Genomic DNA, 144,179 nt, shown 5'->3' with positions numbered 1-144,179 from the left:
TGGTTGAGAGTCCGCCTGCTGAAGCAGGGGACACGGGTTCGTGCCCCGGTCCGGGAGGATCCCACATGCCGCGGAGCGGCTGGGCCCGTGAGCCATGGCCGCTGAGCCTGCGCGTCTGGAGCCTGTGCTCCGCAACGGGAGGGGCCACAACAATGAGAGGCCCGCGTACCGCAAAAAAAAAAAAAAAAAAAAAGAAAGTTGCCAAGAAAGGAAATCCTAAAAGTTAAATTTGTATGGTGACAGATGGGAACTAGACTTTTTGTGGTGATCATTTTGCTGTATATCCAAATACTGAATCATTATGTTGTACACCTGAAACCAATATAATGTTATATGCCAATTATACCTCAATAAAATTTTTCTAAAAAGATTTATTCTTGACCTCTTCTTCCCACCCCCATCCTCCATATCTGCTCTGGGTTTGGAGTAAATTATATAGCAGCGCTGGAGTACTTAAGCTTAAACTCCTCCTGCAAGTATTATATATTTTTATGAGCGAATTCTCATCTGGAGAGCTGTCCTTTGGGACTATGTCTGTGAACATGTTTTAGCCTTTAAGTACAATAAGTGCTTGCAAAAGCCTAGGCATCTCAGTCAAAAGGGAAAGCTCTCAGATGTTTGAACATGACTGATGACGCTCGAGCTGAAGGGTTCGCCTAATTATTTCACCCAAAAAATACAAGTTTGGGACGTTATTAACATCATACGTGCTAAGTGGGTGGATGATGGACTCAGCTGTATTCACCATCATAATTGCTCTGTAATTGATAAAAGGTCAGTTTAACAAAAATTATTGAGTAACTATTGTGTTCTAGGCATATTCTAGAGGTTAGAGATAGATAAATCAGACATAGGAAAGGCAATAGAAATCTGCTACTAATAAATACAATAAATGTTATCCATTCAAGAATGCAAGTGCAGACAAACTACGGAGGTGGTGAAATTGTTATTCTGATGGGGATGGGGTGGGGGAGGGGCAGCCAGGCTTCCCAGAGGGGTGAGTGGTGAGCACTTTGCAGCTGGGAGCCCATCAAACAGAAAAGGAAGGGAAGTACTCCAGACAGGGAAGCAGCAGGTATGAGGTGGTACAACGGCATGCGGTGTGCCAGAAAGTAGTTCAGAGTTGTTACAGCAAGAAGTACCTGTGTGTCTGGGATGGGAGGCGGGTTGAGGGCTGGAAAGGAAGGAGATGAGGCTGAGACCCAGCAAGGAGCGTGCTGGGAGGACCTGGCGTGATGGGCCAAGGGGCTCAGGCTTTGTTCTGTAGTCTAAGTGGTGGGAAATTACTGCAAGATTTAAGCAGAAGAGTGGGTGGTCACACTAGAGGTTAGCAGTATCTCTGAGGCAGATTGGGTCCACTTGTCAAAATACTAGAGGCAAGAAGGTAGCTTGGTTGGTGAGGACACTGCCCTTAAAATTAGGGGTGGAAAACTACAGTGCTTAGGCCCAAACTGACTCACCACCTCTTTTTAATGGGCCCAGGAGGTAAAAAAGATTTTTACAAATAAACATTTTCAATCGACTTGATGATAAGTAACACTAACCTTGAACCCCAATTAAGCAAAATTTATCTCCCTGAATTCTATTTTTCTCATTAGTAGATCTACATTACATTTTTTTTCTCAATAATTATATTTTTAATTTATTCAGTAAAAAATTGGAGAAATTTGTTTTCTCTTTTGTTATATAAGCACATAGATAATATCCTCAGCTTTTCCTCTTGGCCCACAAAGCCTAGAATGTTTACTTTCTGGTTCTTTACAGAACGAGTTGACCAGCTCCTGGTCTAAATGAGAAATAATGAGGATAGTATGAAAGGAGAGGAGGAAACGGACCTCATAGTGAGGCCCATTCAGGTGTGAGTCCCTGTAAGAGGATGTTAATTTTCTGACTATGCATTGATTTGGAAAACACAGGGGTGTAACAAATATGTTTTTGCCATGTAGACAAAACAATAAGTTGTCTAAATTGATCATTTTCATCAGCTGTAGTATCATTAAGACTTAAGATCATTAATGTGCATTTTAAAAAGGGCTTTATATCGTCTTTATCAAGTTAAATCAGGTAAATAGAACTCCTCTATACATACTGGCATTTTTTTTACATACCATCATGTAGATAAGTGCATAATTTCTTATTTTTTTTAAATGCTATTAAAAAAAAATACAAGATAGTGCTCATGCTTTAAAAAAAAATCCCAACAGGAGAAAAAGATACACAGTAAAAAGTGAACTTCCATTTCACTTTAGTCTGCTAGTTCCTCAGTTTGGCAGTCCTCTCCAGAGGCAGTTTACTTTGCCAGTTTCTTATACTTCATACCATACATATGTAACGTGTATATGCAAATAGTGCCATTTTCTTTTAGTCACACAGTAATGCACTCTACATACTGTACTGTATCTTCCTTTCGCCGGTTAATATAACCTGGAGTTGATTTCATATCATTTCATATCAATCTTTATAGCTCTCCCTTATTAAGAGCTCCACAGTATTCTGACGCATGGATGCTATAATAACTGTGTACAAACATCTCTATGCATGTAGTACAGGGTTTCTATAAGAAAAATTTCTAGAAGTAGAATTTCAGAGAAGGGGATATTTATAATTTAAACTGACAAATATTGTCAAATTGACTTTCAAAAGTTGAACTTATTTACACCATCTCAACTATATATCATAGTGTATATTTTCTTATCTCTTGGTCAAAATAGGGTAATAGCCAACTCTTAAATCTTTTCCAGACTGATAGATGAAAAAACAAGTCATTCCCTTATAATCTTTAAGTACATTTCTCATATGATCATGAAGTTGAACATCTTTTCATGTGTTTAAAGGTCATTTCCTTTTCTTTGAATTGCCTGTTCATGTTCTTGGCTTATTCTTCTATTGGGATCATGTTCTGTTTTAAAAATAATACAATTCTTGAAAGTACTTTGTTAGGGAAAGAAATCCCATTCAAGCCAAATTTCATAGATGGAAAAAAAAACCCTTATTATTCAAAGATTTCAATTACTTTACCAGAAAACAAGAATTGCCCAACTTAGCTTACTTTTACACCACATCCTGTGAGAGAGCCACACAAATCCATGTGATCTATAATCAATATTTTTTGTGACCATATCTCCCTATTGAATAATCAGTTACTGGCCCAAAGTCTAAATGAACAAGTTCAGGGACGCAGATCCAGGGTAAAGAAAAAATAAAGTAAAATCCTTTTAATGTAACAGAGCCAATCCCAAGAGGACTGGAATAGTAATCAGAAGAGAAGAAACAACTAGCAATTTTAACTCATGCAGAATAGCTGAAAATTATGCAAAAAATACATTTGAAAGAAGAATGGAATTTGGAATTAAAATACACACACACTTTTATTTGAGTAAATTTTGAAGTCAACTCTCATATTGCCTAGGAAAAAGATGCTCACCAAACAACAAGCTGTTGCTTTGGCTCAAAAAAACCTGTTTCAAATGAGACAGAGGCTTAATGATCAGACTGCTTTTCTTGGGACTTGTATTCTCTGCCCATGTATAAAATTTCATGAGGTTTAACACATAGGCTAAAATCCAAAGTAAAGTTTCTCAGAGGTACGGGTTTGAGCTCAGCACCCTCGTGCTTCTTTCTGTCAATAAGTTGTTGAAAATTACAGATATCTATACGTGTACTCCCATAGACACAGAACCAGTAATGGACACCCAGGAACACGAGGGTGTTGTACTAAAAGACCTCAGGAGTCTGTGCTTACAATGAGGAGGCCCCTTAAGGAAAGCTCAGTCCAAGCTCTGCCATGTGTCCCCTCAGGGCAGTTAGCCACAGTCTTCAAAAACTTTCTTCCTACAGAAAAAGGAAGCTAAGTACACTCTCAGGTATCTTTCTTGAGGGATCGTGGATGTCAAACACATGTCATCACTCAAGGAGTATTGCTATAAATCAAGTTAAAGCCTTGGCAAGAATTTCCTATTTTTATCAGTGGTATTCAACTAGCAACCCTTAAGAATGAAAACAAAACTAGAGGCAGCCTAGGGGCATATTTATTGCGACTTTCTTTCTCTGAGACTTTCTCTGCTAAGGCAGGCTTTGTTGTGGACACCTTCTGATGTTTTCAGTTAAGAATAGGACTGGTAATATTCCATTGTAATGAGGTGGATAGACCTAGAGTCTGTCATACAGAGTGAAGTAAGTCAGAAAGACAAATACCGTATGCTAACACATATATATGGAATTTAAGGAAAAAAAATGTCATGAAGAACCTAGGGGTAAGACAGAAATAAAGACGCAGACGTACTAGAGAATGGACTTGAGGATATGGGGAAGGGGAAGGGTGAGCTGTGACAAAGCGAGAGAGGCATGGACATATATACACTACCAAATGTAAGGTAGATAGCTAGTGGGAAGCAGCCGCGTAGCACAGGAAGATGAGCTCGGTGCTTTGTGACCACCTAGAGGGTTGGGATAGGGAGGGTGGGAAGGAGGGAGACGCAAGAGGGAAGAGATATGGGAACATATGTATATGTATAACTGATTCACTTTGTTATAAAGCAGAAACTAACACACCATTGTAAAGCAATTATACCCCAATAAAGATGTTAAAAAAAAAGAAAAACTTAAATGATATTAACATACACGTTTATATTGTTTGAATTTTTGCTTTTGATATTTTCTGGAGTACTTTTTCATTGAATGAAAAATTCTTTAAATTCTATACTGCTTTACAATTTACAGAATTTTACACACATGGTTTCATTTAATCCCATAGTATGGATTTTTCTGGAGTGATTTAAACTATTCTTAAATGTTCAATTAAAGTGGTTAAAAGAGAAAATCTTGTATCAAAGCAAAAATCACCTGTCTTGCTATCCCCATTCCATTTTCCTCCCTGCAATTTTTTCTTATCTGTTAAAATCTGATTTGTCACTCTTCTGCTTTAAACTTTCCTTTCTGTGGTTCCCACTGCTTTTAGGGAAAAGCTCAAATGCCTTAACAGGGCTTCCAAGATTCCCCATGATCTGGCGTTTCTCTTTACCACTTCCTTATTCTCGTCACCAGCCCCAAAGAGAAGTGAAGGAGTCATGGTTAAGAGCATGGATCTGGAGATAGAACACTTGGTTGTGGTACCTGGTTCTTTTCGTTCCATCTCTGTGACCTTGAGCAAGTTATTCAAATTCTCTGTGCCTCAACTTTCTCATTTGCACTTTGAGATAATAACTGAACCTACTTCATGAGGCTGTTGTGAGGATTAAATGAGGTAACATGTGAAAGGAACTTAAAACAAGGTCTGACATACAGTAAGTACTAAGTAAATATTTGCTATTGTAATTTTTATTTCAATTATTTTAAGATGCTATACCCTCTGCTTCCAGATCTCTGTACCGCTTTTCTTTCTTCCTAGAACTTTCTCTCTTTCATTCTTATCATTATTTCTATAATTTTCACTCCTTTTTATTAGTCTGAGTTCACAAGAGAAACAGAACCAGTATATATGTATTGATTGGCTCACCTGATTATGGAGGCTGGCAAGTCCCAAGATCTGCAGGATGAGTCAGCATACTGGAGGCCCAGAAGAGCTGATGTTTAGTTCTAGTCTGAGTTCAGAGGCCTAACCCCCAGGAGAGCTATTCACTCTGTATTTCTGGATTTTATTCTTCAGCACTGGGTATAGTCTATGGCTATGAAAATTGTGGTACAATTATTTTAAATTTTTTAATCAAAAAGATATCATGGAGCTTCTCTGGTGGCGCAGTGGTTGAGAGTCCGCCTGCCGATGCAGGGGACAAGGGTTCGTGCCCCGGTCCGGGAGGATCCCACGTGCCCCGGAGCGGCTGTGCCCGTGAGCCATGGCCGCTGAGCCTGCGCGTCCGGAGCCTGTGCTCCGCAACGGGAGAGGCCACAGCAGTGAGAGGCCCGCGTACCGCAAAAAAAAAAAAAAAATTCTCTCTTCAAAAAACTTACTGCGGGGCTTCCCTGGTGGCACAGCCGTTGAGAGTCCGCCTGACGGTGCAGGGGACGCGGGCTCATGCCCCGGTCTGGGAAGATCCCACATGCCGCGGAGCGGCTGGGCCCGTGAGCCATGGCCGCTGCGCCTGCGCATCCGGAGCTTGTGCTCCGCAATGGGAGAGGCCACAACAGTGAGAGGCCCGCGTACCGCAGGAAAAAAAAAAAAAAAAAAAATCATGAATTGCTCCAAATTTGATTTTCAGAAACCTTATTTTCTATTTTAAAGATGAAAGAAACTAAGGGTTAGACAAGCTAGGTGACTTGTTCAAGGCCATAATACTTCTAGTAAAGATGACACCAGGACATAGCTAGATTCCCATGACATAGCCCATGCTCATTTCTCCACCTCACCTCGGTATGGAAAGATGACCAGCTTATACCAGGTCAGATTAATGGCCATGGCCTCAATAGCTTTCTGTTCTAGTGTTTCCAAAGTTCAAAATGGTCAGAATCAACTAGAGGGCTGTTTAAAACACAGATTTCTGGCCCCCCCTTCCTCACACACAGAGTTTTTGATTCTGTAGGTCTAGATGAGACCTGAGAATTTCTGTCAGTAAGTTCCCAGGTGATGCCGACGCTGCTGGTTGGAGGCCATTTTCACTTTGCTACTTGAACCAGTTTTACTGGCTAATCTTTCTCGGTGAGGCGGGTGAAAGAAGACAGGCTGGGCTTGCTACTCTACTGTGTTTTTACTAAGTTCTGCCACCCGTCTAAGCATGCATGTGGAACTACTTTCTCTATGATTGTATCCTTGGTGCAGTTCAGCTTTCGGCTATTTATTTAATTTTTAAAAATCTTTTGGGGCTTCCCTGGTGGCGCAGTGGTTGAGGGTCCGCCTGCCGCTGAGGGGGACGCGGGTTCGTGCCCCGGTCCGGGAAGATCCCACATGCCGCGGAGCGGCTGGGCCCGTGAGCCATGGCCGCTGAGCCTGCGCATCCGGAGCCTGTGCTCCGCAACGGGAGAGGCCACAACAGTGAGAGGCCCGCATACCGCAAAAAAAAAAAAAAAAAAAAATCTTTTGAAAGTAAAAACAACTCAATGTTTCGGGAATAGAGCTTTCAATATGGGACTGCGCAGGAACTACTGCTATTAATCTCATAATATGAGTCAAAGAAAAACAAACAGTCAAGATTTTGTTATGCAAATTTTGTAAGTTGTCCTACTATGAATGGCTAAGATTGCTGTTTATGACTGTGTAAGTAGATCCCACGTGTCCCATTTCTGAGAATCTCTCCCTAGAACTCTGACCAGCTCTAAGGTAACCCTGTACCTATGTTTGTTTCTACAACCTGCCTTTGCTCCCTGCTCATTCCTGGAAGGGGAATGGGTGGATGCCTGACCAAAAGGGCTGAGCAGATCCTTCTCCTGAGACTTTGAAACAGAGGTATTTGTTATAGATTCATTTAGTTCTAGAAACTGAAGGACATTTATATGCAGGAGCAGGGGGGTCAATTACTTACCTTCATGTGCAAAATGAAGCAGAGAAAGTAGCCTGGAGACACATACACACACCCACATAGAGGGGCAGAGAATAAACTGGGTTCTTGCTGCTTTTCCAGTTGCAGGTTCCAGTTCCTAAGGAGACCTGACCAGAGGTTTGTAAGATGCTCCTGATTCTTTCTGAGACTCTGTGATTTTTTGAGTGGGTTTTTGGTTTTGCCCTCCAGAATAGCCTAAGAGAGTTTGCTACAGACACACTCTTCCTATAGAACCAGTGTTGTAATTGGCGAGGAATGGAGAATCAGCAGTGCCGCCTCTGTGAGGAACTAGTTACAGGACCTCAGGGAAATTACTTTCCTACCTCAGATCTGTCACCTGTAAATAGAAGAGTTCATTTAGATTATTTTTAAAGAGCCCTTCCAGCTCTAATATTTATGCTAAAGGAAAACAAGGAAAATGGAGGTTGCCTGTTCTTTTTTTTTAATTAATGAATTAATTAATTTATTTTTGGCTGTGTTGGGTCTTCGTTTCTGTGCGTGGCCTTTCTCCAGGTGCGGCGAGCGGGAGCCACTCTTCATCGCGGTGCACGGGCCTCTCACTATCGCGGCCTCTCTTGTTGGGGAGCACAGGCTCCAGACGCGCAGGCTCAGTAGTTGTGGTGCACAGGCCCAGTTGCTCCGCGTCATGTGGGATCTTCCCAGACCAGGGCTCAAACCCGTGTCTCCTGCGTTGGCAGGCAGATTCTCAACCACTGCGCCACCAGGGAAGCCCACGTTGCCCATTCTTGATCTGGAATTTTAAATGGGAGCCTTGGGGCTGAGTCTGGATGGGGACAGCAGCATTCACCTGAAGGACCTTAAAGAGAGAACCAAACTAAGAGGAAGAGTCAAGACGGCTTAAACAATTACCCCTAAAAATAGGGAGAAAATCTGGTCATTCCAAACTTCTTTATTAAGCCTTTGTGCAAGGTTTTCAACATGAGGGTGAGGGTTAGAATCACCTGGGAACCAAAAATTCAAAATCAAAGCCAAAAAACAACTAATGTTCTGGTCACACTCTTGGCCAATTAAATCATGAATTCTACAGTCTGAAGAGGGAGGCAGGCAGGCATTCCTGGATGTTAAAGCTCTCCAGGTGATTACAATCATGGCCAAGTTTGGGAACTACTGAGCCTTTGTATTTGCATTTGTTTAAAAAGGATGTGATTAACTTTAAAAGGTCACAGCTGAATATAAGCAAGATAAGCAGTGAGGGCATGCAGGTATAAGCAGAGCTCCTGTAAACTGAAAAAAGAAAACTTAAAATGTTTTTATGAGCCATAAAAGTTCCCTGTTCCAAAGACTTTTATAATATGGTCTATATGTTTAAAGATTTCTTAAGACTATCAAGGTAATATAGATAGCAAAATATCTGACTTTGAAAATCTTGGAGTTATCAAGATAATGTTAAATTTCCTTCACGTATTTTTAAAAAAGGTAAGTAAATGTAATATATATTTTTAAGAAGGCTTCTAACAAAATAGTTTGAATAAAAGGAGAAACCTTCAGGATCTAAGGTAAGACTTCTCTGTGCTAAAAATCAATAACGAGATAGCCTTCATCTCAGTGTGTTAACGAAGTAGGCATTGTTTGCACGGAACTGAGTTTGCACGGAACTGAGTTTGTACGGAACTGAGACAATTTAGGGTATGTTAAGGGCTCACAAAAAAGGATTCAATCTTAGCGTTTGAATTTTCAGGTTTCATTGGAAAAGACAGTGGCCCAAGAGAGCTTTTTGTAGTCCATGGTTTACACTCTGCTTCATTATCATCGCTCAGTTTGTTTCTTCATCTATTTTCACCACTTACTCTCTCATTCTATATCCTCTCTAGTTGGCAGATTCTCCATACTGTCTTTCATATGCTTAAAACTTCTGTCTGTTGACCTGAAGGATCTTCAGTCCTTTCTTCATTTACCTACTTTATGTTGGGCATTGGGCATACAGCAGTGAATAGGTAGGAAATTTCCCTGCCCTCACAGAATCAGCATTTTAGTGGAAGAAAGAGACAATTAACAGGAAAACAAGTAAACAAGGTAATTACTGAGTAGGATACATATTATACTAAGAGGCACACTAACTGGTGGATATGAGGAGATAGTAATTTTCTTTAGATTGCTGATTCACAAGTTGCCTGCAGTTAAAATCACCTGTAGAGGTTTGGTTTATTTTGTTTTAATTCTGATGCCATGGTCCTATTCAGATTAATTACTAGGAGTGGGATGCGGTCAGCTGAAGTTTTTATAAGCTTCCTAGGTGATTCTGATACATGGTGAGGATTGAGAATTACTGTTTTAGAGGAAGATCTCTTGAAGAACATATTTGAACTGAGACCTGAAGGAAAAAGAAGAGGAAGCCAGCTTGCTGGAGGGGGGAGGAGATTGCCCCAGAGAGAGCAGAGGGCAGTTGCAAAGGCCCTGAGGTGCTAGAGACTTTGGTGTGCCCGAGGAAGACACTGGAGGGCAGCATAGCTGGAGCACAGTAGATTAGAGAGAATGGAGATTTAAAAAGGCAGGTAGAGAGCAGTTCATGACAGAGTTGGAATTCTTTGTGTTTTATATGTTTGAAGTTTAAATGAAATGAGAAGTCACTGGAGAATTGTAACCAGGTAAGTGACATGATCTTAAGTATTTTTTAAAAGAACACACTCTCTGCTTCATGGAAGATGGATTTTAACGGGTCAGTGGTCACAGTGGAGAGACCAGATAAGGAAACTATGGCCTCAGCCCGATAGAGAAGATGGTGTCTTGGATAGCGTGGTGGCAGTGGGGTAAAAGGAATGCATGGACATCGAGAATATTTTTGAAGACAAACTGGTAGGACTTGCTATGTAGCTATTACCTAACTCCCTAAGAAAGAAAATCTGAGTAGTGAGTCAGTAACCTAGTTAATAGACCCACTCCATTCCCATTGCAGAACACCATGCCATCTTACAGGCTACTAGTTTTCCTTGTGTCAATCAATGGATGACTGTCTTAGTATCTGGAGCTCAAACGAATCATGGCCCATGATGCAGCTCATGTGGGACAAAGCAAGTTAACGCATACAGAAGGAAGAGCTTTCTCTGGAGAGGGGTTACAGGTATAACAGTTACTCAGACTTTCTTAGATTCCCCTTTAATGATCATTTTTAAAATAAGATTTATCTTTAGTGAATGACATAATGATCAAATATATAAATTATGAAAACTGCAAACTTCTCACACAAAGGTGTGTGTAAATGTGTTTTAATTAAACTCGGGTAAGACATGCATATTTTCAAGGCCAAGTTTTGTTTTGTTTTTTTTTCTTAATTGGGTTTCCATTCTGCTGGCCTCAGGCTGTCCAGCTAAACTGATTTTATCTTTAAAAAAAGCACATAGTAGTTTGGTTATAAAGAAGGAAGAAAATGTTGTGATTTTTGTTAGACTGTCATAAATCAAGTTTGAGAAAAACAACTAAGGATATGAAATTTCTAATGTAGCTTGTCATATGCAAAAATTAACATAGTTCAAAAAAATCTTGTAAATGAGAATATCTCTCTAAAAGTGTTATAAACAGTCTTCATACTTCTAGTGAAAGTACACCTGGAAAAAGTACTTTAATGTTTTCAATGAAAATTCACCAAATGTTTAAGTTCCCCAAACTTTAAGTATTAAGTCTTTGGGCATTTATTATTTATACATTTTGAATGTAAAGGTCTGTTACTTTTGCCTGTGACCAAATGGGCAAAACATACATTTTGAGCCTGCACGGATCCAATATCTTGATTTATTAACCTATAAAGTAAGAATGTCTTGATTTTGTTTCTATAAAAAGAGAAAGAGAAAACATGAGAGCCAGAACAAAAACAGTATTTTTTAATGTTGCCTTTTCCTCATGGATTTCTCCATTCTCTGTAATGGACACCTTCCATGAGTCCTTAAAAAGGATTTTTGTTAGCCAGAGAAACTTTCCATGAGCTTTCTTGCTTGCCAAAATTATTAAGACCTCCTGACATGATGTGTGCTAGTCCAATAATAACAAACTCTACCTCTACAATTTTAGCTGCATGTAGAAAACAGCTTAAATTACATGTACCTTTTGCCACTTGTATTTTAACCTGAATTCTGCATTCCTTCTTTTTTTAAGAATTAAGATTTATTACTTGAGTAACTATACTAGGTACTAGATTGGAGAAGGAATATTAAGTAGTTAACAAAAAACTATGTAGGAATTCCCTTCTAGGCTGAGCCACTGACTAACCTTCAGCTTGAAGATAATTCTGCTAGTGAATAGGAACATTGGTTGGATGTGAGAAGTTATGGAAGCTCAGATGTTTTGAATAAATGTTGACACAGCAGGGAAATCAACAGCATTGATCATAGGACTGTTTCCTTCCTTATCCTCCACTCCTTTAGACTTCTTTCCCTATCTCCAAATGAATGTCTTGTGGCTCTTTTGTTCCTAGCTCCATCTTCCATTTTCTTATCGTTTGCTCCTGTACCTAGTATGTAATTCTTATCAAGTTCTCAAAGCATTTTCTTTCTCTTTCAGAAACTTGCTGAAATCTCAGCACCCTAAGAGAAACCCTGGAAATGAATTGATAAACATTTTCTTTCTCATTTAATTCCTCTGGTGTAACCCACACACAGTGTAAGATGATTTCATAGCACAATCCTAGGCTGTTCTATTCACAAAAAATGTGTTATCTAGAAAAATGGTACAGATGGACCTATTTGCAGGGCAGGAATAAAGACGCAGACGTAGAGAACCGACATGTGGACATGGGGGGTATGAATTGGGAGATTGGGACTGACATATATACACTACCATGTGTAAAATTGATAGCTAGTGGGAACCTGCTGTATAAGCGCAGGGAGCTCAGCTCGGTGCTCTGTGATGACCTAGAGGGGTGGGATGGGGGGTGGGGGGGTGGGATGGAGGTCCAAGAGGGAGGAGATATATGTATACATATAGCTGATTGACTTCGTTATGCAGCAGAAACTAACACAACATTGTAAAGCAACTATGCCCCAATAATAAAGATGTCTGATTGTGTGATACCCACATACCACAGAAACAGTGATTTCAGCATCTTGGGAAATGCTTTTTCAGGTGGTGGTTAACCTTCAAGTTTTTCTCTTCCAAAATGACCCAGAGGGAAAGAGTATAAAAAGTAGAAAAGAAAGATCCCCCATCCCCAAAATAAGCCATTCCCAAATAACAGTTATCTGCACCCAACACTTTGCTGAGAATTCAACTGAAGGAGATACAGATGCAAACAGAAAAACAAAAGTTAGAGATACGGGTATATAAACTCTAAGGAAAAGACCTAAAATTCTCTGCAATTAGTGTTAAAGACCTGATATAAAGAAACAGAAATTCTGGAATAGATGCTTGTGGATTACAAAACCAGTGCAGAATATAACAGGATTAGGAAGTCACACCCAACCAACAAAAGGGAAGGAAAATTTGAATTGAACCGGGGAAGATAAGTTTCCTTCTATATTAGTTTCCTGTTGCTGGTATGAAAAATTATCACAAATCCTGTGGCTTAATACAGTACACATTTATCTTACAGTTCTGGAGGTCAGAAGTTGGAAATGGGTCTTACTTGGCTAAAATCAGGTGTTGGAAGGAATTCAGGGCTTCATTCCTTTGGGAGACTCTAGGGGAAAATCTGTTTCTTAACTTTTCCAGCTTTTAGAGGTTTTTAGTGACTCTCCTCCTTCATTTTATTCCATAGTTTCAGCATAGTGACTGCAGTGTCTGCTGAGAGGTGGCTATGTCAGTGCCTGTCATGGAATTATTGGAGAACAAGAAGAGTGAATAGAGGTGGTTGTAGAGCTTGTCAAAGGAGTTTAAGTACATGCAAATCATCCTCTAGGTTCTCACAGAAATGCATGCAAGTTACTCAGCAGAACATGGATATTATTGTGGAAAATGCAGGAAAGAGCCAGTGTAATCTGAGTTGATACTATTGCAATCTTTGGGTCTTGGTGAAACTTGGGGTTACATGTATATATATAGTCCATTCCTGAGTTTTGAGTTCAGACATTCTCAGTTAATCTTTTTTTATTCTCTAAATTCTATTATCCAATTATATATTGCTAGAGATAATTACTTGTACCAGCTATATCTCAATTGAATTTGCTAGTACATTTTGGTATCTAAGTTGAGCAGTCTCAGGAGACAGCACCCCTTACAGAAAGGGTCTAGCAATTACTCGTGTTTGAGTGAATTACGCATGACATGAGTGGCTCAAAAGTGTTATAAAATAAGAGCCACAATTGTTCCAGTTTGCCGACATAAAGAAAATATATTCCATACTTGATTTACTGTTTCTTCTGTAATTTCAGATTATATGCGTATGTATTCAATTTAGGATGTTGTTTCTCTCCATAAAACTGTTTAATTTGCAGTTAAAAGCAGATTTACTGTGGTATAATTATTACATAAAGAACTGCATATATTTAATGTGTACTACTTTGTTATAAATTTTGCCAATCCCAGTTTCCTCCCTTGCAATATCAGCCTTAAAAATCACCTAGGGCCCTATATACTTGCTCCTGGAAATTCTCCCTTCACAGACCTGGCTAAAAATCTATCATACTGGTGTTCTTTCTTACTGTAAGTCTAACAAACTCAGATTTGCATGATCAACATGTGTTTCTGATGGTCTTTTGGTGGAGCTAAAGGCCAATAGTAGCCTTAAAATGAATTTGACATATACCCAACTTTGAAGAAAGTATATCTGATGTAGGAAAGCAACATTTGTGTTATTTACCTTAGATTTTATTCTTCTCCCCAAATATGAGGAGGCGTGAGTAATTTACAAAAACACGAAGTATTTTTGTTCATTTTTAAAGTGACAGCTAAAGTTATCAATTTTTTCCCTTGCTTCCTCTGTTAAGAATTATTTCCTCATATTTTCATACTCAAATTTATTGACTGGTATTACCTTAAAAATAACCATTTATTTCATTTATCTTTAACAGCTTTATTAGGGCCCATTAATTATAGGAAATGTACATTTCCTCTAAAAGAATTCCCAAGACATAAAACCACTGTCTCCTTTTCAAAATGTTTTAACCTAATGAATATCCATGAGAAAGAAAATATACTGTCACCATTCTATTACAAGATGTTATTTATAGAAATTTTATATATTTCAGTTGCTTTACTATATCAAGTTACAACTGGTTGTCATCATCTCTGAAACCTGAAATCTATAATCTATGTTGGATGAATGAAACAAAAATGAAAAAAAAAGTAAAATAAATGCTTGGTAAATAAATAAATGGATAAATGAATTGTTATAAATTGACATAATTCCAGGAAGCCACAGGTGCCTAAGTATTTCAATGAATATGTTGTCATTTTAAGAATTACTGACTGCCAATCTTTCTTTATCCCTTATCCTTCAAAAGGCTCATATCTATCTACCTTTGTGTGCTATTTTAATCACTATTTTTTATAGCCCATATGTTTTATTTTCCATTTTCCTTTATTGTTTCCTTTTAGCATTACTTACTTGTTTCCTTTTGTAGTTTATTTGATCCATAAGGATCTTATAAAGAAAGTATTTTTTAAATTAATTCAACATTGCTAGGTTCTCATTAACTTCATTTCATATGCTTAGCATAGCTTCGACTTCTTATTTACACCTTAGTGCAAAATTTCTTCATTTCTTGGAGTTTAAGTAAAAAATGGTATACAACATTGTAAATCAACTATACTCCAATAAAAATCAATTTTAAAAAGGTAGAATAATTAAAACACAGCATGGAACAATAAGGGAAAAACTACTGTTTTTAGATACTAGTTGTAATAAGTGATAAAGAAATTTTTAAAAGGAAATTCTATATTTACATAGATGAGATAAATATAAAAATTCTAAAGGAAAAACACTAAATAAGAAGAAAGTAATACATACATTAAAGACATATGAAAAAGTACATTTAGGTGAATTAATTTTCATTGCTTTAAATCACAAGACAAAGTTTGGCATTCAGTCTTCTAAATAAAATGGTTTTTAGCTATGTCTTGATCAAATGTCACATTAGAGACTAGAACACCGTATGGCTCATAGTAGAGGCTCAATACATATGTTTCTTCAAACATATCTAACAAACTTACCAAAAATTGTGATGTTAAAATTTTCTGTCCTCAGCAAATGTTAACAGATTGCAGAAGGCCACAGGCTTCTGGATTAATGTATCATTAAGGGAACAGCTGCCACTATTTTTAATGAGGTTCCTTTTCCAATGACGTAAGCAAAATTATTAGGTTATAGGTTTTCTAATACCCAATATCAGCCTGATCATTTTCACTGGTAAGAGCAAAGTTTTTACAAGTCCTCTTTCTCTGAAACCATCAAAGATTACAATGACTACCCCTAACTGTTAAGGCCATTTGGAAAGCTGATATGTCTCAAAACCTCAGAAGGGATACTCCTATAGGTAATGGACTTTATTCAAAGAAGTCTGATTTCAACTCAATCCAAAAATCATTTCTTAGTTCTCATTGTGTGCAAAGCTTTGGACCAGGCACTGAGGGGCTATGGAGACCAGAAGACACAGAGGATGATCTTCAGGAACTTGCCCTCAAGGAGGTGGCCTTCAAGTAAAAGAATAATAAACACAAATAGGCAGTGCACTCAGCAGTCCCACAGATCTCTCTCTTGCTCCAACGATGTTTGGACGGAACAGACCACAGGGACATCCCTTGCTCCAGCCTCTGACCACTCTCCAACCTTTTTTCCAGTCACAACCTTTGGAATCAGCCACTCAGCTATCCTTTGTCACCAGAACTAGCCAACACCATTTTTTGAGATTAACTTCTTATTACCGATCAACCATGAGCTCCCAGATTTGTCAGAATTATTCCAACGAGGTGGAGGTCGCCATCAACTACCTGGTCAATATGCATCTGCAGGCCTCCTACACCTACCTCTCTTTGGACTTCTATTTCGACTGTGACTATATGGCTCTGAAGGGCATGGGCCACTTTTTCCATGAATTGGCTGAGGAGAAGCGCGAGGGTGCCGAGAGTCTCTTGAAAATGCAACAGCAGCACGGTGGTCGTGCCCTCTTCCAGGATGTGCAGAAGCCATCTCAAAATGAGTGGGGTAAAACCCAGGACACTATGGGAGCTGCCATTCTCATGGAGAAGAACCTGAACCATGCCCTGGGTTCTGCCTGTGCAGGCCCCCACCTCTGTGACTTCCTAGAGAGGCACCTCCCAGATGAAGAGGTGAAACTCATCAAGATGGGTGAACACCTGACCAACCTCTGCAGGCTGGCTGATCTCTAGGTTTGCCTGAGCAAGAATCCCTTCAAAAGGCTCATGCTCGAGCACGACTAGGAGCCTCCGGAACCCACTGGCCTTTGAGGAGCCCTCTCTGGTGTCAGGGCTTCTGCCTGAAGCCCCTCTCTGTAGCCACTAGGCAGCTATTTAACCACTCTGGAGCACTCTCACCCAAGCCTTGGACCAAATGGAAACAGTAAAGCTTTTTGAAGCAGAAAGAAAGAAAAGAAAGAAAAAGAAAGAAAGAAAGGAAGGAAGGAAGGAAGGAAGGAAGGAAGGAAGGAAGAAGGGAGGGAGGGAGGGAAGGAAGGAAGGAAGGAAGGAAGGAAGGAAGGAAGGAAGGAAGAAAAGAAACACAAATAACTGTAATTCAAAGTAAAGTGACATATTTGTACAAATGGAGATAAAAGAAATATGATTGGGAGACACAGGGAGAGAGGTTATGATCTCCAAAAGTGAAACTAGAAAAGCTTTCAGGATTTTCTAGTTACTGATTAAGTATTATGTCAAATACAATTGTGAGGAAGAGAGAAAAGATATTTTAGGTGAAACAGAGACACAGATGTCTGCATATGCATGGCTTGGACAGAGACAGTGAAGATTATGGAATATGGGAGGATATACTGCAAAGAAAAATTGGAAATGTGTCAGGGACAAGATTGTGAAGACCTTGAATATCATGCTAAGGAATTTGTATTTATACCCTCTGCCCCACATACATGCTCCAACAGTAGCCAAGATCTTAGCTATACTAGAATTGCTTCAGGAAGATCATACTCTCTAAGACTCATTTACCCCTTGATGCATTTTCAGAATATTGATTCTTGGTTGCTTATTCGTACTTTCAGGTTAAAAACAAACAAACCACTAAAAAGCCCTGTATTGAGCTAATCTTTAATATAATGAATATTTTTATTTTGTTACTTATAGCTAACCCTTTCTCCCACTTATTGAGCCACTGGCAATACAAACAATGTCTGGTTGACAATTTCCCCATCTCAGCTCTGTGCAGGAAATCTACATGTTTCTCATGAAAGTCATGTGGCAAGAGCACCTCCCATTTATATAGTGCTTTACTGTTTGCCACCCATTTTCAAATACATTGTGACTCTGTCACATAGTGTAACACTTTATTGTGCCCTGTAATTTGACAAACTTTATGCCAAGCTCTTTATATTCAACCCTATTTAGAAATGAGAATATTAAGAGTTATAGACATTAAGAGACTTCACAAGGTCACAGAACTAATAACTAGAAATAAGATCAGGGCTGACTCTAGAATTTCTACATTAACCATCATGCTATATTATTTCCTTTATAAACACACATACTGCAAAACTAGTTATGACATTTTCATCAAGCCAACAACACATTTTTGTAAGTCAATGACTTTCTAGACTTTGTTCTTCTAAATTCTTAATTCAGACTACTATTAAATTGATTTTACTGCTTCAATGCATCCAAAACTATCAAAAATGTACCATTTAATCTTTACTTATCTGGACTATGCCAGCCAAGAGAACAATGCACTTGAAGTTGTATGCCACAGTTTATGGATTAAAGGATATTATTAAAGGATAAATGGAGAAGGCAGACAGCAGAAGCAAGAAGAACTACAATCCTGCAGCCTGTGTAAAGAAAACCACATTCACAGAAAGATAGACAAAATGAAAAGGCAGAGGACTATGTACCAGATGAAGGAACAAGATAAAACCACAGAAAAACAACTAAATGAAGTGGAGATAGGCAACCTTCCAGAAAAAGAACTCAGAATAATGATAGTGAAGATGATCCAGGACCTCAGAAAAAGGATGGAGGCAAAGATCAAGAAGATGCAAGAAATGTTTAACAAAGACCTAGAAGAATTAAAGAACAAACAAACAGATGAACAATACATTAACTGAAATGAAAAATACACTAGAAGGAATCAATAGCAGAATAACTGAGGCAAAAGAACGAATAAGTGACCTGGAAGAAAGAATGGTGGAATTCACTGCTGCAGAACAGAATAAAGAAAAAGAATGAAAAGAAATGAAGACAGCCTAAGAGACCTGTGGGACAACATTAAATGCAACAACACTCACATTATAGGGGTCACAGAAGGAGAAGAAAGAGAGAAAGGACCCAAAAAAATATTTGAAGAGATTATACTCGAAAACTTCCCTAACATGGAAAAGGAAATAGGCACCCAAGTCCATGAAGCACAGAGAGTCCCAGGCAGGATAAACCCAAGGAGAAACACATCTAGACACATAGTAATCAAATTGACAAAAATTAAAGACAAAGAAAAATTATTGAAAGCAACAAAGGAAAAATGACAAATAACATACAAGAGAACTCCCATAAAGTTAACAGCTGATTTCTCAGCAGAAACTCTACAAGCCACAAGGGAGTGGCATGATATATTTAAAGTGATGAAAGGGAAGAACCTACAATGAAGATTACTCTATCTGGCAAGGATCTCATTCAGATTCAATGGAGAAATCAAAAGCTTTACAGACAAGTAAAAGCTAAGAGAATTCAGCGCCACCAAACCAGCTCTACAACAAATGCTAAAGGAACTTCTTTAAGTGGGAAACACAAGAGAAGAAAAGGACCTAGAAAAACAAACCCAAAACAATTAAGAAAATGGTAATAGGAACATACATATTGATAATTACCTTAAACGTGAATGGATCAAATGCTCCAACCAAAAGACACAGGCTTGCTGAATGGATACAAAAACAAGACCCATACATATGCTGTCTACAAGAGACAGCAGACCCACTTCAGACCTAGGGACACATACAGAATGAAAGTGAGGGGATGGAAAAAAGATATTCCATGCAAAGGGAAATCAAAAGAAAGCTGGAGTAGCAATACTCATATCAGATAACATAGACTTTAAAATAAAGAATCTTACAAGAGACAAGGAAGGACACTACATAATGATCAAGGGATCAATCCAAGAAGAAAATATAACAATTATAAATATACATGCACCCAACATCGGAGCACCTCAATACATAAGGCAAATGCTAACAGCTATAAAAGAGGAAATCAACAGCAACACAGTAATAGCAGGGGGCTTTCACATCTCACTTACACCAATGGACAGATCAACCAGACAGAAGATTAATAAGGAAACACAAGCTTTAAATGACACAATAGACCAGATAGACTTAATTGATATTTATAGGACATTCCATCCAAAAACAGCATATTACACTTTCTTCTCAAGTGCACATGGAACATTCTCCAGGAGAGATCACATCTTGGGTCACAAATCAAGCCTCGGTAAATTTAAGAAAATTGAAATCATATCAAGCATCTTTTCCGACCAAAATGCTATGAGATTAGAAATAAATTACAGGGAAAAAAATGTAAAAACCACTAACACATGGAGGCTAAACAATACATTACTAAATAATGAAGAGATCACTGAAGAAATCAAAGAGGAAATCAAAAAATACCTAGAGACAAATTACAATGAAAGCACGACTATCCAAAACCTATGGGATGCAGCAAAAGCAGTTCTAAGAGGGAAGTTAATAGCTATACAAACCTACCTCAAGAAACAAGAAAAATCTCAAATAAACAATCTAACCTTACACCTAAAGGAATTACAGAAAGAAGAACAAACTTAGCCCAAAGTTAGTAGAAGGAAGGAAATCATAAAGATCAGAGCAGAAAAAAATGAAATAGAAAAACAGAAAACAGTAGCAAAGATCAATAAAACTAAAAGATGGTTCTTTGAGAAGATAAACAAAATGGATATACCTTTAGCCAGACTCATCAAGAAAAAGAGGGAGAGGACTCAAATCAATAAAATTAGAAATAAAAAAGGAGAAGTTACAACGGACACTGCAGAAATACAAAGCATCATAAGAGACTACTACAAGCAACTCTATGCCAATAAAATGGACAACCTGGAAGAAATGGACAAATTCTTAGAAAGGTATAACCTTCTAAGACTGAACCAGGAAGAAATAGAAAATATGAACAGACCAATCACAAGTAATGAAATTGAAACTGTGATTTAAAATCTTCCAACAAACAAAAGTCCAGGACCAGTTGGCTTCACAGGTGAATTCTATCAAACATTTAGAGAAGAACAAACACCCATCCTTCTCAAACTCTTCCAAAATATTGCAGAGGAAGGAACACTCCCAAACTCATTCTATGAGGCCACCATCAGCCTGATACCAAAACCAGACAAAGATATTACAAAAAAAGAAAATTACAGATCAAAATCACTGATGAATATAGATGCAAAAATCCTCAACAAAATACTAGCAAACAGAATCCAACAACACATTAAAAGGATCATACACCATGATCAAGTGGGATTTATCCCAGAGACGCAAGGATTCATTAATATACGCAAATCAATCAATGTGATACACCATATTAACAAATTGAAGAATAAAAGCTATATGATCTGGGGCTTCCCTGGTGGCGCAGTGGTTGAGAGTCCGCCTGCCGATGCAGGGGACACGGGTTTGTGCCCCGGTCCGAGAAGATCCCAAATGCCGTGGAGCAGCTGGGCCCGTGAGACATGGCCGCTGGGCCTGCGTGTCCAGAGACTGTGCTCCACAATGGGAGAGGCCACAACAGTGAGAGGCCCATGTACCGCAAAAAAAAAAAAAAAAAAAAATATATATATATATATATATGTATATGATCATCTCAATAGATGCAGAAAAAGCTTTTGATAAAATTCAACACCCATTTATGATAAAAGCTCTCCAGAAAGTGGGCCTAGAGGGAAACTACCTCAACATAATGAAGGCCATATATGACAAACCCACAGCAAGCATCATTCTCAACCGTGGAAAACTGAAAGCATTTCCTCTAAGATCAGGAGCAACACAAGGATGTTCCTTGTCACCACTATTATTCAACATAGTTTTGGAAGTCCTAGCCATGGCAATCAGAGAAGAAAAAGAAATAAAAGGAATACAAATTGGAAAAGAAGGAGTAAAACTGTCACTGTTTGCAGATGACATGATACTATACATAGATAATCCTAAAGACGTCACCAGAAAACTACTAGACCTAATCAATGAATTTAGTAAAGTTGCAGGATACAAAATTAATGCACAGAAGTCTCTTGCATTCCTATACAGTAATGAAAAATCTAAAATAGAAATTAAGGAAACCCTCCCATTTACCATTGCAACAAAAAGAATAAAATACCTAGGAATAAAGCTACCTAGGGAGACAAATGACCTGTATGCAGAAAACTATAAGACACTGATGAAAGAAATTAAAGATGATACCAACAGATGGAGAGATATACCATGTTCTTGGATTGGAAGAATCAACATTGTGAAAATGACTCTACTACCCAAAGCAATCTACAGATTCAGTACAATCCCTATTAAATTACCAATGGCATTTTTTTACAGAACTACAACTAAAAATCTTAAAATCTGTATGGAGACACAAAAGACCCTGAATAGCCAAAGTAGTCTTGAGGGAATAAAATGGGGCCAGAGGAATCAGACTCCCTGACTTCAGACTATACTACAAAGCTACAGTAATCAAGACAATATGGTTCTGGCACAAAAATAGAAATATAGATCAATGGAACAGGATAGAAAGCCCAGAGATAAATCCATGCACCTATGGTCAACTAATCTATGAAAAAGGAGGCAAGGATATACAATGGAGAAAAGATAGTCTCTTCATTAAGCGGTGCTGGAAAAACTGGACAGCACATGTAAAAGAATGAAATTAGAACGCTCCCTAAGAACATACAAAAAACTAAACTCAAAATGGGTTAGAGACCTAAATGTAAGACTAGACACTATAAAACTCTTAGAGGAAAACATAGGAAGAACACTCTTTGGCATAAATCACAGCAAGATCTTTTTTGATCCATCTCCTAGAGTAATGGAAATAAAAACAAAAAGAAACAAATGGGACCTATTGAAATTTAAAAGCTTTTGCAAAGCAAAGGAAACTACAAACAAGACGAAAAAACAACCCTCAGAATGGCAGAACATATTTGCAAACCAATCAATGGACAAAGGATTAATCTCCAAAATATATAAACAGGTCATGCAGCTCAATAATAAAAAAACAAACAACCCAGTCTATAATTGGGCAGAAGATTTATATAGATATTTCTCCAAAGAAGACATACAGATGGCCAAGAAGCATATGAAAAGCTGCTCAACATCACTAATTATTAGAGAAATGCAAATCAAAGCTACAATGAGGTATCACCTCACACCAGTTAGAATGGCCATCATCAAAAAATCTACAAACAATAAATGCTGGAGACGTGTGGAGAAAAGGGAACCCTCTTGCACTGTTGGTGGGAATGTAACTTGATACAGTCACTATGGAGAACAGTATGGAGGTTCCTTAAAACTAAAAATAGAATAATCATATGACCCAGCAATCCCACTACTGGGCATATATCCAGAAAAAAAACATACTTCAAAAAGACACATGCACCCCAATGTTCATTGCAGCACTATTTACAATAGCCAGGTCATGGAAGAAACCTAAATGCCCATCAACCGATTAATGTATAAAGATGATGTGCTACATATATACAATGGAATATTACTCAGCCATAAAAAGGGACAAAATTGGGTCATTTGTAGAGACGTGGATGTATCTAGAGACTGTCATACAGAGTGAAGTAAGTCAGAAAGAGAAAAACGTATACCGCATATTAACAGATATATGTGGAACCTAGAAGAATGGTATAGATGAACTGGTTTGCAGTGCAAAATTTGAGACACAGATGTAGAGAACAAACGTATGGACACCAACGGGGGAAAGTGGCAGTGAGTAGGGGTGGTGGTGTGATGATTTGGGAGACTGGGATTGACATGTATACACTAATATGTATAAAACGTATCACTAATAAGAACCTGCTGTATAAAAAAAATTAAATAAAATTAAAAAAAATAACATTGCTAGTCATAGGTCATAAATTTACTCCCGATAATCTTTCTTATTTTAGATAATATCTTTTGTGATTTTTTTAAATAGAGAGCTTAGTTTCATTTCATTTTGGGGTAGGGAGTGAGAAGTTACTGTAAAAATCTGACTGGAAAGATTAGTAATAGAATTAGCACATCCAACAGATACAGGCACTTCAGAATTTATTTCTTCTATAACGCAGATATGTTAGGCTAAATGGTCCCCAAATCTCCTTTAGTTCTAACATTCTCTGATGCTTCTGTGATAATATAATTCATCTGTTTCCTTTTACATAAGTGGAAACTGAGTCCCAGGGAATACAGGGTGGCCAAGACCACATGCAGTAGTTTTTTTGGTAGCAGAACCAATCTGTAAGGGAGTGGGGATCTTAAGGCCCCAACACATTTTGAGGTTTCTCAGAGTCAGCCATTCTACCAAAGACAGGAAACACCAAATATTTGTGTACCAGAGTCAGCTAAAGTTTCCACCATGGAATGGCAACAGTGAATGTATTTATTAGAATTGTCAGTTCTCAAATTTCTTGACATAGATATACTACAGTTTATAATTCTAGGGTCATTTTTATTCAGGGATGGATGTATAGATAGATAGGTCCCTATTATTTTAGAACTTTCACAGAAAAACCTGAACTGTATAACTTGATTATTTAAAATGGTGGACTAAATCTAAAATTGATAGCTAACTTTATTTGCCATTCATTTTGATTGAACTTAAGACATGTTAAATTCTTTTTATATTTGTAGATTGGATAAGTTGTTTTCAGAAAATCCAACCATAGGAAAGTCAGAATTGCCTTTCTCAATCTTCTCTTCAAGACAAAGTCACTGGAAGCATATTTATCCAAATGTTTTCAAACATTGGATAGTTTTCACTATGGTCCAACATTTTCCTAAATTAAGTGTTAAATGTTAACATGTTGCCAAAGTACATAACTTTATTAATAATAAGTGTAAAACTTCGCAGCAATAATATCTAGCATTTATATTTTTCAAATTGATTTTCTTTTACTCTTTACTTTTACTCTCACAGCATCCCCTTTCCAGAGAAAGGGTTTTACAACCTGAGAAACTCAGGCATAGAATTTTAGAGTGACTTTTCTCTCCATCCTACAGTGTTTTTCCTACATTTCCACAAAAAAGCTATTCTTCCTAAGCTCCAGCATAGAAAGCACCACGTATTTGAATACTCAAGTCGTCACCACCAGCAACTGCTTGAGAGTTAATAATAAAAAAAGAAAGGATAAATTTCACAAACCATGTTTTCGCTCCTGAAACATTCTATTTTGTATACAGCTCTCCAACTGTGTGAACTGCAGGCATATACATTAAAAAAAGCAATCTGTGGTTTTACTAAAGATAAATTCTGGCCTATAAAAATTACAGGAAAAGCTACTATTGCTTGACATCTCTGAATTTATGGCTTCGCTTTTAATAAGATTCCAAGCCTAGATTATTTATTCACTAACACATTCACTCAAATACTTACTGAGTGCCTCTATCTGCCAAAGCAACTATATTCTAGGCATGGGGGATACAGCAGGAAAAAAAAATCCTGCCCTCATGGAGTTTGCATTTTGGTTGAGGGAATCAGAGATGCTATAAAATAGTGAAATATGTAGTTTTTCAGCTGGTAATAAGTGCTTTTGAGAAAAGCAAGCAGGGAAAGAAAGTGGATGGTGGTTGGGGAAGGGTTACAGCTTTAAATAGGGTGGTGGGGTAAGGTGTCATTGGGAAGGTGACTTTTAGGAGAGGCTTGAAGGATGTGAGGGAGTCAGCTTTTCAGATTTCTGGGGGGAAAGGGTTCTGCTCATTTGAACAAAGCAACAACAACAAGAGATATTTCTCTAAACCTTCAGCCTGATTCACTTTGACAGATGTGCTTTTGAGGTGATTACTAAACCATTCGAAGTTAGTTTCCTTCTCTTCAAGAGATGTTGTCCACATGAATGAGAGCTTATATATTCTTGGCACTGAGGCAGACATGAACAGTCATTGAAGGAATTTTCACCTGTAGTATTTCCAGAGAGGGGACCTGGGCACATACTGACATTTAAGGAATAGTAGTGCTAAATGCTTCTCCAGATTTTCAGACTCCATCATCTTTATTTAGCATACATTAGAAATTCATCTTGATGGTCTGCTTGTCTTAGTGAATCACACCCCAAATGTCAGCCCATCAAAACAGCTTATCCTAAGTTTCTGGTGTCTAAGGGTTATTAAGCATTTGAGACAAATTTATGTACATCCTCAAATACATCTGACCAACAAAAGATTAAGCTGTCTCTTCTGTGACCTTATTTATTTCCTCAGGAAACAATGAAAACTTTTCATTTTGTTTTGAAACTTACCATTTGAAACTTTATGACAGAGGATACTCTGTTAGCATGAGTTTACTTCCTCCCCTTGAAAAACGATGTTCAAACAATGAACTTTTGCCATCTCTGAGGCTTTGGTACTCTTGCTCTGAGCTTCCAGGAAAAACAGTAGACACCTATGAACATTAATGGAAGAAAAGCATATGGAGATTAAATCCATAGAGAGATCTGCCCTAACCAGAACTTCCCTTAGATCTACAGAAGAGAGTGAACTGATTTGACGAAAGTTGAGAGGACCTCAAGGCCATAAACAAGTTTTGAAACCATGAGTTACTTTAATCTTCTTTATCAAATAATTAGGATTAAAAAATATCACCATCTAGAAGTTTCTGCTGTTGCCTAGTCATACTAGGTCTTGCCTCCTTAAGTGGAAAGTCAACTTCAAAGACTGATAAGGGGCTTCCCTGGTGGCACAGTGGTTGAGAGTCCACCTGCCGATGCAGGGGACACGGGTTCGTGCCCGGGTCCGGGAAGATCCCACATGCCGCGGAGCGGCTGGGCCCGTTAGCCATGGCCGCTGAGCCTGCGCGTCCAGAGCCTGTGCTCTGCAACGGGAGACGCCACAACAGTGAGAGGCCCGCGTACCACACACACAAAAAAAAAGACTGATAAGAATGAGCATCAAAGGAAGTATAAGTCATCACTTTTTCTCATTTCACTGGCAAATAAAAGGAGGCTACCTATTTGCTTCCTATGGAAGTGAACATCCTACTAATTCAGACGCAACCTGTCATTTACTAATTTTCAATGGGAGTTAAGTGCTGGAGCCACAGGCTTGGCTTTGGTTTATTTGGAATGGTTTTCTGAAGGGTAGTGCTGCTCACTTAAAAATATATCTGAGCTGTTACAGCGCTAGGCATGGTACTAAAAGTAGAGTAAGCCAACCACTGGTCTTTAGGACTTTATAGTAGAATGGTGGGTAGGGAAGAGAGGGTGTTTGTAGACTTCATTCCAAAGAGGAGACACAGAAAGCTATGGAGTTTTAACGGAGAACAAAACTGCAGCAAGATTTGTTTGGAAAAGACGTTTGAAATGCATATTAAATAATGTGGGTTTGCATCTTGGCTCTGGCGTTCACTAACTGTGTGATTTCGGGCAAGTTTTTTAGTCTTTCTGAGCCTCATTAGTTCCTCATTTGTAAAGTAGGCATACTCCTTCCTAACTTGCAGTGAGGTTCTAGGTATTCAAGACTGCATGCAAAGCACTTGGCATTATGTCCAGGACAAAACGGATGATATCGTCATTAGAAAAGGTGAGGAGGGGAACCTCACAAGCTTGAAGATAAGAGTGCCTAGCAATTAGAATTATGAAATCTGAGTTAAGACTGGGCTCTTCTATTAGTGAGCTCAGTGCTAGGGAAACTCAGTCAGCGTTGGGCTTAGTTTGCTGGTGGAGTGTTAGGTAGGTGGTAATAATCACTGCCCAGATTCATTGTGGTGTCATGAGTGTGATTATAAATATGAAAGCCCTTGAAGAGTCACACAGGCACACAAATCAAGAATGCTAGCATACAGAGAGCAACTTGAAACTCATATTTGGCAGGTATGTATAGAAAATCTTTAGGAAAAATATGGGAATTTAAAAAAACCTTAAAGGACCTATGAATAGTTTCTTCTGCTGACTCTCTCAAGGCTTCCCAGATTTCCTCTTCTCTCCTCTAACCCTCAGACCCTGAATCAATTCCTTCCTTCTGACTCTCCTTTTCCAAGGGTAGTGCTCTAATGTTCTTTATTATCTATGAATTATGTGAGAAATTTATTAGTAAAATTTTCACTCAGTAGGATTACAAGCCAATCTTCCTGTGCATATAATTGTAACTTATACAGTGAGGGGAGGGGGATTGATTTTTATAGTGAAAGAAATTAACAAAGTTATTTGTGACTAAACAGTGATTTTTTTCCCCAGAAACTTCATTTAGGTGTGTACAACAGTAAGATTTATATAACATTTCTCTACTAGGAGAAAAGAACTAAAACTTTTGAGAAAACAAAAAAGTACCTGAATCAAAGGTCATAGGACTAACAAGTGGCAGAGCTGGGATTTGAACTCAAGTCCCTCCATTGGCAAAGCCAGGACACCTGCTGCCTCTCTTAGTCTTGGCACTTAAATTTGACATTGGAACAGTTTTCAAAGATGCTGATGTTGTATAAGTCTACAAGGTTTACTTGTATATTACCTTTTAACTCACCCTCTACAAGCATTTAACTTGGACATGGCCTTTCAGAAAAGTGTTGTTATTAACAGATGTCATAGCAAAAATAAATTAGTCTTTATTTAGTAGTTTATGTAACCTCCCTCCCTGACATTTAATGTTTTGCTAAAACTTATATGTAGAAAAGGATCTAGTTCACAAGTACTTTTTAAAATTATTATTCAAAACCAGTGGTTATTTCAATTAGCCATCATCTCCCTTCTTTAGGAGGATTTCTCCTTTTTGACAGAAATAGCACCTCTCTCCTTGGTGCTCCTACCGTGCTTTGTTCCTCTTCCATTGCAAAGCCACATTGCTTTGTCTTCCTCTCTCACTAGGCTATCATTTCCTTCTAGATTGTAAATTCTTCGCTAAACCATAAGTTCCTGTATCCTTCATTTGTAATATCTTAAAGATGGTAGATATTCCAAGTATTTATTAGCCTACTTAAATTCTATGTGCAGTATTTTAGAACTGTTTCAGAGGAACTTAATTTTAACCATACCCAGTTTTTTTGTCAGATAATTCATGGATAATAAAGAATATTAAAGCACCAGCCCTACTAATGAATAAAGAGAAGGAAGGAATTTAGGGCAGGGCTAGAGGGTTGGAAGAGAGAAGAGGAAGAATGGAAAGACTTTAGAGGGGCAGCAAATACATTTTCAAGGCCTTAATTTGCTGAATGCATTTGTGATATTAGGAATAGAGAAGTGTAGATAATTGAATCACACTGGAGTTTTTGGTCGGACTATTAGCAATTTGATAAAAATGAATCTCTGACTCATGCCTCCCTTCTCTGCTTGTGGACACAAAATGGTTGGTAGAATTTATTTCTGTCAGAAAACATGTAGCTGTGTACAGCTTGTGACATGATTGCTGCATCTTTTTCTTTCTCCCATTTCTACTGTTTGTCAATCCTATTCTGCATTCACTGAGAATGCCCATCATGACTTTTGGTCTCTGCCTCAACTTGGATTCATGTGCTACAGTTAATAAAAAAATATCTTTAAAGAGCATTAAGATCTTAAAGAATACCAAAACATTTTGATATTTGGAGGCTATTGCTAGCAAAAGGAACCAAAGAACATATGGTGAAAATTTTTTGCACAAATTCTGAGTAGGACTGGGCTGGGGGAAATTGTGAGATAAAAGAAATTGACCTGAAGACTTCTCTTAATTCCCTCACTCGCAACAGGCCCAGATAGCACACACCCCCATACTCTTTTGTATCCCCCATCCTCTACTCAACCCCCTGCAATCACCACCAGTGTCTTTTGGTCTCAGAAATAGATATGAAAGATCTCTTCACTCTGAGGTATCTCTGTTAGGTTGTGATACATAAACACTCTTACAGATTTTTAAATAGACAAAGAAGTCTCCAAAATTTTAAGCCAACAAATGAACATCTAATTGTGGAATGTAGGCCATGAAGGAGCAAGTTGAAGGAGAATTTCTTTAGACAGTGTTAGGCTTCCCATCAAAGTTTGCCTTGACCCTCGAAGATGATGATCTGAGCTTCTCTGAAGAAAATGTATAATTTAGAAGAAAATTCAGAAACCATTAAATCTACATGGGAAAAATTCCAGTTGCTTTAAGTTTTTGGTGTTTCTTTTGATTTAGTATTTTTTCTTTGACAGCTACTTGGAGGATGTTTTATTTAGACGAGCATCTTCATTTTTAGGATGTCTAAAATCAAAAAATCTCTTCAGTTAAAGATAGCTGCTGTAGTAGGGCTTGGGAAGGGAATGGACTAGAGGGTGAGAATGAGCTACCTGGGGAAGGGGGGCCAGAAACTATGCCAAGAGTTCCCAGTTCAGAAGAAGGAAGGTCAGCATGAGGAAAAGTCATAGGGGAACAAAATTATTCTCTCCACCTACCTGTGGCTCCTCCAGTGCCACCATCAGTCATCTGATTTCCATGGACAACAGCACCTCCACGGCCTAACAAAAGTACTCTCAACAAAGGAATCCTACTCCTGCTCACTTTACTTTGAAGAAATAAACTAGAATGTTTCACAAATAGCCCAATGAACAGGGTGAAAGAGCAGATGTTACGTTTAAATGCCACACATGGCTACTTTTGGTTCTTGGAGGACCCAAATGCTAAACGACATCAGGCACATATTTTTAGCCTTATTTATAATGTAACAACATTTCACCATCTCCTCATTGTCAATGTTGCTTCCAAAGTATTATGAAGGAGGATCTGACCCTGCATTAAAGCTCCTTTGACTTTGAACACAGCACATGTTTTCCATAAGGAAATCAATAAAATTTGGTGGTAGATTCAAGTAACATATTTCTTTCTGAAGCGTCGTTTAGATGATTTGAAGTTATTCATTTTAAAACTTTGCAAAAATCACTTGGGTCTGTGCTTCTTGGTTTTCTTCTTCATTCATTAACTCAACAAATATTTATTAAGTACTTAATATGGACCAAGTATGGTGATAAATTGTTGGAGATATAAAGATAGCTCTGAAGAACTTCACAGTTTGGAGGGCAAGACAGTCTCATGAAGTAATAATTAGAAATACAGTATCACCATTACTATCAAAAGAGGTATAAATAAAGGGTGACTCCAAAGAAGACCAGGTCTCTGGAGGGAAATGCAGGAGGAACCAGGGAAGGCTTTCCTGAGGAGTCTGATGAAAGGGCATGGAAATTAGACAAGAGTACGAAAGATATTCAGGCTTCAGGGCAACATGTGCACAGACTTCATGTTGTAACATCACAGCAAATGCACGCAACTGTATTTAGCAGAGTTGTATGTCGCAGCTGATTTTGTTCCATCAGCTGAAGCAACATTGGATAGTTGTGGTGGCTTTTTTGATGCAGCTGGAAGCGGGATGTAGATATTGAGGAAAGGGTGTGGGTACACAGGGTTGGGAGGTAAAAGACCACTGCCCCTACCATCCTCAGGTGCTGTAAAGAGATAAGAGACACCATGGTTGAAACAAACAGGCAAGTCATGATGCAAGGACTCAAACATGTGGCTCAAGGCCAAGTGTTAGCAGTGGACCCAGTATCTCTGAGCCTGGGACATGGCCTGTGAGTGAGGTAAGAGTCACCTGAGTTTGCCATTCTTGTGGCCCAATCTCACGAGATCCAACGAAAGCCAGTGGGAGTGATCCACTTGTCTAGCCGCTGTCCTGGAACCCACATCTGGGTCAGTCTCTTGTTACCCATAAGTGTGAGTTTTGCAGCTCCTCAGGATCCAGTTGATCCCAATGCAGGGTAGAGAGTTGGAGAGCATTTGGAAGAGAAGAAATAAGTTCAGGATCCATGTAGTTCTCCATCCAGGCCCAGGGCATTTTGCCCAGACAGCACTGCAGGACCCAGTTGGTCCCAGTCACCTGAGAGGAAGTTAAAACATTTTGAGGTAGGCATGCCAAAGCACAGGGCCTCAAGCAGTGGCCCTCCTTTCCCAGATCTGCCCAGGTTCATAGTCCCAATTCTTACAAACTCTGTGATCTTAGACAAGTTACTCAGTTGAACCTCAGTTTTCTCATAGGTAAAAGGCATTTGTAATGCCTCACAAAGATGTTGTGAAAACTATATGAACTAATTTATAAAGTGCCCCAAATGTGGAAAATGCTTGGTGAAGTTGACTAGCAATTCTAGTCAACTAGAATTCTTGGTGAAGAATTACTAGCAATTCTTGTCTCAAACAGGGACATGACTGGGGTCAGACTGAGTTGTTTGGGTATAGAAACAACTTGCTGTATTTAGGAATTTCTTGTATATAGAAAGTAATATTTTTTCTTATTATAAAGTGATTATTTTAGAAAATGTGAAAAATAGACAAAATCATTAGTTTATTCAACAAATATGTACTCAGCATCTACTGTGAGCTGTAGTGCTGGTTTTGGACACTGCTGATCCGGCAGTGAACAAAATGAAGTCCCTCTCCTCTTATATGAGAGATATACAATAAAATAAACATATACAAGTTATATATATACATATATGTACACACATACACATAAATTATACATAGTATGTCATAATATGTCAGATGGTGATAAGTGCAAAGTAAAAAATAAAGCTGGATAGGGGGATAGGGAGTGCCAAGAGGTTCGGAAGTAGCAGTTATAAATACAGTGGTCAGGAAAGGCTTCACTGAGAAGGTAACACTTGAGCAAGCTCCTGAAAACATCTGGAGGAAAAGCATTCAAGGCAGAAGAACAGTAAGTCCAAGAGTCCCAAGCAGGATTGTACCTGACCTGTGTGAGGAACAGCATGGAAGCCGGTATGACTAAGTTAAGGTGAATGATTAGTAGAGAGATAGTTTGCAAAGACAGAAAGACATGGGGGTGGAGGAATGCAGATAGTGTAGGGCCTTGTAGATCATTACAAAGACCTTGGTTTTTATTCTGATGAACATGGGGAGCTACTGTTGGGAGAAACTGTCTTCCATGAATTTCTTGCTCTCCTACATGTCTTGCCAAGTATGCCAAGAATGCAAGGTCCTGACCACTCTTTACCCAGGCCATTTCTCAGGGTTGTGTTTGTAATAAGCAACCTTGAGGGATGATGTGACATCTTCCTCCAGGACAAAGATCAGGTTTGCTCAGTACTTCCTACAAAATGATGGGCTTCTTGACCTCAGTGTTTCCTCTCCTACAATGAGACCCATTGTCTATGTACATTATCATTTAGGTCCATTGTGTTGCCCTCTTGGAACTTGGAGGATATGAGGAACTGCTACAAATATGCTGATGCTCATGCTGCTTGCCAGGCTGTGAGTAATAAAATCCTTGTTTTGGACCCAGGAGTCTTGTGTCTTCTGTCAGCATCCATGAAATAATAATAGGCTAATTTATCAACTTGTGAGTAAGATAAAATCAGATCTCAGACTCTTCACAGTTCTTGGTAGCCCTTGCAAAGTTTTGATCAATAAAAATGACATGATCTGACTCATGTTTTAAAGGCGTCACTCTGACTACTCTATGGACTATAGACTTATAGGGCCAGGGTAAAAACGGAGAGCACCAAGGAAACAACCATAGTAATCCGGGTGAGAAAATGTGGTAAGCTGGATCAAGGTAGTTTTACAATGTTAATGAAAAGTTATCCTATTCTGGGTATATTTGGCCAAACAGGATTTCAGCCAGATTGGATACAGTTTGTGAGAGAAAGAGAATAAAAATGAAGAACAAGATTTGGTCCAAGAATTTGCCATTTGTAAGATGGTTTTTTGTTTTGTTTTTCTAACTAAAATGGTAAGGAAAGGGGAAGGATTTGGTTGAGAGGGCCTAGAAATTAAGTGGTTGTTTTTTTACACATAACATTTGAGTTGCTTATCAGACATTTAAATAGATGTTGAGTGGATAGTTAGATATTTGAGTCTGGAGTTCAGGACAGAGGTCAAGACATGAGACATAAAAATGTAAGAAGAAAAACACTCCCATAATTCCACTTGCCAGAAGCAGACACTGTTAACTGCTGGTTTACTTCTCAGTCTTTTTATGTAGATATATTATTTGAGCAAAAAGAATATTTTAAAAATATATAGGACCTTAGCCAGAGGTAATGACATTTCATCTCTTAATATGATGTGGAAACACATTGTTGAAACTCTGAAAATGACACAGAGTCTCTTTTTCATAGTGATAGAAATGCAAAATTTGCAATGATTTGGCAGAGTGTTGCCTGGGCTTACAATGCAGATGTTTGCCAGATGGCTTTAGCTGTGTCTATAGTTGCCACTCTGAAAAAGTTGGATGACTTTTTACCTTGACCACACTCTGTGATTCAAAACACTCTGCGATTCAAAACACTCTGCTTGACCAAAACCACTCCAACTGAAATGGAAAATGGGCAGTTGTGGAAACCATGCTGGACAAGAAGGAAGTGTATTTTTCTACTCTAAGCTACATACTGACAGCTTGTGCCATGAACATTACCCTGTTGTGGGTTTTTAAGTGAATTCCTTTCAGTAGAATTCAGGGCCTGAGGGTATTTAATCCAGAAATTTTGAAACAACAGTTATTCTGAGCACCCCCACCCCACCCCCCATGCCATGGGTGGAAATTTATCAGTGCAGCCTTTTCAATCTATGCATGTTTGTTACCACTTTGTTGCTTCTGAGCAGGGTGGTGTGTTGCTGTGTTTCTCAAACTGAGCCTGCATCAGGGTCTCCTGAAGACCTTGTTAAAACACAAATTCCTAGGACTCACCTCCAAAATTTCAGTAGATCTGATGTGGTGTCCAGGAATTGAAATTTCTAACAAGTTACAAGAGGATGCTGCTATTGCTGATCTGGGGACCACCCTATGAAGACCATTGTTTTTGTGATTAAGGACAGGTACCCTGGAGCCAGACACCAAGGTTCAAATCAAGGCTTCATCTTGGGAAAGTTACTTATCTCTCCATGCCTGGTTTCCATATTGACATAATGAGGGTAATGATTGTATCTACTTCATAAGATAGATTAGAATTAGATAGATTGATAAATATGAAATACTTAGAGGTTGGCACAGTAAATATGTTTGCTATTCTTTGTTAAGACAACCTTCTTGAAAAAGTTACATCGATTCTCAGTTTCTGGGAAAAGTCCTATTTTAATGTCTGCAATTTTTGGTTAATGTTTACACTAAGGGCATAATGAAAGATATGAACAAATTACATGAAACAAAGTAAAAGGTACAAGACTCGAAGACATCAACTGCAAGGACATCCAGGCATGAGTAAGCAGAAAAGTTGAAAGATCTAAGTCTAAATGAAGTGAATTAGCTTCTCTAACTCATGCTGACAACTTTAGAATAACAACAACCACAACATTTGTGAGTACGTGTCCGCGCACACACACACACACAGACACACACAAGATGATACTTCTGCCTTTTGCCTCCAAGCTCTTTGTATGGTGATCATTTAGTCATTATTTCCATAACCTTCCTTTTATCCTGTGGTTGAAGTGACTGGCTGCTTCACTTCAAGATCAGGTTTGTTGATATTTAAGCAGTTAAGTAATTCTTTGGCTGTCCTATCTTTGAGGCCTCTGTTCAACCATCCCAAAGCCAGGAAATCTTGCACACAGAGTGTCAGTAATTATTTCAGCATTTGATATTTAATGCAGTTTTCTGAGCACTGTGTATAGTAATAGGTAGGTTAAAATAGCCCCCAAATTTAGATTCCCAGTATATATCATCTTTTTCCCCCTAACACAAAATTAAGAGTTGCACTAATAAGGACTGCAATGCGAAACACATTGAGAATTTGGGACAGAGATAGAATGGTCTTGATAGTTCTCCAAATTCCATGGAGTTCTTCATGGCTCAGTGTGCCTTTTGACATAAATCTGGAAAAATTCAGTGCCCACACTGACCCATCCAATCCCTTAAGAGTTCCTTCAGTCATACTTCAAGGACATTTATCTTCACTCAATTTTAGCAAGGCACTTTCATGCCAATACTCTGGACCTTTAATTAATTTTGATTGTTTTAATCTTTGAAACCTTGAACTTGGAAATTCCATCCTTTGAACAAAACTTTCGACCCACTTAACTTGCTCTTCCATTGCATGGCGATCTTGATTGTTACCTGCACTCCCATTTTCTCAGCTCCCTCATGTCCTTTCCTCCGTAGTCGGGACACAGTAGTCAATTATTTTAACCTCCTTCCCAGTAACTCCTCAAGCCCATTCTCACCACCACTGTGCCCATCAAACAATTCTTTCTCCTTGGATTGACATGTGTTGAAGAAAGCACACAGATGGGTTTAACTGGTGTCACCACAGATTTGTGGTTTACAATTTTGGCTGAGCCCCTAACAGTGCGTAAATGCAGGCACGGGGTGTCAGTCATGTGAGCTGCTCCACGTTGTGTGATACAGGGGAGGAGCAGCAGGGCTTTGGCTTTTTTAATTTAATAATGACTAATACTTCTCCAGAGGAGAGCTCTAGGGAGGCAGCTAATGGAACAATAAAATTAGTCACACACAAGGCACAATATTTTGGAACATTTTAATAAAACTCACTGCTTTCACTGCCAAAATTGCCTCTGCCGCCACACAGGGACGTGGCAGCCGCCTTTCTGGAAACTGAACTTTAGTCTTTGCTTCCTCATGTCTTTCTTACTACTTTTCAGCAACAGGATGATATTTTGAAAACTGCTTAGAAATCAACTAATCATTTTACTACAAGCATGAGGCTTCTCAGGGCCTGAACTGCCTACCAGTGGGTAAACTGAAGGGCCCAGTGTGGTGACAGATTTCTGCAACCTTGATGTTTCCGGTCATTTACCTGAGACCCATCTCTTCCCAACTCATATTCTTGATTGATTCCTCTTTCCTAATGTAATTCCCAAACTAAAGCCAGAATTCTACCTTTAGGATCCCCTTTGCTGAGGAATCTTGGAGGAATTGTGGGTCCTGCCTCGGCTGACCAACCATCCTCGTTTGCCCAGGAATGAGAGGTTTCTCAAGATGCAGGACTCTCTGTGCTGAACCTGGATAGTCCTAGTGAAACCTGGCTGTGTTGGCCCCCTATTTATGTCTTGTTCCTCCCAGTTACCCCAAACTCACTTATATCAGAAAACTATTCTCACAGCCTCAAGAAGCAGCCCTCCCCAGGTGCGTATCACAAGCTAGCCTGTTCTCCTGTGGAGCAGTTAATTTTAAAGCTAAATCTGCTTAACCTTTTGTAAAAACTTATAAAACTAGGTCTTAGTTATTACTTAGATGTGTAGTAGCAAACACCCTTTCATCAAATATTTTACTTCCTTTCTGCTGAGTACAGCTCCTCGTTTAAGAGGTTGGTATTCTCACAACAAAGTTGCATGCTCTTTGTACGTCCTCTTACCCTACTCCATTCCACCCTGCTTTCCCTCTACCCATCTTCCTCAGCTGAGAGGCCCATCTATAAAGAACAAAAATGGTGTGTCATCATGGTTTCTCCTTCAGCTCTGCTCCATGTTCTGTAGTATCAACCTGTGACTCTTTTAGTCCCCACGGCCTGATCATGCCTTAGCACTCATTTTCCTATGACAATTACCAGATAAGCCCTACCGGGTCATGACACTCACTTTGAGAGAGAATTGTATCCTTCTCCAAGGCTGATGTAGCACACATCTTCTATTATTATCCTTCACAATTTAACAGATATGTGTCCTGAATCATCATTGAAAACATGGTCATTTCCTTGACTTACTGAGGATGATGTTTCCTTCCCTATTTTTCACGGTTTTGACCCATCCACTGGGCCTCAAGGAGAGGAGTGGAAGAAAATACCTCTATTTGCTGTCTTCATTAGAAGAAAAAAAAATACCAAGTACACATTTTTCTATTTCTTCATAAAGTTTCTTTCTCTTCTCTTGGACACATGTGGTGTACTGAGAACCCAGACATGGGGTTCTTGGGGACTCTGTTGGGGCTCTCATCTCAACCTGACAACCTGGAGATGGGCTAAGCATAGGTTCAAGCTATTTGTTTTCATCAGTTTTTTCCATTCTGCTACTTCCTTTTTCCCCATGTCGAAGAAAAGTATCAAATTTTATCAAAATATAAATGACATTTGGGAACTCTTTAAACATTGGTGGTGAAAGTCTTTTGCAAAATTCTCAATAGTCTTGCATTAAACATTTTTGCCGTCTCTTTTTAGAAGAGGACAGGTTGAAAAGCCAAGCTTCCCCTGACTCTAATGAAAACATTTTGTGGAAAATCAGTGAAATGTTTCTGTACTTAAAAAACATAAGAGATGGCATTCTCTCTCTGAGAGACACGAAATTTCCATTTAGAGAGGATTGTGGTAATTTATACATATTTCTTTGGCTTCTAAATAACTATAAGAAAGACATATTTCTTTCTGTGTAGATACACATCTTGAATTTAATGAAACTGTTATAATTAAAAACCTACCGTTCCCCTTATAAATCTGAAATTTACAGTTCCATGTAATAACTTTCTAAATGTCAAACATTACTGCACATTTATTACTTCATGATGTAGCGGTAAAACTCTTTCAAAGGTTGAATTCTGCTCTGTTAATAAGACCTAAATCCATAGTTCAAGCTATGTTAGCAGAACTGAAGATTTATTTTACTTGACTGGTATGACATTGGGCAAAAGCAAATGAGGAAAACTTTGTAAAACTAGTCTAATTCTGAGACTGCAAACTTTGCAAATCTAGTGACATTAAAAATAAAAGGAAAGCAGTATTTTTTTTCCCTCAAAATTACTTATCTTCTAAATGAATCTTTCTGTGCTATGTCCAATGTTATCAAGCCCTTTTTGAGCGTCTCCTGTGTTCCAGGTTTGGGGAATAAAAGGGAAACTCCTTCCTTGAAGGATCCTATACTCATTATTCCCTATGTGATAATGGCCACTCTGTGCTTTGGAGTTTTTGGAATATCCTTCAATTCAATTGTCCCATAAATTCAACCATATTTTGGAAACTATGGTTACTAGATCTATGCTAGACATACAGCTTTTCATCTGGAAAATAAGACTCTGATGAGTTACTTGAGACTTAAGATTCCATCTTTTGCCCCCTCCCCATACTATGACAAGCATATTTGACTTGATTACATTTTTATGCATTTCTTTCCTTTGCCTTTCCTCTTCTTTTTCCTTCTCCTAGAAACTTTAAACAAGGCTGACCATTCTGAATACACAGTGACATTGGAGAGAGTGGCAGGGCATCAGATCTCTGAGTTTTCTTCCCACCTTTTTGGTCTTTCCTCCTTAGTCACCTTTTCTGAATCTCCCTTCTCTAATTAACCTCAAAACATTAGCTTTCCACAGGACTTGCATTCTCCTTTAAAACATGCTCTCCTTAAACTGTGTCAATCTATTTTCATGGCTATAAACACAGTTTATTGACTGACTCCACCATGGATTTCTCTGTCTCAGAGCTCCTCTCTGAGCTCAATTTAGGAACTGCCCAAATTTAAATACTGGCTCTGCCCCTCATCAGTCTATCTGGACTTGGGCAAATCTCTTAACCTCTATATGCTTCAGTTCTTTCATGTGAAAAGTGTTTAATACTAGTACAAAACTTGTAAGTTTGTTATGAGGATTAAATGAGTTAATGCACAAAAATGGGTTTAATAATGATATAAAACACTAGGAGTTGGGGGGACCTTCAAGATGGCGGAGGAGTAAGACGTGGTGATCACCTTCCTCCCCACAAATACATCAGAAATACATCTACATGTGGAACAACTCCTGTGAACGCTGGCAGAAGACCTCAGACTTCCCAAACGGTAAGAAACTCCCCACGTACCTGGGTAGGGCAAAAGAGAAAAGAAAAAATAGAGACAAGAATAGGGACGGGACCTGCACCAGTGGGAGGGAGCTGTGAAGGAGGAAAGGTTTCCACACACACTAGGAAGCCCCTTCGCGGGCAGAGACTGCAGGTGGCGGAAGGGGGAGCTTCGGAGCCACGGAGGAGAGCGCAGCAACAGGGGTGCGGGGGTCAAAGCGGAGAGATTCCCACAGAGATGATGGGTGCCAACCAGCACTCACCAGCCTGAGAGGCTTGTCTGCTTACCCGCTGGGGTGGGCGAGGGCTGGGAGCTGAGGTTCCAGCTTCGGAGGTCTGATCGCAGGGAGAGGACTGGGGTTGGCGGCATGAACACAGCCTGAAGGGAGCCACAGCTAGCCAGGAGGGAGTGCAGGAAAAAGTCTGGACCTGCGTAAGAAGCAAGAGACCGTTGTTTTGGGGTGCGTGAAGAGAGGGGATTCAGAGCACCGCCTAAATGAGCTCCAGAGACAGGCGCGAGCCGTGGCTATCAGCGCAGACCCCAGAGAAGGGCATGAGATGCTAAGGCTGCTACTGCAGCCACCAGGAAGCCTGTGTGCAAGCATAGGTCACTCTCCACACCTCCCCTCCCGGGAGCCTGTGCAGCCCGCCACTGCCAGGGTCCCGTGATCCAGGGACAACTTCCCCAGGAGAACACACGGTGCGCCTCAGGCTGGTGCAATGTCATGGCGGCCGCTGCAGGCTTGCCCCGCATCCGCACCCCTCCCTCCCCCCAGCCTGAGTGAGCCAGAGCCCCCAAATCAGCTGTTACTTTAAGCCCGTCCTGTCTGAGTGAAGAACAGATGCCAGAGGGCAACCTACACACAGAGGCGGGGCCAAATCCAAAGCTGAACCCCAGAAGCTGTGCGAACAAAGAAGAGAAAGGGAAATCTCTCCCAGCAGCCTCAGGAACAGCGGATTATATATCCATAATCAACTTGATGTACCCTGCATCTGTGGAATACCTGAATAGACAACGAATCATCCCAAAATTTAGGCAGTGCACTTGGGGAGCAACTGTAGACTAGGGCTTTACTTTCTGCATCTAATTTGTTCCCAGTTATATGTTTATCTTAGTTCAGTATTTAGAGATTATTATCATTGGTAGATTTCTTTATTGATTTGGTTGCTCTCTTTCTCCTTTTTTTTCATATTTTTTTTCCTTTTTCTCTTTTTGTGAGTGTGTATGTGTATTCTTCTTTGTGTGATTTTGTCTGTATAGGCTTGCTTTTACCATTTGTCCTATGGTTCTGTCGGTCCTTTTTTTTTTTTTAGTATAGTTTTTAGTGCTTGTTATCGTTGGTGGATTTGTTTTTTGGTTTGGTTGCTCTCCTCTTCTTTCTTTCTTTTTTTAATTACTTTTTAATTTTAATCATTATTTTTTATTTTAATAAATTTATTTTTTTCTTCCTTTCTTTCTTCTATTCTCCCTTTTCTTCTGAGCTGTGTGACTTACAGGGTCTTGGTGCTCAGGCCGGGTGTCAGGCCTGTGCTTCTGGGGTGGGAGAGCTGAGTTCAGGAAATTGGTCCAGCAGAGACCTCCTGGCTCCACGTAACATCAAACAGCAAAAGGTCTCCAAGAGATCTCCATCTCAATGTTAAGACTGGCTCCATTCAACAACCAGCAAGCTACAGTGCTGTACACCATATACCAGAAAACTAGCAAGACAGGAACACAACCCCACCCATAAGCAGAGAGCCTGCCTAAAATCATAATAAGAGCACAGACACCAAAAACACGCCACCGGATGTGGTCCTGCCAAACAGAAAGACGAGATCCAGCCTCATCCACCAGAACACAGGGACTAGTCCCCTCCACCAGAAAGCCTACACAACCCACCAAACCAACCTTACCCACTGGGGACAGACACCAAAAACAATGGGAACTATGAACCTGCAGCCTGTGGAAAGGAGACCACAAACACAGTAACTTAAGCAAAATGAAAAGACAAATAAACACAAAGCAGATGAAGGAGCAAGGTAAAAACCCCCCAGATGAAAGAATTGAAGAGGAAACAGGCAGTCTACCTGAAAAAGAATTCAGAGTAATGATAGTAAAGATGATCCAAAATCTTGGGAATAGAATGGAGAAAATACAAGAAACGTTTAACAAGGACCTAGAAGAACTAAAGAGCAAACAAACAATGATGAACAACACAATAAATGAAATTAAAAATTCTCTAGAAGCAATCAATAGCAGAATAACTGAGGCAGAAGAACGGATAAGTGACCAGGAAGATAAAATAGTGGAAATAACTACCGCACAACAGAATAAAGAAAAAAGAATGACAAGAATTGAGGACAGTCCTACAGAACTCTGGGACAATATTAAACGCACCAACATTCGAATTATAGGGGTCCCAGAAAAAGAAAGGTACTGAGAAAATATTTGAAGAGATTATAGTTGAAAACTTCCCTAATATGGGAAAGGAAATAGTCAATCAAGTCCAGGAAGCACAGAGAGTCCCATACAGCATAAATCCAAGGAGAAACATTCCAAGACACATATTAATCAAACTATCAAAATTTAATACCATGAAAATATATTAAAAGCAGCAAGGGCAAAGCAACAAATAACATACAAGGGAATCCCCATAAGGTCAACAGCTGATCTTTCAGCAGAAACTCTGCAAGCCAGAAGGAAGTGGCAGGACATATTTAAAGTGTTGAAAGGGAAAAATCTACAATTAAGATTACTCTACCCAGAAAGGACCTCATTCAGGTTTGACGGAGAAATTAAAACCTTTACAGACAAGCAAAAGCTAAGAGAATTCAGCACCACCAAATGAGATTTACAACAAATGCTAGAGGATCTTCTCTAGGCAGGAAACACAACAAAAGGTAAAGGCATACAATAACACACCCAAAACAATTAAGAAAATGGTAAAGGGAACATACATATCGAAAATTACCTTAACTGTAAATGGATTAAATGCTCCAACCAAAAGACATAGACGGCTGAATGGATACAAAAACAAGACCTGTATATATGCTGTCTACAAGAGATCCACTTCAGACCTAGGGACACATACAGACTGAAAATGAGGAGATGGAAAACGATAGTCCACGCAAATGGAAATCAAAAGAAAGCTGGAGTAGCAATTCTCATATCAGACAAATAGACTTTACAATAAAGACTATTACCAGAGACAGAGAAGGACACTACATAATGATCAAGGGATCAATCCAAGAAGATATAACAATTGTAAATATATATGCACCCAATATAGGAGCACCTCAATACATAAGGCAACTGCTAACAGCTATAAAAGAGGAAATTAACAGTAACACCATAATACTGGGGAACTTTAACATCTCACTTACACCAACAGACAGATCATCCAGACAGAGAATTAATAAGGAAACAAAAGCATTAAATGATACATTAAACAAGATGGACTTAATTGATATTTATAGGACATTTCACCGAAAAAAAAACCAGAATACACTTTCTTCTCAAGCGCTCATGGAACATTCTCCAGCATAGATGATATCTTGGGTCACAAATCAAGCCTTAGTAAATTTTTAAAAATTGAAAATGTATCAAGTATCTTTTCTGATCACAATGCTATGAGACTATATAGCAATTACAGGAAAAAATCTGTAAAAAATACGAACACATGGAGGCTAAACAATACACTACTTAATAACCAAAAGATCACTGAAGAAATCAAAGAGGAAGTCAAAAAATACCTAGAAACAAATGACAATGAAAACACAATGACCCAAAACCTATGGGATGCAGCAAAAGCAGTTCTAAGAATGAAGCTTATAGCAATACGATCCTACCTGAAGAAACAAGAAACATCTCAAATAAACAACCTAACATTACACCTAAAGCAATTAGAGAAAGATGAACAAAAAAAACCCCAAAGTTAGCAGAAGGAAAGAAATCATAAAGATCAGAGCAGAAATAAATGAAAAAGAATTGAAGGAAACAGTAGCAAAGATCAATAAAACTAAAAGCTGGATCTTTGAGAAGATAAAATTGATAAACCATTAGCCAGACTCATCAAGAAAAAAGGGATAAGACTCAAATCAATAGAATTAGAAATGAAAAAGGAGAAATAAAAACTGGCACTGTAGAAATACAAAGGATCATGAGAGATTAGTACAAGCAACTATATGTCAATACAATCGAAAACCTGGAAGAAATGGACAAATTCTTAGAAAAGCACAACCATCTGAGACTGAAGCAGGAAGAAACAGAAAATATAAACAGACCAATCACAAGCACTGGAATTGAAACCGATTAAAGATCCTCCAACAAACAAAAGCTCAGGACCAGATGGCTTCACAGGCGAATTCTTTCAAACATTTAGAGAAGAGCTAACACCTATCCCAAACTCTTCCAAAATATAGTAGAGGGAGGAACACTCCCAAACTCATTCTATAAGACCACCATCACCCTGATACCAAAACCAGACAAACATGTCACAAAGAAAGAAAACTACAGGCCAATATCACTGATGAACATAGATACAAAAATTCTTAACAAAATACTAGCAAACAGAATCCAACAGCAGATTAAAAGGATCATACAACATGATCAAGTGGGGTATATCCCAGGAATGCAAGGATTCTTCAATATACGCAAATCAATCAATGTGATACACCATATTAACAAACTGAAGGAGAAAAACCATATGATCATCTCAATAGATGCATAAAAAGCTTTGGACAAAATTCAACACCCATTTATGATAAAAACCCTCCAGAAAGTAGGCATAGAGGAAACTTACCTCAACATAATAAAGGCCATATATGATACACAGCCAACATCGTTCTCAATGGTGAAAAACTGAAACCATTTCCACTAAGATCAGTTACAAGACAAGGAGGTCCACTGTCACCACTATTATTCAACATAGCTTTTGAAGTTTTAGACACATCAATCAGAGAAGAAAAAGAAATAAAAGGGATCCAAATCAGAAAAGAAGTAAAGATGTCACTGTTTGCAGATGACATGATACTATACATAGAGAATCCTAAAGATGCTACTAGAAAACAGGTAAAGCTCATCAATGAATTTAGTAAAGTAGCACGATGCAAAATTAATGCACAGAAATCTCTTGCATTCCTATACACTGATGATGAACAATCTGAAAGAGAAATTAAGGAAACACTCCCATTTACCATTGCAACAAAAAGAATAAAATACCTAGGAACAAACCTACCTAAGGAAACAAAAGACCTGTATGCAGAAAATTATAAGACACTGATGAAAGATATTAAAGAGGATACAAACAGATGGAGAGATATACCATGTTCTTATTGGAAAAATCAACATTGTGAAAATGACTCTACTACCCAAAGCAATCTACAGATTCAATGCAATCACTACAAAACTACCAATGGCATTTTTCACAGAACTAGAACAAAAAATCTCACAATCTGTATGGAAACACAAAAAAGCCCGAATAGCCAAAGCAATCTTGAGAAAGACAAATGGAGCTGGAGGAATCAGGCTTCCTGACTTCAGACTATGCTACAAAGTTGCAGTAATCAAGATAGTATGGGACTGGCACAAAAACAGAAATATAGAACAATGTAAAAGGACAGAAAACCCAGAGGTAAACCTATGCACATATGGTTACCTTATTTTTGATAAAGGAGGCAAGAATATACAATGGAGAAAAGACAGCCTCTTCAATAAGTGGTGCTGGGAAAACTGGACAGCTGCATGTAAAAGAATGAAATTACAACACTCCCTAACACCATACAAAAAAATAAACTCAAATTGGTTAAAGACCTAAATGTAAGGCCAGACACTATAAAACTTTTAGAGGAAAACATAGGCAGAACACTCTATGACATAAATGACAGCAAGATCCTTTTTGACCCACCTCCTAGAGAAATGGAAATAAAAACAAAAATAAACAAATGGGACCTAATGAAACTTAAAATCTTTTGCACAGCAAAGGAAAACATAAACAAGACAAAAAGAGAACCCTCAGAATGGGAGAAAATATTTGCAAATGAAGCAACTGACAAAGGATTAACCTCCAATATTTACAAGCAGCTCAATATCAAAAAAAAAAAAAACCAAACAACGCAATCCAAAAATGGGGAGAAGACCTAAATAGACATTTCTCCAAAGAAGATATACAGATTTCCAACAAACCCATGAAAGAATGCTCAGCATCCCTAATCATTAGAGAAATGCAAATCAAAACTACAATGAGGTATCACCTCACACCAGTCAGAATGGCCATCGTCAAAAATTCTACAAACAATAAATGTTGGAGAAAAGGGAACCATCTTGCACTGTTGGTCGGAGTGTAAATTGATACAGCCACTATGGAGAACAGTATGCAGGTTCCTTAAAAAACTAAAAATAGAACTACCATATGACCCAGCAATCCCACTACTGGACATATACCTTGAGAAAACCATTATTCAAAGAGAGTCATGTACCACAATGTTCATTGCAGCTCTATTTACAATAGCCAGGACGTGGAAGCAACCTAAGTGTCCATTGACCGATGAATGGATAAAGATGTGTCACATATATATAATGGAATATTACTTGGCCATAAAAGGAAATGAAATTGAGTTATTTGTAGTGAGTTGGATGGACCGAGAGTCTGTCATACAGAGTGAAGTAAGTCAGAAAGAGAAAAACAAATACCATGTACTAACACATCTTTATGGAACCTAAAAAAAAAAAAAAGGTTCTGATGAACCTAGGAGCAGGACAGGAATAAAGAGGCAGAAGTAGAGAATGGACTTTAGGACACGGGGAGTGGGAAGGGTAAGCTGGGACGAAGTGAGAGAGTGGCATGGACTTATATATACTACCAAATGTAAAATAGATAGCTAGTGGGAAGCAGCTCCATAGCACAGGGAGATCAGCTCAGTGCTTTGTGACCACCTAGAGGGGTGGTATAGAGAGGGTGGGAGGGAGACGCAAGAGAGAGGAGATATAGGGATATATGTATATGTATAGCTGATTCACTTTGTTATAAAGCAGAAACTAACACAGCATTGAAAAGCAATTATACTCCAATAAAGATGTTAAAAAAAAAAAAAGAACAGTGATGGTTCTGTATGAAAAAAAACGAAAACCAAAAAAATCACTAGGAGTTGTTATGTGGCTTGAATTACTTATGTCTTGGTCAGATTGGGCTGCTATAATACAATACCATAGAATGAGTAGCTTAAACATTTCTTTCTTACAGTATTGGTGAAAAGTAAGTTTTCTGGAGGTTGGAAATTCCAAGATCAAGATACCAGCAAATCCATTGTCTGATGAAGGACCCCTTCCTTGTTTACAGATGGCTGTCTTCTTCCTATATCTTCCAGACCAGAAAGGGAAGCCATGCTCTTGTGTCTCTTATAAGGGCACTAATTCCATTCATGAGAACTCCACCCTCATGCTCTAATCATCTCACAAGTGGTTTGCCTCCTAATACCATTATACTAGGGGTTAGGACTTAAGCATATGAATTTGTGGGGGGCATAAAAATTCAGTCCATAACAATATATAAATCTCTTAGATCTAGAGTGCAGTTAAGTCATCAATAACTATTGGCTATTATACCCAGATAGCTACCCTGCTTCTCTGCCAGGTTGTATCAAAGCATCTTAAACTCTTTTTGTCCCTCTACCCTTTTGTGTCTTGCTTTTTCCCATATCAGGAAAGCACCAACTTCCATGTAGTTATCAAGCGAGAAGTCAAGGATCATTGTTCTCCTTCATCCTTGCCCCTGGTATTCTAGATCTCAGTGAATTCTCTTAGTCTTGAAAATTTTAAAAATTCACTCACTTCTTTTCATTTTCAACCTCAACTCTCTAACCAAACTCTTGTTTGTTGTTCTCTGGACCTTAGTAGAATAATTCTGACTTTACCACCTCCTCTTGTACCTCCCACTCCTGACCTTTTTGATCCATTGTCCATAATGTACCTACCAGTACACATATCATTGCTCTGCATGAAATTCTTCTCCTTTGAATTGAGAAGTGGACATATATCCCTAGGGAAAAGGAAGCTGATGCAAGGCTAGTAACTAAATTGGGAGGTGGGGTGAGGAGGGGATTGCCTGCCAGGCATGCCTAACTAATCTGTAGATGTAGGAATAGAAGTTGCAAAACTGAGCTGGGGCTAGGTCAAAGGGACTGTGATGAGAAATCCAAGGCAGATGGTGGGATAAAGTACTGCTTGTGTCCTTAGTGGATGTAGATGAGAATGAAGCTATTCTTGGAGGGAGTAAACAAGCTGACTTAGCGATCCCACACATGTTAAAGCAATCAAGAAGCAAGGAACAATGGAAGTCATTTCAGCCAGGAGAGCTGAAAGAGGGCCAGACAATAATGGAGCCAGTCAGGCACAGTAGCTGAAAGAGTATAATTCAAGATCACTGTCTTAACAGGCCAATTTGGCATTTCCAGGGAAGCTCTGCCTTGGGTGTTGTCTCTCTTCTTTTTAAAGGGGCTGTGTCTGAAAAACAAACTGGCAAAACCTCAGGCAGGAGTAGGGTGTTGGTTTTTAGAGTTCCAATTCATATTTTTCATTGAATAAATGTTATAAAAATATTCAAAACCATATATGATGAACAGTAAACCTTCCTGCCACTCTTTCTCTGTAGCCACTTAATCCTCCTCCCAAGAGGAAATCACTAGTATCAATTTCATGTATATTTTGGAGATACTCCATTTCACAAAAAAGTATATATGCTATGTGAAAATAACTTAGCAGAATAAACAAAATACTTGGCACCTTGGTTTTTCACTGTAAATCTACATAGATACACTTTATTCTTTTAAACAGTTGCTGACTATTCCATTGCATAGATGTGTACCCACAATTTATTTAGCTAGACCCTTAGTAATAGAGATTTAAGTTGTTTTCAACCTTCTGATCTTATAAACAATACTAAAATGAATAAGTTCTGCATATATCAGTTCCAAATATAAATCAGGTTATATTAATAGAAGTGGCTTTTCTGGGTCAAAGAATACACACATTTTTTGTTTGAACTGCCATTGTTAAATCACGCTTCTCAGTGGCACTCCCATTGGTAATGTATGAAAATGCCTGTTTTTCCACACCTTTGGCAGCAATTTTTGTTTTTCTGAAAGTAACACTTTGTGATCTTTGCCAAACTGACAAGAGGAAAATATCTGTAGCTGCACATGGTTAAGACCTACTTGAAGTTTTAGTTTATTAAGTTTTCTTCTTCTGCATTTTGTTCATAGCCTTTGCTGAAATTTTAGTTGGACTGCTGACCCTTTTAAATTTTGTAAAAGTTTATTATCAGTTAATGAAGTTAACACATTGTCTGTGATATGTTCTTCATATTTTTCCTTATTTTCCTTCTATAGGCTTTATTCTTGGCCTTGATAAAATTTTTGGTAGTTGAATTTATCAATCTTTTATTTGGCTTCTGAGTTTTATGCTACACTTAGAAAGAAATCTTTTACTCCAAGTTTATTTTACATGCTACTCTCATATTTTCATCTAGTAGATTTACATTTTTTTATTGTTGATGATGACAGCATTTACTGAATAAACTGATTTTCTTCATTGATTTGAAATGCCACTTTTATTGTATACCATATCTCTTTGTGTGTTTCATGTACTATTGGATTTCCTTTTCCCACTATCAGTTTTCCATTATTATAGCTAATCATATGCTTTTTATTATAGCTTTACAACATTCATGTGCCGGATTATTAGAGTTTTATAATATGCTTTGACTTCTGAAAAACTGATAATCCATCAGTAATCTTCAGAATTTCCCTAGTGACTTTTCCTTGTTAGTTTTGTATATGAACTTTAGAATCAGCTTATTTTTATTTTTTAATGTATTTATTGGAGTATAATTGCTTCACAATTGTTGTGTTAGTTTCTGCTGTATAACAAAATGAATCACTTATATGTATACATATATCACCATATCCCCTCCCTCTTGAATCTCCCTCCCACCCTCCTTATCCCACCCCTCTAGGTGCACACAAAGCACCGAGATGATATCCCTGTGCTATGCACCTACTTCCCACTAGCTATCTATTTTACATTTGGTGGTGTAAATAGGTCCATGCTAATCTTTCAGTTTGTCCCAGTTCACCCTTCCACCTCCCCGTGTCCTCAAGTCCATTCTGTATCTCTATGTCTTTATTCTTGTCCTGCCCCTAGGTTCATCAGAACTTTTTTTTTTTTCGATTCCATATATATGTGTTAGCATACAGTATTTGTTTTTCTCTCTTTGACTTACTTCACTCTGTATGACAGACTCTAGATCCATTCAACTCACTACAAATAACTCAATTTCATTTCTTTTTATGGCCGAGTAATATTCCATTGTATATATGTGCTACATCTTCTTTATCCATTCATCTGTCGATGGACACTTAAGTTGCTTCCATGCACTGGCTATTGTAAATAGTGCTGCAGTGTACATTGTGGTACGTCTCTTTTTGAATTATGGTTTTCTCAGGGTATACGCCCAGTAGTGGGATTGCTGGGTCATATGGTAGTTCTATTTTTAGCTTTTTAAAGAACTTCCACACTGTTCTCCATAGTGGCTATATCAATTTATATTTCCACCAGCAGTGCAAGAGGGTTCCCTTTTCTCCACACCTTCTCCAGCATTTATTGTTTGTAGATTTTTTGATGATGCCCATTCTGACCAGTGTGAGGTGATACCTCATTGTAGTTTTCATTTTCACTTCTATGATGATTAGTGATGTTGAGCATCATTTCATGTGTTTGCTGGCAATCTGTATATCTTCTTTGGAGAAATGTTTGTTTAGGTTTTCCACCAATTTTTGGATTGGGTTGTTTGTTTTTTGATATTGAACTGCATGAGCTGCTTGTATATTTTCCTTTGTCAGTTGCTATGTTTGCAAATATTTTCTCCATTTCTGAGGGTTGTCTTTTCATCTTGTTTATGGTTTCCTTTGCTGTGTAAAAGCTTTTAAGTTTCATTAGGTCCCATTTGTTTATTTTTGTTTTTATTTCCATTTTTCTAGGAGGTGGGTCAAAAGCGGTCTTGCTATGATTTCTGTCATAGAGTGTTCTGCCTATGTTTTCTTCTAAGAGTTTTATAGTGTCTGGCCTTACATTTAGGTCTTTAATCCATTTTGACTTTATTTTTGTGTATGCTGTTAGGAACTGTTCTAATTTCATTTTTATATGCAGCTGTCCAGTTTTCCCAGCACCAATTATTGAAGAGAATGTCTTTCCTCCATTGTACATTCTTGCTTCCTTTGCAAGGATAAGGTGATCATATGTGCATGGGTTTATCTCTGGGCTTTCTATCCTCTTCCATTGATCTATATTTCTGTTTTTGTGCCAATACCATATTGTCTTGACTACTGTAGCTTTGTAGTATAGTCTGAAGTCAGGGAGCCTGATTCCTCCAGCTCCATTTTACTTTCTCGAGACTGATTTGGCTATTTGGGCTCTTTTGTGTTTCCATACAAATTGTAAAATTTTGTTCTAGTTCTGTGAAAAATGCTATTGGTAGATTGATGGGGCTTGCATTGAATCTGTAGATTGCTTTGGGTAGTACACTCATTTTCACAATGTTTATTCTTCCAATCCAAGAACATGATATATCTCTCCATCTGTTTGTATCATCTTTAATTTCTTTCATCAGTGTCTTATAGTTTTCTGCATACAGGACTTTTGTCTCCTTAGGTAGGTTTATTCCTAGGTATTTCATTATTTTTGTTGCAATGATAAATGGGATTGTTTCCTTAAATTCTCTTTCAGATTTTTCGTCATTAGTGTATAGGAATGCAAGAGATTTCTGTGCATTAATTTCATATCCTGCTACTTTACCAAAGTCATTGATTAGCTCTATTAGTTTTCTGGTAGCATCTTTAGGATTCTCTATGTTTAGTATCATCTCATCTGTAAACAGTTACAGTTTTACTTCTTCTTTTCCAATTTGGATTCCTTTTGCTGTGTCTAAAACTTCCAAAACTATGTTGAATAAGCACGGTGAGAGTAGGCAACCTTATCCTGTTCCTGATATTAGAGGAAGTTTTCAGTTTTTCACCACTGAGAACAGTGTTGGCTGTGGATTTGTCATATATGGCCTTTATTATGTTGAGGTAAGTTCCCTCTATGCCTACTTTCTGGAGAGTGTTTATCATAAATGGGTATTGAATTTTGTTTAAAGCTTTTTCTGCATCTATTAAGATGATCATACAGTTTTTATCATTCAGTTTGTTAATATGGTGTATCACATTGATTGATTTGTATATATTGAAGAATCCTTGCATTCCTGGGGTAAACCCCACTTGATCATGGTGTATGATCCTTTTACTTGCTGCTGGATTCTGTTTGCTAGTATTTTGTTGAGGATTTTTGCATCTATATTCATCAGTGATATTGGTCTGTAGATTTCTTTCTTTGTGACATATCTGTCTGGTTTTGGTGCCAGGGTGATGGTGGCCTCGAAGAATGAGTTTGGAAATGTTCCTCCCTCTGCTATTTTTTGGAAGAGATGAGAAGGATAGGTGTTAGCTCTTCTCTAAATGTTTGATGGAATTCACCTGTGAAACCAACTGGTCCTGGGCTTTTGTTTGTTGGAAGAATTTTAATCACAGTTTCAATTTCTGTGCCTGTAATTGGTCTGTTCATATTTTCTATTTCTTCCTGGTTCAGTCTTGGAAGATTGTAGTTTTCTAAGAATTTGTCCATTTCTTCCAGGTTGTCCATTTTACTGGCATATAGTTCCTTGTAGTAGTCTCTCATGTTCCTTTGGATTTCTGTGGTGTCAGTTGTTACTTCTCCTTTTTCATTTCTAATTCTATTGATTTGAGTCTTCTCCCTTTTTTTCTTGATGAGTCTGGCTAATTGTTTATCAATTTTGTTTATCTTCTCAAAGAACCAGCTTTTAGTTTTATTGATCTTTGCTACTGTTTCCTTCATTTCTTTTTCATTTATTACTGCTCTGATCTTTATGATTTCTTTCCTCCTGCTAACTTTGGTTTTTTTTTTGTTCTCCTTTCTTTAAGTGTTTTAGGTGTAAGGTTAGGTTGTTTATTTGAGATTTTTCTTGTTTCTTGATTGTATTGCTATAAATTTCCCTCTTAGAACTGCTTTTGTTGCATCCCATAGGTTTTGGGTCATTGTGTTTTCATTGTCATTTGTTTCTAGGTATTTTTTGATTTCCTCAGTGGTCTCTTGGTTGTTTAGTAGCGTATTGTTTAGCCTCCCTGTATTTGTTACAGTTTTTTCCCCTGTAATTGATATTTAGTCTCATAGCGCTATGCTTGGAAAAGATACTTTATATGATTTCAATATTCTTAAATTTACAGAGGCTTGATTTGTGACCCAGGATATGATCTGTCCCGAAGAATGTTCCATGAGAACTTGAGAAGAAAGTGTATTCTGTCATTTTTTTATTGTATGTCCTATAAATATCAATTAAGTCTATCTAGTCTAATGTGTCTTCTAAAGGTTGTGTTCCTTATTTATTTTCATTTTGGATGATCTGTCCATTGGTGAAAGTAGGGTGTTAAAATCCCTTACTATGATTGTGTTACTGTCCATTTCCCGTTTTATGGCTGTTAGCATTTGCCTTATGTATTGAGGTGCTCCTATGTTGGGTGCATAAATATTTACAATTGTTAAATCTTCTTCTTGGATTGATCCCTTGATCATTATGTAGTGTCCTTCTTTGTGTCTTGTAATAGTCTTTATTTTAAAGTCTATTTTGTCTGATATGAGAATGGCTACTGCAGCTTTCTTTTGATTTCCATTTGCATTGAGTATCTTTTTCCATCCCTTCACTTTCAGTCTTTATGTGTCCCTAGGTCTGAAGTCAGTCTTTTGTAGACAGCATATATACGGGTCTTGTTTTTGTATCCATTCAGCCAGTCTGTGTCTTTTGGTTGGAGCATTTAATCCATTTATATTTAAGGTAATTATTGATATGTTCCTATTACCATTTTCTTAATTGTTTTGGGTTTGTTTTTGTAGGTGTTTACCTTCTGTTGTGTTTCCTGCCTAGAGAATTTCCTTTAGCATTTGTCGTAAAGCTGGTTTGGTGGTGCTGAATTCTCTTAGCTTTTGCTTGTCTGTAAAGGTTTTAATTTCTCCATCGAATCTGAATGAGATCCTTGCTTGGTAGAGTAATCTTGGTTGTAAGTTTTTCCCTTTCATCACTTTACGTATATTCTGCCACTCCCTTCTAGCTTGCAGAGTTTCTGCTGAAAGATCAGCTATTAACCTAATGGGGTTTCCCTTGTATATCATTTGTTGCTTTTCCCTTGCTGACGTTAATGTTGATAGGTTGAATATTGTGTGTCTTGGCATGTTTCTCCTTGGATTTATCCTGTATGGGACTCTCTGTGCTTCCTGGACTTGATTGACTTTTTCCTTTCCCATATTAGGGAAGTTTTCAACTATAATCTCTTCAAATATTTTCTCAGTCCCTTTCTTTTTTTCTTCTTGTGGCACACCTAAAATTCAAACGTTGTTGCATTTAATGTTGTCCCAGAGGTCCATGGGACTGTCCTCTGTTCTTTTCATTCCTTTTTCTTTATTCTGCTCTATGGCAGTTATTTCCACTATTTTATCATCCAGGTCACTGCTCCATCCTTCTGCCTCAGTTATTCTGATACTGATTCCTTCTAGAGTTTTTAAATTTCATTTAATGTGTTGTTCATCATTGTTTGCTTGCTCTTTAGTTCTTCTAGGTCCTTGTTAAATGTTTCTTGTATTTCCTCCATTCCATTTCAGAGATTTTGGATCATATTTACTATCATTACTCTGAATTCTTTTTTAGGTAGACTGCCTATTTCCTCTTCATTTGTTTGGTTTGGTGCATTTCTACCTTGCTCCTTCATCTGTTGCATGTTTCTCTGTTTTCTCATTTTGTTTAACTGTGTTTGGAGTCTTCTTTCACAGGCTTCACTTTCATAGTTCCCATTATTGTTGGTATCTTCCCCCAGTAGGTGAGGTTGGTTCAGTGGCTTGTGTAGGCTTTCTGGTGGAGGGGACTGGTGCCTGTGTTCTTGTGGGTGGAGCTGTATCTTTTCCTTCTGGTGGGCAGGACTGCATCTGGTGGTGTGTTTTGAAGTGTTTGTGAACTTAGTATGACTTTGGGCAGCTTCTCTGTTAATGGATGGGGTTGTGTTCCTATCTTGCTGGTTGTTTGGCATGGGACGTCCAGCATTGGATCTTGCTGGCAGTGGGTGGAGCTAGGTGTTAGTGTTGAGATGAAGATCTCTGGGAGAGCTCTCGCCAGTTGATATTACCTGGGGCAGGGAGGTTTCTGGTGGTCCAAACTCCTGGACTCGGCCCTCCCACCTCACAGGCTCAGGCCTGACACCCAGCCAGAGCACCAAGACCCTGGCAGCCACATAGCTCAGAAGAAAATGAAAGAGAAAAAAAAAACAAAAAATGAACAGAGAGAACCCTAGGAAAAATGGTAAAAGCAAACCTACACAGACAAAATTACACAAAGAAACATACACATACACACTCACAAAAAGAGAAAATGGAAAAAAAATAAAAAAATATATATATATAAAGGAAAGGAACAACCAAACCAATAAACAAATCCACCAGTGATAATAAATACTAAACTAAGATAAACATAAAACCAGAAACAAATTAGAGGCAGAAAGCAAACCCGAAGTCTACAGTTGCTCCCAAAGTCCACTGCCTCAATTTTGGGAACATTCGTTGTCTATTCAGGTATTCTTGAGGCAGGGTTTATCAAGTTAATTGTGGGGATTTAATGTGCTGCTCCTGAAGCTGCATGGAGAGATTTCCCTTCCTCTTCTTTGTTTGCACAGCTCCTGGGGTTCAGCTTTTGTTTTGGCCTCATCTCTGCATGTAGGTCGCCCTCAGGAGTCTGTTCCCTGCCCAGATGGGTGTGGGGGCTAAAGCAGCAGCTGATTAGGGCTCTCTTGCTCACACAGGCCAGGGGGAGGGAGGGATATGGTAGTCATAATTGGAATGCCAGGTAAGACTGAGGCAGCAGAGGCTGGCATGACATTGCGACAGCCTGAGGCACACCATGTATTCTCCTGGGAAACTTTTTCCTGGATCACGGGACCCTCGCAGTGGCATGCTGCATAGGCTCCCAGGGGGTGTGGATAGTGACCTGTGCTGGCACACAGGATTCTTGGTGGCAGTCACAGCAGCATTAGCGATTCTTGCCCATCTCTGGGGTTTGAGCTGATAGCTGTGGCTCTCACCCATCTCTAGAACTCACTTAGGTGGTGCTCTGCCTTCTGTGGGCACACTGGGAAGGAATCCCCTCTCCTCATGTACCCCAAAACAAAGGTCTCTTGCCTCTCTGGCAGGTCCAGACTTTTTTCTGGACCCCCTCCCAGCTAGCTGTGATGAAATAGCCCCCTTCAGGCTGTCTTCATGCAGCCAACCCCAGTCCTCTCCCTGGGGTCTGTGCTCCAAAGCCTGAGCCTCAGCTTCCAGCCCCCACCCGCCCTGGCAGGGTGGTGACTGCTGGTTGGCACCAATTCTTTGTGCAGAAATCTCTCCACTTTGCGCTCTGCACTCCTGTTGCTGCAGTCTCCTTCATGGCTCCGAAGCTTCACTCCTGCCAACCCCCCCATCCCCAGCAGTGCAGGGGCTCCCTAGTGTGTGGAAACTTTTCCTCCTTCACAGCTCCCTCCCAGAGGTGTGGGTCCCATCTCTGTTCTTTTGTCTCTGTTTTTTCTTTTGCCCTATTCATGTACATGGGACTTTTCTTGCCTTTTGGGAATCTGAGGTCTTCTGCCAGCATTCAGTAGGTGTTCTGTACGAGTTGTTCCACATGTAGATGTATTTTTGATGTTTTTATGGGGAGGAAGGTGATCTCCACGTCTTACTCCACCACCATCTTGAAGGTCTCCCCCTATTTTTACAACATCCTGCTGGGTGATTTCATGTTGTTGAATCTTCCTTCCTGAGGACATGGACTTCTATTTGTTTCTGTCTTCTTCTGTGTCCTGCAGGAGAATTTTAAAGTTTCTTTTGGAGTGATCTTGAAGGCTTCTATTTAATTTTATTCCTAGATGTTTTATATTTTTGCTGTTATTTTATTTGTTTATTTTATTTGTAACATTATATCTTAAAGATAAAATATTTTTACACATTAATTTTATATTCTCTTACTTTGCTTACTTATGTGTTACCCTTTTCATTTGGTTCTCTGGATTTTTAGTAGCACTGGGTTTTTAACCGAGATGCATATCTGAATCCCTTGTGCCTTTACCTTTTCTTTTTAAAAATATATACAATAGACATATAAAAGAAACTTATGGCTACCAAAGGGGAAAGGCAGGGAGGGAGGGATAAATTAGGAGTTGGAGATTAACAGATACACACTACTATATATAAAATAGATAAACAACAAGGACTTACCATATGGCACAGGGAACTATATTCAATATCTTGTAATAACTTATAATGGAAAGGAATCTGAAAAAGAATAATATATATATATATTACTTAGCCATACACCTGAAACATTATAAATCAACTACACTTCAATTAAAAAATTAAATTAAAAAAACGAAAAATAAAACTATATACAAATTCTTGCTTCTTACCTTTGGAGATTCAGTAATCTTGGGATGGGTTCTTAGTATCTGCATTTTGTATAACTTTGTAGGTAATTCTGAGCCCTAACTAGGACAAGAACTATTATTTTAAAGTAAGAAAAGATGAGCTAAAAATACTAAGTCCAGGCTAGTTGATATTAAAGATAGCTGTAAAATAGGGAATCCATTGTTTTCTGAACATTAAATGTATGCACAAAATTCTGGCTTACAATCAAAACAGTTCATTATTTCCTTCTTTCTTTCTTAATCCCTTGCTTCCTCCCTCCTTCCCACTCTCCCTCCTTCTCATAAAAGGGAAACTAATAATGCAACCTTGAGGTATGGATATAAATGAGGGCTAGGGTGCAGGTTCTGTTAACCTTCTCTTCCTCAGAGTTTGTTTTTCATTAATGTGTTGGTTTTATGTTCTGAGAATTTGTTTTCACTCCTTTATAATAATGATTATGGTATTTTTTTAATTAGTTGACAAACAAATTTTATGTGAAAAAGAAAAGGCAATCCAGGTCACTCAGCTGGCTTTGGTACAGGTTCTGCTGTATTAAAACAGTTTTTTTGTTTTAACTTCTTTTAAACATAGTTTTGTTAGTCAACGCACAATTTCCTATTCAGCAATAAATGTTCTGATATGTTCACCTATTTCCCCTATTCTAAAAGCCCTTAAAAAATTATTATTCCTGGCTTCAAGAGGAGAGACTGACAAACACATTTGCAATTGTACAGATAAAATGCTATAAAAAGAGTAACCGCAGGGCATTCAGGGTTTTTAACTCAGACCAGAAGAGAAATCACAAATATATTCTTGAACCCTTAGTTAAATCTCTCAGAGAACTATTGAAAACAGCAAGGCAAAACTAAGAAGGACCCACAGAAAATAAACATATAAGTATTTTGCATTCCTGGGACCACGGTGTTGCACTGACTCTAAATTTTTTTAATTAATTAATTTATTAATTAATTTATTTTTGGCTGCCTTGGGTCTTCGTTGCTGTACGTGGGCTTTCTCTAGTTGCACTGAGCAGGGGCTACTCTTCGTTGCCGTGCACAGGCTTCTCATTGTCGTGGCTTCTCTTGTTGTGGAGCACGGACTCTAGGTACTTAGGCTTCAGTAATTGTGGCACGTGGGCTCAGTAGTTGTGGCTTGCGGGCTCTAGAGCTCAGGCTTAGTAGTTGTGGCATACGGGCTTAGTTGCTCCACGGCATGTAGGATCTTCCCAGGCAAGGGCTCAAACCCGTGTCTCTTGCATCGGCAGGCAGATTCTTAACCACTGTGCCACCAGGGAAGTCCCTGTCTCTAAATGTTAATTAAAGGTTTTCATCTTCCTTGACATGTGTTATCCTTTTACAGTGATGTTTTGGAAAATATTATTTGCATATGGGAAATGAGCAATTTTGTCAACGTCAAGTAGGTCTTTTTTGTTATGGAATGAATTTTTCATGAATGTTGAGAGAGGTTGAGAAGTGCTTAGACCAGGGGGAGCTGAAGTTAATCTGGGTTTCTTTCAGCAATGTCTTATTTACAAAGATACCAGAAAACTGATTATTTCCAGTCTCTTTGAGTATATTTTTTATCTTTGTTTTTTTATTTCCAATCTCAAGGGCTTCTTTATCAGTCTACTGTGTGAAGAGTGAGATTGGTGCACATAGCTCAGGTGCTTTAAGTTTTTAAAGCACTTTGGCATCATTTAGAAGTCCTAGAGAGCCTCTATGTCAGGCCCCCAATAAATGTATTGATATAATCTTGGTATATTTTGCTGAGTAACTTAATAACTTAACATTCATATACCGCCTTTCTCTAAAATTAACTAGTCCTAGGTTGTTCTGTCATTATCTCCAAAGTATCATTTTAAGATACAAATGAAAGTCAAGTCTTTTTCTAGTTGTTAGGGATTAGAGTCAAATGTCATTCTTAGAAGGAGCGGGAGGAAAGAAGAGATGAAAGATAGAAAAAAAAAAAAAAAAGCTCAGCAGGATGAAAACCACTTTAGCCTGAAATTTCTAACTAAAGCCAAAATAAATCCACTTGGATTTAGTGTTCTGAAGCCCTGAAAATGGAAAAGATCAGGTTAAAGAACTGAAAATTACACATTGTAAGGGGATAAGTAGAAAACTCATTTCATAAAATGGCCCTGAGAAAGCCATTTTCAAGTGAATTTTGAAGAATTAAATTGACTTCTTATGTGTTCTTCTTTTCTCTCATAATTTTCCTTTCACTTTTTTTTCTGAGTATTACTTGTCTGTATTCATCCATTTGGAGAAACATGGTATATATGCAGAAGTTAAACGGCTGCAATCAATTTATAACAGAATATATATGTACACACAATTAAAATGAATGAATTCCAGGGTTGAATAATAATTTTTACTTCTTTTAAATAAAAGTTTTCTTTTTATTTTCCAAATTTTATTATGAAAATTTCCAAACACATAGACGAGTAAAATGAATAACACAGTGAACACCTATATACCCATTATTAAATTCAAGAAGAATTAATATTTTGCATACTACTTTCTCTATTTTTATTGTTTTTTTAACTTTTTATTTTGAAATAGATTCATAGGAAATTGCAAAGTTTGTACAGAGAGGTCTAGTGTGCCCTTCACCTGTTAGCAACTATTATTTTTAAAATCCTAATATATTTGCCTTTAATTAATTTGAAAGGGCAAAACTTTCTAACAAGTAACTGAGTCTTTCGATGAGAAGAAAATATAAATGTACTTTTTCCCCCCAACTTTATTGAGATATAATTGATACATAACATTGTGTAAGTTTAAGGTATACAATGTGATGATTTGATACATGTATATACTGTGATTACCACAATAATCTTGGTTAACACATCCATAACCTCCCATAATTACCTTTGTGCGTGTGTGTGTGTGTGTGTGTGTGTGTGGTGAAAACAATTGAGATATACTCTCTTAGCAACTGTCAAGTCTATAATACAGTATTATTAACTTTAGTCACCATGCTGTATATTAGATCCTCAGAATTTATTCATCTTGTAACTGGAAGTTTGTACCCTATGACTAACGTTTCACCATTTCCCCCACCCCAGCTTCTGGAAACCACCATTCTACTTTCTGTGTGAGTTGGTTTTTTTAGATTCCATGTATAAGGGATATCAATACAGTATTTGTCTTTCTCTGACTTATTTCACTCAGCATAGTGCTCTCAAGGTCAATCCATATTGTCACAAATGGCAGGATTTCCTTCTTTTTATGGCTGAATAATATTTATATAAATCTCACTTTTTTTAATCCATTCATCTGTTGACAGACACAGGTTGTTTCCATGTCTTAGCTATTGTGAATAATGCTACAATGAATATGGGCATGCAGATAATCTTTTCAAGTTAGTGTTTTCATTCTTTGGATATATACCCAGAAGTGGGATTGCTGGATCATATGGTAATTCTGTTTTTAACTTTTTGAGGAATCTCAATACTGTTTTCTATAGTGGCTCTGCCAATTTACATCACCACCAACAAGACACAGGGTTTCCATGTTGTCACATCCTTGCCAACATGCTGTCACTTGTCTTTTTGATAATAGCCATCCTAACATGTGTAAGTGATATCTCATTGCTTTTGATTTGCATTTCCCTGATGATTAGTGAAGTTGAGCACCTTTTCATGTACCTGTTGGTCATTTGTATATTTTCTTTAGAAAAATGTGTATTTAGTTCCTCTGCCCATTTTCTAATTGGATTTTTTTTTTTTTTTTTTTTTTTACTATTGGGTCATATGAGTTTCTTATATATTTGGCATATTAACTCCTTATCAGGATATCCTCCCAATCCATAGGTTGCCTTTTCATTTTGTTGACTGTTTCTTTTGCTATGTAGAAGCCTTTTAGTTTGACATAGGCCAACTTGTTGATTTTTGCTTTTTTTGCTTATGTTTTTGGTGTCATATCCAAAAAATTGTTGCCAAGACCAATGTCAAGGAGTTTTTCAATATGTTTTCTTCTAGGAGTTTTAGAGTTTCCAGTGTTACATTTGAGCCTTTAATCCATTTAGAGTTAATTTTTGTGAGGGGTGTAAGATAAGGGTCCAGTCTCACTCTTTTGCATGTGAATATCCAGTTTTCTCCACACCATTTATTGAATTATCCTTTCTCTACTGAGTATTCTTGGCTCCTTTATCAAGTATTAGTTGACTGTAAATGCATAAGTTTATTTCTGGGTTTTCAATACTGTTCCATTTATCTGTGAGTCTGTTTCTATGCTAGTACCATAAAGTTTTGGTTACTGTAGCTTTGTAATATAGCTTGTAATCAGGAAGTGTGATGCCCATAGCTTTGTTTTTCTTTTTCAGAATTGCTTCAGTTATTCGGGGTCTTTTGTGGTTTCATACAGACTTTAGGATTGTTTGTTCTAGTTCTGTGAAAAATAACATTAGAATTTTTATAGGCATTGTATTTAATCTATATATGGCTTTGAGTAGTATGGACAGTTTAACAATATTAATTCTTCCAGTTCATAAAATGAAATATCTTTCCATGTATTTGTGTCTTCAATTTCTTTCATCTGTGTCTTCATGTTTCAGGGCACAGATTTTTCTCCTCCTGATTAAATTTATTCCAAATGTTTTTAAAAATTGTTTTAATGCTACTGTAAATGAGATGGTTTTCTGTATATAATATCATGTCATCTGCAAACAGAGACAATTTGAATTTTTTTCCTTTCCAATTTGGATAACTTTTATTTTTCTTGCCTAAATCCTCTGGCTAGGAATTCCAACAGTGTTGAATAAGAGTGGCAAGAATAGGCATCTTTGGTTTATTCCTGGTCCTAGAGGAAAATTTTTTTCTTTTTTTTTTAGATTAATTAATTAATTATTTTAAATTTTTGGCTGCATTCGGTCTTCATTGCTGCACAGGCTTACTCTAGTTGCAGCAAGCGGGGGCTACTCTTCGTTGCAGTGCACGGGCTTCTCATTGCGGTGGCTTCTCTTGTTGTGGAGCATGGGCTTTAGATGCATGGGCTCAGTAGTTGTGGCACGCAGGCTCAGCAGTTGTGACTCACGGGCTCTAGAGCTCAGGCTCAGTAGTTGTGGCGCATGGGCTTAGTTGCTCTGCGGCATGTGGGATCTTCCCGGACCAGGGCTCGAACCTGTGTCCCCTGCATTGGCAGGTGAATTCTTAACCACTGTGCCACCAGGGAAGCCCTCTTTTTTTTCTTAGTCTAGCTAAATGTTCAATTTTATTTACCTTTCAAAAAAAAAAAAACAGTTCTTAAGTTTTGTTGATCTTTTCTGTTAGTTTTTTTTTCTCTAGTTCATTTACTTCTGCTCTAATCTTTGTTATTTCCTTCCTTCTCTTAACTTGGGACTTAGTATGTTTTTCTTTTTCTGGTTTCTTGAGGTATAAATTTAAGTAATTTACTTGAGATCTCTCTTTTTTCTTAATGTGGGTGTTTATCACTATAAACTTCCCTCTTAGAACTGCTTTTCTTCCTGTATCCCATAACTGTTGGTATGTTATTTTCATTTGTTTCAAGATATTTTTTGATTTCCCTTTTGAGTTCTTTGATACATTGGTTGATCAATAGCCTATTGTTTAATCTCCACATATTTGAGAAATTTTCCAGTTTTCTTTCTGTTATTGATTTCTAATTTCATAACACTGTGGTCAGAAAAGATACTTAGTATGGTTTCAATCTTCTTAAATTTGCTAAGACTTGTTTTGTGGCCTAACATATGATCTATCCTGGAGAATAGTCCTTGTGTACTTGAGAAGAATGTGTATTCTGCTGCTGTTGGATGGAATATTCTGTATATACCTGTTAGGCTTATTTGGTCTAAAGTACAGTTAAAGTTCAATGTTTCCTTATTAATTTTCTGTATGGATAATCTATCCATTGTTGGAAGTGGAGTACTGAAGGCCCCTACTATTACTGTATTGTTGTCTATTTCTACCTTCGGACCTGTCAGTATTTGCTTAGTATATTTAGTATATGTAAGTGTTCTGATGTTGGTTGCATATATATTTAGAATTGTTATATTCTCTTGATAAATTGACCTCTTTATCATTATATAATGACCCTTTTTTGTCCCTTGTTACTTAAAGTCTATTTTATCTGATCTAAGATTAGCTACCCCTGTGGGACTTCCCTGGTGGTCCAGGGTTAAGATTCGTGCTCTCAATGCAGGGGGCCTGGGTTCAGTCCTTGATCAGGGAACTAGATTCCTCATGCCACAACAAAAAGAGCTCACATGCCACAGCTAAAAGACCCCGCATGCCACAACTAAAGAACCTGCATGACACAACTAAGACCTGGTGCGGCCAAATAAATATCTAAAAGAAAAAAAAATTAGCTACCCCTGTTCTCTTTGGTTTCCGTTTGCATTAAATACTATTTTCCCTTCTCCCAGTTGGAAACTATGTGTGTTCTTAAAGCTGAAATGAGTCTATTGTAGGTAGCATATAGTTGTGTGTTATTTTTTTTTAATCCATTTAGTCACTCTGTACCTTTTGATTGGACAACTTAATCCATTTACATTTGAAGAAATTCTTGATAGTAAGAACTTACTAATGGCATTTTATTGGTTTTTGACTGTTAAGTAGTTCTCTTGTTTCTTTCTTCCTCTCTTGCTGTCTTTTGTAACAATGATCTTCTGTAATGGTATACTTTGATTCCCTTCTCTTTATCTTCTGTGTATCTGCTGTAGGTTTTTACTTTGTGGTTACCATGAGGCTCACATAAAACCATTATAGATAAAAAAGTCTATTTTAAGATGATAGCAACTTAACTTTGATCTCATACAAAAACTCTTGTACTTCCTTATTAAGGATTCTGAGGCTTTCTCATACCTTTTATATTGATATGCCTGCTCTACATTTCTTGTGTCCTCTTGAGGAAGAATTCTCAAGATTATATGCCTTCTCTGGTTCCTTCCAAGCCAGGCCAGGTGCTCACTGTGTCTTGTTTGCTTTCCCTAGTGTGGTATTGAATGTTCAGGTTTGTGTACTTTTTCCCAAACCTGCAGAGTTGAGTCTCTTTCTGCACACATTCACTAACTGTCTGCAGTTAGGGGCACACATAGGGAGCTGGCCTGGGGTGCATGGTGGGGGAGGGAGAATGAGGCATGTGCAGTGTTGGAGGAACCCATGGGCCAGTTGGGATGATCTTCAGGTGAGGCAGCCCCAGAGGCTCATGGGTGGTCTTCCTGATGGAGTCTGCAAAGCAGTTAGTAGGATCTGCATTTCTTCGATATGTTTCATTCATAGCCCAGGCTGCTGTTCTCCCAGCCATTCACTGCCTCCCAGCTGTGCAGTTCATGATGCAGTATTGTGGGTGGAGCAGGAAAGAAATGGCAGTGACCCGCACAGCTGGGGAAATCAGGTGCTCACTCACATGTTCTCAGTTTCCCCTGTGGCAGAAATCATGGGCCAAGAAGGTCTCTCTTGGCACTTTGTGCACCCTGGGGGAAATGACACAGGTAAAGTAAAACTGCTCCTCCTACCCTCTTCAACGAATCCAATCTCAGACTTTTTTTGCTTCACTGGTATGTGTATCTTCTCTGCTGAACTTCGGAAATCCACAGAGGCTCTGTCATTCATGGATGATAGCCAAAAGTCTATTTTCTCTGGGGAGGAAGATGGTAGAAAACTCCTATACAGCCATTTTGATGATTTCACCTTATTTTTATTCAATAAAAGTTTTCTCATGACTAAATACAATTGGCTTCATAGAAACCCAAATAACATTTGCAGTTGGCCTTTGCATGGACAAAACTAAATTGATTTAATAGCTCTGAAATCATTTTTACTTCTCATCACTAAGCTTTCCTAAGCCTCATTTTTCTCCTTTCCCTATCAACTCAAACATTTGTAGGTGGAAATGAAAAATGAAGGCTACAAGGAGGGACAATAAACAGAATGTAAAAGAGAGGTATTCTGAAGATAAAGGGGGAATGTGCTTTTGGAGCAATTTGAGGAATGGAATTAAAATTATCAAAAACAAAAAGAATACATACACCATCATTTACTCTTCTTTTCCCTCCATACCCTCCACAGTCATCTTGGCACTGAAACATAAACTTGTTAATAACCAAAATAAACTTTAGATCAAGCCTTGGTTGTTTTCTAGTTTTAAATTTTTAGTCTTCTTTTCTGCTGATGATAATTTTTATGATCTGTTTGTGGATGTTCCAAAGACGGGTTAAACTAGTGCAGTGGTCAAAAGAAAAAGGTGGATAAATACATCTAAAATGCTTTGTCCAGTTTCACTGAATAGTAGCAATATAAATACCAAAAAAAACCTTTGGCTTAGGTATGGAAGAACTTCATTTAAAATTTTTCCATCGAAACTAACACACCATTGTAAAGAAATTATACTCCAATAAAGATGTAAAAAAAAATTTTTTTTTTCCATCAAAACAGGAGAAGTGACATATGTAAAGCTTGTATCTTGGCATCTGGTCTTTACTCAGTAAGCCCTCAACAAATTATGAAACAAAAGCTTTCAATAAATCATAGATTAAGAGCACTCAACAGCTTAAGGAACAAAAGAAAGGCCTCCACATTGAATGGTGATCAGGTGCAGGCTGAAGGGAAGTTATTCGTCCGTTATGCGGATTTTGGAAAAGCCATTCTTGACTCTTCTTGGAGCTTGGCTCCTAAGCTCTGGAAAGCTATAAGCAGACTCTCTGATTTGGATGTCAAATACCTATTGAAGTTTCCTTAGATTTTCTTTCTAGCAGATCATTTTGTTCTAAGGCTATTTACAGATAAAGTAAGAATTACAGCAGGGGCTCCCCAGGATGGGAACAAAGAAAACAGAAGGCAGAAGAGTGGTATGGATGAATTACACCCTTTTGGAGTTAGGTTCTTAGAGAGGTAACTAAGAAATGAATGCCTAGGGTGACTAGACAAGTCTAAAGGACTTCCTGGAGCTTCATAAGGTATGGTCTTCAGAGAACTGTGAAATGAAAGGGGTCCATATAAAGCTGCTTCATCTTAAGGCAGGCATGGTTGAGAGTTGGGGGTGGTGATCAATGTCTTATATTCTAAATTAGGCAAAATTATGAGATACAGTGAAAGTTTTCTCAGATATTTGTTCCAGCTATAGTAGCCTCCACAGCAGAGGAGTCCTCTCTTCCCTAACTTATCCATGGAGTCTCCTCAAAAAACATTTTCTTCATCTCTGGATCTACTTTTTTTACCCTCTTGTAGGCACTATCTCAACTCTCATTTTCTCCTTAACATTTGAGGGGTAAACTTATTAGTTATATATGGAATAGTGTGTGTGTGTGGGGGGTAATGTTATTAATAACTCAAGTAACATTTAACTTTATAGCTTTCACATGCAACAATTTGTTCTCATAAGAATAATTTCATAGTGGTCATCTGTCAGAGAAGGAGTTACTGCTGAGCCTTTCTATAAGGAAAAGACACTTTAAGGTAAGGATTGCTTCTCAAATCCTGTTATGTAAGTGATAGTAATTAGGAATTAACAAACATATTCTATTTTATTCAATCACAAATAATCAATCCTATTTAACAAACACTTATCCACCATCTACTATATGCCAGCCACTATTATATCCTTTGGTTTTTAACCCTACAAATATCCCTCTCTCCTTTCTTGTAAGAACATTCTAATTCCATTGAAGGAATGTGTCCTGTTTAAAATCAAATTCTGGCCTCCTCAGAGCAAAGCTTATGCATACCCAGATCCCAAATGCTTCTTATTACCCACTGATTTGTGATGGATGAGCAGTTACAAGTTACTTTGGGGCAAGAATTTGCATCCTGATCTAAAGCTTAGCAAAGTGTGTTTGGTCTTGAAATTGGTCAGGTTATTTTAGACCACGAAACGGTACACTGAGACTTCTGTTCTAAGATAAGAAGAGAAGAAATTTAGAAAAATAAGCAATAGAAGTCAAAACAAAGATTTTTGAATTTGAAAATTTGTGTTTTAATTCTATTTTGGATAAAATTAGTCTTTTTGTTTTTGTCAGAGAAATGTCTCCTTTTCACTCTCTTTGTTGTGATTAGTTCTAGTTCTTTGGAATATTTTTCAAAACTCCTAGGCTTGGCAGTTTATTGATCATGAATCATTATTTCTTGAAAGTACAGCACACCATGTCAAGAATACACCTAGGTTAATAGAATATTTGAAAATATTTACTCTAATAGACAGTAGCTCTACTATGATGATATATGTTGTAAATCTCCCTTACCAAATTTCTTGTATTTTGATTTATAATTTTATTCCTTTATTCTCTGAAAAATCATTTGTTGTACCCTTTCTATGTTACTACTTGCTAATTTCTATGCCAAACTTTGGGAATGTATGAGTTGATTGAAATATTACCCTCAAGTCTGTTAAGAAAGAATATATGTAAACAAATTAATTATAATTGCTTGTTGCTATGTAGAATAGTATCACCATTATAAAGTATGTCAGAGAAGAGAAATTGATTTACTCTATTTGGTAGGGAGGAGTGAGTGAAGATACATTGAAGAAAGTGACACCTGAAATGAATATTGAAGGACAAATAAGTGAATGTTAGAGACAGTGGAGAGCAGCAGTGTGGTGTGGGATGTAAAGGTTTTCTAGACTTGTGCAAAAGACTGAGGAGTACAAAATAATACTGTTTGTTAAGGAAAATGATCCTTCTTTATTCTTTTACTTGAAAAACATTAAGTGCCTGCTTTTACCACACTTTGTGTTAGGAGAAACAAAGATAATTTAAAACGTTCCTGTCGTTAAGGGGGAAGATAGCAACAGATAAGTCTAGAAAAGTAAACAGGATCATGCTAAGAAATACAAATTTTTATCCTGATAGTGATGAAGAATCACTGATGATACCAGCTACTAGGTGAGAAACCAGAACAGAACAATATATTTTAAAGATAATCCTGGGAGCAGTTTGGAGGATAGATTAGGAGGAGGGAGGAGAAATGAAAGGCATGAAGCCCCCTGAGAAAGCATTTCAGGAACCCAGGACAGATAATTCAGGCTGAGTGAGAGTTAGAATGAAGAGAAGTTATTGACTTACAACTAAATGTGGAATCAATTTGGTTTGGGGAAGGGAAAGAGAAACAGTTTTGGTTTTGGAAAATGGAATGGATGAGATATTAAAATCAAGATAGAGAAAATAGGTGTAAGAATAAATTGGGGGATAAATTGATTATTTCTGGACCTATTTGAGTTTAAAGTTTATTTGTATCCCAGTCGACTCCTCTGACAATCTGACATCTAACTGCTTTCTGGATGTCCCACAGATACTTTATACTTTCTATAATTTTGAGTACTCTAAGTATCTCATATACAGTGTGTGCATGTGTGTGCGTGTGTGACTGGCTTATTTTACTTAGTATAATAACCCCAAGTTTCATCCATGTTGTAGCATATGTCAGAATTTCCTTCCTTTTGAGGGCCAAATAACAGTCCATGGTATGCATATGCACATTTTGCTTATCCATTCATATATCCATAGACTCTTGGATGCTTTCATGTGAATAGCTATTAGCTATTGTGAATAATGTGGCTATGACTATGACTATGGTTTTACATATCTCTTTGAGACCCTACTTTCAATTCTTTTTTTTTGCGGTACACGGGCCTCTCACTGTTGTGGCCTCTCCCATTGCGGAGCACAGGCTCCGGACGTGCAGGCTCAGCGGCCATGGCTCACAGGCCTAGCTGCTACACAGCATGTGGGATCTTCCCAGAACGGGGCACGAACCCGTGTCCCCTGCATTGGCAGGCGGACTCTCAACCACTGCACCACCAGGGAAGACCCTACTTTCAATTCTTTTGAGTTTATATCCAGAGGTGGAATTGCTGGATCATACGATAATTCTATTTTTAATTTTTGAGGAGATGCTATACTGTTTTCCACAGCAGCTGCAGCATCTTAACAGCGTTTTACATTCCCATCAACAGTTCACAGGGTTCCAATTTCTTTGCCTCCTTTTCAACCTTTTATATTTTCTGTTGTTGTTGTAGTTGTTTGTTTTTAGTAGCCAGCCTAATGGGTGCGAGATGGTATCTCAAGATGGTATCTTGTTAAAGTTTTGATGTTGAGCATTTTTTCATGTGCTTATTGGCCATTTGTATATCTTCTCTGAAGAAACGTCTATTCAATCCACTATTTTTGAATAAGGATCTTTTGTTACTTTTTGAATTATAGGAATTCTTTATGTATTCTGGACATTAATCCCTTATCAGATATATAATTTGCAAATATTTTCTCCCATTCTATGGGTTGCCTTTTTACTCTGTTGATATTGTCTTTTGGTGCACAAATTTAAAATTTTTCATGAAGTCCAATTTGTTTGTTTTTTTCTCTCATGGCCTGTGCCTTTGGTGTCCTATTGGAGAGATGATAAAACAATGGTTTTTATCTTTTCATAAAGATATTGTCCCAAAGTCATCTCATAGTTGAGCAGATAATACAAATATAACATTACCTTTCAAATTCAAGAAATACTTTATTAGATGTAAAACATGACTTTCATTCTTTTTGAGAACTTTAAAAATATCTTCTAATACAATCTGTCCTGAAGAGACATTACACTATGTCTGGATCTGTTTGAGAAATCTCACACAATCAGAAAATAAGCATTTTATTCTAATGCCCAATATTTGGTAATATTATGCAACATCATTTGAAAATTATTTGCAGTGGCTTGGGTGAAGTTTCTCCTTACCTAAGCAAATAACTCTCAAATATTTAGTGGTAGTGGTTTTTAACATGTGTTGAATATTAGCTTTTATTTCTTTTCCATGTTTTTTAATATTTTTGTCTTTTCAACAAGTAATCTAGTGAAAGTGGTATTGTTTCAGCAAATTTTAAAACAATTGGGAAATAAAAAGCTAAAGCCGTTTAGAGACTTTACATAATTTTGTGTGTGATTTTGGAATGTGGAGGGCATCGAGGTCAGTCTGAAGAGCAGAGACCAAAACTAGCTGTTACATCTCACAGATCTAGTGCAAAGGCCAACTTCATGAGGCAGGCAGAGGTACACATAGGTGAGAGGTCCAGAATATTGGAGGCCCAACAGCAAACCATATTGACAAAAAGGAGACAAGAGTGAGTTTTATTATATATGACAGGCTAATTGCTCTTCTTTTACAGTCTTTGCTATGTGGAAGACAAGCATGATGGTGGAAGTGGTGGCTGCCTACTTTGCCTTTTCTGGCATAGGTTGGGGTGAGCCACAGTTTTTTTCTGTGTTGTTTGACTGGAGTAGCGTGGTTGTTATCTATATATTTATGTTGTGCTAAGCTGCCCCTTTCTTAGTCCTTTTTTAAAGAGAGCAGGGGTTTTTTGTTTGTTTTTGTCTGTGTACCTTGGCTTTTCGAGGTAGCTGCTTTTTTCAGCTCAAAGTTTAGGACTCATGAGCCAAAAGAGTAAACCCAAGAAACTCACTATGATTTGTTCCTTAGGTTCAGAGAGCCCTAGCTGGTCTGCCTTCTTTCCACTTTTCAGAGACTTTTCATGTTTCTTTTATGTATAATATTCAGGACTTTTAGTTGTACTTAGTGGGAGAAATAGGGAAAAGTGTGTCTATTCTATCTTCCTGTAAGTGGAAATCCATTTCTTTATTTTTTAGCATCTCTGAATTACTTTGATTTAGGGTTGTCTCTTGTTTACAGCATATATTTGGGCCTTGTTTTCTAAGCCAAATTGGAAATTGTTTTTTTATTAAATAAGTGAGTTAAATACATTCACATTTATTGATAGGACTGATATATTTCATTTCAATTGTCACGATATTTTGTAATTATGGATATTTTGTTGTATTTGCTCTGTCTTCATCTATGAGATGTATATTCTTTATGTTCTTCTTTGTTCATTTATTATTTGTGTTTAGGAAGATTTGTATTTTTATTCTTGTGATTACCTTTGTATTTATTCCTTTTAAAAATATATTTAGTTCCATGTTTTCTTATCTAACGTTTTACTATCTGGTTTATACTATTTTTTCAGCATTCTTTAATGCTCACCTATTGCCTATATAGCAATGAGCCTTTTCTGTTTTACTATTTCCTTCTTTGTTCTACTCCATTTTTTTAGTAGTTTAATTTCTACTATGTCACAGCATGTAACATTTGTATTTTAGTCTTCCACATTTATCCCATATTGCTTTAGTCTTATATGTACATTTATATACTTTATTACACTTATTATTGATCCTTTTGATGAAGGTTTCCTCATCATTGCTTGGTTGAAATTCTTTCGCTAGTTAATTCCTCAAGAAGGGCTGCTAAGTGCAGAATCTCCTGTGTTCTTGTATGTTAGAAATGAATTTACTAAGTTTGATATTTAAAGGACAGCTTGATTGAACATAAAATCCTTTTTTCACATTTTCTTTTACTGAATATTTTTATAAAGATTGATTCATAGTTGTCTTGTATTTGGTTTTGAAAAATCTGTCAATCTAATTATTTTGACTTTGTAAATTATTTGAATTTTTGCTTGGAGGTCTTGAAGATTTTAAATTTATCTTTAAAATCTAGTTATTTTACTAAGAAAACGCCTTCATCATTTTTGCCAGCTACTCAGTAAACCTTTTCAATGTGTAGATTTAGGTGATTTTTTAAAAATTTCTGGAATATTTTCTTGGGCTATAGTTTTACATATTATTTCTGTTCCATTGCTTTTTCTTTTCCAGCGACTCTGATAACATAAATATTATTCCTACTTTACCTGTCTTCTATTTCCACCCTTTTTACTTCTTTATGTCATTTTCATTCTCTTGGTCATTTTCCTGCCTTTCTTCAATGCCTTTGTTACATTTTTATTTGACATGACTCTGCCTTCAGCATCTTATATTTTTCATTTCTGAGATAATTTTGTCTTTTCTGCCATTTCTTTCCTGAGTTCAAGCAACTCTTTTTTTATTTCTCCCTGTTTTTTCCCCATATCTGTTTCCATTTCTGATTCAAGGTGGTTTTATTATCCACAAATGTTTGTGTATATTTACTTTTCTATCTATCTCTATCTTTATTTATATAGAATGCTTTTTTTCTGGGTGTCTGTAGCCTTCTGATCATGGTAATCATGTTTTTGAGGCTATCAAACTTCTGTTTTTATATTTTCTACAACATTTAGCATATGTTATGCTTAGCCTAGAATTTCAATAAATATAACTTTTCTATAGTTTTATATCTATAGATTTAGTAACTTGAATGATTATTTCCTATGAAAATGTTCAATTAGACTCTTGCAAACTATAGCTTAAGGAAGCAAGGAAAATATTGATCACCTGGCTCTGAAGTGCTGAGACTAAAATATTCCTTAGCTTTTATCTATATGATTCCATTCATCTACCCATTAAATAAAGTGAAGGAGTATCTGTCTAGCACAGTTTCTCAAACATTAATGTGTTTATGAATTAATTGGTGATCTTGTTAAAATGCATAATCTGATTCAGTAGGTCTGGCATGGCCTATAATCTGGAATTCTGTAAGCTCCCAGGTGATGCCCATCCTGGTCTGAAAACCACACTTTGAGTAGCAAAGTATTGATGCTGTATGCTTTAGGCTTCTCTCATGCAATTGAAATTGTCACTTGTATTGTTTATTTGGTTTCAAATGATGCTTCTGTTATCTTTGTACCTCTCTAATGTTTTCTATAAAGGAAGACCTTGCAGGGGTAACATCTGAGCTGAGATGTGAGAAGTCCACAAAATCCTCCTGTATCTCCTGATGCTTTCATCTTTTATCTAAATAAATTTATGGAACCCTGACCAGGCCTTCATGTGTTGAGTCATCTTTTGGCATTTCCTGGAGCTCCACTGGTATTGGAAGGTGTTGGGGAAGCTAGTAAAATAGTCTTGTTCAGGCTTCAGAGGCAACAGTAGGCCTCTGACTAAACAAAGACCCTGAAAGAGCTACATGCCGAACTGCTAGACTACATGCAGGTCAGCAGAAATGGTGCTAGCAAGTCTTGGGAACTAACAGATAAAGAAGGGAGTAATCACGAAGCTTCCTGAGCCTTGGAAATCTGGCCAGTTCCCGGGGATAAGTAAATATCAAGCAATATGTTTTACCTCATTTAAATTTTTATCTATTTTCTTATAAATCTATTGATCTTAGAGCTTTCATTTTTATTTGTAGGAGCCATTATGAGGAATGAACACTTTGTTATTTTCTATTTAATCTCTTATGTTAGAAGACATTCTCAAAGATAAAGAACAGGATTTTGAACTTTCTTGACTAAGCTGTGAGAGAGAAAAGATGTATGAACAGAGGATGTCTCTCTATTTATTTGGTATTCTTTAATTTTTTTCAGTAATGTTTTGTAGTTTTCAGAGAACATGTTTTGTACTTCTTTTGGTAATTTATTACTAAGTATTTCATTATTTTTTATGTTGTACATAGAACTGTTTTCTTAATTTTATTTTTGAATTATTCATTGCTAGTGTATAGAAATACAATTAATTTTTATATATTCATCTTGCACACTTATGATGTAGGTCAACATGGTTCTCTGTCTTCTGTATTTCATGCAAATCGGCAGCTGGTTTAGAAGTCCTGATCAGACTCAGGTTCCATCTCTTTGGCCATTCTGTAGGTAAGGCTGTGTTCTTCCATCAGAAGACGCATGCTGTCGTTTTTTGCTCCTTTTTGGTGTGGTAATCATTGATACTTAGTACCTAGACCTGTTAACCTCAATTGAGTTTGAAAAAAGGTGATATTCTAGTTGTATCACTTCTTTTTCATTTATTAGCTGTAATGATTTTAATAAAAAGCCTTTTACTCTTACCTACTCCTAGGTTGACCAGTAGTACAGTTTATAGGGGACAGTCAGGATAAATTCTTGATTCTTGAAAACATACAGTTTTCAAGATGAAAAACTGATTCACTGTCATTCTCAGAAGATACCTAGTTTATTGGTTTACTTTTTAAATATTATTATGAACTTACATATTTAAACATTTTTGATGGAATTCAATCCACTGCATTTCTTCTCCATATTAAAACTTAAATTGTTCCATATTTGGTCAGTGGGAGCCCCTTCAAGTTGGCTCCTGCATCCTTTTAACATGACCCTTGTGATATTTGATAGCTTCCTTACTATCTGGTAGGACAAGGTGTTCTTGGCTCAACTAGTATATTTCTTGCACTGGAATCACGTCACTTTTCAAGATGTTCTGGTTTCTTTCCCTCTAAATTGTTATTTCAAGATCACAGTCTGGATACTTAAAATGCTTATTGTTCATGGATTGGTTATTGTCAATCATTTTTAGGCTTTTTTAGTTGACAAAGCTAGAAAATGTTACATGTGAATGCACACATAGAATCATTATATATATATTTTAAAATGAAATACATTGTGGCTTTACAATGACAGTTCCACTTAGTATGATTTTATAAGTGTTTTCCCCCCCAAGAGTAGAACAGTTTATTTCCCATCATGAATCTCTGCTCTCATCATCCAAGCCTCCTCTGACCTCATGTTTTTATTCATGCTCCTCAAAGTCTCAGATTGTTTTTCTCAGGCTCCCAACTAGCTTAACGTGAAAGAATGAAAACATGAGGAAAGATATTTTCAGGAAGTTTCCCATCTGTACAAAAGCAAAACTCTTTTCACTTCAATTAGAATTTAAAACATTACAAATTAATATTGCTTGGAGTCCAGATACTTTGTGTGTTTATTTTACTATTGAATATTTAATTGCTTTATTCAAAGAAGTCGAAATGTATTTCCTATATAGGGCCTCTAATTTAGGAGTGTCTCAAAAAGAGCTATACAGTCTTTGAAAACATGACTTTATAAATGTACAATGATGTAAGATAAAAAGAAACCATTTTTTGAGCAGCATAGATGATTCTCATCTATACAGTACATGATTTTTTGCTTTTTTACATAAAGTTCTTCTCATGTATTTTGTTTTTCTGATTTCATTTGGTTGTCTGTCTATGTTCTCTCATAGCTCACTGAACTTCTTTAAGACAATTATTTTGAATTCTTTGTCAGGTAGTAAGATCTCCATTTCTGTAGGGCAGTTACTAGGGTTCTATTTTAGTTCCTTTGGTGGTGTCAAGTTTCCCCTGATTCTTTGTGATCCTTGTGGCCTTGTGTTGGTGTCCATGCATTTGAAGAAGGAACACTTCTTCCAGTCTTTGCAGGGAAAGGCCTTCACCAGTCAGCCCAGCCAAAGATTCTGGGTAGGCTGGCTGATGGGGTCCACCAGTGTTTGAGGGTCTGCAGCAAAGTCCCTTGCTCACTTCAGTCTCCCTTCCTCCATGAGAGACTTGTGGGCCAAGGGGATCTCTCTTAGCATTGTACTTTGATGGGTGATGCACATAAAGTGAAACTACTCATACCCTTTTCAATTCATCTTTTTTTATTTCTGTGCTCCACCTTGGTGCTGTTACCTCTCACATGGATTCCAGAAATCTCATGAAGGTATTTTCTTCTGTGGACAGTTATAAAATTGGTGTTTCTGTATTAGGCTATAACTTCCTATTCCTCCATCTTCTTGATGTTACTCAGCATTTTTTCTGGTACTTCTTTTGGTGAAAGACACTTTGGCCCAGGCCTGCCTCAAATACATGAGGTATTTAATCTGAATTCTTTTTTTGTTTTTGAAGTTGTATGTTTATTCAGAGATGATTCATGAAACGAAGCTATTTGTTTCCATTTGTGCAAGTCCTAATCTGGTTAATTAATAACAGATGAGAAAGAAAACCATTCTCTTTTGCATTAAAAATGTTTTAACCGTTTTTTAAAATATTTTAGTCACACTTAAAGATTCCTTATTGAAACAAGTCACATTAAGTGGGCTCCTCTACAGAATAATCACCCTTGCAAAAAAAAAAAATCTATGGTTAAGCCCCCACTCCCTCATTTTTTTCCCCCAAGGAATGTTAAGATCCTAAAAATTACCATAAACTGGTGATGTGTATACTTTAATTTCTGACACAACTTGGGCTACCTTGAATGAACTACCCAGGCATATTTTTATAGTAAAATATGTACTTGTGGTGGTGTGGGATGGACAGGAATCAAAATGTATAGGTCATACCCAACTGTATCAAATTAATTATATACTCCCTTCCCTCCCATCTTTTTTTTTTTTAACCCTAACAGTATTATGGGATGATTTAAAGATAAATTATGGCTAGCTAACAAAATACAGAGTGTGCAAAGAGCAAATTTGAAACTTCCACTTCCAAGGTTCTTTTAACCCTTCTTAAATATATTTGCCAATTTCAGTGTATTTCCCCTGTTATGATTTCAAAGGACACACCCTTATGTGATTTAGATGCATAAAGCTTGTACCAAATGAGTGTTCTTGATCTTTCCCTAAGGATAAAGGCACGGCGTTTTCCTTAACTGTTAGCTTATTAAACAACAGAATGCAATGAGACAGTTACGTTGAACCTCTATCCTCACCATTTTAAAACAGGATGAATAGTTAAGAAATTTGGCCTACGTAGAACTTATCTTTTTTAGTTCATGGTTTCTTCCTCTGCCAAGTTAACAGAAATACAAGCCTGCTGTGTTCGTTTTGGAAAGAGAAGGTACATTTTACTCAGGAGCTTACATGTGTGATGTCTCTCCTGGACAAGAAAGTATACTGGACTTCTCCTGTCAAGCCCTTTCTTTCCTGTGTACCAGGTGAGAAGAAATGTTGACTTGTTATTCTTTGCCATTTTGAACAAGCCTATTTACTTGCCACGGAGAGGGGGGAGAAAGCAATTTGCATCCTGAGATAATCTAAACAATAGCCTTTAACTAAATGTGCATTGCTATATGTCTAAAGATAAATATGAAGATATTAAAATTGTTAAAGGAAGCTTATAATAAAGAGAAATAATAAAGAGGAAAAACAACGAAATAGTTCAAAGGAAAATTGATCTTTGAATCTACTGGCCACTCTTGACAAGTAGCACTACATTTTTCTCTTCTTAGGTGGCAAAAGTTTCTTATAATCATCAAAACAGTCTCACTCAAGAGCCTACTGATTTTTGTGTGTGTACTTTTTTCATGCTTTTGAATATATTTTTAACAAGATTTCACTTCTGAAAAGCTAGATTTCCTCATATATCTTGTTACTCACTGCTGTGTTTATTTTCAGTCAAAATCAAGATTGTAACTGTTTCCTATAAGCACTTATCTTTAAACTCTCATAACATATATTATCTCCTTTTGAGAGCAACAGATTCAGCCCTCAAAACCAGAGTAATAAAACTATCAAGGTGTCCTTTATACCCAGAAGACTAATAGATCAATCAATAATCATACATCAGTAAATTTCTCTTTTACTTTATAAAAGAAGGGATGCTAAAAAATAATTGTGTATGTATATAAAATCATACCATAATTTTAATTGGCTCGACACTACTGTGAAACCTGACTTGTTTGCCAAGCCCAAGATATAAGAAGAGCTGACAAATCAAAAAGAGCACATTTTTCCTATAATAATTATACGCAAAATAAATAGTTTAGTACATTTGTACTTTTTAGGATGAATAGCAACAGTCAAGTTAATGTACAAAGACAGCCATAGTGTGCAAAGACGGCTACAACAACTATCAATAAGTTGATTATAAAGAGTTAGTTTCTCGGTTTAAAATAGCTTGCCAATTGGTGACAATTATAACACACATTTTGGGGGATAAATTAAAAGACCCTGGAGACTTGTCAGTGACATCACTGTCATTAATATGTTCTTATTCTCAGGGTAATCATTTACTGAATTGTTAAAAAATTGATTTGTTTGAAACTTCAGTAGCGGATTTCTCCATTCTTATTTTGTTCATTCTTATAATAAAATAACCAGAGTCTTTCAATCCTATAAACAAAAAGTGGTTTCTGCTTTTCATTCACACTTATCTAAAGGTCCCTACTACAAGCTTCAGAGTGTACTGGAAGAAACATCAAAAGAATGATAACTTCAGTAAAGGACTTGACCACACACTCTTAACTACTGATTCTGTAAGGAACAGCCTTCAGCATACAGCTCTCAGGAGCAGATATCTATCAGACAGGATTTCTAGCATTCTTGGTATAGATGCAGATGACTTTGTGATAGTGGACTCCCCAAAAACTTCAGATCAAATGAGTAAGAAGTAATTACTTCAGACTGAATGACTCGAAAGAGAAAATTTAATTGTACTTAATGTTTTGTTTTATTTTTTACTAAGTATGAGAACACTTTTCTTCTTGATCTATCCATTTTAACAGCCTATCTTATTACAAACTGCAAAAATTCTTTAAATGACATATATTTAATTGATTTCTTAGAGTTCAGTAAGAGTCCTGAAAATAAAACCCTCAATATACAAAATAAACATAATTGGAAAAATTTAAGAAAGATGGTTTTGTTTAAATCAAAGGAACATTATTGGCTCCTGTTGACAGAACAATGGTTAAATATTGGGCAAAATGCCTTTAATATTTCTTGTGGCTTTTTATTATAATTATTTGCATAGTTTCAATAAAAATCTTATTTAGTAAGGCATGATAAGTCTATTGAGGAAAAAAGAATATATTTTTCATATGGAAATGATGCCACAATATACTCTTTGGTTCCTGCTCTATGATTTATAGATTCCTAGACTTACAGATAGGAAAGAATGCTACCTTCTTGCAGGACAGGAATCTTGGAGATCTTAGAGAAAGAGAAATATTTCTACATTTATAGTATTGCAGGCAAAACTTAGTAGGGGTACATTGGTTGTTTTCTGAACCCAAGCCTTGCAATTTATAGTTATAAGGGCAATAAAAGTACTTCTGAAAAAAAGTGATTAACTTATGGTCCTCAGACTTTTACAAAGCCTCCAGAGAGAAATTAAATATCATGCTCTAGTTTCACATGGTTCTAGTTATGGTAATATTAACAAGAACATTTTTGTTTATTCATGACAATAAAATAAAATAAAACCAGCCAAATAAACATCAAATTATTGATACTGAATTAGAAATAGCTATACAAACATATGTGGTCAAATCCCTACTTATGTGGGAATGATATTTAACCAGAAACAGGGACTGAGAGGGCAAAATGGACTCCTTGCTCTTTTGCCTTTTTTACTAAGCACCTCACATAAACAGTGAGAAAAAAAGCCATCTGTATCCTCAGATAAACTTAAAGCAAAAGCATTCTTTTAGAGCACTGGTTTCTGAGTAAGTAAAGCCTTGAGCCCTTTCTCTAAGTTGCTATCTCCCCTACTTTTGAAATACTGATGACTGGAGACATATGATGACCTTTGACTCTTGCAGATATGAAAATCAAGTAAGCAAACTGCTATCTCCCCACCTTGAACAGACTACCTATAACTATGGTAATATTTATGGGGTTTTTTTTTTTGGTTTTTACTCTAAGTACTTGTGTGTTGGCTTTTTTTTTTTTTTGGATAGCTAGTTATTCTGAAGTCATTTTTGCAAAACATTGCAAGTGAAACAAAATTATTTTTTTAAACGCTTGTGTCCCTCTGAGTTTTCCTTTCCCAGAGACGATGTGGTGAGTAGCACAGTATCACCTGCAGGTGGAGCAGGAACCAAAAAAAGTTCTATCCATTCAACTGAAATGTTCTACTGTGAGTCTGTCTTGTTTAGTTTCATAAATCTGCTTGATACCTTCACAGCGGACCATTTAATCCTTATTTCTGGGTTTTTCCACTGAATTTGTTTCAGTAAAATTTCTTACTAAAAATAGATGCTTGGCTCAAATAAAATCCTTAACAAATGTTAAATCCACCCCTGTTCCAATGATGATAAATATTCACCTTATGATCTTGCTGGGAAACCATTTTTTTAGGACAGTTTTCAATTTTCCGGGATGTGTTTCCAAAATAGCTTGATTTTCGGTTGTATAGAAAAAGAGCCAGTAAGAAGAATGAGATATTGCCAATGAGTCTTCATCCCTTACATACACCAAAATCTTTCAAAGTAGTATTAGTATGCTCTGGATTCAAAAGGAAAACTAAAACCATCTTTTTATGGGAAGAAGGGATGATTTGGGGGACTACACTGCCTCTCAGTGGTTCATTTAATATTTACTTCAATTACAAAATGTTTTATAAAATAAAAAACCTAAAATTTACAGTAACAGATTTTTCAATAGTTTTACTTCAGTGAGCTCCTGAGAGTAATGGTAATGTAAATTATCTTGTGTTACATGTGTATATATCCTCACTGATTGAACACCCAGAAGCCATGATATCTTATAAAAAGAGTTTCATAGTCTCCTTTCCCTGGGGCAGGAATGAAGGAGGCTACATGCCAAAGAGGCATTGATTTACTATGAAGGAGATGGTCAAGCCAGGCTGAGTAGAGGGCATGGTTAGCTTGGAAAAATCTCACCTCTCTGAACATTCATCGTTCTGAATCCAGGCATTACTAAGTTGGTTTTTGATATATATTTTGGTATCCTATAAATTAGAGAGCTAAAAGTTCACTTTGAGAGTCCTGCCTGTTACGTTGGCTTAATTCAACTTTGAGAGTATGTGTGTATTTCTAGAAGCCAGGAACTTCTAGAAAGAAAGAGACAAATCAAATTTGGTTTCAGTCATCAAGGAATTTATCGTTCATTATAACAAAGGGAATACTTTACTTTTTCCCCTTAACATTACCTAGCATTTGTTGATGGACTAAATAATCAAAACTATCAACTATTTCTCCTCTTTTTTGATAAATTTATTTTATTTATTGGCTGCATTGGGTCTTCATTGCTGCACGCAGGTTTTCTCTAGTTGCGGCAAGCAGGGGTTACTCTTCGTTGCGGTGAGCGCGCTTCTCACTGTGGTGGCTTGCATTGTTGCAGAGCACCGGCTCTAGGTGTGCGGGCTCAGTAGTTGTGATGCACAGGCTTAGCTGCTCTGCGGCATGTGGGATGTTCCTGGACCAGGGCTCGAACCCGTGTCCCCTGCATTGGCAGGAGGTTTCTTAACCACTGCACCACCAGGGAAGTCCAACTATTTCTCCTTTTTACAGTGCAATTTTATAATTTGCTGAAGATATTATGCTGAAAATAGTGATAAAGTGGAAAAAACAGGCTTCAAAAATCTATGGGGTTGCTCCTATATTGGGTGAGGACCCATGGTGTGATGTCTGATTGAGGTTTGGAGAAATGTCTTATATTGATTTATGATCTTAGAAGCATAATTTATTCAAGACTGACAATGTTTAGAAGTTCCAAAATAGATTTAAGTGAACTGGAAGCAAACAACATGTTGAAAGGATAATCTTACCCAAGTCTTCACAATTTCACTATCATAAAAGTTCTAGAATTTGAAGAAACAAGGGGTTGTGAAAAAGGACTAGGAAAAAGGAAATGCATTGAGTAATTATTTACCAGGGACACTTTTTGGCATCGAGAGTCAGTAGATTAGAAATAGGTAAGTATTGGCAAAAGGCAGCCAGCGACCAATTATTTCTGCCTCTGTCATCTAACACAGAACAAGGAATACCACATGGTGATGAGGAAAGGAAAAATCAGAGATGGAGAATCCTAATTTGACTGAGCATCTACCCAAAAGAAAATGAATTTTAAACTGTAAATGACTGAGTTTACCCTGAATTAACAAAAGTAAAATTTCCCCGTATGGGCAATTATGCAAGAATAAGAGCTAAGTGAAGTTTTATTATAGCAAGCAGAGTTACGTTTTTTAATATTTGAGCCTTGTGACAATAAATTTACTTCTGCCATGAAATATCTGGATTTTTGGAAGAGGAATTTAGCATATAACTCATCAGTAAGAACAAAGAGCTAGATGACATCATAAAGTTCAAAGTAGAAGACAACTGAACAGGAAGCAGAATCTTGGGGCTCCAAATGAAGGGAATTAGGATGGGCCACCCCAAAATAAGACACTTTGGTATAAGGATTATTTTGAGCCGCGGGTAATTGAGAAACAGCAGATGCAGAAAGGGCTCTCTGCCCTCCCCCATCTGCCACAATCAAGGAAAACATGTCCCATGAGAAAGGTGTCTTCCCTGCACCAGGAAGAGGAGAGCATTCTTAGCACTGGAGATGAGTCTACATGGAGATGAGTTTGCATAAACAACCCTACTAAAATAAACCTTACCCTCCATTATTTCCCCTCCAATATCATGTCTAGTCATTTCCCCACAATTTATCAGCCCTAGAAGCTTAATTATTTGGGAACATAGTACAATGACTAAAAAGCCTAAATTGTTATATCAGTGTGACGCTATGTATGTGATTGACTGAAACTCAGGAGAAATTTACTGGGCTTTGCAAAGAAACCACTTAATTACAAATTTAGCTTATTGGTCTCCAGAGTTAAGCTACTCTGTAGGCTTGGATTGGGTAAGACTTCATAAGGAATTGCCAAATACATAGTTGATAATTTGAAAGTACAAGCATTAAAGACATCACAGCTTGTAAAATTTATGTATGACCAAGAAAAAATTGTGTTCATTGCTAATCAGGAATCTGATTTAACTATTTACCAATTGGTATGTTCCCAAATAATTTTACCTGGATGTGAAACACAAAGACACCCATGGCCATCATCAAATATGAAAATCTCACTATGAGATACCCACTGAAAGGTACAGATTTGAACTTCCAATGTTTAATGTATATGAAAAACTCACCCTATAGGTCACTTTTTTTTTTCCTGCACTGGGTCTAAATCCATAATTATACTCTTATAACAGTCAACTACATATGCATTAATGACAGGCATTTACTTTAGTTTATCTGGATATACTGGAGCTAGAGGCAACTTGCATCCCAAAGTTAATAGAATGAGGTTGACTTCAAGTTCCTATCTGTAAACGCCAGATGTGTCTATTAATTCAACGATGTTCTTTTTTACATCATCTTTCCAATCAAACCAGTTACTAAAACATTTTCGTGTCAAATTTAGGGCTTGAGTATCTGGGTGCATATCAGTTATTTTTACTTTGTTATTATAAAAATATTACTAAGAAAGATTATTCTACTTTTACTCTATCAATAATCAGATTGTTGAATTTATAAGTCCAGACCTTGTTTACACTGGGAATATAATTTAGAATTGATTGAGATTATAGGCATCATTACTGGGAATACCAAAGAAAAAGTAATGTAACAAATAGCATGTTTGTTTTCTAGGAAATGTGATTTTAAAGTATCTGAAATAACCCTATTGTGAATAGGTCAGCAAGGTAGTCTATGAGAATAGTAATAAGTTTGCTAGAATACCTCCTTTTAGTTGAGTTCAGTACCAACATCAGTCTAAAAAATTTAAGTTTGAAGTTGTTTTTGGAAATGCTTCCCATGGGAAGCACAGATCCAACTGAGTTTTTCTCTTACTTTGATAGCCACGGTGATCAGCATCAACCTGAGTGGGTCCTTCTCAGGGCAGTGACAGCCTATCTTTCCTCTGGAATACCTTCATGCAGGTGAGATATCCTGGTCCATACAGGTGGCAGACCTTTTCCAGTGAGTCCTTCCAGGTCCTTATGACTTTATGTCTCAGGGTTTCTAGGAAACAGAGAAGCTCTTTTAAGTTTTGGACAATGATTATGACAGGATTCAGTTAAATCAGGCACAGGATATAGTCTCAGACCCAAATTCATAGGCATGACAATTATAAGTTCACAGGTATGACAATTATAAGTTCAGAGGGAGAGATTCTGTTCTTGCCTGTAGGGGTCCCTCTAACTTTTAACAAAGCTACAAGTAAAGCTCTAGGCCTTTTTAACACAGGAGGTTGCAAAATCTTTCCCAATGAGTTTTTTTTTAGAGTTTTATTCATTCATTCTACTTGTGCAGAGGAGTGAGGCTTATAGGAATCTGCAAACGTTTGTATAATTCCCAGACAACAGTAGAAATAAATGACTTCTATATCTAATATGCTCTGATGTGCCCAAAGTAGGAATTATGTGTATTAAGAAAGGCTTTACTGCTGCCTGGGCCATTCAAACATCATATCCACCATAACTAGACAGAATCTTTTTCCTTTTGCAGGCCTTAATTCTATGAAATTCAACTGACACCAGGTTTCTGGAAAATTGATTAAGGAAAACTCCTTGCATTTATTTTGGAAGTGTCCTCAAAGAATTCTACTGAGACGTAGCACAACTCTTTAATATTTTAAATAATTTCATCTTTTTATTAGGAGTAGTATAAGTCTAGCTCCTTTAAAATCCTTCGTTTAGAATATTTCTTGGCATCCCAATAATTCTATCTGCCAGCTTTTTCTGCCTGTTAGTACTGAGTGTACACTGTTACTCAATATACTAAATCTACTTTCAGGTATTCAACTTAACCACAAAAAAAAACAAAGCAAGTCTTACATATATGTGTAAAAACTTCTTAGATACGAAGAATTTTATAAGACTTTCCTAGTTTCCTCAAATTACAGCTCACTAAAATGAATAAAAAGTGAGAAAACTGTGAATTTGTAACATTCTTAAATGTCAAAACAAAAACAAACCAAAAAAAATTTTAAACTAAAATAAAATCCCTCTTTTATTCAGATGACTTTGTTGACACAGCAGTATTAACCAAACTAATAGGGACTATGATATAGGAATTACTTTGTTAGGTAATTCCCATAGTCCAGCCACATTTCTTTGGGCCCCTTTTATAGTCCATTTGTCCATTTTATGAACAAAACTTATTTTAGCATTAAAAGTGGGACTTCTAAATTTGGAGACGGCCATAGGTTCATAGTCGCTTTTGAAACTCTGTCAGCACATTTATTGCCTTTAGAAATTTTGCCCTTCTGCCCTGTGAGTCCTACAAGAAATCACTGACATCTGAGCAGGCCGTTGTAAAGCCTCTGATAAAGCAGCTATCAGTTTCCTATGGGATATCTAAGTTCCCATTGATACAAAAAAATCTCTCTTGGGGCTTCCCTGGTGGCGCAGTGGTTGAGAGTCCGCCTGCCGATGCAGGGGACACGGGTTCGTGCCCCGGTCCGGGAGGATCCCACATGCCGCAGAGCGGCTGGGCCCGTGAGCCATGGCCGCTGAGCCTGCGCGTCCGGAGCCTGTGCTCCGCAACGGGAGAGGCCACAACAGTGAGAGGCCCGCGTACCGCAAAAAAAAAAAAATTCTCTCTTCAAAAAACTTACTGCGGGGCTTCCCTGGTGGCGCAGTGGTTGAGAGTCTGCCTGCCGATGCAGGGGACGCGGGTTCGTGCCCCGGTCCGGGAAGATCCCACATGCCGCGGAGTGGCTGGGCCCGTGAGCCATGGCCGCTGAGCCTGCGCGTCCGGAGCCTGTGCTCCGCAACGGGAGAGGCCACAACAGTGAGAGGCCCGCCTACCGCAAAAAAAAAAAAAAAAAAAAACCAACTTACCGCGAACCTCGGAGCAAGATGGCGGCGGGGGTGTCCGCGACGCGCGGGCGGCGGCTACCAAGCTGCCCGTGAGGACCCGGGCGGCTCCGGGCTGGCGCCCCGCCGCGGGAGAGACCAGGCTACACTCCACCGGCTTCCTCCCGGCCTTCTACTGCTCCTATGGGGCTGGGACACCCGGAGGCCCTTTAAAAAAAAAATTTCCCCTGTTTCATGGCAAACACCAAACATATATTTATTAATAGTATACATGTTCATTGTAAATGCAGAACCAAGAATTACAGCTCTCCTAACTGCTATTAACTTAGCTGCTTGTGACGACTTAATTACAGACCAAAAAAACAAAACAAAATCCACCCCCCCAAAAAAAATCCTCCAAACTTCCAAGTTTAATAAGAAATCACCATAGCATAGCATCAAAGCCAATTTCAGTTGTTCAAAGCCTCTTCTTACCAAACCAGAGGACGAATTATCATGTTGAATTATCACGCACGTTTTTCATCAGATGTTTTGTCTACTCTGCAAATGTTGGAGTCTGTTGTGTAAAATTCTGTACTAGTCCCACGAGTCGTTTTTTTTTTTTTTTGGTGGTAAGCTGTTATCACTGACTACTAGATTGTAATACTCTGTGACTTATAGCTGACAACAGATGCCTCAAACATTTAGCAAGATTGCAATTTGTTTGGGAGGCCTTATGCCCCTGTGAAGGAAAGAATTGCAGCAAAGCCAAATTATCAATCTTTCATTGCTCTCTAGCTGTTGACACTACCAGCAAATCATCTACATATTGAGTAATTACCGATCCCTCTGGGGGTGGGACAAATCTCTTGCTCACTTTTTGTTTTGTAAATAATTTTTTAAAAATAGAGTCCCCAAAGCCTTTAGGAATCCTTTGCCGTAAATACTGGATACTGGATTCCTTTATAAGCAAAAGCAATAATAATTTAGATTTATCCACGAGAGGGACAGAAAGTGAGAAATGCAGAACATAGATCAACTATTCAATGCAAAAAAAACCTTGCAAACAATGGTATTGAAGTCAGAACAGTTGCAGGGTTAGGAACCACACTGATAATGGAACAACAAATTTATTTACTTCTCCGAAATTTTGTACAAAGCCATATAGTCATTGACCATCCATATAAAATTAACCTTCCTTCTTTATTGGAGGCATGGGAGTATTACAGAATGAGCATTCTTTTTAAACTACCCCTTATTTTTCTGATTCTCTTAGATCTGGTTCTAGGGCCAAAAGTAACACATCAACCTGTTTCAGGGTGCTTTTCCCACATGGTGTCACACTGCTACTTTCTGCAGTATCCCTTTTCTTTCAGACGACACACAGTAAACAAATCAGGTGGCTTTTTCCCCATAGAAATCCACAGACATTCTGCCGGAGTACAGAATATGCTGGCTTTTAAGTTGCACAGCAGATCTCTTCCCAGGGGATACAGGAAGTAAGGAAATTTGCACTTCAATCAGAGGACCGATTTGTATGGGAACCTCGGAGGAAAAGGAACATGGTGGATCCAATACACCAATATCTTATATTGATCTATCACCAAATGGAAATGAGAAATTCTCAAGGAAATTGCAGAGTAAGTAGCACCAGCATGACCATTTCACCAGTTTCTGGCTCTGAGATCCCTGAATTTGTCAACTTTAAGCCATCTGTCAATTATTTCCTAGCCTCTGGCCTTTCTTGCTTCCCTTGTTCATGAAATTCTTGCATCCTCCAAAGTAACTTTTTACAGTCCTTCTTCCAACATCCCGTTTTCTTGCAATAATTACATATTATCTCTTTGCTTTCATTCCCTTCATAGGTTGTCCAGAGCAGGGATTATTTCTTTTAGTAAAGAGTTCTGAGCAGCTGACATAGCAGTTTTTAATTTATTCCTTTCTTCTTTATCCTTCTCTAGGTTGTCCCCCAAGCTAAGTAGTCACTGTTAAGATTTAAGCAGTAGTCTGTACTGTCCATCCTCCCACCTTTTCCCTAATTCGAGTTTGGATAATCAGTAAGAAAGGCAAGACAAAAGTGGTTAGGGCCAGAGGATGATTTTGATCCATCCTTGCATCCATGCCAATAATTTCTGAGAAAACCCCAATAAAGCACTGATGGAAGTCAATGGGGGAATGTACCCATCTTCTGGATACACCACTGCAACTTCTCTGAGCTCACCTGTAGCAGAAAGCCTTCAAAGGTCACTCATTAGCGACCCCTCCTCTGGGTCTCTAAAGTCCTTAGATCTTCCAGAGTCGTGTGGGTCGGTGGGGGCAGTAGATAGCTGGCTTCCCTTGGCCCCCGTACTTTGATGTGGTGATCTTCGGGATGAGCTTGCGCCACCAAAGAACAAAGTCAGCTGGTGGCCGAATTCCATGCTTTGGCCAGTGCACATCTCCACCTGTGAGGTTGTAAACTGGACACAAGCTGCAGACATCTAGGGCAGTGGGAAAAGAGGTCTTTAAATAAGTAATATCAGCTGGCGACAAAGTCATGAGAACTACCTGGGTAGCTTCCAATGCTGGTGATCCAAATAGGAAGGTCTGGTTTTCCTATTAAGATTAGAAACATGTAAATTAGATGACACTTTTGTTTCCTTCCTGTGTTGACATTCATCAGCTTAACACCTTGTTCATTTGCCTTTTGCAAGTGACCATGATATGCAGCTGATCTCAGAGAGACAGCAGTGAGTGGTCCTGAAGAGATATCTTATTTCCCTGCCCAGAAATTGAACCTGGGTAGCCTGGATGAAAACCAGGAACCCTAACCGCTAGTCTACCAGGGGCTAGAGGCTAGAAGCAAAGTGGCCCTAGCTCTTTTCCCCGTTTAAAAGCAAGAATGTTTCATGGAGTCAAAAACTGTAAAAACAGGTGCATAGTTTATTATTAGAGACACAGCATAACATGTGGGAGAGCACACAGAGAAACAGTTTGTTTAAGACAGAGTAAGGCAGAGAAACGCACCCAGAGTGAAAGGGTATGGGCGTCCTCTCTAATGAGGAAGAGCACAGTAAGTCAGAAGCTAGGCAGAAATACACACCCGGAGAGGAGTGCAGGCGTCCTAAATGAGGAGCGCAGTAAAGAGGTGATTTAAATTACTTATATAGGACAGTCCTACCCCGTCTTTGTTTACCTTTGGCCAATTATATTCTTTCTTTTTTCACAACTGACTGGTCCTAGGACCTTCCCCAACATGTGTACGCACTCTTTGTTAAGATGGATCCCACTGCAGAGGCCTGTGGGTGCATGTCCACACATATTATGGGGTGGTGCCCCCTCCCTTTCTGACCCCCAAGGAACCTTCCTGCGCATGTGCAGACAGAGAAGTTTTCCTTGACCTCAAGAGTGGGCACCTTATCTCTTTTATTTTTTTAACATCTTTATTGGAATATAATTGCTTTACAATGGTGTGTTAGTTACTGCTATATAACAAAGTGAATCAGCTATACGTATATATATATCCCCATATCTCCTCCCTCTTGTGTCTCCCTCCCACTTCCCTATCCCACCCCTCTAGGTGGTCACAGAGCACTGAGCTGATTTCCCTGTGCTATGCGGCTGCTTCCCACTGTATATCTATTTTGCATTTGGTAGTGTATATATGTTCATGCCACTCTCTCACTTCTTCCCAGCTTACCCTTCCCCCTCCCCGTGTCCCCAAGTCCATTCTCTACATTTGCTCCTGTCTGGCTCCTAGGTTCTTCAGAGCCTTTTTTTTTTTTTAAGATTCCATATACATGTGTTAGCATATGGTATTTATTTTTCTCTTTCTGACTTACTTCACTCTGTATGACAGACTCTAGGTCCATCCACCTCACTATAAATAACTCAGTTTCGTTTCTTTTTATGGCTGAGTAATATTCCATTGTATATATGTGCTACATCTTCTTTATCCATTCCTCTGTCGATGGACACTTAGGTTGCTTCCATGTCCTGGCTATTCTAAATAGAGCTGCAATGAACATTGTGGTACATGACTCTTTTTGAATTATGGTTTTCTCAGGGTATATGCCCAGTAGTGCGATTGCTGGGTCATATGGTAGTTCTATTTTTAGTTTTTTAAGGAACCTCCATACTGTTCTCCATAGTGGCTATATCCGTTTACATTCCCACCAACAGTGCAAGAGGGGTTCCTTTTCTCCACACCCTCTCCAGCATTTATTGTTTGTAGATTTTAGGATGATGGCCATTCTGACTCGTGTGAGGTGATACCTCATTATAGTTTTGATTTGCATTTCTCTAATGATTAGTGATGTTGAGCATCCTTTCATGGGTTTGTTGGCAATCTGTATATCTTCTTTGGAGAAATGTCTATTTAGGTCTTCTCCTCATTTTTGGATTGGGTTGTTTTGATTTTTCGATATTGAGCTGCATGAGCTGCTTATAAATATTGAAGGTTAATCCTTTGTCAGTTGCTTCATTTGCAAATATTTTCTCCCATTCTGAGGGTTGTCTTTTGGTCTTGTTTATGTTTTCTTTTGTTGTGCAAAAGCTTTTAAGTTTCATTAGGTCCTATTTGTTTATTTTTGTTTTTATTTCCATTTCTCTAGGAGGTGGGTCAGAAAGGATCTTGCTGTGATTTATGTCATAGAGTGTTCTGCCTATGTTTTCCTCTAAGAGTTTGATAGGGTCTGGCCTTACATTTAGGTCTTTAATCCATTTTGAGTTTATTTTTGTATATGGTGCTATGGAGTGTTGTAATTTCATTCTTTTACATGTAGCTGTCCAGTTTTCCTAGCACCACTTATTGAAGAGGCTGTCTTTTCTCCATTGTATATTCTTGCCTCCTTTATCAAAAATAAGGTGACCATACGTGCGTGGGTTTATCTCTGGGCTTTCTATCCTGTTCCATTGATCTATAGTTCTGTTTTTGTGCCAGTACCATACTGTCTTGATTACTGTAGCTTTGTAGTATAGTCTGAAGTCAGGGAGCCTGATTCCTCCAGCTCCATTTTTCTTTCTCAAGATTGCTTTGGCTCTTTGGGGTCTTTTGTGTTTCCATACAAATTGTGAAATTTTTTGTTCTCGTTCTGTGAAAAATGCCAGTGGTAGTTTGATAGGGATTGCATTGAATCCATGGATTGCTTTGGGTAGTGGAGTCATTTTCACAATGTTGATTCTTCCAATCCAAGAACATGGTATATCTCTCCATCTGTATCATCTTTAATTTCTTTCATCAGTGTCTTATAGTTTTCTGTGTAGAGGTCCTTTGTCTCCTTAGGTAGGTTTATTCCTAGGTATTTTATTCTTTTTGTTGCAATGGTAAATGGGAGTGTTTCCTTAATTTCTATTTCAGATTTTTCATCATTAGTGTATAGGAATGCAAGAGATTTCTGTGCATTAATTTTGTATCCTGCAACTTTACCAAATTCATTGACTAGGTCTAGTAGTTTTCTGGTGGCATCTTTAGGATTTTCTATGTACAGTATCATGTCATCTGCAAATGGTGACAGTTTTACTTCTTCTTTTCCAATTTGGATTCCTTTTAGTTCTTTTTCTTCTCTGATTGCCATGGTTAGGACTTCCTAAACTATGTTGGATAATAGTGGCAAGAGTGGACATCCTTGTCTTGTTCCTGATCTTAGAGGAAATGCTGAGGTGACCCAGCACTGGAGCCTATGGGCTCTTTGGTGGGGCTAATGGAGGACTCTAGGGGAGCTCACACCAAGGTGTACTTCCCAGAACTTCTGTTGCCAGTGTCCTTGGCCCCACAGTGAGCCACATCGGCCCCCCCCTGCAGGAGACCCTCCAACACTAGCAGGTAGGTCTGGTTCAGTCTCCTATGGGGTCATTGCTCCTTCCCCCAGGTCCTGATGTGCACACTACTTTGTGTGTGCCCTCTAAGAGTGGAGCCTCTCTTTCCCCCAGTCCTGTCAAAGTCTTACAATCAAATCCTGCTACCCTTCAAAGTCTGATTCTCTGGGAATTCCTCCTCCTGTTGCTGGACCCCCAGGTTGGGAAGCCTGACGTGGGGCTCAGAACCTTCACTCCAGTGGGTGGACTTCTGTGGTATAAGTGTTCTCCAGTCTGTGAGTCACCCACCCAGAAGTTATGGGATTTGATTTTACTGTGATTGCGCCCCTACTACCGTCTCATTGTGGCTTCTCCTTTGTCTTTGGATGTGGGGTATCTTTTTTGGTTAGTTCTAGTGTCTTCCTTTCAATGATTTTTCAGCAGTTAGTTGTGATTCTGGTGTTCTTGCAAGAGGGAGTGAGCTCACATCCTTCTACCATGCCATCTTAAACCAATCTCTCAACACAGAGTATCTCACTGCTTGTTCGTTTATTTTGTTTTTTGGATTCAACATAGGATTGGAATCATATGGTATTTGTCTTTCTCTATCTGAGTCATCTCAGTTAACATAATACCTTCCAGATCCATCCATGTTGTCACAAATGGCAGGATCTCATTCTTTTTTTATGGCTTTTTTTTATGGCTGAGTGGTATATGTGTATATTTACCACATCTTCTTTATCCATTCATCCACTGATATACACTTAGATTGTTTCCATATCTTGGCTATTCTAAATAATGCCACAATGAAGATAAGGGTGCATATATCTTTTTGAATTAATGTTTTTGTATTTTTCAGATAAATATTCAGAAATAGAATAGCTGGGTCCTATGGTAGTTTTATTCTTAATTTTTTGAGGACTCTCCATCTTCCATATATTTTATTCATAAACTTATGCCTCAGACTTTGAGCATCATTGGATCTGCTTGGTAATAAGCCCTGAGGGGCCTTATTTTTTTCAGTCAATTTACATATCTTCCAGGCTCAGACATTGTATTCATCATTCTAGGTCACCAGGATTTCATTCTGGTTGTGAATCTTTATCTGTGAATTTTATCTGGTTGTGAAGCCAAACAAGGTGATGGGAGTGAATCTTGGAAGAAAACTGACTTAAGTGAGGTTATTACATGATCTTCAAGAATTGGAAGATAAATTCTTCAGCCAGAGGATGAAGGAGAAGGGTGACTGCAGCAGGCAAGGCAGGTTTTGTGGACCTTTGACGTTTAAGTATTATTTAAGGAATCCTAGAATCCATACCAATGTTATCAACACAATACTCTGATCGCACTCTTCTTTCTCAAGTTCTTAGTTGCACATAGGAGGCCTGGAAGGACAGTGAATTTAACTGGCAAAGTGTAGGTTTAATTTTAAATACATTGGGCCTACACCTGTAAGAGATGTTGTTCTGTCAGGGCAGACAGAATTTCTGAATTTCTGATGGTGCCATGAGCTGGATATCTAATGGCTTAAATTTATATTGTTTTCTTTCTTTAAATTTTCCATTGCAATCCTTACTTAAACTCCTTATTTTCACCAAAATATTTCATTGTCACTGTGATTTAATCTCTCAGATAGGCATTTCTGTATCCATCATAGTTCTGTAAGAAAAATAGCAGTTTTTCTGCTATGTATCTATCTATGTATTTATGTATCTATGTATCTCTATAGAAATAGATAAAGGATAGAAAATTAGGTGTACAGCACCTTTCATATGGTTTGGGGATGAAAGGAAGCAGTAGCCTCAGTTGGCTGCCACACTGAAGTGCTATTGTGTCTGTGAATCTAAGATATTTCTCCCTGGAGATACCATATCATTAGTTCCTGCTTTTTCATCTGGTCTGACAACATCTGTTTTTTATTGGAGACTTGGTCTATTCACATTCAGTGGAGTTATTGATGTCATTGGAATTTTGCTGTTTGATATCACTGCCACTTTGCTATTTGTTTTCTATACGGCTTGAGTAATTTTTTCTTCAATTACTTTTGAATGCCTTAATTTTATGAATCTTTATGTACCGGTTAAATCCTTTACTGATGATTTAAATATGCTTGTGTTCTTTTCATGGTGGTTGCTCTATGAATATGCACCCTTATTTTATCACAACCTACTCTGTTTAATACTGACTAAATTACAGTAAAGTATGGCAACTTTACTGCCTTTGCTGCAATATAGCTCAATTTTTTTCTCTTCTTTCTAGCTGTCAGTGTTATAAATTTTATATCTGTATATGTAATAAACAGAAGCTAGAAGAGAAATATATAAGTACGCACACACAAATAAGTTGAAAGTAAAAGGATGGAAAAAGATAAACCATGAAAACTATAACCATAAACATACTGAGTGGATCTAATAATATCAGACGAAATGGACTTTAAAACAAACATTGTTAGAGACATAGATATCCACACAGAGTCTTTTATATTTACCAATATGTTTACAATTTCCAGCACTCTTCATTCCTTCTTGTGGATTTATGTGATCATGTTGTATCATTTCCATTCAACCTGATGGATTTCCTTTAGTATTATTTGAAGGGCAAGGTTTTGCAAGCAACAAAGTCTGTCAGTTTCCATTTATCTAGTGATGACTTTATTGATACTTTGACTTAACATTGAAGGATAGTTTTTCTGTATATAGAATCCTTGCCTGACAGTATATTTCCCCAGCCCCCGCCCCCAGCACTTTGTATGTCCTTCTACTGCCCTCTGGACTCCATTGTTTTTATTTTTTTGGCCACGCCATGCAGCTTGCAAGATCTTAGTTCCCCCACCAGGGATTGAACTCATGCCTAGCCATGTGCCTAACTCATGCCTAACCACTGGACTGCCAGGGAATTCCCTAGGCTCCATTGTTTTTGATGAAAAGTCAGCACTGTCCTCGAGAATAGATTTTGTTTTAGTCTCATGTGTAATTAGGTGACTAATTGCTTTTTTCTTTTGAGGGAGTACTAAATGACATAAACTACTATGAATTTTAAATATATTTTATCACTTCCTCCTCAAAAAAATCCTATGATGTAAAAATTTTTATAGTGATCCCAGTACACAGATGAAGAAACAAGGTAGAGAAATACTATTTAACTTACACAAAGTCAATTAACCTTAAAGACAGGACTTAAACCTTATTTTACATCTCTGGAACCCTTATTCTTATTCACTCTGATAATTCATGACTGACTAGAAATCCAGTGGTAGCCTTTGTGTCCTTGAGCTGTCATATTTTAATTTTATTAAAACACATTGGCGCTCTGCATTGGTTTCCATGTACATCACTATATCACCTTTTCTCTCTAACTCTGTACTGAAAAGACCCTAACATGCTTTCTCTATCCTCTATTACACATAATTTCATTAGAACCACAGATTTATAACTAGAGTTATAACCATAACTAATCACCATGGAAACTGAGAGTATTATTATATATAAGGCCTTTAGCTTAAAATGAAACTAACATAGAGCTCTTACTTGGCTGGCATGACAACAGAATCCAGCAAGTCTAACAGACATCTGTTTTCATAGATTATAATTATACAAAACCGAAAAGAAAATTAGTATACTAGTTAAAATTGACAAATAAATTGATGGCTATTTTCTTGAGCAGAAACCCTACAATAATGTTTTTATATTTCCATAGAATGGAAAATTTACAGTAATAAACCCTACAGTTATGTTTTTATATTCCCTTAACTAAAGCCTTGCTCTTCACTGAAATGCCCTGGAGAAAAAAAAAATCTAACATTTAGATTCATTGTAGCTATAGACCAAGGGGCAGCAAAATCTGTCTCTGAACAATTGCTTCTGACTTACTTGGAGACCAATGGTTATCTGGAGAATTTGTACCTCATATTACATCAGCAGATTTTCTGAGTAAATTTTGCAAAAGCAACATTATGACGTTCACGTTTTTTGGCTTCTCCTTTTGTTCTGCTTTAAAAGAATTGATTAAAGGAAGGGTGGGTGGGAGGGGTAGACTGGGAGTTTGGGATTGACATGTGCACACTGCTATATTTAAAATAGATAACCAGCAAGGACCTACTGTATAGCACAGGGACCTCTGCTCAATATTCTGTAATAACCTAAATGGGAAAAGAATTTGAAAAAGAATAGACACATGTATATGTATAACTGAATTACTTTGCTGTACACCTGAAAGTAACACAACATTGTTAATCAACTGTACTCTAACACAAAATAAAAATTTAAAAAGAGGAATGTGTGGAAAAAAGGCTGATATAATTTTGACAAATGGGCATACAAATGCTTGTATTATCAGGGTCCAGATAGGAAATTGAAATGATGCTAAGTATACCAAACAGAAAGAATTTGACTTGGATAGTTGATTATACAGGCATCAGAAGTTTAAAAAAACAAAAACAATGAACCCCAGAGATTTGTAACTACGTGAAGCAACTAGCACTCCTAGGACCAGGTGAACAAAAGGGAAAAGGTAGTGACAGAGGAGCATAGAAACTACATCATGAGGAGAAAATCACTGTTATCTTCTAACCTTTTAGCATATTATGTTTATACACCTCTCCCAGATAATTTTGAGGACCCATAGAGAATAATGTGAACGCAGGTGAAAACTATAGCACATGTGGTAAGTTTAGAATTTTATGAATTCAGATGTGTGTATGCAACCATTTGATCTGGAGAAGTAAGTTCCAGGATTCAGCTCTTTTGTTTGTTTGATGGATTGATTGATTGATTCACTTTTTAAAAATAAGTGCTGCATCTTTTGTCTATATAATGTTTAGAAATTTTTCCTTGTTTGTTTGCTTTCTAGTTTATATATCAGAATCATGTTTTTAAAAATCAAGAAAAACAAGCAAGGAGGCATTTGAGCAGGTTTTATTAAAATATGCTTTGTTTAGGTAGCATTAATGTCAAGAGAGTGGCAGCTGTTTGAAATTCTTATCTTAGACGTTGTCTGGTATTTAACTTCATCAACAAATCAGAGATCATCTGACTCTGAGTTAGTTATAGACTGTTACGCCATCATTTGGGGATCCAGAGTGCAGACCAAGGACATGTAAGGAAGGTCTCAAGGAAATGCTCTATAAGCAGGCTGGTTGGCATGTACCCAGGGTTAACCATGAGACATATGCTATTCAGAAATGGAAGGAGGGGAGGACCCTAGGATATCATGGCAACTGACTGCCTGCAAAGCAGCTCTGATGCTGGCCTGCCAAAAAGGTGTGGCTCTGTCTGGCTCCTTGGGGATGTTTTCCTATTACTTCTTTGATTATTTTATTCCTTCATTAAAAAAAGCTCTTTCTAGAGATGATCTATTATCTCTCTTTGATTCGATAATTGAACTCTTTGTTAAATTCTACCAGGCAAATAAGGAGTCTGCCCCCCCAGAGCTTACATTCTAGTGGTGGAGTAAAATAACAAATTAGTATCAAACTAATGAATAAATGAATAATTTAAGAACATGAGAAGTGCTCTGAGGGAGATAAACAGGAGGAAAAGAGAGTGATTTGGGCAGATGGCAGGGGCAGGGCTGTATGGTCAGAGAGAGGCTCTCTGAAGAGGAAACATCTGCTTAGAGACCAAAATAATGAAAAGGAAATAGCCGCCCTGAGTGTTGAGGAAAAAGTTTTCCAGCAGAGCCAGTAACAAGAGCAAAATTCCCGGCTGCAAAATATCAACAAGTCCAAGAAAGCATATGAGACATCTGGGATTGATGGGGAAGCTGTAATTTAGTTCGAAGATGTTAGATTAACAGTGGTCTGTGGGCAATGGCAGCAAGTTTTGCTTTCATTCTATGTGCAATGCAGAGCTACCGAAGAGTTTCAAGAAGCAGAACATGTTTTTTCTCATATTTGCTTTTTGCTCTACAATTTACAAAGTCCTTGATTATTTTTTCTTTGAGTCCTGCGATTAATTACTTTTTAAACATTGGTCTTAAAGGGATTTAGTTGTGAAAGGAACAAGCAAGAGGATGATAGATTGAAGGGAGAGTAAAGTGAGATCATTTAATTTTAATTTTTTTTTAATGTGGGAGAACTGACAAACTTCATAAACTGAAAAAAATAAAGTTAATTAATAGCAGTATGTTAGAGAAATAGATGGACTGTAAGAGCTGACCAATGGAGGAACATCCCAGAGGAAATAAGAGGGAAGAAGATTCAGAGCATTGGCAAAAGTGTTAGATGCGGATAAAAGGATTAGAAGTGCTTACAGAGAGCATCGAGGCTTCCTCCTAGACAAAAGAAAAAGAGGCAAAGTCAAGGCTTAGCTAGATATGTAAGCAGTAAATGAGGGCGTTCCAGCTTTGTGTTTGAAGGGAATGTAGTTCTATCCCACTTACTTTCAGACATTTTGCTATTGTCCATGCAGATTTAGGTGGTCCTTCTATATTACCACAATTCTGTTTATATTTCCTTGGCTTACATGCCTAACAGGAGATTGGTCAATTCAGTGACTTGTGTTTCCATGTTTAAATATCCATCACCTAACACAGAGCCAAATCAACATCTCTTCCTATAAGGGAGTTGGGATAGTCTTTTGCAGAATGAGGCTGGTTTAGAACAACCTATGACCAATGCAGGACCAAAGATAAAAGAGACAGAGCAATTAGGAAGTTCTCTGAGAAACTCCAGTTCTACTGAATTTGGAAGAGTGCTTTCTTACAGATAAGTCCAGGATTAAATTTGTCTCCCTAGTATTTCAATGTGGAACAGATGGAGAACTACCAGAATATAAAGTAAGTGCAGGGACTTCCCTGGTGGTGCAGTGGTTAAGAATCCGCCTGCCAATGCAGGGGACATGGTTTCGATTCCTGGTCTGGGAAGATCCCACATGCCGCGGAGCAACTAAGCCCGGGCGCCACAACTACTGAGCCTGCACTCTAGAGCCTGCGTGCCACAACTACTGAAGCCCGCGCACCTAGAGCCCGTGCTCTGCAACAAGAGAAGCCCCCACAGTGAGAAGCCCGCCCACCACAACGCTGCTCGCCACAACTGGAGAAAACCCGTGCACAGCAGTGAAGACCCAATGCAGCCAAAAATAAAATAAAAGTATGTTTATTTAAAAAAAAAAAAGTACAGTAGTATTTTTGTGAAGGAAACACGCTTCTCTTCATTTGTTCATTCTCACTAATATCCTGCTTCTATTCCTTTCATTTTAGCCTCACAAAATTATGACCAGCTGTCAAGATGGACAGCAGACAGACTTGATGCTAATGTCATATCAACCAACCAAGAGCTGTGTGGACTTGTTTTCTGACCAGTTGCCTTACATACCAAGATTCTCTCAGCTTTACGGGCTGATGCATGATTATGCCAAAAATAAATGTTTCTTAGATAAGACTGAGTAGGTGACAGAAAGTGAAGGCTAGGCCTACGCTGATCAGAGTCAAGAAAAAAAAAATGTATATGTGTGTACATTATTCAGGCAGAAAGGAAGACCTAAAAGTAAATGATTTCATTTCTCAGTGATAATGGGTATCATTTAAAATACGTCAGATCTTGCTTTAGGAGACAGAAATCCCAAGATCACATGGCTGGTAAGTGGCAAGGCTAGAAATTAATCCCAGACAGCCCAGCTTCAAAGCCTGTCCTATCATTTACTTAATGATATTGGAGGCTACTCTTCCCTTCCTTAGGGAGGGTGGTTGGGAGAGGAGGGTTAAGTATAAAACTGTTAATTACCTAGGTCACCTTAGGCAAGTCCCAAGGTTCCTGGGTCTGCCCCAAAGCTCCACAGCTCCACTGGGGATAGCGTATCATGTAAATCACCAAGAAGTAATTATTACCATATAAACCCATCAACACCTTCATTCAGAACATACTTCTAATGTACCTCAATAGTGCAAACAACATTTAACGCTCTGCAAAATAAGCACTACAAATAATAACATGTATTCTTCCTAGCGGACCAGGCTCAGGTTGGTTCTTGTCCCAAGTGGATGTGCTCGGGGGAGGAGGAGAAGAGTGTTTGAGCTGCACAAATACCCAGGTATTTAGATACTCATCAGACTCCAGAGGGGGCATGAGACACAGGAGCCAGGAGCCAGAAAAAAAGGACTTAGATTTCCTCTGTGCTCCGAGCATTTTAACCTGGACTTGAGGAGAATCTGCCCGGCAACCTATCAAAAGGAAGCAGTGGGGGAAAAGCCAAGCTGCTGTGGTTGGTGGATACAGAACATTTTAGCTCAAACATGGCAAATCTTTGTTTCCAAATGCTAGGAAATCACCCAATATTATTGATTGTGCCACATAATTTATAACTACCCTTCTAGTCTTTAAAACTTTACATATTTTGGCATGCCTCTTTCAAGTTTCTTTTTTAATATCATTTTTTGAAGTGGAGTCTAATCTTGGTAGGCATTACTCTAGATAGGTATGTTATCCCAGGACTGGTATTCACTTCATTCTCTTGATACAATTATTTCTAATTGTATTTTAAAAATTCTCAGCTCTCCATTTTCCCTAGGCTCTAGGCTAGGGTATCATTATAAAAGAAAATCATAACTCTTTTTGGAAAGCCTAAGAGCCCTTAAAACTTAAATCTCTTATAAAAGATTGTAGAATTCTGACAGGAGGCTGAGGGTGGGTTAGGGAAGCATCTCATTTGTCAGTTTCTAGAAAACAGTAGTGTTTTTTTGTTTTGTTTTATTTTTTAGTACATTTGAGGCTCTGAAGAAGATGAAGTGCCTGCATAAGAAGAACGAATGTTTCATTGTGGAGCCGTTTTCCCTCAGAGAACGTCTGTTGACACCATTCAGAGGGTGTATCTGAGTGAGAGATCTCTCTTGCAAGAAAAACCCTAAATGACTGTCGGAGAAGCACACACTCCATTTTATCTCCTAGCGATATGATGTCACTCTTCTTTTTCAAGCTGAGGTCTCAGATTATCAAAAGGCCTCGACTCCCATAAGTTCTCAGGAGCTGACTCACTCCGGAGGGAGCCCCAGTATTATGCCTGCGGTATAACCCAGCAAGCCTGCAGTCTTGGAGAGACATGTTCTCACTACTGTCAGGATAAGCCAGGCATACGAGTTGAGACCATGTCATCCAAAAACTTAGTGTTACTAAAGCTAAAAGCTCTGTCCTTCTGATCCTAGCAAATTATGCTGCCTGGAAATGAAATCTCTTCCCTAAAAAGTGGCTGAGTCTATGTAATGATCTTGATCAACTTTTGTCGTGGGCTTTAAAATTCTATGCCGGTAAAAGACCTGAAGTTTAGAATACATATTTCCTCTTTTTCAAATGCTTATGAGGAGTGGGGATCAGTTCAGCAGGGGTTGATATGTGGGTTGGCTTTTCAGCTATGAACAGTTCTAATTTCAGTTGCTCTTTCATTCTCTTTATCCTTAGGTTGAGATGCATGGTGTCTGTTTAGAGATCTAACCACTATTTTTCAACTTTTAAAATCTTTATTCTATGAATTAAATACCAAATTTAAACGTGTGTATTTTTAAAATCTCAAACAAAAGAATAGGCAGTGAGAGTAAATTGTGACTATTTGGAGTGTAGGATGCATTACACCCGGGCTAGATCGCAGGCAGTAATTTGGAATTAGAGACTGGGGCTAAGTGAATAGGAAACTTCATATTTTATCTATAATAATTTAAATGAAATACTTCACTTGGATATATTTAAGTATGTAGGCTGTTGGATAACTTCCATGTTTAAATCTAGTTGAATTTAGAAGTAATGTAGCTGAACATATTAGCTAAATCTCACTTATTTATAATGGATCAAAACATTGACTGCAGTGAAGATCTTTTCTTCATTCTAACCATGCATTCATTCTGTATGAACATTCAGTTAATTATTCAGGATTAATGCAGACATGAACTTTTCCTTCTTGCGCCAAAGAATGGTTTTCAATATGTTAGTCTTATAATTGTTACACAGTAGTTATCATTTTTAGATAGACGAGCACACAAATATACTTCCCTGAAGAAAAAAAATTGATTCTGTTAGAAAATATTTTTCCCAACTAATCAAATTAACTTCAAGTAAATATAGAGGGGTGTTTAAAAGTTTCAATCAAGGGACTTCCCTCATGGTCCAGTGATTAGGACCTGGTGCTTTCATTGCCGTTGCCCGGGGTTCAGTCCCTGGAGGGGGAACTAAGGTACCACTAAGCTGCGCAGCATGGCCAAAATAAATAAATAAATAAAAGTTTCAGTCAACCTATGAAGTCGAAATAAGAATAAAATGAATACAAGAGTACCCAAGCCATTTCTTCTAAAAATATTAATCTGTATAATTGGTATGAAAACAAATCAGACATTAGTTATGAATAATATTTTTTCATATTTTAAAATAAAATATCAAAAAGAAAATTAATTAATGGAAAATAATGGAATGAAAATTTATTCCTCCAGCATAATTTGTGACTTCAACACAGTTCTTCTATCTATCTCTTAGAAGAAAATAAGAGATAAACTGGGTATGGTCAATCAAATGAATTGAGATTTTTAGTGCTCAATCAATTCTTCAATATTTGCAAAGAGATTGTGAAATTGTTTTCACAGTCAGAAGACAACAATATAAAATTCAGTAAAAAGAAATTAAAACCAGATCCGTTCAGTCTGAAAATAACTTTTAACCAGAAAAAGAGGCTACAGATGGATTATTTTCTTTCATTTGTTCTTAGTCTGCCCCCTTGTGGTCTCCAGAAAGCTGTTACCCAGCACAAGCTAAAATGGCAAAGTTATAAAAGTCTTATATATATCCAATAAGATCAAGTTTTAATATCCCTTAAAGTGGTTTAGAAAAATGTCTCATCCTGCTTTAGTTTAGCATACAAAACAATATTTAAAATTAGAAATACATGCCTCGGGGCTTCCCTGGCGGCTCAGTGGTTAAGAATCCGCCTGCCAATGCAGGGGACACGGGTTCGAGCCCTGGTCCGGGAAGATCCCACATGCCGCGAAGCGACTAAGCCCGTGAGCCACAACTACTGAGCCTGCGCTCTAGAGCCCGCCTGCCACAGCTACTGAGCCCACGTGCCACAACTACTGAAGCCCGCGCGCCTAGAGCCCGTGCTCCGCATCAAGAGACGCCACCGCAGTGAGAAGCCGGCGCACCACAACGAAGAGTAGTCCCCGCTCGCCGCAACTAGAGAAAGCCCACGCTCAGCCACGAAGACCCAATGCAGCCAAGAATAAATAAATAAAATAAATACATTTATTTAAAAAAAAATACATGCCTCAAAACCTACATCTTTGAATAAATTGGAGATATTTCCTTTCATTCTTAATATTATTTTTAAGAATGAAAATAGTATATAAACTATATATAATCAATAATTTTAAGATTTTTATTTTTACAAACTATAGAAATTGGATCTTTGAAGCAATTGTCGAAAAATACTATATGAAACAATTTGGCTGAGGGCTCTTTTTGTGCTCATTCACTGTCCCGTGTGATAAATGGAATATTTATAAATGGAATATTTCCTGCCATATTAATAAACAAAGGATGTCACAGTCACCAAAGATTGCAGCCCTCCAACGTGAGCTGGTGAGCCCTGAGGAAACTCAGGGTTGAAAAAAAGAGAATCTGCCATCTAGCAGCCATCAGACTGCAGCCACTCCCTGCGGTGAGCCCTGAGGAAACTCGATGTGAAAATACAGGCCCCAGATAGCTAAGGTGCATATCAAAGGAATGACTTCAGTGAGCCCAGACTCTTGCACCTTCCCATATATAGAAAAGCTCGAAATTCCTTCACTTGAGATATCTGGTTCTCTTTATTTAACAATAATCTTTTGACGTTCCCAATTACCTCCTCTTTGTTGCAAAACTCCTATATATCCTGGCTCCCCGCTTCGCCTCCTGGGAGCAGTTTCTCAGAGTTATCTGAAACGCTGTCTCCCGGCTGCAGTCTTCATTTTGCCCCAAATAAAACTTAACTCACAACTCTCACGTTGTGCATATATTCTTTTTAAGTCAACACGTGAATAAATTTTGAAAGCATTTATCACTTCCTTACAAAGTAAATTGGGTTTTTATTGTCTGAGAGAGGATCAGGCACATTCAATAGTATTGTAGCTGGTTGTCCTTAGAAATTGCTCTGGTGGAGACATGGCAAACCAGATGAGGATTTTATTGCTGATTCTGTCATCTTTCCTTGGTTTGCCTAAACTTTAAATGCCAATGTTTTGTAGATTTTAAAAGGTATCCAGTGATAACTATCTCCTGGCATATTTTGGTAACTAATAGGTCGATGTTGTATTATAAGTTCTTAAATTTTGAATATTTAAAGAGGTAATATCTAAACTACAATATTATTAATATTACACTTGATTTCTTTTTTTATTACTTATTCCATATCTTTCATTTTATCTTTTACATTACACACAGTCCTTCTGTGACTTAGGGGATTTGTTTTTGTTTTGTTTTCTTTTTTGGTGGAGAAATTGGTTTTTAGCTTTCCATGTTTTAATGAATGAGTGGATTATTAAATTAAGTGAATAAAGGAAATAACAAACACAAAACTTATAATTCATCATTTAAATTTTAAAAGCGATGCATTTTTTTTCATAAAGAGAATTTTTTAGTCCTAAAAAAAGAATCTTTATAGCCCTATATATTCATTCCTTATCAAATACAGTTAAAATAAAAACAAAAATTCAGATAAAAACAAAAACTGCACATCTAAATTGGATCTGCCTCTTTTCTCTTACCAATAATGGAAAAATAACCAGCTTGAGCAACTTTGTAGAAAAGATGCACGTGACCTCAAGGTCAAAGACAAACAGCAGAAAAGGTCATATTTTATTATGGCGCTAACACAAATAGAAGAGAAAGCAAACATCTCTGTCCCTGCTTTCATAGCAACAGGATTAAAAGCAACAGCTGGCTTTGCCTTCCTGGAGCCATCTATCACGAACACGATTGCCGAACATCAGCTTAGAGAGATCGCTATTTCATAAACTGAGTTGAAGGTGTAGGCAAACAAGACGTGCCAACTTGCCACCCCAAAATGTGTCTCACATGGCAATTATTTCAGGCTGAAAACAATCAAGGCCCAAAAGAGTTAGGAAGAAACTATGACTTTCCCCCTAACTGCCTTAAAACAATTTAGATAGAGGGCCTGTTCCTGGAACAGAGCTATCACCAGAGATCTCTGCAAACAATATGGGGTTAGATGTGGTGAGGGGAACTCAGCTGGGTCTAGTGATTAGAGTCCACTCACTGTCCCACTGTCTCTGCAGGGCCCAGCAAACATTTATTTACCAAACACTTGCTTTTCCATCTCCATGTGAATTGCCATTCTCCCCTTTGAAGTCCCAAATTACAATGACCAACACCCTCTTTTGTCTTTAGCTGAAGATGATATTTAAGGTGAGGCTTTTAGCCATTTTGGTGACTTACTCAGTTCTTCTGGGTCTCTCCCATATATACATGTTATTAAAATTTGTTTGATTTTCTCCTGTTAATCAGTCTCATGTCAATTTAATTTTTAGACCAGACAGAAGAACCTGGAAGGGTAGAGGAGAATTCTTCCTCCCCCACAAAGGTACATGGAGAGAAAGGGCCTCTAATTTCTGTTCTGGGACTTCTAGCTGACAGCACGCCCTCTCACAGCTTCTCCCTCAGCTCAGAACAATGGCTCAACACGTCATTAATTTGTGTAAAATCCTCGCAATTTTGCCATATCTAGGTGAAAACTATACTATTAATTTTCTTAATGTTTCTTAATAATTAACTGTTTGTAAATTAAATACATTGATTTTTAAAAAGTAAACTTCAGGGACTTCCCTGGTGGCGCAGTGGTTAAGAATCCGCCTGCCAATGCAGGGGACACGGGTTGGATCCCTGGTCCGGGAAGATCCCACATGCCGCAGAGCAACTAAGCCCGTGCGCCACAACTACTGAGCCTGCATGTTGCAACTACTGAAGCCCACGTACCTAGAGCCTGTGCTCCGCAACAAGAGAAGCCACCATAATGAGAAGCCCGTGCACTGCAACAAAGCGTAGCCCCTGCTCACCGCAACTAGAGAAAGCCCGCGTGCAGCAACGAAGACCCAACACAGCCAAAAATAGATAAATCAATTATTAATTTTTTAAAAAACTAACTTCATATTACATCATAACTAGTAAACCAACATCACCTTTCATGAATGTAATGAACATAGAATACCAATAAATACTATCTGAATACTCTTGCCTCTCAATGCTCTGAGCCTGACACCTCATAGCCCCCCCTGTAAAAAGGGCAATAGTAAGTGTTAAAGAATTGTTAAAAAACTTAATATTCTTTAAAATATCAAAATCAGGCTTTCTTCTTGATGTACTCCCAAAGGTTGAAAAGGGACTGAATCTTTCTCAGTATGTGAGCAGATGTCATGGTAACCCCTACAATCATGTGGTATCCTGCCATCAGTAAGAGGACCATACTTGGGAAACAAAGGGTGAGAACTGAGTATAAGGCCAAGAATGGCGATAGTTCAGACCCTTCATACAGAAAAATGTGAATTTCATATCAAGCTCCGAGATGACTCAGCCTAGACCATTAGGCCTCCCAAGATTACACTGGAGTGTATTCAGCACTTACTGCATGAGGCACAGCAGATCTGATTCTCCAAAGACTCTGTGCTCTGCACCTGTCCTTATCATTCCTTTTTCCTGATATACTATTGTCTCACCATGTTCGCTCCAAGTCAATTGGCTGTTAATGTACACAAGCTATTATATAAGACTCAGAGCAACTTTTGGATATAAGTTAAACACAATAAGATTTGGCAAAAATGTGCAGTTTGGAATTTCCTGTTGTTTCCAAGTTTACTAAAATCTAACAGTAACAGCCTGAAGTCAGAGCCGTGTTTAGTTTGCTTGTTTTATCTTCAGTTTTATCAATCATTGAGTGTTTAAGATCCATTTTTTGTTTGCCTCCAACGTCTACCGCTGATCAATATATAATTCCATTTCCAGAAACAAATGATAAAACTTGATAAAGTAAGTTATGCCCAAAATCTTTGGTCAATTAACACCACTTGGCTGAACGTAATCCATTTCATTTCCCAAGGCTCAATTCAAAATTGTATCCTCTTCCTTTAATTCTCCAATAAGAACTTTACTTACTTATTTGCAGTGACAATTTCATCCTCCTTTTCCTTAGTAGTAGTTCACCCAGTTTTCATTTCTGTATTCCTCTCTGGTGCCATCACAGGGCTTTGTACTTAAAAACTAAATAAATACTTCCTGAATCAGTTCATGGAATGAGAAAATATGAAGTGATTATATTCAAACAAGTCTATATTACAGTCTTCACAAATAATATGTCGATTATTTTATTTTATTTTTTTGCGGTACGCGGGCCTCTCACTGTTGTGGCCTCTCCCGTTGCGGAGCACAGGCCCTGGACGCGCAGGCCCAGCGGCCATGGCTCACGGGCCCAACCGCTAAGCGGTGTGTGGGATCTTCCCGTACCGGGGCACGAACCCATGTCCCCCGCATCGGCAGGCGGACTCTCCACCACTGCGCCACCAGGGAAGCCCAACATGTCGATTTTTATGAAGAGAATATCCATTGTTTTTTGCATAACAATATACTAAATCTGTAATAAAAATGAGCTCTGAAAATATGATATTTAGGAGGTTAACTTTGTATTTTAAAATCCAATGTACAGAATTTTTACACAGGTACAGAGTTGTGTATACAAAGCTTCTCCCCCTACTGTTAAGAATGGAAAAAGTCATAATTTTATCCTTATTTCATTTAATAGAATATATATCTGCCCTCAGATAATTTATTTCACCAAATATTTTATTTTTTATAAATTGAAACTGCCATAACTATGTCATATAATTGCTACTTGTATTCAGATGTAGAGTCTAAAGCTTATAGAGTTGTTTCATAAAAGCAGAATTAACAAACTTTTAAAAAAATGTTTATTTATTTGGGCCTGGCTATAACTTATTACTGAATAAAATATAAATCAAAGTTAATCATTCTCCATATCCTTATCATTTTAAAAACATGTCTGAAATGGTGGATTATTTCATCATTGGAATTTTAATCAATTACAGATGTTCTATCTTATAATTTATTTATTTACTCAGCAAATATTTAATCTGCTCTTATGTGTCAGGCACTTCAAGTATATAATAATTAAATTTTGTTCATTCTTTTTTTTTGAACCATTGAATTGTACTCTTTCTTTCTTTCATTCTTTCTTTTTGGCCACGCTGAAACAGGAGGGAAGGAGGCAGGGCACAACCTTTGAAAGAATGCCATAGCCCAAGGACATGACGTAAACTGATTGGAACCAAATGGGTCTAACATGGCGAACAAGTCGACTTCCACTAGACCTTGAGCCTCAGGATACGCTTACTGTAACACATCAGCAAGCTAAATGACACACCCACAGGCGCCATGACAGTTCCAAGACGGACCATAAGCATCAAAAAGTAGGCGGTGGGGTTTCCCTGGTGGCGCAGTGGTTAAGAGGCCGCCGGCCGATGCAGGGGACACAGGTTCGTGCCCCGGTCCGGGAAGATCCCACATGCCGCAGAGCGGCTGGGCCCGTGAGCCATGGCCGCTGAGCCTGCGCGTCCAGAGCCTGTGCTCCTCAACGGGAGAGGCCACAACAGTGAGAGGCCCGTGTACCGCAAAAACAAAAACAAAAACGCACGTATTTGGGCTTCCCTGGTGGCGCAGTGGTTGAGAGTCCGCCTGCTGATGCAGGGGACACGGGTTCGTGCCCTGGTCCGGGAGGATCCCACGTGCCACGGAGCGGCTGGGCCCGTGAGCCATGGCCGCTGCGCCTGCGCGTCCGGAGCCTGTGCTCCGCAACGGGAGAGGCCACAACAGTGAGAGGCCCGCGTACCGCGGGGCGGGGTGGGGGGCGGGGAAGTAGGCGGTGGCCCAATTCTTGGAAATCTCCACCCCTTCCCAAAATAACTGGAATACTCCCCCCACTCATTAGCCTGTGAAATTACCCACTCCTATAAAAACTGACAACCCCATACCCTGGTGCTTTCTCACCTTCTGAGATGGCCCACACTCTGTGGAGTGTGTTTCTGTCTAAATAAATCCACTTCTTACTTATCACTTTGTGTCTCACTGAATTCTTTCTGCAATGAGACATCAAGAACCTGAGCTTCATTAAGTCCTGAAAGCAGGTGTGTGATCTCAGTTGGAGGATTGTGGGTTTTGGCCCGGTTTGAGTCCCAGCATGTGGGTTCAAGTCCCAATCTGAGGTGCACGTGGCTTGCAGGATCTTACTTCCCCTACCAGGGATCGAACCGGTGCCCCTGCAGTGGAAGCGTGGCGTCCTAACCACTGGACCACCAGGAATTCCCTAATTCTTATACATTCTGTTTAGTTGGGGCTCCTTTGGTTTAAAGTAAAAGAAACACACTCAAGCCTGCTAAATAATAGAGCAGTAAGTGGAGAAGAAATGGGGGAGAGAAAGTACAAAGAATGTCTCATAGAAAGCCAAGGGCAAGAAATGTACAGAGCAAGAAATCATGGAAATATGAAGGTAACAGCAACCGGGGACACAGTCTCTCTCTCCCAGAGAGGGGTCCTCTTCTTGTTCTGGGCTGATTTAAAATTGAATAAATGAGATAGCAACGGCCTTAACTTCATAGAAAATCTTGATATATGTGTTGGCTTCTGCTCTTGAGGCTGCCTCATTTTCTGATTGTTGTGCTTACTTTTGAAACCAGGCCATTTAAACCAAAGGTCAAACCACGAACAGCTGCTCCTTAACGAAACTTCAGAATAAGGACTTACTTGCTCAGCAGGGCCTGGAGGTGAGCAGAATTTCTTAAGTGTGTGAGTGGGCTTTTTCACACGTTGCCCTCCAAAAGTTTACGATTTTGTTGAGGTAGATAGCACATTATCCAAAGCCTTCTTTGCATGTTCAGAGGTAGAACCTAATTTTACTTACTACTTTTTTTCTTTTTTTCAGATAATATGTTGACTTAATATATTTTTTCCTAAGTCACTTTCCAAGTGAAATTTTTAACAGGTTAGAAACTAAATTCTATTTTCTAAGATATTTATCAGTACTTTATTATTTTTTAATTTCAAACTATTCCCTAAGATTTAATTTCAGCTCTATCTATCTTCATAATACACTAGTGCTAATATTTTCCTTTCAGTTTTGCTCTTGTCAAAACTGGGAAGAAAAACCATATTTTTAAGTTCTTGATATAAGAAACCAGACAATAAACCATGCTTTTTATATTTGAAGAAATATCAGTAGCATAAAAATTATTCATCACTAGAAAATTTTGAAAAATTCCATGTAGCTTAGTTTTGAAGTTCCTTTTTTCCTCCTTAATTCCTCTTTTATTGTTCCTGTCATAGTCTCTATTTGATATTATCAAAGAGATATTTGATATTATCATTTTTGCCATTTTGTATTTTTAAGTATAAAAGTTTTCTATTTCCAATTGGAAATTTTAAAAATTTGTATTATTGAAATATAATATATTATTTCAGCTGAGAATGTATAAGCAACCCTTCTCTATTAGTGACAAATCATATCTTGTCTTTCATTAATTAGGCTATACCTTGTCTATTTGAAAATTCAAATAACTTGATTTGCTTTCAATTTTGTCTAGTTTTGCTCTTTTAATATATTTCCTCTTTCTGGGTTTCTTTAGTGGGAGACTGAGTGGTAGTAGTTACATTGTATATGCTTTACAAATAGAGACATTTAGGTCAATACATTACCCCTTAAGGAAGAGCTGGAGACAAGGCATACCTTCTGTGAAATGGTATGTTTTTATTTTTAGCTTTTTGTCCTTTCTTTTACAACATTTAATGTAAAAATTTTCACATGTACAGAAAAGGTGAAAAACTTTTATAGTGAATACTTATATACCTACCCCCTAGATTTGACAATAAATATCTCATTACATCTGCTTCATTAGCTCCCTATTCATCTATCCATTCTCCATCAACTCCATCAATCCAATTTTTTTTTAATGCATGTCAAAGTTGCAGACGTTAGTACATTCCACCCCTAAACATTTTAGCATACATTTCACTAACCAGAGTACAGTAGTTATTTTTGTTTTTGCTTTCTTTGAGACATATATATATATAATGAAATGCACAAATCTTAAACATATCATCCACTGAGTCCTGACAAATGTGTATACCTAGACAAATCTTATCCTAACAGGATAGAGAGCATTGCTAGCACCCCTCAAAAAGTTTCCTTATGCTCCTTCTTCAGTGCTTCCTAGCCCATAGCCACAGACGTAATCTTCGTTATGATTTTTTTTTCCACAGTAGACTTGTACTTGTGGTTATAAGAAATATTCTAACATGCTTTACTTTTTATCAATCTAAACATTATTTGATAAGATGCTAAAAAATTTCAGTTATGGGCTTCCCTGGTGGCGCAGTGGCTGGGAGTCCGCCTGCCGATGCAGGGGACACGGGTTCATGCCCCGGTCCGGGAGGATCCCGCATGCCGCGGAGCGGCTGGGCCTGTGGGCCATGGCTGCTGAGCCTGCGCGTCCGGAGCCTGTGCTCTGCAGCGGGAGAGGCCACAGCAGTGAGAGGCCCGCGTAACGCCAAAAAAAAAAAAAAAAAAAAAATTCAGGTATAAGAAGAATGTTATAGTATCTTATTGTCTAAAAGTATTTCAACTGTACTATGACATCTGATTTGACACTCTAGCAACCTTATTTTACAGATTAAGAATCTTAGGCTGTTAGAGGTGAAAAACCCACTTCAGTGCAGTAAAGACTCAGTCCCAGATTTACAAACTCCAGAGCCAATGCTTTTTCCCATAATAATGTGTGGTTGTTCTGATTTCATTGTACTGTGGAATGAGAATACACAGATTGGCCATAAAGTCTGGAAACATAGATAATGTTTAATTGTTTTAAACAGAATGAAACTACTTTTTTTGTCTCTGGAATATGCTAAAAATGAAGTTTTATTCAGTGAAAATGGGAGACACATCATATGAGGTAGCACATCACAGATACACCTGTATGGTTTAGGGAAATGCTTTGTGTTCACTATAATTTTGCAGAGCACCTTGAACTCTGTTGCTAATAACAACACATTGAATGTACCATGTGATGTCACTGAACACTGCAATGCGATATCAATAATTTTTAATGTATCTTTGCATTTGTTTCCAAATTTCATAGAAGCTCTGTAGCATTTAGAATTCTGCCTATTAAGAGTATACAAAAGGAAACATTTCTTGCTGAAGAAACGTTTAGTAATGATTTTTACTAAACATGAATAATGTTTAGTAATGATTTTAATGAATGAAAAGAAAATGATTGTACTTTACTAGCATCAAGCTGTTTTCCTGTGTCGGTCCATTCAATTTATTAACTGATCAGAGTAATATTCTGATCTATTGTTTACATGACCTTCAGTATTCTGGAAGTGGAATGCTAAACAAACTATTATATTTCTATTTTCCTGTCTTTTAGTTATCTCATTGTATACTTGATTTCTATGGTGTTTAAACAAAACTATAGTATCAAGTGGTAAAGTTATAATTTTACCATTTTCACCATTTTTATGTTGGGGGGGTGGGCTGCACCCCACAGGCCTGCAAGCCCTGTACTTACCCAGCCTTGGGATGGAAGAAAGAGCCTGGAGTCAGTGGCAGAGGCATCAATGGTTTAGTAGATAGTGGGATCTTACATGTCTGAAGCAGGGTCCATGGAGTGACACCCTACTTTGTGCGGCAGATGGACAGGTGGGCAGGATGTGGCAGCAGTCTTCACTACGGGGGCAAGGGGAGGGGAGGTTACTAGTTATAGGGGGAATTGACGTCAGGTTGGCTCATCGGCTACCAGGGAAACCAGCAGAGGAGCACAACCATCACTGCCCCTTTGATAAGCTATCATGGTGGAGATGTTCTGAGCTAAAGATTAGAACAATTACTAGTTGGGGCTGGAAGCAAGTATGTAGGTATGTAGGCGTTGACGGATGAGGCTCCATGATGAAGAGGGAAGGTCAGTCAGGTTGAGTAGGGTGTAGGTGAAGCAGGGACTGATCAAGCAAGGCGATGTACTGAGAGCAAGAGAACAGCAATCGTGAGTGGCCTGATCATACCGGGAGAAAAGAAATTTTCCTCTACACTTATTGGTTCTTCTGGCTGGTCTATGAATTAAATTGACATGAGATGGATTAACAGGTGAAAATCAGACAAACGTTTAATAACACATATTCATGGGAGATACCCAGAAACACTGAGTCATTAGCCAAACTGTCCAAAGCCCTCACATTAAATACTATCCTCAGCTACAGACAGAGGATGTTGAGGGTGGAGAGAGTCTGTTATGGGCGGTTACCAAGAAAAGCACAGTAAACAGGGGGGGATTCTCATGCAGATTGACGTCCTTGCCTTCTCCGTTGATAAGAATTTCTAGACTTTGTCATCTTTCTCTTCCAGATACAGAGAGGGAGACACCCTTACAAATGGAGATTTCCTTTACAAATGTAAATTTTTCTTACAAGATAGCAACTCCTATTTGGTTTTTCAGAGCCCTTCCCATGTCTGCTATTTCTCAGAAAAGAAAGTAGAAAAAACAACTTAAAACAATGAATATGCCAGAGAGGCATATTTTAGCATGGGAAATTCGGCTCCTGTATGTCATAAACCCCACTGTATCATTCAATCTATTCCTTATCAGTTCTCACAAATTAAATTACTGTACTGAGTTGTTCTGTAACCACAGACATTTCAGCTTATTAAATAATATGTGTGTATCCTTCGGTTTCTGGTGTGTATCTTTAAGAGTTTTTAAATGAACTTTATTCAAATATTTTATAAGATTAATCAATTCATAATTTGTATTATTCTTTATTTTTCTGAAAGTCTGGCTTTGAGGTAGGCTTTATGATCTTTAATTTTACCTTTCTGAAATTGAATGATTCCTTCTTCAGATTATAGACCAAATATGGTATTAAAGAGAAATTCTAAATGCAGTGAATGAGAATATAATTTCAATTTTAATTTTTTATTTATTTAGGTCCAGAAAAATAAAAATTAGAGTGAAAATAAATGCTACATTTATCCTAAAAGTAAATTTGGTAAACTGATTTTCATTCAATACAGGATTTGGATGAGGTGACAAACTTTCCCTAAGAATCTGTGTTGTTTCTCCTTAAACAGAGTATGGAACAAATACAATTCCTCTGCCTGCTCATGAAACACCCCCAAAATGAGATGAGGGAATTGCATCATGTAAATTCATAAGAAAAAGATCAATGAAATGGAGAAAACAGAACTCTATAAATTTTTGGAAGATAAAAAGAGTTGAAAAAGCTGAAGTAGGGAATTCCCTGGCAGTCCAGGGGTTAGGACTCTGCTCTTTCACTGCTGAGGGCACGGGTTTGATCCCTGGTTGGGAAACTAGGATCCTACAGGCCGCACAGTGCAGCCAAAAAGAAAAGAAAAAGCTGAAGTAGTGATGCCAAAAACTTGACCTCTGTACACTGGTGCCAAATTGAATCTCAGAGACAGGGTTTTGGGTAAAGTAGAAAAGAATAGCTTTATTGCTTTGCCAGGCAAAGGGGGACACAGGGAGCTAATGGCCTCAAAACTATGTGTCCCAACCCAGGGGGATTTGGTGAGGAGTTTTATAGCAATGGTTCAAGGGCGGGATTGCTGATAAGGATCAGGGTGTATGCAAGGCCTGTACTCCTTTCATCTGGCCTCAGGTGGTTCTCGAAGTTATCAAACTGTGACTGTCTCTGGGATGAAGAATGCTTTATCAAGCAGTTAACACCTTCCTTTTGGTGGGGCTTTTTACTTCTGTAGAAGTGCTCAGAGATACTGTTATGTGTATCCCTTGAGGTGGAACCAGAACCCCGCCCCAAGGCTGTCCTATTGTTTCTTGAAGTCTCCTGCCTTGTCTCTGCATCCCCTCCCTTCCCTGATTAACAACTGTTTGAACCTGCCCTTTGGAGCTCAGGGAAAGTCATAGAGGCTGAAGCCTAAATAAGAAATGGGGGACACAGAAAGGCTTCCATGCCTAGGAGCCCCACAGGATCCCGCTGGATTTCAGTAGCAGATCTCACGAGAAACGTGAGAAACGAGGTAAGCTTGGAGTTTGAGACACAAGGTGTTTTGAAAGTCAGTGGTTAGATGAGGGATTAAAACAGAGAAATTCTCCAAAGTGTTAAGGTTAGGCTCCAATTCCTCTCCATTTATCCTCTCTTATATCACTGCAATCTCTGTTTTACCTCATAAATCCACCAAAATACTCTTGGAAACAGCACCAATGACTCCACACTGCTAAATTTAATAGTTAATTCTCAATCAACCATATTTTCTCATCTTATCAACATATGTCCCTTGGAACTCCTAATGAATATATCCAAGAGTTTAAAACTTAGAGAAAAAAGGAAAATACTTTAATAAATATGAAACAGCAAAAGAAGCATGATTCAATCAGTTTAATAGAGCTTCCTTTTATTTCAGGTGATATTTATTGACGATAGAGAGAGCATACAATTATGTTCTCTGAGAGGTCTCTAGAACTCCAACAATGGAAATAATAAAGTAACTTTATACAGCAAAATGTGTTGTATGCCCTAACAAAGTTATTAAAAAATGATAAGGGAAAGCTGAGTTTTCAATTGGCTAGAGGGAAGGAAGTTAAAAGCACAATACAAAATAGTGGTCAATAAGGCAAAGTACATTTTCTCCAAAAAATAAATAACAGATCATAAATCAAGGTCCTGTAATGTTGAAGAGAAAACATTTTGTATATACAATCCCAACTCTCTCTGTAAATATATTGCTGTAAAATCAATCAGAAAGCGGAACATTATAAAATGGCTTATAGATTTCCATATGAATCTAAGAATTAACACCAAGTAAATCATAGCTTTGGCTATCAATGTCATAAGAACAAATATGCAACAATTAGATGCTTATTATTCAAGTGAAGTTAGCAGGAACCCTACTCTAGTTACACAATTTACACTCTTTGCCACCACACACTCAATTACACAAACATATGCATGAAGACTTGGGGCACACAATTATCATAAACAATTATTTGTAAAGATTAAGACTGTTCTATTCTAAATATTTAGGCAAAGATGGCAATGTTTAATCAAATCTGAAATAGGGACCAAGTTGGATAAAGAAAAAAACCAAACTGAAATAATAAAAGTAATATTATAGAAATAATAATATAATAGATTCAATTCCCTGCCCCAATCTGAAATTTCTTTAAACGATGGGAAAGAAATTTCAGATTGGGGCAGGGAATTGAATCTATTATATTATTATTTCTATAATATTACTTTTATTATTTCAGTTTGGTTTTTTATTTTTAGGCAGAAGTACTCATGAGTTTGCTTAAGTAAGATTAGATTGTATTTAAAGTTGTCCTTTCAACACTTCACAAAGTGGAGATCCAAGCATTGAACCGAGCCAGGCATTCCGGGTACCAGGATGGTAAGGAATTCTGGCTGGAAAAAGAAATGGAGGCAGGAAATGATACAGACATAAGCACCAAGTAGTCATAATTTTATCACCGTCCAACTAGTTTCCTTGCAGTTGATTAAGGTAGGAATTAATCAGTAACTTGCCCAATATAAGGTTAACATTAGAAGTAAAATAACTGCAACAAGTTCAAGTTTTCCTGACTCTCCTGTTTACAGGTACTCCAGTCTCCTGTCAGGCTAGGCAAGGGATTACTTACTGCAGCGATATTTCTAGAGTCAGAGTGCTAGGATTAAAAACTCCATTCTGCCTGTTGCTATGCAGGTCACTTTGAGTAAGTTAGTTAATTGCTCTAAGTATTTGTTTCCTCACCTATAAAATATGGGTACTGTTTTAAATTTGTACTTTTTTTTTGAAATTGAAATGAAATAGTATATATAAAGTTCCAGTAAGTGAATGGCATTAATGTCATAAAATCAGTGAATCATCAGCCTTCAAGAGCTGATTGGATATGTGGGGATAAGGAAGAAAAATCAATCGTATCTTCCATCCTATTTGATTGGATAACTAGATTGGATAACTAGATGAACCATTCATGAAGATAGGGATACAAAGAAGATGAGTATGGTGTGGATATAGATTAGGAAGGATGTGGAGAAGAGAAAGATGATTCTAGTTTTAGGCATGTTATGATTAAGATGCCTGTTTATAAGAGGTGCTTTTCACCGCTTACTCTATCCATATCCCTTTCTAAAGAAAACTACATTCAACATGTACCACTTGACCCCATGCCTTGCCTATTCCTTACTCATGACGCATAGACCCAGCTGAAGAAGGTGAACTTAGAAAGTTAGAATTGGGAATGAGGTCATTAGGTTAAGGAAGTTCTGCTGAAGGAATATGCAGCCTTAGTGGCTAAGATGACCATTTGAAGCCATACAGAAAGAGAAGATGATGGGGTAAATAATGAGAGATAATAGATGATAGTGATGATAGATAGATAGATGATAGATAGACAGACATATGGACAGATATAGGTAAATAGAGAGAAGAGCAGATAGACAGATTAGCTTCCATTCATTAATTGCTGACTTCTAAATTTCCAGGTTCTTAATGAGGCCTAACTGTACTTATGTTTGTATTCTTATTTGTGAATAAGAATACGTAAAATAAGCCTTTTTGTGAATAAGAATACTTAAAATAAGCCTACTTAAAATAAGCCTCCTTTGCAACCAGATATGCACTGACTAGGATACTGTGGGTGAAACCATATACCTAGTTAGTGTTTTCTGTTTTCTGTAATCCCCAAAGGACTCTAAAACAGTCATTAAACTACGGACATGGTCAATAAAAAATCACAGACATCCTGTATTAGCAAGCTTAGCGTGATGATATTGCAGAAAAGTTCATATCACAGTCATGCACTATGAACTCAAATATATATGCTCCTCATTTCAGAGTTGGCCTGACATGAAGGGCCATGATTATTTCATGGGTTATGAAATTATATGTCATTTAATCTAATCCTCCTTCCAGAAACCAAGAAAATGCATCACTGAGCAGCCATTTTTGCTTCTCTGCTGCAAGCCCTTCTAACATAATGTCATATAAAATTTAATAAAGATATATATATAATATATCAAGGGATATAAAATGTAGTATACTAAGAAACCAAGAGTCACATAATAATTTTACATTTTTCAACATTCCATATTTAGTATTCCACATGTCAATTAGTCTTTGAGGAAAGGTGGAAGACGTGAAGCTTCCTATTAAGAGTCCTGGGTTAGGACTCCGCGCTTCCACTGCAGGGGGGCACGGGTTTGATCCCATACCTCTGTGGTTCCTGGGTGGTAACTGATAGTTTCAAATACATTATTAAGTAAGTTTTTAAGGCAGGGGCTTTATTTTATTATCTATCTCTACCTCAGGACAAATGGCAGAGTACTTAGCCATAACAGGGATAATTTAAACATCATTAATTTATTTATTACCAAATATATATATGGAAAGTGGCACCTTTCTATTCATGGAAGGTTGTGGATAATATGCTGTAATTTATTATAGAAAAGTTAATTTGTTTTTTAAATCATACTTGGCAATCAAAATATAAGTATCCTACAATATACATCATTGGTTCACTGATTCAAACAAGCCACTCCATTACGTGCTATTCCATTCCATTACATGGAATTCAGATTCAAGAGGGTAATGGGAGCCCCAGAGTTCATGACCATGGAAAGAGAATATCATTGAGTTGTGACTTATGGGAATTTAAAGATATAAGAGTTCAGGGAACCGGCTCTCATAGGTCATGAGGACATAACAACTATGAAACACAAGAAAGTAAACTTTGTGGAAGAAAAAAATATAGAGAACATAAAAAGACAAGTAACTAAAAGATATTTGAAACAGTCATGCAAAATTTCAACTATTGATGAGTAATATTACTATGTGAATGCTAGTATTAAGAAAATAGATGTTCTGCCAGTAACAATAAAATGTTGCCCATTCAAAATTATAGCCCTCAATGGGTCTTTATCATGCATTTTCAAGAGCTGCAAGTTTTAGCCTCTAAATATCGTATCTCAGGGATTTTTAAATCTCAGAGGAAAATACAGGTCCAAAAAGAAACATTGTAAGAAACATTAAGTCCATTCTGTTTCGTATAATTACCTCTAATCCAGAAACATTAAGTCCATTCTGTTTCGTATAATTACCTCTAATCCAGAATTTGGAAAGCTCTATGCCCATGGGGCTCCTTTCTCAGGACTTGACCTCTAGTACATGGGAACTATGCAACAACATCTGTGCATGGATGAGTAGATATTGTTTTAGAGAAATATTAGTTAGCTATTTTGAAATATCTTGTTGACTTATTATTTGTATGCAAATTCTTCAGTTATACAACTAAATATGACCTAATGTCATTTTTGTAAGGGAAAAGGCCATTGAGAGGTGGAGTGGGAATGTGATTCATGTTCTTAACATCTGTCACCACAGGACCAGCCTGAACCATCTTGGGGGTAGGAAGAGTCATTCATTGGGATTAGAAAATTCCAAGCATTTATGCCCTTTACTTATCAAAGAATGTCTGCAACAGAGGACATAGGAAGGTGGAATTGCTCTAGTCTAGGAACATTTTTGGAATTAAGCATGGACTTAATTTCTCCTTTCTAGACAAAGAGTACCAATTCCTCAACACAGAACACTCATATCTCTTGGCGCTGATAAGGTCCCCATCATTCTGACTCCCTGAGATTGTACCAGGTTAGGTTCCTAGATATACAGGGACAAAAAGGATTTTTATGGGACATTTCTTTCTCTCTTAGGTGGTCAATTTTGTAAGAACAGCAGTGTAACATCCTTTTTCTAGTTTATTTTGGTCAGTCCTACATGGAAGTTATAAAGCATTTATTGCCAAAGTTAAGACAACTCATTTTATATTTCATTTCTTTCTCTTTATGAAACTTGCACAGTCTGAAATGAGATATATTAAACTGGCAGAAATTTAAGAACATAACCATATAAATGATAGTCAATACAATAAGCACTATCAAGAGAATATTTTATTTGCTATTATGATTGCATCTAACAGCAATGTGTAACTTTAAACTAACCTAAGACAGGTGCAAATCTAGATGTACAAAATTCTCCCTCTGAGGATTATGCAGCAATTATTCATTTGATGACATGAATAACAGGCTTAAATTTCATGATTCAAACAAGCTCCACAATTTCAAGTCATTTATCATTTCAAGTCATTTATCTCCTTAAAGACAATAATAATACATTTGAAACAGAATCATTATTAGTTCAAACTTAATGATCCTAATCATGTTTTTTTATTGTACAAATATTTTATTATTCTATATTTAACTGATAAGTGCCTGAAGAAAATGAGGAATACAATAAATCGGCACCCAACATTTATTTCCTATAGCTTTTCTCTCCCTTCAGGCCTACACAACCAGTTTAAGTCTTTTCATATTAAGAAATTTAAAAATGAATTGATTGTAGTCGGGAGTGAGAGGAAGGCTGTCTTCTTATTTAATGAGCTGAATGGGGTAAACACCATGATTTCCTTCTCTCTCAAAAGTGAAGCCATGAGAAAAATAGAACTACCGTATGACCCAGCAATCCCACTACTGGGCATATACCCTGAGAAAACCATAATTCAAAAAGTGTCATGTACCACAATGTTCACGGCAGCCCTATTTACAATAGCCAGGACATGGAAGCAACCTAAGTGTCCATCGACAGATGAATGGATAAAGAAGATGTGGCACGTATATACAATGGAATATTACTCAGCCATAAAAAGAAATGAAATTGAGTTATTTGTAGTGAGGTGGATGGACCTAGAGTCTGTCATACAGAGTGAAGCAAGTCAGAAAGAGAAAAATAATTACCGTATGCCAACACATATATATGGAATCTAAAAAAACAAAAAAAAGTTTCAGAAGAACCTAGGGGCTGAACAGGAATAAAGACGCAGATGTAGAGAATGGACTTGAGGACACGGGGAGGGGGAAGGGTAAGCTGGACGAAGTGAGAGAGTGGCATGGACATATAGACACTACCAAATGTAAAATAGATAGCTAGTGGGGAGCAGCCGCATAGCACAGGGAGATCAGCTCAGTGCTTTGTGTCCACCTAGAGGAGTGGGATAGGGAGGGTGGGAGGGAGATGCAAGAGGGAGGGGATATGGGGATATATGTATACGTATAGCTGATTTACTTTGTTATACAGCAGAAACTAACACAACAATGTAAAGCAATTATACTCCAATAAAGATGTTAAAAAAAAAAAAGTGAAGCCATGAAGAAAGATTGGGAGTGCTGAGCTGGCATACTAGAGGGAAGAGAAAGAAGCAGAGTTCAGATCCCTGAATCCTTAGGGTGATTCTTCTTGATCTCCACAGCCTAATCACACAAGCCCACCAGCCCACCTGCTGCATTCAAACAGGAGAGATTCGTTATCCTTTGCCGGAGGATGGATACCTGCAAGAAAGGGAGGATTCCTACACACTTTTGGAACATACCATGTAGTGCTTTATATCACTACTATTTGTTTGTAACTTCCTGCAGGGAGAAAACCTGCATGTGCTCAGCAAAAGAACTAAGGGATTTTCAAGCAGTCATTTCTGTAAATATTTGTTTCCATGAAATATTTCCATGAAATATTTATTTCATGACTCCAAGGAGAAAATGAGGCAAAGGTGAGGGAGAAAATGTCACGGTGTTGTTTTCATTTTTGTTTCAAATTAGGTACTCTAATGAAAAAAAGGCAGGGGACTCCTTTTACTCACTCTTGTGTTCCCTAATACACCTAGCGTGGGTTCTGCCAAAGGGCAGTGTTAAGACACACACTGGTGGGAAAAGTAATCTTGGACTGTAGATGTGTGTGTGTATGTGTGTGTGTATAAAATATATATACTGATATATAATTAAAAATTATTTCTATAGCAAATGTATATATACTTGCCATATACATATTTGCTATACAATTTGCCATATACATTTATTAAATATATATATTTAATATATATACACTTATTCAATATACGTATGTAAGTGACAGTAATGATGACAAATACAAGGGTTTATGGAGTGGTGTGTTCGTAAATGTTTAACAACCATCTCTCCGTGAAAAGTAAGAGTTGGGGGGAAGATGGTGCTGATTTAAAGGATTTGCCGATTTCCAGGGTGTAAATATTCTCACTATGGCAAAGTTCAAACTATTTCCTTGACCTCAACTAGCTTGAAAAACTCCTGAAAATTTAACGATAGCTTCTTATGAGCTGGTATGAGTGAGATCCAGCACACCATTGGCTATATATGTATGCACTTGCTTATACACGTAAGTAGGTAGAAAATAAGGTATCTGCTTATGTGAAAATGTTTTCTGAGTATCAGAGGAAATTGCTTCTTTGTTTCACATTACTCTAGACATGACTATTCTAAATAGCCAGTGGCTTTCTGTGACCTGTGTCACAATATAATACATCAGATTATAATTGTATCAACAATGAGCAGTTTATCAGTGTTCTTTAGAAGTTGGATACAACTTGCTGGGCAAAGTTAATCTTCAGACAACAATGCATAAATTACTTTTATTTATTTATTTTTTAAATTTATCACCTTAACCATTTTCAAAATTAATTAATTAATGAAGGCCACACTCTGTGGCATGTGGGATCTTACTTCCCTGACCAGGGATGGAACCCGAGTTCCCTGCATTGGAAGCGTGGAGTCTTAACCACTGGACCACCAGGGAAGTCCCCATAAATTATTTTTAAAAATTTAACTGGCGTACATTTACAGCATGCATACATATTTGGTTCTGAAAATCCTGTGATACATGGACAATGAAAGAAATTTAATGTCATTTCAGTCTATGAAAGAAATTATTGTTTTACTGACACAAGAAGTTTTGCTACTTAAACTACAACTATGATTCTCATTTTTTCTTAGCATTATCTTCAAAAACTCACCTTCAAATTCTATTTTTTCTTCAAATGACTTTTGTCAAGGATATACTTTGTAATTAAACATAAAAAAAAACCCTCAGTTTAATATACTTGAACATTCTCATCTCCAGACTAATTCTCTGATTATACTTGGTACATCTTTGAAACTTTTAAAAGTACTGTCTAGACAGACTTAAAACACAATGTGGGGACAAAGATAATGTCAAGCTAAAAATTAATCTAAGCATTGAAGCTCCTCCCAGTAATTTCGCTCATTTCTAATATCACTTACCTTCCTGCTAATCTTTGAGCAAAAACAAGGCAATACTATTTTATTTCTAATTTTGAAGGAGCCACTACACATAACTAGGATATGGAAATATAAGAACATATGCATTAACAGTGTGATTTATTTCTCTTATTTTAAAGAAACAATTATTAACTTATAATGTTTGATTTAAATTCCTGTGTTGGGAGACCCCTGCTTCTGGGAAGATGAAACAGATATAGTTTTTCCTATTCTTTCTGTTAAGTGCAACTAAAAACATGAGAAGATCCTGAAAGTGGGAGAGAAGGCAGACCAGCCAAGAGTTTTGTACCCAAGGAATGACACAGTGGTGATGTCCCTTGGTTGTTTTTTTGTTAATTTGTTGTTATTTGCTTCAGGTAGACCAGACTTGGAGCTAAAGAAGCACAACCTAGAAATGGCAACAGGCATAGACAGAAAAAAAAAAGAAAAAAGAGCCACAATAAAAGCCCGTTCTCTCTAGCCCAAGGGACAGTCTAGCAAGATACAAACCTTTTAAAACCACTCTAATTGAATCAAACACCAGAGCAGAAAAAACTAGACCACTCCCACCATACCAGAAAAGGCTGAGTGAGGATCCCAGACTCCCACACTTTCCAGGCTGTAAAGGCACCTCAAACTCTCCTGTAGGGAGCCAGAACTCTCATCCCCACGGGACAGTATCAAGGCACTTCCCCTACCCCTAATGCTTGCTGGGATGGGGTCAGAGTAGGCCCAGTGGGCAGTATTCTTATTACTTGCTTCAGTGTCCTGACTGAGCTGGAATATCTTTTATTGATTCACATTAACCTTCTCTCTTCACACATACTATTTTCCTGCTGCCTCTTTCATGCCACACAATTAAATCTTTGTTCTTTTCCCTTTACTGCTCAGTTTAATAGTAGCTGTTACATTACTGACTTCCTGCCTAGAAAGTATAATTTTATTATTTTTTAATTTACCTGAAATTAAAAATAATAAAATTTTATCTGTAAATTTAGAACTTTGTCTAGCAGAATACCTATAAATAAACTTTAAAAATTATGACCTGCAAATATTTCTAATTTTGTAAAGATAGAGTATGCAAACTAAAATTAACAAAAACATCAATTCTGGCAAAATCTTCCCATCTGTGTATACTAAACATTTATAAGGTTGATAGAGGCAGAAGACTGTCTTAATTAAAATAAATATGCAACAGACCTAATTAAGAGAAAGGTAAGACAGATTTCTTGAATTTTGTTAATTTTTACCATCAGCAGTGAATTTATTGCTTGCTATTAGTGAAGTACTTGGTCTTCTCATTAATTCTTGTTCTTTGACCTAAACATGCATGTATCTGTGTTTCCAAACATTCCCCAAGTCAGTACCACTCTTTGATGTCTTGAATTCTAAGAGGATTTTCTCCCCATTTCTATGATTTATTTTCTTCTTCATTCTCTTCTTGAGTTCACAAAGCATGGTACTATGGGATAGAATTTTTTTTGGCATTCCCCCCCCCCCTTCCACAGATTTTCTAAGAGGCTGGGTTTTCATTTCTCTAGGGAATAATATGTGGAAACTTGTTCTTGCCCTTTGTCCTGTATGCACAATTCTTCCTGCTATTTAAAAGGAGACTTGCCTAGTAACCAAAGATGGACAAGGCCCTTGCATTAGTCACAAATCTACATATTACAAAAACAAATTGTGAAAATTTCAAGCACTACATGTTGGATTCTAAATCAGTCAGCATGCTAATACTCTGAATTAATTTAAGTTGAAATTGATACCCTATGAGTCTTGAGTAAGATTATAAAGACCATACAAACCACTGAAACATTAATTCACTTACTATTTAGAAGCTCACATTTTGCAGACAGTATTTGAAGGAGTTTATAATAATTTCCAGATATAATAAAACCATTAAAACTAGAGTAAAAAGTCTAGCTAATATATAAACTATAGTCAAACTCACAACCAGGAATTTTCTAGGAGCCCAGGACAATGCGGAAATATGAAATGGCAGAAAAAAATTTTTTAAATTCTCAGTTGGTACCACATTTTAAGAGGACATTATCATATGATAGAATCAGATAATTATATTTAAATAAGAGCTACTATATTCAAGACAAGACACAGCAAGAGTGATATCTTTTTTTTTTTTTTTTTCTGCGGTACGCGGGCCTCTCACTGCTGTGGCCTCTCCGGTCATAGAGCACAGGCTCCGGACGCGCAGGCTCAGCGGCCATGGCTCACGGGCCCAGCCGCTCCGTGGCATGTGGGATCTTCCCGGACCGGGGCACGAACCCGTGTCCCCTGCATCGGCAGGCGGACCCTCAACCACTGCGCCACCAGGGAAGCCCAAGAGTGATATCTTTAATTGGTAGGGATGTCCTGGAGCACTCCATTAAGAAATATTCTGAGGTTAAGTTTGGGCACAGCAGAAACAACAGAGTGACTGATGTCTACCGTGGACTCAAGCATGGGGACAGGTAGCCCTTATTATTTGCCATTCATAACTCAGTCCACCAATTTGCTTCATTTTTTTGCGAATATCAAGGCTCAGATAATGATGTAAATTTTTCAAGGTCACATATTAAATATTTAACTTTGCACGCCAACAAAAGAGGAGATTATGGAAAATCTAGATACTTAACAGAGTATTATAGAAATTCTATTGTTTAAGAATTCAAACAATAACAAGTATCATATTGTAGACTAGCTGAAGACAAAAAAGGAAAGCTTCATATGGGATGAGACTTTGTTGAAAATTTTAACCGGATTTGTGTGTAAAAAAGTCACAATTTCCTTATACTTATTTATCCCTTATTTCCCATATGGCCCTGAACATAGTAGGTGATCAATACATGTTTGCTGAATTAATTATTGAAGTAATGAAATATTAGTGTATAAGTTATGAGGACAGAAAAAAAATTAGGTGAGAAGAGAAATAGCAGGTACTGTTTTGTGAAGAGTTTTTCTAATCTCTGCTAATTTTCCTCCTGTCACGATGCTTGGTATTTAACATTCAAGAATCTAGTGTCATTGGAAATATTTATTTCATTTTCATATTCTAATCTCGGCTACAAATTACCATTTCACCATTTCCAGTTCCTGATAGATATATGTGGAGGCCTTTAAAAGATGTTGAGTGAAGGAGAGAGAATGGCAGGATACAGGAAATGGGCCATTTTTATTCAAAACATTTGCTTGGACTTTGGGGATTAAGGTCCTATCAGTGGCAAAACAAATTGATGCAGCTGGTGCATTTCATTACGGTCACAGTGTACAGACACGCAGAATTTTGTTTAGAGTGAATGGTCTTTTGGCATAAGCTTTTGTGTTTTGCAGTCCTTTGGCAGGTGAGAAGTTTCTGGCCAGCTCACATTTGTCATATCCCTCCCCTGACCGTGGAGACATCATGGAGGGTCAAAGGGCTGGACCCTCTTTCTCAAGATTGTTGTTATTTTTCTTTCCTTCTTTTTTGTTAATTAAAATAAATAGTGTTAGGCACCAGTCCAGGGATGGATCAAATAGTGGTTTTATCCTCTTCCAGCAGGAAACAATGTGCATATATGGCTCTCAGGGAGGGTTCCCTAGTACTCTCTCCTCCCCAGCATGGAGCCTGGCATCTCCACTGTGCACAGAACATCCCTCATTGTTCCTGAAGTCAGCCTTCCAATCCATGTGCACCCCTCTTAACCACTCTGAGCCTTTTGTCCTTGTGCTTAGGATGAGGGAGCTCTATGCAATGATTTCTAAGCATTTCTCCAGATCTGACAGCCTATGCTAGGAGTTTTGACCAGCGACAATTCTTTTAAATAATACACGTGATGTTGGGTTTTAAAGTTAGGTTGGGAATTTCCCTGGCAGTCCAGTGGTTAGGACTCGACACTTTCACTGCTGGGGCCAGGTTTGATCCCTGGTCGGGGAAGTAAGATCCTGTAAGCCACACGCCGTGGCCAAAAAAAAAAAATTTAGGTTAACATGAAAAAAAAAAATGCTACTTATAGATATATAAATGATACATACAGGGTAGAAGGATATTTTAAAAGGCAATATTTGTAATGTAAAAGGTTTCTTAACCTTTTACATTATTTAATTGTAATTGTCAAAATTGCTATAATCTGAAAGTTTTTCATTTACTATGTTACAAATATTGACCTAATAGTGAAGTCAAATTTTATTAGTTTTGCAGTGTAATAAGCCAGCATAAAACACACTTTAAAATTAATAATTGCATCAGTGAGTATGTCGTAGAGACAAAGAAACTAATACAAGAGAATCATATCACTAAATGTTTTATTAGTGGAGACAGGTAATTTTAAAAATTTAATTCATAACACAATCAGAGCACTTAGCTCTCTTAATGAACATACTTCTCATACTCCAGGGAATTTTAAAAATCTCTCAATTCAATTACAAAATGCTCAGTGAGATTCAACCATACTGATTTCTTGTTCTATATTCCAAGGGTAAATAATGTATTAGAACAAGCAAGAGGTGCAAGATGGGGAGTGGTTAATTAGCATCCAATTCAAAGTGCTTATAGGTACATCAAAACAATGAACTAGCTGTTTTTTGTTTTGTTTTGTTTTCATAAATAATGCAAAATTTTCCAAGAATCAAGCAAATTTGTACAAAATACAATAAATGTGACTGGAAAGACTGAGTAGTTGTATAGCCAATTAGATGAATAAATTATTTCAATATTTCAGGCAAGCTCTCCTTTTTTAATCAAAAAGGCTGTGCCTTGGTCAGTGATAGTTAAGAATGAAAATTGTCTCCAGAATTTTACATAAATGTTTGAATTTCATATCAGGAAAACAAGACAACATTATTTCTGTAGGGAGACACTGATGATTAATGCTTACCATATATCAAAAAAAAATTAACTGTTGGAATTTGAGTATAAACTGAAAAATAAAAAGTGAGTTTCTTGTGTTTCTAGACTATTACTAGTTCAAAACACTTAGAATCTTTTCAGCTATAGACAGATATTTTAACAAGTAACATATTTAATTCAGCAGAAAACAATTCTTTTGAGTTATGCTCAGAAATAAACATAACACATTTTATTCAGTGGGATAAGAAACAAAGAAGCAGCAATGTTGTACAAAATCACATTATTCATGTGACTCTTACATGACAAGGATTTTTATATTAAGTAGAAACAAATTGCTTTGCCTCAGCTGGAATGCCCATCCTGGATGGACTACTTTCCATAGTAAAGTAAATTTGGTCAGTAGAAGGTTTGTTTGAATTTTAGAATCTGGAAGAGTTTAGAGACAATCTACATATACCCTCTATTATGTTTTCTGTTTTTCTGTTCTCTTAATTTCTCTTTTCCTATCCAAACCCATTCTTTGACTGTTGTACACCTGAAACTGACACAACATTGTAAATCAACTATACTCCAATAAAAATTAAAACAGAACAACAACAACAACAAAAAACCCCATTGTATGAACAGAGAAATAGCCTTTGGTAAATCCACCTAGCACAGCAACACCAAAATAATATCTTCCTCAATAATCTTCTTGATTCATTTCAACCCCTTTGAGGTTGTAATGTTATTATTATTACCTATAAAGGTTTGGTAGAAAAATTGAATTGAATTAATTGTCCTCTTTCCCTGCTTGTGATTTCTTGATGATCAGTGTGACCCTTAGACAAGCTTGTTTTCCACTCAGATTTGTTCACACTGTTAAAAGAAATGTCTTATAAACATGACTAGGGCTATTGCTAGTAGAATCGTCCCATAAACACCTTACTTATTTTTTTTAATTTTTATTAATACATTTATTTATTTATTTATTTTTATTTTTGGCTGCACTGGATCTTATTTGCTGCCCGTGGACAGCGAGTGGGGGCTACTTTTCGTTGCGGTGCACGGGCTTCTCATTGCGGTGGCTTCTCTTGTTGAGCAGCACGGGCTTTAAGTACGCGGGCTCAGCAGTTGCGGCACGTGGGCTCCAGAGCTCAGCCCCAGTAGTTGTGGCGCATGGGCTTAGTTACTCCACGGCATGCGGGATTTTCCCAGACCAGGGCTCAAACCCATGTCCCCTGCATTGGCAGGCGGATTCTTAACCACTGCGCCACCAGGGAAGCCCAACACCTTATTTATTTTAAATGTGTCTAGTTGTCTGATTTCTTATGTAAAATGTCCTATTCTCTTTAGTTGTCAGATTTAAAAACTTAAATTTGATAACCAATAAATCTGAAAATTAGTAATTAAACTTAGTGTTAGTTTTAAGCTTATTTTTATTAGGTTAAAACACATGAAATTGCCATATATAAAGTAAAAATTACCCAATGTCAGTCACTTTATGTTTTGACCTGATATTTTCTCCTTTACCATGAGAGGGACAGAATAAGAGTCAAAGGCTTGGGTTCAGGAATCAGACAAGCCTTCAAATTATAGTCCAGTATTTACTAGCTGTGTGACTGTGGACAATTATTTAACCTTTATTTGGCCTCAGTCTCTTCATCAGAAAATTAGGAATATAATCATATGCACTGCATTAAATTCTTGTTTTTCTTTGAAGTTTTGAAATTTATTTTATTTATTTTTTATACAGCAGGTTTTTATTAGTTATCTATTTTATATATATTAGTGTATATATGTCAATCCCAATCACCCAATTCATCACACCACCACCACCCCTATCACTTTCCCCCTTGATGTCCATGCGTTAGTTCTCTATCGGTGTCTCTATTTCTGCCTTGCAAACCAGTTCATCTGTACCATTTTTCTGGGTTCCACATATATGTGTTAATAAACGATATTTGTTTTTCTCTTTCTGACATACTTGACCCTGTATAACAGTCTCTAGATGCATCCACGTCTCTACAAATGACCCAATTTCATTCCTTTTTATGGCTGAGTAATATTCCATTGTGTATATGTACCACATCGTCTTTATCCATTCATCTGTCGATGGGCATTTAGGTTGCTTCCATGTCCTGGCTATTGTAAATAGTGCTGCAATGAACATTGGGGTGCATGTGTCTTTTTGAATTATGGTTTTCTCTGGGTATATACCCAGTAGAGGGGTTGCTGGGTCATATGGTAATTCTATTTTTGGTTTTTTAAGGAACCTCCACACTGTTCTCCGTAGTGGCTGTATCAATTTACATTCCCACCAACAGTGCAAGAGGATTCCCTTTTCTCCACACCCTCTCCAGCATTTGTTTGTAGATTTTCTGATGATGCCCATTCTAACTGGTGTGAGGTGATACCGCATTGTAGTTTTCATTTGCATTTCACTAATAATTAGTGATGTTGAGGAGCTTTACATGTGCATCTTGGGCATCTGTATGTCTTCTTTGGAGAAATGTCTGTTTATGTCTTCTGCACATTCTCTGATTGGGCTGTTTTTTTTTTTTAATATTGAGCTGCATGAGCTGTTTATATATTTTGGAGATAAATCCTTTGTCCGTTGGTTGGTTTGCAAATATTTTCTGCCATTCTGAGGCTTGTCTTGTTGTCTTGTTTGTAGTTTCCTTTGCTTTGCAAAAGCTTTTAAGTTTCATTAGGTCTTATTTGTTTATTTTTGCTTTTATTTCCATTACTCTAGGAGGTGGATCAAAAAAGATCTTGCTGTGATTTATGTCAAAGAGTGTCCTTCCTATGTTTTCCTCTAAGAGTTTTATAGTGCCTGGTCTTACATTTAGGGCTCTAATCCATTTTGAGTTTATTTTTGTGTATGGTGTTAGTGTTCTAATTTCATTCTTTTACATGTAGCTGTCCAGTTTTCCCAGCACCACTTATTGAAGAGGCTGTCTTTTCTCCATTGTATATTCTTGCCTCCTTTATCAAAAATAAGGTGACCATATGTGCGTGGGTTTATCTCTGGGCTTTCTATACTGTTCCATTGATCTATATTTCTGTTTTTGTGCCAGTACCATACTGTCTTGATTACTGTAGCTTTGTAGTATAGTATGAAGTCAGGGAGTCTGATTCCTCCATCTCCATTTTTTTCCCTCAAGACTGCTTTGGCTATTTGGGGTCTTTTTTGTCTCCATACAAATTTTAAGATTTTTTGTTCTAGTTCTCTAAAAAATGCCACTGGTGATTTGATAGGGATTGCACTGAATCTGTAGATTGCTTTGGGTAGTACAGTCATTTTCATAATATTGATTCTTCCAATCCAAGAACATTGTATATCTCTCCATCTGTTTGTGTCACCTCTGATTTCTTTCATCAGTGTCTTATAGTTTTGTGCATAAAGGTCTTTTACCTCCTTAAGTAGGTTTATCCCTAGGTATTTTATTCTTTTCGTTGCAATGGTGCATGGGATTGTTTCCTTAAATTCTCTTTCTGATCTTTCGTTGTTAGTGTATAGGAATGCAAGAGATTTCTGTGCATTAATTTTGTATCCTGCAACTTTACCAAATTCATTGATTAGCTCTAGTAGTTTTCTGGTGGCATCTTTAGGACTCTCTATGTATAGTATCATATCATCTGTAAACAGTGACAGTTTTACTTCTTCTTTTCCAATTTGTATTCCCTTTATTCCTTTTTCTTCTCTGATTGCCGTGGCTAAGACTTCCAAAACTATGTTGAATAATATTGGTGAGAGTGTACATCCTTGTCTTGTTCCTGATCTTAGAGGAAATGCTTTCAGTTTTTCACCATTGAGAATGATCTTTGCTGTTGGTTTGCTGTATATAACCTTTATTATGTTGAGGTAGGTTTCCTCTATGCCCACTTTCTGGAGAGTTTTTCTCATAAATGGGAGTTGAATTTTGACAAAAGCTTTTTCTGCATCTATTTCTGCATCTATACTGTTTTTATACTTCAATTTGTTAATATGGTGTATCACATTGACTGATTTGCATATACTGAAGAATCCTTGCATCCCTGGGATAAATCTCACTTGATCATGGTGTATGATCCTTTCAATGTGTTGTTGGATTTGGTTTGCTAGTATTTTGTTAAGGATTTTTGTATCTATATTCATCAGTGATATTGGTCTGTAATTTTCTTTTTTTGTAGTATCTTTGTCTGGTTTGCTATCAGGGTGATTGTAGCCTCGTAGAATGAGTTTGGGAGTGTTCCTTCCTCTGCAATTTCTTGGAAGAGTTTGAGAAGGATGTGTGTTGGCTCTTCCCTAAATGTTTGGTAGAATTCACCTGTGAAGCCATCTGGTCCTGGACTTTTGGTTGTCAGAAGATTTTTAATCACAGTTTCAATTTCAGTGCTTGTGATTGGTCTGTTCATATTTTCTATTTCTTCGTGATTCAGTCTTGGCAGATTGTGCATTTCTAAGAATTGTCCATTTCTTCCAAGTTGTCCATTTTATTGGCATAGAGTTGCTTGTAGTAATCTCTCATGATCTTTTGTATTTCTGCAGTGTCAGTTGTTACTTCTCCTTTTTCATTTCTAATTTTATTGATTTGAGTCCTCTCCCTCTTTTTCTTGATGAGTCTGACTAAAGGTTTATCAATTTTGTTTATCTTCTCAAAGAAACAGCTTTTAGTTTTATTAATCATTGCTATTGTTTCCTTCATTTCTTTTTCATTTATTTCTGATCTGATCTTTAGGATTTCTTTCCTTCTGCGCACTTTGGTTTTTTTTTTGTTGTTGTTGTTGTGTTTTTTTTTTTTGTTTTTTTTTTTGTTTTTTGTTTTTGCTTTTTCTTCTTTCTCTAATTGCTTTAGGTGTAAGTTTAGGTTGCTTATTTGAGATGTTTCTTGTTTCTTGAGGTAGGATTGTATTGCTATAAACTTCCCTCTTAGAACTGCTTTTCCTGCATCCCATAGGTTTTGGGTCGTCTTGTTTTCATTGCCATATGTCTCTAGGTATTTTTTTATTTCCCCTTTGATTTCTTCAGTTATCTCTTGGTTATTTAGTAACATATTGTTTAGACTCCATGTGTTTGTGTTTTTTACATTATTTTCCCTGTAATTGATTTCTAATCTCATAGCATTGTGCTTGGAAAAGATGCTTGCTATGATTTTAATTTTCTTAAATTTACCAAGGCTTGATTTGTGACCCAAGATATAATCTATCCTGGAGAATGTTCCATGCACACTTGAGAAGAAAGTTTAATCTGCTGTTTTTGTATGGAATGTCCTATAAATATCAATTAAATGTATCTGATCTATTGTGTCATTTAAAGCTTGTGTTTCCTTATTAATTCTCTGTCTGGATGATCTGTCCATTGGTTTTAAGTGAGATGTTAAAGTCCCCCACTATTATTGTGTTATTGTTGATTTCCTCTTTTATAGCTGTGAGCATTTGCCTTATGTATTGAGGTGCTCCTATGTTGGGTGCATATATATTTATAATTGTTATATCTTCTTCTTGGACTGATCCCTTGTTCATTATGTAGTGTCCTTCCTTGTCTCTTGTAACAGTTTTATTTAAAAGTATATTTTATGTGATATGAGTATTGCTACTCCAGCTTTCTTTTGATTTCCATTTGCATGGAATATCTTTTTGCATCCCCTCACTTTCAGTCTGTATGTCTCCCTAGGTCTGAATTGGGTCTCTTGTAGACAGCATATATACGGGTCTTGTTTTTGTATCCATTCAACAAGCCTGTGCCTTTTGGCTGGAGCATTTAATCCATTCACGTTGAAGGTCATTATTGATATGTGTGTTCCTATTACCATTTTCTTAATTGTTATGGGTTTGTTTTTCTAGGTCCTTTTCTTCTCTTGTGTTTCCCACTCAGAGAAGTTCCTTTAGCATTTGTTGTAGAGCTGGTTTGGTGATGCTGAATTCTCTTAGCTTTTGCTTCTCTATAAAGTTTTTGATTTCTCCATTGAATCTGAATGAGATCCTTGCAGGGTAGTGTAATCTTGGTTGTAGGTTCTTCCCTTTCATCACTCTAAATATATTGTGCCACTCCCTTCTGGCTTGTAGAGTTTCTTCTGAGAAATCAGCTGTTAACTTTATGGGAATTCCCTTGTATGTTATTTGTCATTTTTCCCTTGTTGCTTTCAATAATTTTTCTTTGTCTTTTTTTGTCAGTTTGATTACTGTGTGTCTTGGCATGTTTCTCCTTGGGTTTATCCTGCCTAGGGCTCTCTGCTCTTCCTGGACTTGGGTGGCTATTTCCTTTCCCATGTTAGGGAAGTTTTCGACTATAATCTCTTCAAATATTTTCTCGGGTCCTTTTTCTCTCTCTTTTCCTTCTGGAACCCCTATAATGAGAAATTTCTTGCATTTAATGTTGTCCCAGAGGTCTCTTAAGCTATCTTCATTTCTTTTCATTCTTTTTCTTTATTCTGTTCCATGGCATTGAATTCCACCATTCTGTCTTCCAGGTCTCTTATCCATTCTTCTGACTCAGTTATTCTGCTACTGATTCCTTCTAGTGTATTTTTCATTTCAGTTATTGTATTGTTCATCTCTGTTTGTTTGTTGTTTAAATCCTCTAAGTGTTTTTTCTTTAATTCTTCTAGGTCTTTGTTAAACGTTTCTTGCATCTTCTGGATCTTTGCCTCCATTCTTTTTGTGAGGTCCTGGATTATCTTCAGTATCATTATTCTGAATTCCTTTTCTGGAAGGTTGCCTATCTCCACTTCATTTTGTTGTTTTTCTGGGGTTTTATCTTGTTCCTTCATCTGTTACAAAGTCTTCTGCCTTTTCATTTTGTCTATCTTTCTGTGAATGTGGTTTTCCTTCCACAGGCTGCAGGACTGTAGTTCTTTTTGCTTCTATTCTCTGCCTTCTGGGGGATGGGTCTATCTAAGAGGTTTGTGCAAGCTTCCTGATGGGAGGGACTGCAGGTGGGTTGAACTGAGTTTTGCTCTGGTGGGCAGAGATCAGTAAAAGTCTAATCTGCTGGTCTGCTGCTGCGTGGGGCTGGGTTCCCTCCCTGTTGGGTGTTTGGCCTGAGACAACCCAGCCCTGGAGCCTACCTGGCTCTTTGGTGGGGCTAATGACACACTCTGGGAGGTCTCACACCAAGGAGTACTTCCCAGAACTTCTGCTACCAGTGTCCTTGTCCCCATGGTGAGCCACAGCCACCCCTGCCTCTGCAGGAGACCCTCCAACACTAGCAGGTAGGTCTGGTTCATTATCCTATGGGGTCACTGCTCCTTCCCCTGGGTCCGGAGGTGGACACTATTTTGTGTGTGCCCTCCAAGAGTGGAGTTTCTGTTTCCCCCAGTCCTGTCGAAGTCCTGCAATCTAATCCTGCTAGACTTCAAAGTCCTATTCTCTAGGAATTCCTCTTCCCATTGCTGGACCCCCAGCTTGGGAAGCCTGACGTGGGGCTCAGAACCTTCACTGCAGTGGGTGGACTTCTGTGGTTTAATTGTTTTCCAGTTTATGAGTCACCCACCCAGCCATTATGGGACTTGATTTTATTGTGATTGCACCCCTCCTACCGTCTCATTGCGGCTTCTCCTTTGTCTTTGGTTGTGGGGTATCTTTTTTGGTGAGTTCCAGTGTCTTCCTGTTGATGATTGTTCATCAGTTAGTTGTGATTCTGGTGCTCTCTCAAGAGGGAGTGAGCACACGTCCTTCTACTCTGCCATCTTGATCCAATCCCCCTGCATTAAATTCTTTTGTATATTAAAGGAATTAATAAGCACAGTGTTGTTACAGAGTGAGTGCTCAAAAAACGTTAGTGAAAGTTATTAACATTGGATTTAATTAATATTTTGATTGTCTTTCCCACTGTTTTCTTTTTCTTATTGAATTTCCTGATTGGTGCCCCTGGTTTATATTATATTTATATGCTCTTGCATTCATAGCTCATTGCATTTTCATATATTATCTCATTTGATATTATGGACATTATGAGTTTTAAGGGGTAGGAATTATTATGCCCCCTTTCCAAACAAGGAAACCAAGTTTTGTTATATTTTCACAGAGCGCACAGTGAGTAAAAGGCAAAACCACGTGAGAATTCACTAACCTTTTTTCACCAAGCTTCCTTTTATAAGGTCATTTGGAATGGATATTCCTGTGCAGCAAATATTCTAACATTGATGGCATTGGATTGACATGATCATTCTGAGGAAGTCTTCTCATTTATTACAAATATCTGTAATAGCCAGAATTTATTTAGCACTTAGTATATACCCCATACTACATATGTATAAACTATGTGCTTCTACTATCTACATAACAACTCCACGAAACTGGCACTCTTATAGTGCCTGATTTACAGATAAGAAAACTGAGAGCTAGTAAGTGGTGAAGCCAAGGTCTGAAAGGAAGAAGTTTGTCTCCAGAGCTGGTGCTCTTAACCAGTACACTGTATTACCTCTTAGTAAATTATACTGCAAACTTACTGCTTTCAAAGTTTCATTTCTCCTCAACCAGTAAATTTCAACATGTCACATTGTTTCTAAAACAAAACAAAATAAGACCAAAACCAAAAAAGAAAAAAGAAAAAGCCAAAACACTGTCCCCATTGAAATTTTGAGTGCTGAATAGAAATATTTCCTAGGAGGTTTGTACTCTCACAGGCAAGACTGCTACATAATTTGCAGAGTCCAGTGCAAAATAAAATTAGAGGACCCTATTTTAAAAAGTTATTAAGAATTCCAATTAGAATGTGACAGTAGAGCATTAAATCAAGTATGTTGTCCTGTGGAGCATGAGACCCTGTGTGACTAAAAGGTAGTACACCCATGACATGGGCCTAAGCAGGGCCCATAACCCCGTACCTGGCCTTGGCCCAGCACATCTATCCTATTGTAGGCTCCAATAAGGCCTTGTAATGGAACAGAAGCACTGGAGACCTCTTATTGAGTCTGTCTCAGAATTACTCTAGTTTTTGCAATGAGAGCTCCCTGAAGCAATGGGACCGTTGGTGAAGTAAGACTTGGGAGGGAAGCAAGGCTACCAGATCTGCTGTGAGAAAGGAGAAGCAGAGACCAGATTTCATCTTAGCGGTCCAGAGTGAGATAGTGGTCAGGATGTGAGGAGAAGAAAGAGGAAGTTCTGGGGAACTCCCACTATCCCACAAAGAGGGAATCACCCTTGCCTCCCATCAGAATGGTGGCAGAAACCTGTAAACTATATCCATTTATCTTGGTCATTTGGTTGGGGGTCCATGCTAATTTGTTTAAAATTAGTAAGGCTGGCACTGGTCATTCAAATGCTTTGCTTTTTGCACTTTTAAAGTTGTAGACAAAGAATAGTTTTTAGTCTTCCTTCTAAAGGTAGAAATGAGTTGCATTTCTGAAAAATAGTTGTCATTAATTTTTTTTTAAATAAATTTATTTATTTATTTTTGGCTCCATTGGGACTTCGTTTCTGTGTGCGGGCTTTTTCTAGTTGTGGCGAGCAGGGGCTACCCTTTGTTGTGGTGTGCAAGCTTCTCATTGTGGTGGCTTCTCTTGTTGCAGAGCATGGGCTCTAGGTGCTCAGGCTTCAGTAGTTGTGGCACACGGGCTCAGTAGTTGTGGCTCAAGGGCTCTAGAGCTCAGGCTCAGTAGTTGTGGTGCACGGGCTTAATTGCTCCACGGGCATGTGGGATCTTCCAGGACCAGGGCCCGAACCTGTGTCCCCTGCATTGGCAGGTGGATTCTGAACCACTGTGCCACCAGGGAAGTCCCAGTTGTCATTAATTTTTTTTTTTTTTTTTTGCAGTATGTGGGCCTCTCACAGTTGTGGCCTCTCCCGTTGCGGAGCACAGGCTGCGGACGCGCAGGCTCAGTGGCCACGGCTCACGGGCCCAGCTGCTCCGCGGCACGTGGGATCTTCCCGGACCGGGGCACGAACCTGTGTCCCCTGCATCGGCAGGAGGACTCTCAACCACTGCGCCACCAGGGAAGCCCCCTGTCATTAATCTTTGATCTTTGATTCAATCTGTGGTGTACATCAAAAGTATTGTCATTCTGTATTGGAGGCAATCAAGAATTAGAGCAGGTTTGAATCAAAATACATAGGTTTAGCTCAGGTCCCTCTCCTTACTGATTCTGTGATCTGTGATTCTGTGATTCTGTGATTCTCGAGAAAGTTAATTAACCTCTCTGAGCCTCAGTGTTTTTTAATCTGTAAAGTGAGAAAATTTTAGAAATAATAAACAACCTCGGAGGATCTTTATAAGTATTCAATACATAAAGGTGCTTAGTGCAATACCTGGCACATCACAAGAATTCAACAAATTATAGAGACATTATTTCATATAAATATGCATTTATGAGTATACTTGTATTTCATGTATATATATACTTTTAAGTATATAATATAGGTAAATAAATACATATGTGTGTATACTTATAAAATATATTTTTTAGGTTTCTGAGTTTTGAGTTCTTGTATATCAGAGAAAGGGAAATACTTGGCTAGGAGGACTGGCTGCAATAATTTCTTTTGGGGCTTCTGTCTGTCACTGCCAATTGAACATTCAACTTTTATGGCATTCATATTAAATTACTACTGCCTGCACAATTAGGAACTTTTTCAGCATCATCCCAATGCTTCAAATCAAGCAGACTGAGTGTTTACTTGAGTATAAATCTAATATAATCCTCAGAAAAAGCCAGGTGTGTTTCCTGTTTGAAGTGGTGGTTATGTGTTTCCAGGTGTTATGCAGAGCATGGATTGGGATGCATAAATTGTCTTCTATTGAGGTTATCTTACTTAACTGCCACCTCTCTCCCTAATCCCTAGCTACCTGATGTATTTTTTATATGTCTCTTGTTTTTAATCACTGAAAATAAAATGGGAAATACCTTAAGCTCTAGTATCCCTTTTGATAGTACACTGACAGCATATATTCAGCTTTGCCTCCAAAATTTCAGTTTTATAGTTCCCTCAAATTTGTTGAAAACAGCTGTTTAGCTATTATATGCCCAATACAGAATTTGCCAAAATTTGCGAATTTGAAAAATGAAGAAAAAAGAGAAGCAATTGTAAACCCAACACAAACAGTGCTTTACCTTTTCTTATTATTTAAATATGCAAATGAACATGGAAATAATGAGTGTTTCTCTGTTGTTTTGCTAGTGAATGGAATAATTTCAACAGCAGTCTTTTTAAAACCTATATGTGAAATGTGTTTCCCATGAAATGAGTCATTTGTTTTGTGTCTAAACTTCTCAGGAAATTCGCTTACATGAACATCTGACTTGGAGGCTTGACTGAAGAAATTTCTCCTGAACTTTTGAATTATTAATCTTGGCTGCATGATATGCAAATCAGTCTGCACTAACTACGGCCAGCAGCACAGCACTGGGTCAGAAGCTGTGTCAAGTGGCTGGTAAAGAATTTCTGTCAAGGGATCAGGGCCTTCTGACACAATGGTAAGCTCTGATGCAACTCATGTTGTCAGGTATATAAAGTAATGCTAGACCTCCCAATAGTTAAGGGTTTCTTTTAAAAGTGTCCTGTGAACAATTAAGGTTTTAAGTAATGTTTAAATGAACTGTCTGAACCGTCATTTGTAAGTACATGTAGAACAGCAAAAGAAAGGAAGTCATAGTTGTTTCCTCATTTATTTTTTACCAAATTTTGTCTTGTTTTAATTGCCAAATACTAAATTTATTTTATTATTTTAATAAAATAATTTATTTTATTAATTTTATTTTATTAATAAATATTAAATTTATTGTATTAAATTTAATACTAAATTTATTTTATTACCAAATACTAAATTTATTTTATTAAGTACTAAATTTACTTTATAATTTATTTTATAAATTTTATTAAATTAATTTTATTAAATTTATTTTATTTACTAATGTCTTGGTAACTGATATTTCAACAAAAAGAGTAATTGGATTTACTTAAATACATATAACTACTTATAGAATGTAATTTAAAGTTTCTAAATCAGATGAAAGAATCTAGTCTATAATATTTGCATGTTCAGAAAATAATGTGTTAGAGGAAATTTTAAGACATTCCAGAAATGAAATTTAGCATTTATGTTAGTAAAAATTACATTATTCAAGAATATATATAGTTCACCAAGGAAAAAAAGAAAATTGCAGAAACTATTGCTATTACACCTTTCAGAAATTTTAATAATTGGTGAAGTACTTTTAAAGAACTTCATTAACACACAAGTTGATACCATACTATCACTTTTTAATATCTTGATTTCTGGTATAATTTTTGGAATATATAAAAATATATTAAAAATGAAGTCATCAATATTAAATGATTGTATATTTTTAGTGTAAATATTTTCATTCAGTTTATCAATGAAAAATTAATTTGTTTATAAATTACTCATTGCTATATAAACTTGTAGTTAAGAATTAAAATTTTATAAATGTTCTTTGTTTAATTGTGATGATTATAAGAAAAAGCAGTTTAAAAGCTAACAGACTATCAAACATATTTTTAAAGTTAAGTTTTAAAAATGTTCATTTTTAAAAGGCTGAATACAATTAAAGTGAAAGAAACATTATTCCTAAATTAAAAATGAGAACTACTGATCTGCTTATGTAAGTAAGTTGAATATTATTTATAGTTTAATACCTCTAACAGGTTTGGATATATTTTTATAAATATAATTAAAGAATTCACTTTAATTGCCAATATCTAAAGGAAAAAATTGTTAAAAATAATTAATCCAAATCAGCTATAACCTATTTATTATGATTTCTATTTCCTAAAAATTAAAAATATAACCACTACAAAGCAGGAGAGAAATATTAATTTTTCATGAGAGAAGTTCCTCTTCAACAGGAATTTTGGTTAAAGGACTAGCTTACTTCATCAATTTGTAGAATTGTGATGGCCACACTAAAAACACATGCAGCTACAAATATCATCCAATTTGAAATCTAAAAACTGTGGGTCCTGGTGAGGTTAAATTGGTTTGCAAATATTAGACAACCTTACCTTTATAAAACCACAAATTACTAATATTGGACTTAGAAAAATTATTTTAAGAATGAAATAAATGTATCAAAAAAGCAGATTATAAAACATCATAAAGAGTATAATATCATTTTTGTAAAGATAGATTCAAGTATATATCAAAGTGTAGGAGGGTATCCAAATATTAAGAATGGTTGGTTATAAAAATTTTTGATTTTTTTTTTTGTGCCTATCTGCTTTTTCTGAGTGAGTGTTACATAATAACAGGTGTTTTTAAAAGTTATTCTTTAACAAATGAATGAAGCAACCACTCGAAGCAGGACAATGGTTAGTCATTCACTTCCCTTATTCTAGTTGTGGTGTTCTTTATCCCTGCTACCTCCCTTAATCTCTCAATCCCAGTGGATGGCTCAAAAGCAGAAGAATTCTCTGTGGCATCAACATGGCCCCTACCTGCCCGAGTGGTAGCTATTGGTAATCTGGCTTCTAGTTATACAAGTCTTCATGGATGTATTTTTCTTCTATGGCAGACAAAGCTTTAGGCTACACATAAGTTACTGACATAAGTCAGTACATTTAAGAACTGACTAGGCAGAAAGATAAGAATTATGACTAGAAAAGGAGGAAATACGAAAATGAAACAAGTAAGTTTCTTGTCATAATGAGACTTCCTATTGTCTTAATATTCATTTGAGTGTGTGCATCAGAGTTTTGAGTATTCCCAAAATAGAGTTGCCTAGAACTGAGCCTTGAGAAACTCCAATATTTACAACTTGGGCAAAGAAGGATTAGACCATAAAAGAGTCTACAGAGAGAGGAAGGAGGACAAGGAGATTGCCATGTCATAGAAGGCAAGGAAGGGAGAACTTCCAGAAATGGTGGAATGGGAAGTTGCTGGGAATAGAGTAAAAAATAATATTGAAAAATTACCAGTGAGCTAGAAACTAAAGCCTATTATTATTTTTTAAAAGACCATTGACCTTCAGCTGTATTCCTAAGAATTTTTAATATTGTACATGCTGATCTGCAGAAAAAAATAGGAAGTCCAGATAAACCAAAAGGAGAAAGGACACAATAAAAATTATCTGGAATCTCATCACTAGGGATAAAAGTATTAATACTTTGGTACATGTCCTAAGCTTTCTAAGGTTTATTAATTTCAGATGTAAATTTCTAATTTTTTTGTTAATTTTAATTTAAAAAATTGATCTTAGAAGATATATATATCAAATTTTACCTTCTACAACAATATGTCTAAATCACAGCTATCACTACTCCAATTGCCAGTTTTGAATATTTGTCATACTATATGCAGCATCATCTTTTATAGGGAAATAGAGCAAGGAGCTTAATTTGGTGGATTTACTACTTATCTGACCTTGGAGGAAACATTTATAAAGATGTTTTGTAAACAGTCAAGTGTTTATATTCCTCTTTCCACTGAGCAAGCATTTACAGACCATCTACTTACCTGGTAGTCACTGTACCAGGTGTAAAAGGTAAACTGTGAGTAAGATAAAGTTGTGAGAAATGCTAAGAGCAAGATAAGTATACAATGTGGCGGTGAGGGGGTGCTAATTAGACTAGGGCGTCAGAGATCCTATCTTGGGAAACCCACACTGACACTGAGGTCTGAAAGAATTGTAGATGTAAGACAGAGTATGTGATGGAGCAAGGATCATAGGGGGAATATGTCAGAGAAAAATTCAATGAACTGAACATTAGGAAAGTTGTCTGTGCATTCAAAGAGCAGGAAGAAAGATGAGAAAGGAGGAGAATAATACCAGGTGAGGCTGAAGTGGAGTCCAGGAGCCAGACCATGCAGGCCTTGAAGTCTCATTAAAAATTTTGGACTTTATTCCTTAGACAGTAAAAAATTATTGAAACGTTTTGGTTGAGTAGAGTAATATGATTGGAATTTTGATTGTAGTTTTTTTTAAGATTGTTTAGCTATCATGTTGAAGGTAGATTAAAAGAGGGCCAGAGAAGATGTGAGGAGACCATGGAAGGATATGGTATAGTCCAAGATGATAGTAGCCTGGATTAGAATGGTGATGAAGGAGATGGAGCAATAGTGGTGAATTGGAGAAATATCCAGACATTATAGTCAACGAGACATGGATAGTTTAGTTGTTATTGGAGGTGAGCAACAGATGACTTCAAGGATGTTGCTTGGATATCTGAGGTGACCACCTGGGTAGATGGTGTGGCCATTCACTGAGTTAGGTGGAGGTACAGCAAGACTGAGAAGGAAGTTGGAGAGCTTATATAGGATTTCTGGAGGTAAAGGTACTTCTGAGAGATCAATCCGTGGTAATAAGTATAAACCAGTAGAGCTTATAAGACAGGTCTGTGCTGGGATAAACATTGAGAGGTTGATATGTGGACGGTCATTAAAGAGAGAAAGTGGATGAGATCATCCGCGCAGAGCCTAGATAAAGAAGGAGTTCAATACTGATCCATTAGAGATATACATTAGAGATCACTTTTTGTGTCGTACATTCTCTGGGTTTGGATGATGCATAATGACAAGTATCCACCATTCCAGCATCATACAAAATAGCTTCACTGCCCTAAAAATCCTTTGTGCTCCACCTAATCATCCTTCCCTCTCTCCCCCTAAACCCCTGGTAACCCCTGATCTTTTTATTATCCTTATAGTTTTACGTTTTCCAGAATGTCAAAGAGTTGGAATCACAGAATATAACCTTTACAGATTGGCTTCTTTCACTTGGTAATATGCATTTAAGGTTCCTCCACATCTTTTCATGGCTTGCTAGCTCATTTCTGGAAATTCGGCCACCACATGGCCTCTGACTGAGGTCTCTCCCCATTAATCCATTCTGCTCTCAGACTAATCTTAAAATACCACTTTCATCACCACCTAGTGGTTCCCTGTTGCCTGTCTCAGCAAGTCTAAACAATTTGCTTCACTTTTTATGATCTTTTTATTTATTTATATATTTATTTATTTATATATTTATTTATTTATTAAGCTCTTTATTGGAGTATAATTGCTTTACAATGGTGTGTTAGTTTCTGCTTTATAACAACGAGAATCAGCTATACATATACATATATCCCCATATCTCCTCCCTCTTGCGTCTCCCTCCCACCCTCCCTATCCCACCCCAGGTGGTCATAAAGCACTGAGCTGATCTCCCTGTGCTATGCAGCTGCTTCCCACTAGCTACCTGTTTTACATTTGGTAGTATATAGAATTCCGTGCAACTCTATCGCTTCGTCCCAGCTTACCCTTTCTCCTCTCTGTGTCCTCAAGTCCATTCTCTACGTCTGCGTCTTTATTCCTGTCCTGCAACCTTGTCTTGTTCCTGATCTCAGTGGAAATGGTATCAGTATTTCCCATTGAGAATGATATTGGCTGTGGGTTTGTCATATATGCCCTTTATTATGTTGAGGTAAGTTCCCTCTATGCCTACTTTCTGGAGGGTTTTTATCATAAATGGTGTTGAATTTTGTCAAAAGATTTTTCTGCATCTATTGAGATTATCATATGGTTTTTCTCCTTCGATTTATTAATATGGTGTATCACACTGATTGATTTGCCTATATTGAAGAATCCTTACATTCTTGGGATATACCCCACTTGATCATGGTGTATGATCCTTTTAATGTGCTGCTGGATTCTGTTTGCTAGTATTTTATTGAGGATTTTTGCGTCTATATTCATCAGTGATATTGGTCTGTAGCTTTCTTTCTTTGTGACATCTTTGTCTGGTTTTGGTATCAGGGTGATGGTGGTCTTGTAGAATGAGTTTGGGAGTGTTCCTCCCTCTACTATATTTTGGAAGAGTTTGAGAAGGATAGGTGTTAGCTCTTCTCTAAATGTTTAATAGAATTTGCCTGTGAAGCCATCTGGTCCTGAGCTTTTTTTTTGTTGGAAGATTTTTAGTCACAGTCGCAATTTCAGTGCTTGTGATTGGTCTGTTTATATTTTCTATTTCTTTCTGCTTCAGTCTCAGATGGTTGTGCTTTTCTAAGAATTTGTCCATTTCTTCCAGGTTGTCGATTGTATTGGCATATAGTTGCTTGTAGTAATCTCTCATGATCCTTTGTATTTCTGCAGTGTCAGTTGTTACTTCTTTTCATATCTAATTTTATTGATTTGAGTCTTCTCCCTTTTTTTCTTGATGAGTCTGGCTAATGGTTTATCAATTTTGTTTATCTTCTCAAAAAACCAGCTTTTAGATTTATTAATCACTGCTATTTTTTCCTTCATTTCTTTTTCATTTATTTCTGATGTGATCTTT

General features: G+C 37.5%; 3 protein-coding genes across 3 annotated transcripts in view; 2 read left to right on the top strand and 1 right to left on the bottom strand.

The window, feature by feature from the left end:
- Nucleotides 1-16,121: 16,121 nt before the first annotated feature.
- On the top strand, nt 16,122-16,742 carry LOC307187076 (ferritin light chain-like; the record flags this gene model as incomplete). The annotated part of the gene is made up of 1 exon (XM_079922820.1): nt 16,122-16,742. One exon carries the CDS (start codon nt 16,122-16,124, stop codon nt 16,740-16,742), a length of 621 nt encoding a protein of 206 aa, XP_079778946.1.
- A 14,670-nt stretch (nt 16,743-31,412) lies between these two features.
- On the bottom strand, nt 31,413-85,695 carry LOC307187075 (uncharacterized protein; the record flags this gene model as incomplete). The annotated part of the gene is made up of 5 exons (XM_079922819.1): nt 85,033-85,695; nt 83,265-83,435; nt 56,822-56,878; nt 39,736-39,876; nt 31,413-31,598 (listed from the first exon to the last, which is right to left on the bottom strand). The coding sequence occupies exons 2-5, from the start codon at nt 83,286-83,288 to the stop codon at nt 31,413-31,415; spliced, it is 408 nt and encodes a 135-aa protein (XP_079778945.1). The 5' UTR covers nt 83,289-83,435; nt 85,033-85,695.
- A 52,568-nt stretch (nt 85,696-138,263) lies between these two features.
- SUCNR1 (succinate receptor 1) overlaps nt 138,264-144,179 on the top strand; it is a gene marked incomplete at both ends in the record, with an annotated part of 12,165 nt that continues 6,249 nt past the window's right edge. Inside the window, 2 exon segments of the mRNA XM_079921662.1 lie at nt 138,264-138,338; nt 138,342-138,380. Coding sequence (XP_079777788.1) covers nt 138,264-138,338; nt 138,342-138,380 — 114 coding nt within the window.

Source organism: Stenella coeruleoalba (assembly GCF_951394435.1).
Source record: "Stenella coeruleoalba genome assembly, chromosome: 5".
Taxonomy (NCBI): Eukaryota; Metazoa; Chordata; class Mammalia; order Artiodactyla; family Delphinidae; genus Stenella; species Stenella coeruleoalba.
Note: the sequence above shows the minus strand (reverse complement) of the source record. Positions and strands in the feature narration are given on the sequence as shown.